The sequence below is a fragment of the Saccopteryx bilineata genome, chromosome 1, assembly GCF_036850765.1.
Source record: "Saccopteryx bilineata isolate mSacBil1 chromosome 1, mSacBil1_pri_phased_curated, whole genome shotgun sequence".
Classification (NCBI taxonomy): Eukaryota; Metazoa; Chordata; class Mammalia; order Chiroptera; family Emballonuridae; genus Saccopteryx; species Saccopteryx bilineata.
The window spans coordinates 31,601,589-31,745,767 of NC_089490.1; the positions used below are offsets into that span (position 1 = coordinate 31,601,589).

Genomic DNA, 144,179 nt, shown 5'->3' on the forward strand with positions numbered 1-144,179 from the left:
TCTGAAACCTAACAAAACATTATTAAAGTAGTGAACTGTTGAAATAAAAGCTTTCTGGATCATGCACAGGTAATCCCCCAGATGCAGTTCAAAATTATTGATCAACCTTTTACTGATTTGCTCAAAAATATCTAGTGAGTATTACATAAAAGGGCACAAAGTGTGGAAGAAGTTACAATTATACATGAGATTCAAACCCTGGCCTTGGCCAGTTGGTTCAGTAGTAGAACGTCAGTCTGGCGTGTGGATGTTCCAGGTTCGATTCCCAGTCAGAGCACACAGGAGAAGTGTCCATCTGCTTCTCGACCCTTTCCCTTCTTGCTTCTCTCTGTCTCTCTCCTCCCCTCCTGCAGCCATGGCTCCATTGGAGCAAGTTGGTTTCAGGCACTGAGGATGGCTCCATGGCCTCTACCTCAGGCACTAAGAAGAGTTCAGTTGCTGAGCAACATATCAACACCCCAGATAGGCAGAGCATTGTCCCCTACTGGGCTTGCCAGGTGAATCCTCATTGGGGCGCATGCCAGAGTCTGTCTCTGCCTCCCCTCCTCTCACTAAATAAACAATAAAAAAAAAAGATTCAAATGCCATCTTTATATTGAATTATATTATGGGAGGTCATATCATAAGTGAGACTTTTCATGGTTAATTTTCTTCCTGACATTTTATTTAAGCAGCTACATGAATTCTGTTCAGCTAAGGGCAAAGTTGGTTTTTCATGTTACATCAAATTGTCTGAGTCATGTAAGCGTTTGTTTAAAATTTAAAGCTAGAGTTTCAGCTAAGAAACATGCCGGGGGAAAACAAAACTGGATACTGAAGACAGAACATACCAAATGTTATCTCTCTAAACATATTCACAAGATTTCTATGAGAACTTAAAACAGATTCAATATCAGTGGAACATCATTTTTTTTATAATTTGAATCAAATAATAATGCACGTCAAAAATGACTCATAGTTTGACAAGTATTCAGTAATGTTAGTTATTCTGACACCAAATGGGGTTATAGGAGGACAGAGAGCGGGAAGGGGGAGCAGCAGAAGAGGCTAGCCTTTATAAAATGTATAAAAAAAATTTTATGGTAATATAAATTCTTCTTTATTGGGTTATAGTTATGTATAGTAAAATGTGCTTATTTTAGGCATGCAGTTCTGTGAGCCCTGACAAATGTATATTTGTGCAGTATTTGTATGTTTCTACAGTTGTGTAACCAAAAACTAAATGAAGATACAGAATATAACCTTCCCTAAATGCTCTATCCATCTCCTTTGCAAATTGTAACATGATATATATTATTAAAATAAAGAATAAATAATAGTAATACTAAAAATGATTCATAATGCCACCTGATGTTTGGTACTTACCTCTTAGTTACTTCCACACCATGCTAGTGAATAGCCAACACCCAAAAAAAGAATTTGCTTTCTTCCTGAGATGGTTACTCACCTTTCCTGTTGGAAGTTTAGTATAATATTATAGTTTATTTAAAGGTACTCAATATATATTGATTTTTTTTAAATCAAACGGTTTAGCGCATGTTTCCTTTTTATTTTTAATTTATAGTAATATTTTGCTTGAATAATTTTTCAACTAAGCATGCAACATGTCAACATTTACTTCTTAATCTTTACATTAGGGATAATAATAACATCTAACTCAGGAGGCTACAGTGAAGAAATGATATATGTAAAGCTATGAAAATGTTCAACAAATGTTAGCTAATGTTATTATTACCACTGTCATCAAAATTACTATTACAACTACACGGATATTTTATTTTAAAACAAAACCCAGCTAGTGGTAGGGCAAGCACACAGTGAAGCTTAGTAGAATCAGCAGAGACAGAAGGGTGACATGAAGGGCCAGCACACCTTTTAACTTCAGAAAACAATGGGGTTAGGCCCAGGAGAACCCTCAAAATTCTCTTTCCATTTTTCTTCTTACCTTTTGCCATATGCATCAGCTTTTCCGTCTTAGAATAATGGTGTTCTTAGCTTTTCATCTTCAGAGAAGAACTGTAGCTGCCACAACCCTCAAGTCTACAGGCTGTAGTTCCAACCACATGCCATGATTAACTAGCTGACTCTCAATATCATTTCCAAAGAGGGTACAAAAGGGGAGCAGTCCATCTTGGTTCAATCTCCTCCGGAGCTTGTTGGAACCAAGGAATTGATACAATTGAAAAACGGCTGCCATCTCATGATGCCTGAGACAGTTTCCAGAGGCAAGAGCATTAGTGTTAGCACTGCAAACAAAATGAAAAAGTTGTCCTATTTTTGTTTCTCAGCACATATTTGTCTTTTTTCCCATATATCCGAAGACATATCCATGATTCAACTAACGGATGCACAATAACAAACACATTCAACTGTTGCATAAATGAAGAAAAACTAATATAAAATTCATTACTTCACCCAGAGGCATACCATACCATAGGCCAAATATTGAGACGTTTTTAGAAGAGAAACTCAAACATTTAAAACTAAAAGGAAGGAGTGACGTCACGGAAATGGCGCTGTGAGAAGCGCGTCCGACAGCTCTCCCCTAAATCACAACAAATTTATCAACTAGAAACAGAAAAATTTATCCTCGGAGCATTCCGGAGTTCCACACAAACTGAAAGCAAAAGGACTGTTATCACTTGAATCTGAGAGACGAGGGTGTGGAGGAAGCGAGGGAGTGCGCCTGCGGTGAGTCAGCCCATATACTTGGGAAACCGTGAGCCGCCGCAAGCCCCCGCGAGCCGCCACCGCGAGCAGCCACCATGAGCCCCCGCACGCGCGCCCGGTCCGGTTGAGCACCGCTGACGTTCCCAGCAGCCCGCACACTGCGAGTGGGGGTCGCCGGCCACCAGTGCCCGGAGCGCCCCATTCGCGCGCGTGCCTTGGGCATTCCACGCGCCCAGGGCGCCCTGCTGGCCCGCACACCCAGGGGGCTCCATTATCCTGCGCCTGGTGCGGTCCAGCCGCCAGCAGCGGGGTGAGCGGGAGAGGCTTGGGAGATTCTCTCCGTGGGCGGGGCACCTCACCCAGCCATTCAAGCTAACAATCAAGCGTTGGGGGAGGGGCGCGCGCAGGCAGCCTAAAATACCTTCGGAAGCACAGCTGCGACCCAATCACTGAAATTAGCTTAACCCATAAAATCTGCGCACCCTCGGTTCTAATTGATAAGATCTCTCTCAGTTCAGCGATCCAAGACAAGAGGCGTGATATTTTTTAGTGCCTCTCGCTAAAGGGGCGGGGGCAACTTCTGATTGATAGAGCCTCCATATTCAGGGATAAATGCTAACAAGAAGGACTTGGCAGATAATAAGGTCTATACTACACTAGTCGTAAGCAGAGACTAGTGCCTCTTCTTCCCTGCAAAAACAGGCTACAAAGTGTGGAAAGCCTGGGTTGAGAGGTCCAACTAAATGATAGGCGCTGAACAGTCACCTTGACAACAATTGACTCCCACCCCCGCCTGATTACACTGGAGGCCCTGACTCTCAGAGCCTTTCCCAAAGCCTTGCACTGAGTGGGGATAGAGTGGGGATTTCCCAGCTCTTTGAGCCTCTTACTCCCCAGGCAGAAGCAGTTGCAGCCTTATAGCTGGATCACCAGGCTGCTAATTCAGAAAGGGGGGACTAGGAGAGAGAATCCAGGAAAGCAAACTCTCTCATCATTGGACCCTGCAAACGCCAACAAGCCTTTACTTCCAGCAAGACTAAAGCCAATTATATGACATTGCCATAGAATCCCATCAACTGCAAATCCCTACCTAAGAGTGACACAGGGGCAGAGCCTGGGGTACAGAGTCACCGACTAGGAAGAGGGAGAGAAAAGAAAAAGGAACAAGTTAACCTCTCAAAATCAAGAAAAACCCACAGACTTTACAACTTGATCCACTAATTTTTTGTTGTTGTTGTTGTTGTTTGTTTCTTCTATCTTTTTGCCTTTATTTCCTCCACCTCGGTCCTTCTATTCTCTGCCCATCTTATGCTTCCCCTTTCTTGAACTACACTACCCATGAGTGTTGCATTTTATTTTTCTTCTTCATCCTCACCCTCCTTTAAGGTTATACTCCAAAACACTTAACTCTCACTCTCTCCTCTTTTGTTCTTTTTTGTTTTTTTTTTGTCTTGCTTTATTTTGTTTTTTTCTCCTCCTATTTTATTTCTTCCTTCGTTTTTCTCTTTTTCTTATTTTTTCCTTTCTATTCGTTTTTTCTTTTCTCATTTTACTTTCCTCCCATATAATCCTCAATCACGAACAAATTAGTTAATTTGGGACTCAAGGCTTTTTTTTGGCTTTATTTCTCTTTTTTGCTTTTGTTTTTATTTTATTTTTTCTCTTGTTTGTTTATTTTTGTGGCATTTTGGGTCCTCCCAACCCAAGGTCTCCATTGTATTTAGTCTTCGCTCCACTTAATACAACAGATTTTTACTTATTATTTTTATTTTTTCTTCTTTATTATTCTTTTTTGGTCCTTTTTTCTGATTCCCTCTTATCCCTCTCATTATATCTCTTAGTTGACCATCACTTACAAGCAAATCATCTTATTATGCTTGTCTAAGATTTTCTTCCTTTTTTTTTGTTTTTGCATTTAGTAGGTCCCTACTCCCTTTTTTTTGCCCCTTGAACTCTTCACCCCAAATCAGGCCCTCCATTATAGGCATGATATTTCCCTGAGGAGGGGAGAGGAGGGAAAGAGAAGAGAGAAAAAAAGGGAGAAATAATAAATTATTACTGTTTTTTTTTGTGGGGTGTTTTACCCTTTTTTTTTCTTTTTACTCTTTATTAATTCTAATTAGTGCTATCAATAAGACCACCCTCAGATGCCGATAAGAAAGAGGAAATCGAATATTATGGATACAAAAGAAAGAGAGGTAACACAAATAGATGTGGAAAAATCTATGGAGAAAAGACTTAACATATTGGAAGCCTTGGAGCTAAATGACAGAGAATTTAAACTAGAAATCTTAAAAATACTCAGAGATATACAAGAAAACACAGAAAGACAATATAGGGAGATCAGAAAACAACTCAATGAACACAAAGAATATATTACCAAGGAAATTGAAACTATAAAAACATATCAAACAGAAATGAAAAACTCAATTCACGAGCTGAAAAACGAGGTAACAAGCTTAGCTAACAGAACAGCCCAGATTGAAGATAGGATTAGTGAAATAGAAGACAAACAACTTGAGGCACAACAGAGAGAAGAAGAAAGAGACTCAAAAATAATAAAAAATGAGAAAGCCCTACAGGAATTGTCTGACTCCATCAGAAAGAATAACATAAGAATAATAGGTATATCAGAGGGAGAAGAGAAAGAAAATGGAATGGAGAATATACTCAAACAAATAATAGACGAGAACTTCCCAAACCTGTGGAAGGAACTAAAGCCTCAAATTCAAGAAGCAAACAGAACACCAAGTTTTCTTAACCCCAACAAACCCACTCCAAGGCACATCATAATAAAGATGACACAAACCAATGACAAAGAAAAAATTCTCAAGGCAGCCAGGGAAAAGAAGAGTACAACATATGAAGGAAGGCCTATTAGATTATCATCAGATTTCTCAGCAGAAACTCTACAAGCTAGAAGAGAGTGGACCCCAATATTTAAAGCCCTGAAAGAGAGGAACTTTCAGCCACGAATACTATACCCATCAAAGCTATCCTTCAAGTATGAAGGAGATATAAAAACATTCACAAATACAGAAAAGATGAGAGAATTTATCAACAGGAAGCCCCCACTCCAGGAAATACTAAGGGGGGTTTTCCAACCAGATTCAAAGAACAAAAGAAAACAACACCACATGTAACAGCTCCACCAAGAACACAATAAAACCAAACTTAAACTGTGACAACAAAGGAAAAAAAGGGGGTAGAGGATGGAGATTAACAGTAGCAAAGGATGATGAAGTGCAGAAATACTTATAAGATAGGGTACTACAATGAATATGGTAGGTACCCTTTTCATTACTTAATGGTAACCACCCTTAAAAAAACCACCACAAAAACACTTGACTTAAAAAAGGTAGCAACAGAGGAAAGAAGTATGGAACACAAACAAACAAAAACAAATGATAGAAAAACAAAAGAGAAGAATCAAACTAGATACAAAACTAACAGAAAGCAATTTATAAAATGGCAGTAGGGAACCCACAAGTGTCAATAATTACACTAAATGTAAATGGATTAAACTTACCAATAAAAAGACACAGAGTAGCAGATTGGATTAAAAAAGAAAATCCAACTATATGCTGCCTACAAGAAACACATCTAAGCAACAAGGATAAAAACAAATTCAAAGTGAAAGGCTGGAAAACAATACTCCAAGCAAACAACACCCAAAAAAAAGCAGGCGTAGCAATACTCATATCTAATAATGCTGACTACAAGACAGAAAAAGTACTCAGAGACAAAAATGGTCATTTCATAATGATTAAGGGGAAGTTGAATCAAGAAGACATAACAATCCTTAATATATATGCACCAAACCAAGGAGCACCAAAATATATAAGACAGCTACTTATTGACCTTAAAACAAAAACTAACAAAAATACAATCATACTTGGAGACCTCAATACACTGCTGACGGCTCTAGATCGGTCATCCAAACAGAGAATCAATAAAGATATAGTGGCCTTAAATGAAATACTAGAACACCTGGATATGATAGACATCTACAGGACACTTCATCCCAAAGCGACAGAGTATACATTTTTCTCTAGTGTACATGGAACATTCTCAAGAATTGACCATATGTTGGGCCACAAAGACAATATCAGCAAATTTAGAAAAATTGAAATTGTACCAAGCATATTTTCTGATCATAAAGCCTTGAAACTAGAATTCAACTGCAAAAAAGAGGGGGAAAAACCCACAAAAATGTGGAAACTAAACAACATACTTCTAAAAAATGAATGGGTCAAAGAAGAAATAAGCGTAGAAATCAAAAGATATATACAGACAAATGAAAATGAAAATACGACATATCAGAATCTCTGGGATGCAGCAAAAGCAGTAATAAGAGGAAAGTTCATATCACTTCAGGCCTATATGAACAAACAAGAGAGAGCTGAAGTAAACCACTTAACTTCACACCTTAAGGAACTAGAAAAAGAAGAACAAAGACAACCCAAAACCAGCCGAAGAAAGGAGATAATAAAAATCAGAGCAGAAATAAATGAAATAGAGAACAGAAAAACTATAGAAAAAATCAATAACACAAGGAGCTGGTTCTTTGAAAAGATCAACAAAATTGACAAACCCTTGGCAAGACTCACCAAGGAAAAAAGACACAGAACTCAAATAAATAAAATCCAAAATGAAAGAGGAGAGATCACCACAGACATCATAGATATACAAAGAATTATTGTAGAATACTATGAAAAATTATATGCCACCAAATACAACATTCTAGAAGAAATGGATAAATTCCTAGAACAATACAATCTTCCTAGACTGAGTCATGAAGAAGCAGAAAGTCTAAACAGACCAATCAGCAGGGAGGAAATAGAAAAAACTATTAAAAATCTCCCCAAAAATAAAAGTCCAGGCCCAGACGGTTATACTAGTGAATTCTATCAAACATTCAAAAAAGACTTGGTTCCTATTCTACTCAAAGTCTTCCAAAAAATTGAAGAAGAAGCAATACTTCCAAACACATTTTATGAGGCCAACATAACCCTCATACCAAAACCTGGCAAGGATGGCACAAAGAAAGAAAACTACAGACCAATATCTCTAATGAATACAGATGCTAAAATACTAAACAAAATACTGGCAAACCGAATACAACAACATATTAAAAAAATAATACATCATGATCAAGTGGGTTTCATCCCAGAATCTCAAGGATGGTTCAACATACGCAAAATGGTTAACGTAATACACCATATCAACAAAACAAAGAACAAAAACCACATGATCTTATCAATAGATGCAGAAAAGGCTTTTGATAAAATACAACACAATTTTATGTTTAAGACTCTCAACAAAATGGGTATAGAAGGAAAATATCTCAACATGATAAAGGCCATATATGATAAACCATCAGCCAACATCCTATTAAACGGCATAAAACTGAGGACTTTCTGCCTTAAATCAGGAACAAGACAGGGTTGTCCACTCTCTCCACTCTTATTCAACGTGGTGCTAAAAGTTCTGGCCAGAGCAATCAGACAAGACAAAGAAATAAAAGGCATCCATATCGGAAAAGAAGAAGTAAAGCTATCACTTTTTGCTGATGATATGATCCTATACATCGAAAACCCGAAGGACTCCACAAAAAGATTATGAGAAACAATAAACCAATACAGTAAGGTCGCAGGATACAAAATTAACATACAAAAGTCCGTAGCCTTTCTATATGCCAACAATGAAATATTAGAAAACGAACTCAAAAAAATAATCCCCTTCACGATTGCAACAAAAAAAATAAAATACCTAGGAATAAACATAACAAAGAACGTAAAGGACCTATATAATGAAAATTACAAAGCATTGTTAAGGGAAATCGAAAAAGATACAATGAGATGGAAAAATATTCCTTGTTCTTGGATAGGAAGAATAAATATAATCAAAAGGGCCATATTACCCAAAGCAATATACAAATTTAATGCAATTCCCATCAAAATCCCTATGAGATTTTTTAAAGAAATGGAACAAAAAATCATCAGATTTATATGGAACTATAAAAAACCCCGAATAGCCAAAACAATCCTAAGGAAAAAGAATGAAGCTGGGGGCATTACAATACCTGACTTTAAACTATATTATAGGGCCACAATAATCAAAACAGCATGGTATTGGCAAAAAAATAGACACTCAGACCAATGGAACAGAATAGAAAGCCCAGAAATAAAACCACATATATATGGTCAAATAATCTTTGATAAAGGGGCCAACAACACACAATGGAGAAAAGAAAGCCTCTTCAACAAATGGTGTTGGGAAAACTGGAAAGCCACATGCAAAAGAATGAAACTCGACTACAGCCTGTCCCCGTGTACTAAAATTAATTCAAAATGGATCAAAGACCTAAATATAAGACCTGAAACAATAAAGTACATAGAAGAAGACATAGGTACTAAAATCATGGACCTGGGTTTTAAAGAACATTTTATGAATTTGACTCCAATGGCAAGAGAAGTGAAGGCAAAGATAAATGAATGGGACTACATCAGAATTAAAAGTTTTTGCTCAGCAAGAGAAACTGATATCAAAATAAACAGACAGCCAACTATATGGGAACTGATATTTTCAAACGACAGCTCAGATAAGGGCCTAATATCCAAAATTTACAAAGAACTCATAAAACTCAACAACAAACAAACAAACAATCCAATAAAAAAATGGGAAGAGGACATGAACAGACACTTCTCCCAGGAAGAGATACAAATGGCCAACAGATATATGAAAAGATGCTCAGCTTCATTAGTTATTAGAGAAATGCAAATCAAAACTACAATGAGATACCACCTCACTCCTGTTAGATTAGCTATTATCAACAAGACGGGTAATAGCAAATGTTGGAGAGGCTGTGGAGAAAAAGGAACCCTCATTCACTGTTGGTGGGACTGTAAAGTAGTACAACCATTATGGAGGAAAGTATGGTGGTTCCTCAAAAAACTGCAAATAGAACTACCTTATGACCCAGCAATCCCTCTACTGGGTATATACCCCAAAACCTCAGAAACATTGATACGTGAAGACACATGTAGCCCCATGTTCATTGCAGCACTGTTCACAGTGGCCAAGACATGGAAACAACCAAAAAGCCCTTCAATAGAAGACTGGATAAAGAAGATGTGGCACATATACACTATGGAATACTACTCAGCCATAAGAAATGATGACATCAGATCATTTACAGCAAAATGGTGGGATCTTGATAACATTATAAGGAGTGAAATAAGTAAATCAGAAAAAAACAAGAACTACATGATTCCATACATTGGTGGAACATAAAAATGAGACTAAGAGACATGGACAAGAGTGTGGTGGTTACCAAGGGTGGGGGGGGGAGGGAGGACATGGGAGGGAGGGAGGGAGAGAGTTAGGGGGAGGGGGAGGGGCACAGAGAACTAGATAGAGGGTGACGGAGGACAATCTGACTTTGGGCGAGGGGTTTGCAACATAATTTGATGACAAAATAACCTAGACATGTTTTCTTTGAATATATGCACCCTGATTTATTAATGTCATCCCATTACCATTAATAAAAATTTATTAAAAAAATAAAAAAAATAAATAAAACTAAAAGGAAAATTGATGAAAACATTCATTGGGAATTCCAAAGGTATTTCTAGATTGGTGAGTTTAAACCATTTTCCAACATGTGTATCTCTATCTCCGCTGCTTTCCTCTGTATGTGACCTTAGTATTCTCTGCTTCCGAGGGGCTTTCTCACTGTGTCTGGGAGAGATGGTTCACCGTTAGATTCGTGGAGTACTATCCCAGTTTTTTCTCTACTATCCAAATATACAGACCAGGAGGGTACTGTTGTAAGTAATCTTGTTTTAGTCATATGCGCAACTTTTCTAGCTAAGAAAAATGAAATTCTCTCCAGGGCCAGGCCTGTGCCATGCATTTATTTCTGAGACCTGACATATAGGTAGAGGATAGCCTATATGCCATGACAGCCCCACTAGAACCTCAGGAGTGGGAAAAGAAAGATGCCACAAAGGTAGAAATGCTGATGAAATATTGTCCAACCCGTTCCTGTTTTCCAATTAAGGCTGCCCATCATCCACGTTGTAGCCAATTATTAAATGTCTTCACCTAACATGCTATATGATCATTTCAAATATCACCAAATATATACTCAGTTCTTCTCCACAGGGCAACAAATCAACAGCATCTCCAGATGACACAGATGTGTATTCTTCCTTGATCTGCTCTGCACATGTGGGTTTCCATAATGTATACAGCTCACAAAAATTAGGGGATATTTCAAAGTGAATATGAAGTGATGAAAGATACCCTAATTTTTGTGAGCGGTATATTTGACCGCCCTAACACAATCTACAACAATGGGGGTGGGCAGGGGAAAAGATAACTGCAACTCCCTTTCCCTACTCTTTATGAAAAGGGAGAAGGAGGAGAAATAATAGCTATTACTGAATGTTAGCAAAAATCATATTCCATAGGAAGAAATAGTGAAAAACACGCTCCTTGGCCATGGAGTAACTACTCAGTCACAGATCCACCTCCTTTTGCTCTGAAGCCTAGGAGGATTGCCAGGGTCCATTTCCATGTCTGAGAGTAGCAGTGGAAAGATTTCCTTTGTAGGACTGTAATTGCTTAATCCACCCACTTTTTGTAGATGTGCTTATAATGACCTGAGTGTTGAATTGATGGGTGAGCAATAATAGATTTCTGTTTTCTAGGCTTGAGGGGTTTCTGACAATTTAACACCCTAAATTCCCACTCTTCTACTTGTTAATTTATTCCTAGAATCTCCACAGAATAATAAGCAGCAATAGCAATCTTGGATAAAAAGCACTGAATCTTAAACCCACTGGTGTTTCTTCCAATAATTGTCCTTAATGGTCCGCTGATTTCTCCAAGCCACTACTAAAAGCCTTCTGCTGAGTCCTCAGCAGGTAGTGGTAAAGATGAGCCCATCTCTGCCCTGTCCTGCTGCGTCCCAATAGGTAGTGCTTTACTTCCGGCTACCTAGAGAGAGTATTTCCTCTGTCAGTCTGGGTACAAACATTAGGAGATGCTGGGAAGGAAGATGAGTCAGATGAGTCTATGACTTAAGATACTCGTAGGTGCCAGTCTTATATTCTCACCTCCCTGCTTTTGCTTGTTCTAACTTCTCCTTGTTGAGAAAATATTTTTTTTCTTGTTGTTTGAACAAAGCACTGGTTTTATGGCTCTCAGCCATCTCAGCCTCCTGTGTTGTGCTTTATTAACCAATCTAAACGTTCCCTTTCTGCTTGCAGATCACCGGATTGAGAACCGAAGATTACCCCCCATTCTTGCAGGATCTTACAACAGAAGCTGCTAAAAATGACCAGTATTTGCTAACATTCTTATGTTTTCACTAGGTCCCCAGAAGTTTCACCTTAGGGAGAGAGAGGGTGTGAATTCTTGGAAACATCTAACACATGCTTCCAACCTTCTGTCCAGAGACAGAGATCCTTGCTGTTCACAATGAGAACCAGCGTCAGACAGTTTCCATGTCAGGGCTTGGTTACCTACAGCATTCCTTTGTGAGACACCAATTTATATATGAGGACTCCTTGGGGTGCAAGGGACGAAACCAAACTTAAAGCAGATAACGTTTAAAATGGGAACTGGCTGATGGTTTGATACATGGTTATGGTTGTATCCCAGACTCAACTGTCTTAGGAACACCCCTTGCCCAGAACCCTTTCCCCACCCACACTATTATGGCTTCTTTTCCCTTCTCGCTCGGCTTGACCTCCTCCTCCAGCATTCCTCCAGACAGTTAGTAAATCAGAAGGCCAGTCCTCCTGGCTCCCTCACCTCACTCAGATTAACTGCCTCAGCACAAAGATGACTAAATTCTCCAATTGCTTTATGATGTACTGATACAGTTTTAAACTTTACAAAATAATTTTATATATTATTTAGGAATGCATACATATGTAAAAGAAAAACCTATCAGGAAAAATCAAATCAAGGAGAGTAATGATCTCTGACAGGGGAACGAGCTGTGGTGTGTTACAGGGACACTTCAGCTATATTGGTGACATTATTTCCTGTTACAGTTTTTCTTATACATTTTAGTATGGCCAAGATGTTTTATAATTTTAAAAAAGAAAATATAATGCTATTCACATTGGTATTTTGATTCCAGAGATGACCTCTGACAGGCCCTACTGGGTTAACTTGGAGAGTCTGTCCTCTCACTCTTCTTTTTCAGTGAACTGTGCAAGGTTAGGCTGTATGCTGACCACTGAGGCTGTGGGTAGAATGAGAAGACACTATTGTTGTCAGCCCCATCAGATCCTAAAGGAACAGGGAAAATATGTTTGTTTGTTTTTAAAAAGGTGGTAGTTTGGGCGAAAATAACTGAGGGATATTTTGATGGGTTAATTTTCTCTAAGTGAAACTCATCCTTGCTCCAGTTCATTTTTGATCTGTGCGGATGTGGATTCTCAGCAGCTTATATACTATCAACGGAAATTATAACATGAACCGTGGCTAATTTACCTGGTAAACAATGGTGAGGGGAAACAGGAGGATTCTTTAATAAAATACATCTCTATCTTTTCCTTGTGCAATGTTGTTTAAGGCCACCCTGGGGGAGGAACGTGGGGAAGGCTCCTTCACGTGGGGGCGTGTATGTGCACACTGAAAGGTGTGCTTGAATTATGGATCTGAGGGTGACCCAAGTGGGCAGCACTCCCCAGTCTATTTGTTATTATGGGTCACTGTGCCTCAGAGTTTCACACTGTCCCAAAACCTCCTGGACTATTGGCTTCATTTTGGAGGACTCAATTTGTTTAAAACAAACAAAGAAAAAACAATACCAAACCAATTCCACAAGACACTGCCTATTTGGTCCCTCTTCAAACCTTATTTTATCATGAAAGCTCCCTGCAGGTGATTATGAGCTGTCACCATTTGCTCAAACATCCCCACTTTTCTCTACTGACTGACCTCTCACCATCCATGGATGGGTAACAGTGGGATGAGGAAGGGGCCTTTCTTCTCGAGGCCTCATCCTGCTCCTACCTCCTGACAGTGTAGTGATGGAATGAGCATTACAGTGAAATGTGGACCTCATCACTGTTGGGAACAAATGTTTGTAGACTGCTTTAAAGACATGCAAGGGGGTCATGGTCAGGCTTGACAGGTACACACCCAATATTTGAATTCCATGGTTTTTTAATCAGTGCATCAATCTTATCCACAGTACCTGATAAATCTACCTACTGCAGTTCCTATTGTATATGGTGTGTGTTTTTTTTTTGGGGGGGGGTTGTTTGTTTTTGTCTAGGCCTCAAATATTTTAAATCATTGGCCCTATTTTTCTTTATATGCTTGAAGCTGAATGCAGAATGAAGAATATCCTGGGCTAAAATTATAAATTTCAAGGTGTAAGCCACACACTCCCACGTATCCTGCTATTTGCTCCTATTTCCACTAACGTCTCATCATTAACACCTGGTTCATCAGTCGGTAAGCACTCTGCTAAAGTCTCAAGACTCAACAGATAATAGCTGAATCAAGTACTTCATTATGGCATGGTACGGGTATGGACTATCAACTTCCTTCTGTGGGATGGGGACACTCCTGGACTGACCCTTTTCTGACTTGTCCCACTTGATATTTTTTGGGGGGCTGTCATTTTTAGCTTTTCACCTGAATTTAAAGTAGGTCATTAGTTAGAACTCTTGCCTGAGCTGTGGTGGCGCAGTGGATAAAGCATCTACCTGGAACGCTGAGGTCGCTGGTTCAAAACCCTGGGCTGGTCCAGTCAAGGCACATATAAGAAGCTACTACAGGTCAATGGTTCCTGGTCCTCCTCTTGCCTTTTTCTCTCTCTGCCCTCTCTCTAAAATCAATAAATAGAATATTTTTTAAAAAGAATTCTTTAGAATGCTAACAAGTAACCGAAACCAGCTTGTGTTTATAAGTGTGGCAATGGGAAATACGGTATGACGATGGGCACACATCTCCCTGAAACCAAGGACAGGACTGCATTTAAACCCACAACAGAGTATGAGCTTCGGGAGTGGGAAGCAATTGGGACTCAGTTTCATCTTTTCTCTCTACTTCATCCTATCTCTTAGTGTATTTCTTTTGTAGACCAGTGTGCTTTACTGCCTACATGACTACATACGAGACACCAGATACATGCTAACGTTGGCTCTAAATGGCAGGAGAAAATCTGACTGGTTTAATTTAAGACAAACGCTTTCTCTTAGGTTATATGAGGTGAAAACTTAACTTGAGGGGTTATTTTGAAACGTCAGGTAATTTCTTTAGAACATGATCAGTCAAGGAGAACCATCAGCACGGAATTCTGCCACGTAGAGAATAATCCTTTGTTTTCTGTCTTAATTCATCTTAGAACTTGTCTCGGCTTTGATGTTTGAAATAGGTGTAGAATGTCTGCAGTAATGATAACTAGAGTAATATCAGACTTTTGTACAATAATTGTAGGTTTTCTAAGCTACCCAGCCTCTCTTTGAGGTTTGTCAGTATTACTATAATTATGCCAGATTTAGGGATATGGATATGGAGACACAAGAATTTAAGATGCTGTGCTAAGGGGTCATGCCAATTCCCAATCTGAATGCAAATCACTGACTCAACAACTCGAGCTCCATAAATTTAGGCAATGGTACTAGATTTCAACCTCTGTTACATCTGGGTTTCTTCTCATCATTTCTCATTCCGGTTACTTTCATGTCCCAACTGCTTTTCATAAAAGGCTTTTTTAAATTGATAAAACTGTGTTCTTCATATAATAACAAATAGCAGTGTAATCTGTCTGCAACAATAGAATCCTTTATATTTGGCAGATTTTTTTCTTTGTTAAACATTCTCCCATGATTCCTTTTTTCCAACTAATTATCATATTGATGGTGGATTTTATTTTTCCCATGTTCATAAGCAGAGTTGGAGCCTTAGGGAATATCTACCTAAATAAAATTGAGTATATTTAAATTAAATTCCTGTTTAATCTCCACTGGGGAAATACAGTTTTGGTTGGAATTTGAAGGGTGGCAGAAAAAGACACTTCTAAAGTGTTTCTGCTTGTGTTTAAATATGGATAATTTCGCTCAGTGATTAAGGCAGTGATTAAGAGATACGTTTTAATATTGGAAATTTGATATTGAAGAATATAGAAGTTAGATATTTGAAGCTCATAGAATCTTCCATTTATCCTTTTCAGTACTGTATCAACTCTCAATTCTCAGAAGGAAAAGAGGAAAGGTCAGTTACAGTTGTTAAAAGACAAAAGAGAATATGCAAACATTATTTACAAGATTTAAATAGAGGATGCTCCAAGTTATAATACTTTATGAATTCATTCACTTTCTTCACTCCCTCATTTATTCTTCATAAGTTTATTGAGTTCCTATTATACACTAGGGTTACTGTGGTGGATAGAAAGAGACAGATGCTTGCTCTCTGGGAACTAGTGTGACTTTTCTTGGAACTAGAGGAGTTGAGTTTTTGCATTAATAAACCTAAAATTGTAATTGTGACCATTTTTAGGAAGAAAAAACACACGCAAGTTTATAAATTTAGAACTTATCTGATCTGAGAAGCCAGTAAGGCTTTCCTGTGGAAAGAAGAGCTGCATTTAACTCTGAAGGAGCTCATAGTAGATTTTTTTTTATCTACATAAGAAAGTTTATTATAACACTGTGACTAGTAGAACAATATAACATGCGTGTAAAACTCTAAACAATAGAGGAATGCACACATATAAGAGAATGTATCCTCACAAAAGGATATTATGCACACAAATTAATAGAGTCAATTAGAGCTTTGTACTTTGACACAAAGTTACATTAACAACAACAATAACAAAGAAGCAAAGGAATAATTCTAGACAGTGGTTTCCTCAAGAAATAAGGAAAGGAAGCAGAGTGGGGAACCATCTTTCCAGGCAGAAGGACCAGTTTTTGCAAATGCCCCGAGGAAGACAAGAACCTCGTGGAACAGAGGAACTGACAGGATGTCTGTGGAGCTGGAGCTCAGAAAATATGGGCAGGGGTACAGCAGGACAAGGGAGGAGGAAAGGCCAGGTGAGGCAGAGATGTAGATAGGCCAGACCATGCAAAACTAAGCCATGCTAAGGACTTTGCTCTGACCATTCAGTAAATAATTTATACCTTTGAACATCACTTAGCTGTTGCATGCCATCACTGAGCTGGTCCTGCAGGGTATTGAGTATGTAGTAGAACCAGAGGCACTAAGTCTGGTATAAAGAAATTACTCAATAAATCCTAGATTTCTACTCATCCTCTCCTTTGCATCCTGCTTCTCCCATGAAAGATGTAATTTAATTCTGTAATTCTTTTTTTTTATTTTTTTATTTTTATTTTTTTACAGAGACAGAGAGAAGGATAGATAGGGACAGACAGACAGGAACGGAGGGAGATGAGAAGCATCAATCATTAGTTTTCGTTGTGACACCTTAGTTGTTCATTGATTGCTTTCTCATATGTGCCTTGACTGAGAACCTTCAGCAGAACAAGTAACCCCTTGCTCGATCCAGCGACCTTGGGTTCAAGCTGGTGAGCTGTTTTCTCAAACCAGATGAGCCCGCACTCAAGCTGGCGACCTTGGGGTCTCAAACCTGGGCACTCTGCATCCCAGTCCGACTCTCTATTCACTGAGCCACCGCCTGGTCAGGCTCTAATTCTGTAATTCTTAGTTAACTCTCAGACTCACATCTCTCTATGTTTTTGAACAAATAAGGTTAAGAAGGTTAATGTCCCCTTACTATAGTAAAACAAAATAACATTTATTGATAAAATAACAACCCACACATGTTTTTTAGAAGTAGCGCTATGCCTAATTGTAATATAAATTATAAAAATATTATTTTAGTGTGTAAATATTCAGAGACAACTAAACCAGACAATATGAAATCATCAGATATTTAACCTACAGATGCCCAGGGGTACTGATGAGTTTTATTAATAACTCTTATTAAAGTCTGTTAGTGCTATGAGTTACAAAGTAAAAAATATAATTGGATTACTGGAATTTGGTGTATGTAAATACTGCACAAAAAATTTGCATTTGCATTCTAGTCATAGGCAATTATAATGGATTTTTTTTTTTTTTTTTACCTTCACTGAATCTGGCAGGAACTGCTATTATTTGTGCAAGACAAGGGGTAACTTTTCATTATTCAGGACACCTTATAGGACATATGTCATTCCTCCAAATCCTTGCCCACCAAATGCTAGTAGAGATTGAGAAATGCCTCAATTATTTATAGCATTTTCCAAATGTCTTCTATGGGCTGGGCTGGTATCCCTCCCCTGAGAATAACTGATCTGATTGGAAGACAAAGTACTGAGGAAGTTAAATTATACCAGCAAACCAATAACAGCCCAGACAAATGATAAAAGGCATGTTATAAGGTCACATAATTTTGGCAGAGAAGTAGCAAAGGGATCAAAGCTTATGCATTTTAAGGAGCTCACAGTAGTCAACGCTAGAATTAAACGATGTGGGGATAGACATGGGTCTTGAGTGATGGCTACCTTGCATAGGGGCAGAAAAGAGCAAAAAAGGCCCCACAGGCTGGAGATCGACTGAACAGAGGTGGGCAAAAGCATGAAATGCAAATAGACATGATATATCAGAGACAGTGATACAGAATAGCAGACGTCTGTGAATGAGACCTTCCAGAAAAGGCAGTTGCAGTTCGAAGTTTACAGCTACTTCTCTCTCTCTCTCCTCACTCTCTTTCTTTTTCTTTTAATTACAAAATTACAAGTTATGTCTCACACCTCAGGTGACCGCTCTGAAACTCAGGCCAGGTAATGAATGATTCTGAGGACACCTAGAATATTCACTATTGATGTACAGTATTTCTACCTAATGCGTACAACATGGAATAGCAATGAATGTCTGTAATCGTGTTAATACTATTGGTAATAATGACTCTAACATACTGCTATAATAAAATACTTCTAAAGATGGCAATTCCTATTCATCAAAAAAAAAAGGATAAACAATGACTTTTTGGAAATGAGGTGAAGTATTTTAAAAGATATTTAAACTGGACAATATATGTCTCAGTAAATACTGTTAACAAAAGACAAATGGATATATTTAAAATTGAATAATTATAATAATAAGTACTTAATATCAAATATATTTTTATTAGCATCACTGCACATTGTGTCCAGCCACCTAATTGCGTGAATATTCATTTTACCAATACTGGCAAGATTTTTAGTTATTTTTGTGTGTTATCAAAAATACAAGCAATCTAATATTTTCATGTATTTAATTTACAGAAGAGAAAGAGAAGAAGAAATGAATTCACAAGAATGTAGGATATGATGACTTTACTCAAAAATAAAGAACTATGTTTTTCTGCTTTTATCATTTTATTTCTTTCCCTCATTGCCTAAATTAATTTGTTATGGTTATCTAATTTTTAAAGATACTTATAGAGTAAAAAAATAATTACATAATACTATACCATAATATTGAAAGAGTAGAGGAAGCACAAAATATATTTTCCATCCTTCTAAAAGAATTTAATAAGAAAATTAAAAAATCAATTATTAATCTACATATCTAATTTGATTTAATTATATTTGTTTCTACACACACACACACATAAAGTCAAGGATTCAGATAAATGGACCCTATTTATATTTATTGTGCTTTATTAATCTTTTCATATTCTGCCCCAACCAGTGCCTGGCACTATGTCTTTCTTACAGAAAACTCTCAATAAGCCTGACCAGGCAGTGGTGCAGTGGATACAGAATTGGAATGGGACTAGGAGGACCCAGGTTCCAAACCCCGAGGTCACTGGCTTGAGTGTGGGTTCATCTGGCTTGAGCATGGGGTTTCTGGCTTGAGTGTGGAATCATAGACTTGAACCCATGGTCGCTGGCTTGATTGAATCCAAGGTCGCTGACCTGAGCCCAAGGTTGCTGATTTGAGCACGGGGGTCACTCATTCTGCTGTAGCCCCCCTGAGGCACATATGAGAAAGCAATCAATGAAAAAACAATGAAGGAATAACTAAGATGCCACAAGGAACAATTGATGCTTCTCACCTCTCTCCCTTCTTGTCTGTCTGTCTGTTCCTATCTGTCCCTCTCTCTGACTGTCTCTGTCTCTGTCAAAAAATAAAGAAAATTTAAAAAAAAAGAAAACTTTCAATAAATATCTGATGAATTAATGACATTTACATAATACTTTATATAATAATTTAAATATGAAAGGTATATGAAATGATTAAAAAGTTCATTTTAATAATTTTCACAGTAGTCTTACATGAAGTGTCTTAAGACAATTAAACAAATGTTATGATTCATCCAGCAGTAAATTTAGCTGGTACCAACAGGAATTTGTTTCTTAACTTTCCCAAAGTACTTGGGTAAAATGTTAGATATGACATCCTTTCTGTATCAATGGCTTGATCTGCCTGGAAGCCATTGTCTTCAAGCACATGAACTCTTTGAGTAGTGCATTTTTTTTTCATGCTCACTGACCTCTGGGATGAGTTGTTTTTTGTTTTTGTTTTTTTTTTCAAAAAATGAAATTAGTTTCAGTTACAGTTTTATTAACTTAAAGTCATGTTTGTTTGATAATCAATTTATGGAAATAAGAAGAACATACATTTGCCTTTTTTAAATGTTGCCTTTCACACATTTTTAAAATAAAAAAATTTTGTATGGTTGTACTTTGGGTGGTCAGGAGGCACAAGTATATATAAGAACACCTGTACTACTCAAAGGGTTAAAATATGAATATTTCAAAGCTCTTGAAGAGACTAGGGGCTTAGTCTACAAGTAGTGACTTTTATCTACAAATAATAACTGAGACTTTATAAAGTAATAAAGTAGATTCTTATACATTTTCAGAATTTTTGAAGGAACACATGTGAAAAGCAATTCCTCATCTATAAGATGCTCCCTTTTTTGAAAAATTTTGGGGTCTAAAAACTGGGTGCATCTTATATAGTGGTTGTAGCATTTCAAATGCCATGGATGGAACTGAGGACTCTTCTTTCTATCCTCTACTGCCTCTCCACAGTCCGTCTCTAAGTGCCTTTATGAGGTCCCCAACATCTTAAAAATAACCTTTCACATGACCTTGTTCCTGCCTCTTTCTACTTTTCACACATATGGTTATTGCCCCCCCCCCATAGCTTTTAGTAACTTAAAATTCCAGTTATTTCTTATTTCTTTCCCTTTAACTTAAAGTTCCTTTAACTTCAACATCCAATCAGATTCCAAATGATACTGATTTTTAATGTCATCGGTTCTCAAACTGGTCGTTTTCTTTTTCATTTTCATTACTCCCACCGTTGCCACCCTTTTTTTTTTATTTATTTATTTATTTATTTATTTATTTATATTTCCCTGAAGCTGGAAACGGGGAGAGACAGACAGACTCCGCATGCGCCCCACCAGGATCCACCCGGCACGCCCATCAGGGGCTACGCTCTGCCCACCAGGGGGCGATGCTCTGCCCCTCCGAGGCGTCGCTCTGTCGCGACCAGAGCCACTCTAGCGCCTGGGGCAGAGGCCGAGGAGCCATCCCCAGCGCCCGGGCCATCTTTGCTCCAGTGGAGCCTCGGCTGCGGGAGGGAAAGAGAGAGACAGAGAGGAAGGAGAGGGGGAGGGGTGGAGAAGCAGATAGGCGCTTCTCCTGTGCTCCCTGGCCGGGAATCGAACCCGGGACTTCTGCACGCCAGGCCGACGTGGCCAGGGCCACCACCCTTTTTGTAAGGGTGCTGGGTCGATCTATGCTTCCTGACTTCTTAGAATTTATACTAAAGGTCACCAACTGTTAAATGAGTCATTATATCACACCATCTGTAGACACAAGTCCATGTTCTTCACCTTGCAATCAGGGCTCTTCACAATCTGACCCCAGTATAATTATAGTGGCTACTATTGTGGTCTTACCACAAATCAGGTTCAGTGATAAGGGTTTTACATGAACTATTTTAGTTCATAATTCTCATAACAACCCTACATGGTAAACAAGACTGACCTCATTCTGTAGGTGAGAAAATGACTCTAAACTTTATTCCTAAACACAGCCATACTACACCCATGGCCAAATCTGGCAATTGATTTGTGTGATCCTGGAGCTTTTCCGCAGTCTGGCCTTTACTCTGCACACCCAGCACCTAGCCGCAGGCCAGTTTTAGACTCCCGTCAAGTCTGCTCATCAGTCAGGACCCAATTCAAATTCCCAAATTTCTGTGAAGTTCTGGCAGCATCCTAAGCAGTTAATCATTTATTTCTCTTATCTCTTCAAAGACTTGAGTCCTTTGCACCTAAAGTTGCTCACAGTGGCTTGTACTACTAGTTGCCTTTTTAAAAAAAAAAAAAAAAAAATTATTGAAATCATTGGGGTGACACTGCCCAAGAAAATTATATAGGTTTCAGGTTCACAATTTCACAGCACATACTCTGTAAACTGCATTGTGGGTTCACCAACCCCAGTCAAGTCTGAGTCCATCACCATTCCTCTCTCTCACCCAGTTTGTCAGCTTGTAATGCTGGTGGCTGAGGCCAGGCAGGTTCACGCTGGATTCAGGCAGACAGAAGAGAAACTGCAGAGCCAGAAAGTGTAGGGCCATTCCCAGTTATTGGAGGTTCGCAAAGACGGGAGAGCAAATAAACAACAAAAGTGAAAGAGCTAATAAACAAAGGAAAACCTACTATTCTTAGTAAGGTCAAGGGAGCAAGGAAAACCCCACCTCATGGTGGCAGGAGAGCGATCTGGGAGAAGCGCCACACAGGGGAAGCACCCATAGCCTTATATAGGCTATACGCACACGCCTTTGCCATGTGCTCACGCACTAATCAAGTTAAGCGCTTGCTGGTAAACCAGCCAGGAAGCCTAACACAGCTGCCTCACAAGGCTGTTAAGGGGTCCGGTCAATTTTATATATTCTCCTATCTCACTAAGGATGGAAAGCCCTTTGCATACATAGTGCCTTTAATAAGTTTTCCCTCTTAATTTACGTTTCCTCTCTCTTTTTTTTTTTTTTTGCTTTTAATAATTAACACTGTAGTAAATATCCTTCTTTGTGATCTCACTTGATTTATGTAAGAATGCATAACCTTAAGATTAGACTTCCCAGGGGTCCATTTTAATTTGTTAAGTCTAACAGTCTTGCTGTTTTTTTTATAAATAACAGTATGTTTATGAACGTAGTCTCAAAATGCTCATACTATTGCCCCTTTAAGAAATGTCCAGAATTATTGTTGAACACCGAGAAAGCATACCAACAAATACAGTACCACACAGAGAACATGCATCCAGGAAATCAGACAATAGCATGTCAAAAATGAAGAGCAGAATTGCAAAAATAGTAAAAGGTGAGACACGGAAATTAGCAGAAACAGAAGAAAAAAGTTAAATATGTACAAGACATTTCTCTATATGCTGTTGAGAAAAAGAAACTATATCACAGATACAATAATCTATAAATTTAGTTTCGCACTGTCCTGGAACTTTGGTCTTTACCCGATTTCACAGTCTAAAATAGGTAAATTTCATTCTCCCAAGTCTCCGCACCAGTCAAGACCTAATTCTGTCCTGGAACTTGCTTTTACTTTCTGCCTTTGGTCTTTACCCGATTTCACAGTCTAGAACAGGCAACTTTCATTCTCCCAAGTCTCCGCACCAGTCAAGACCTAATTCAGATACCAAGAGTTTAGCATTTCCCCAAATGTTTTATTCAGAGCAAAATAGCCATAAAAGTCGTTTTTAAGGTCAATTCCATTTTATTGTAATTTACATATAATGCTGGAAGCTTAAAATATGCCTATTATTACCCTTAGTTTCATTCTTCCATAGGAGACTACATTTTTTACGATTTGCTGCTAATAGCTGTATATTGAAGATTATATGGTCATACTCTTACTAGAAACGCGAATAATTGATGTATTGAGATGTAGAAAGGAAATAAAAATAAATTGTAATTGCTGTTTTTATATCAAAATCAAATTATAAAGTTTCCAATTCCATAATGTTGCTCCATAGCATCTCACCTAGAGTGACCTGCTTATCATTCAGGTATTCCTATTAAACACAGTGTCTTTTCATTCCAAGTCAGTAACCAGGGCAGTCCTAAATCGGAACTGAATCTTTAATGATACTTAAAATTCTTCTTTCTTATATAAAGGTATATGCACAAGCGCATTTTCTTCCACCCTCCCACTTCCTGGTCCTTTCCAAACCCGAAAACACTCCGGCGGACAGGTAGGGGTCTGCGTTGCTGGGATTATCACCTGCGGGCTGAATCCGCCCCACCCTCTGGAGGGTGGTCCATCCCAGGCTTCACCCTGCAGCCCCCCGGCCTCCCCCGGGGCACTCCGGCGTCTCGGCGGGGCGGGGCAGGGAATGGGAGCGCGGCCCTGCTCGGCCGAGGCCCGCCCTCTTCCCAGGTGAGCGCCACGGTCCTCCCAGGTCTCGGCTCGCCCGGGCCGAGCTGTGGGGACTTGTAATTGCTGGGTAGTCAAGAGGGCGGATAGGAAAGAAAAGCTTTCTATATACTTTGCTGGTAGTGGGTTGGGCTTTTGAGTTCAGACAGGTTCCGAGGCACTTTCTGGCTGCACGTTGTTTGGTGTGACCCGACCTTCGACTTGTTGTGACTGGTCCCCACTCCCGCCCTCGCTCAGCTCGGCACCTGGCCCGGGGGGTGCGGGGCGCGGTGCGGGCCGGAATGAGCTTCGCCCCGCCGACCTGACGCTGGGCAGGTAACTCCTCTGCCCTCCCTCGCGCTCGCCGCTTCCCGGGCGGCAAAGCGGCGGCGGGCGCGGGTGCGCGCGGCTCGGGGCTCCGGGCGGTAAGTGCGCTCCGGGTCCCCGGGGGTCGGCGGGCGCGGAGGGGCTCGGGGCTCCGGGCGGTAAGTGCGCTCCCGGCCCCCGGGGGTTGGCGGGCGCGCAGGGGCTCGGGGCTGCGCCCACCTGGGCTGGGCCGGCTGCCGGCAGCGCGGTGGGACTGGAACGCGCCCCGGGCGAGCGCGCGGGATCCGACAGTCACCGGGGTGCAGAGCTCGGTCCCCTCTGCCCTTTATGTTTCTGTCCTTATCGTGGCCGTGAGAGCGAGTTGGGAAGTTTGAAAAGTGAAGTCTCAGGCGGGTGGGTTCGGTTTCCCAGGGACAGGCGCCGCCCCCCGTGGCCGTCGGGTTTGTTTCCTCTTCTGTAGCCTGCGGAGGAACTCGGACCAGTGGTCGGGGGCTGGGAAGGGGCGGTGGGAGTAGGGAGGCGTAGAAGTGGAGGGGCGCGCGTGGGGGTGGGGTTACGGAGAGAAGGCTGGGAAGCTTAGGCTGAGAAGGGTGTGGGGGTCTTTAGATCTCGTGCGAGGAGCAGGGCTGGAAAAGGAAAAGTTTTTCTTGAGAAAAATGTCTTTTACTTGTGCTTCCAGATTAGTGGAGGACTATGCTTTTCAAATCTGAGTTGGCCTAAGCCTGGGTCCGTGTCCTTGATTAGCTGGCCAGGTGATTTTGGCATACAGGTATACTGTATCCGATTTTGAGAACCACAGCTCTAGGTCGTGGTGACCTTAAAAGGAAAGTGTGACTAGAGGAGATTGTTCCTGGAAAAGTACTTGGAAACTTTAGTCCTGTTCTTTGTGACATGCTGGGGGGTTATTACCCGTACAAAGTAGGGGAGGAGGCCGGTAATGCACACGTGTTGGTTATTGAAATCAAGGGTCTGTGAAGAGATAGTGGTAGGGTCAAGTCCGGAGCTTATGGGGACACAGAATAGCATGGACTGATGAATTTATAGGGCTTTTCACTGGAAAGTGGAGACGAGAACCAGGGAGGCCAGAACACTTAACAAAAAGCCATGCTGTGGCAAGCAGTCAGGCCAGACTGTGGTGTTCAGCAGTTCATTTCTAGATTCCCACTTGTTAGACATTTTGCCAGGTTACTCACAGGCACCTCCCTTCTTTCCCTTTCTCATCCCCAACAAATGCAAGAGCCCCAGGGAGATCCATGACTGGGGCTGAATCAGTCCTGACAAGCAATAGGACAATGATGAAAGGGACTTGTGAGAGAAAGCTGGTCTTTTTGTTTTTTCAAAATAACTAAAGAATGAGAAAGGTGTGAAACAGGATGAAGGAGGGGTTGGGGATGGATCTTTGTTTTGTTTTCCCTTGGTCCTCCTACAGTTCCCAGAATGATAGAAGCCCCCGCACTTTCCAGTTCCAAATCCCCCCCACCCCTAGCTTCTGGGCTTAGGTCACACGTGGTGTACACACCTATTACTGGAGCTGACTGCACCCTGCAGAGCCTGCCTGAGGGGCTGGGTGGATCCTGACTTTACAGCTGGCACATTCTAGACCGCAGATGCTTAGAAGTTATGGTGGGAAGCACCACCAACCGAACAGTTGCTGAAAGGGATTGTATAGATGCAGACAGACCGCACCTATGGTGCTGACTCAGTGATGTCTCTTCTGATTGCTCTCTGGAGATGATCACTTTAACTAGAACTGAGTGCACTCTTTCGAGATGGGTTATTTTTATTCATTTTATTATATCCCCTCCTGGTACCATAGCTCATTACAGTTTACGCTGAAGGTTCATACATTGAGTATTATCTTGACCATGACTTAGCTTGCAACAGCTCGCATACCTGTTTCCCATTCAATTGCATTATTTGATAATGAGTTTTCGAGATCTAGCATTGCATTTTGCATCAGCAGACTTTTGTGGTGAAAATGTGACCCCAGGAAAACAGGCCTCTTCTATAACATAAATCTGGTTGGTGGAGACCTTTTGAAAAGGCTCCACTTAGTTTAATTTAACTAATTATTTGTAAAATTACAAGTTGACCTCGTTTAGCTAGTCAGGTAAGTTTGCATGTCCATCCCTCTGTAACTTGCAAAATCTGAGTGCTCCAGGGATGTTTCACAATTCACAGAGTTTGTTAAACACAGTGCTACTGTTAATTTTGAAATGTACTTTTGTTCATTTAATTGTTTCTGATCTGGAAATGGAATGAATTTGAGAAATTTGTTGGCAGATTTTCATTTGATAATCAGAATATATTCTCTCCTTGCCCCCTGTCAACATGGAAATGCAGCTCTAAAAGATGGTTATGGATTATAAGGACACCATTTTATCCAAATGACAAGTTAAATTTTGTACAAGTAAGACGTAAACTCCATCAAAAATTAATTCCATCAACATTTCTCTGAGAAAATGGGCTAGAGCTTTCAGTTGATGCCTCCTTCCTACGGAAGTGGGCCAGTGGGTGGTTGGCATTGTTTTCAGGTATCTGTCACAGCCCATAAGGGTGAGTATGATTCCCAGATAGATTGGCACTGCCAGTCTTTGGAGTCTGAATACTGTGTGGCAGTGATATAGGAGCTGGGGAAATGATGAACTCCAGTAGACAGGGTATGTGTGGGGGCAGATGAGGTGGAATGGGAACACACTGGCTTGAGAATTGGGAAGGGGGTTTATTAAAGAGTCAGGAGGGTAACAGACAGGAAGTAAGGGTGGGGGATCAGGGAGGCAAAGATGTTTTCAGCAGCTGTGATGCTGTGAGGAAGATAACCTTGGGTTGGAAAGATAATCCAAACAGAAATCTCACCCATTGGGTATGCGCATGTTGGGAAGTGCTTGAATAACATAACCATGAATGATATGAGGAAACTTTACCTCTGGGGACATCTAATGACTACCCAGTTTATATTTTGTTTTATTTTCATAAAAGTCCTTAGGAGTGAGGACAGATGTCCCCTAAAGGCACATGACATTTTATGTTTTGAGCTGTCAAATAATTTGTAGCCTGTGCCCATCCCTAGGGAAGGGAAGTTAGTGATGGTCAGCCTCTTTTGTACTGGCATAGGGTCAGCTATAGTCTTTATATTTTTGTCAGCGGCCCACTTTAAAGAGTTTATACAAAAGCTATGCAGTCACAGAAACCAAAGGTCATAACTGCTCTTGCAGCCTATCCATCCATCCATTAAACATATAAATTGACAATTGTGCACCAAACAGTGTGTTCCACTCTAAGGATCTGAAGGTAACACAGTACTTACTGTTCCTGAATCTCAGGAAGTTCACTGTTGCTTACCCAATAATCATTACTAAAGACAAACAAATTAATGGATCAGGTCCATTTACTTAGTATTTCCCTCATGCTCTCTGAAGGTCTCATCATTAATGATTTGAGAAATGAAACATGAGCACACCTGAGTGAGTTGTGATTTTGAACAAAGTACTTAAATTCTGTTGGCCTCTCACTGACGTGATGAAGGGTTTGGACTGCATGATCACCAGTGAAGCACATTTTGCTTTGAAATCTCTGTGATCACTTCATATTGGGGTGTCATCAAATAATGTCAACTAAGGTCTCCCCAAAGTATCACTGGGAAGCTCATTATTTCTACTTCTGTTGTCACATTTTCATTTCACAGGGTTTTAGGTCTCCATTTGTCATCACATTGTCTCTTGGATTATACATAAACATTATTCATTGGGTAAGAGAAGGCGGTTTTCAAAGCACTAAAAAGTGGCATCTTCCACCTCATTAGCTGTAATAGAATCACTCCACCTGGAGTGTTTGTCTGGGCTGTCATTTATATACATACATACACAAGCAATGATGGCTCTAATTCTTAACAGCTCGTTTCTCCAAATACTTACTTAGTCTCACCTGACTCATTCAACAGCTGTTTCATGATATTTTAAAAAATGTGTTTTTCTCAAATAATTTAACTTTAAATTATTTGTTAGGGAAGAGTGAAATAAACTGTGAAGTTGTTTTTAGAGTATGGAAATATTAACAGTGTTCCTCAGTAATTCCTTTTTTTCATCTCAACTCTTTCTTTCCTTTCCTACCTCTTATGGCCCCTTTATTCCTTTCATCCAACTTTATTTTTTCTGGACCCTTTTTGTTCTTCCTTGTCCCCTGTCTTACCTGGACTTCCTTCCTTCTCAGTGCTTCTCTTCTCCTTTTCTTTGCCTTTGTCTCCTCTCACCTTTTTCTTGTCTTCATTTTCCACTCCACCTTTTATCTTTATTTTTCCATCTCTCCCACTTCCTACTTCTGTTTATCTGCCTATTTTTGCATTTGTTTATTTATTTATGTTTTTTATTTTGATCTGTCATCTCTTCTATAAGTACAGTTCTCTACTTTGGTGCATTATCTGTTTCTAAAAATCTATAAAAGTCATTATATGAAAATAAAATAAATATATATTACAACAGGAATTGTATTCTCTAATATCTAAACTATATTATAAATAAAATTTTCAGTTATATTTTGATTGCTACCAACAGTATATTTCTAGCATTTTATACATTTAAACAATATTATTTGTCTTCACGATGGAGCATGTATACAATGATCGTCCTATTAAAACTATTGATTTGCCTTTTTTGACACATCTAATGATTTGCATCTTCCATTATATTTGTTTTATTAGATAAGCATTTTATTGACTTTCATTTTTCTATTTTCCAAAAACATAAGTTCAAGTTGCAATAAAGTATTCAAATAAGAGTGCAAATAAGACTGTAAAAAGAAGGATAATGATGTTATTAAAACTGCTGAAGCTGCACATTGACTTGCTGATAGCCTGAGTGTGCACTTCATTGCAAATTTGTTAATTAAAGAAATAAAAACTGGATTTATCAGGGGAAAGGTACCTTGAGAATCAGTGTCTAATGCAGAAAAATTAAAAGGTCAAAAGAACAAAGTAGGAAACCACTAATGTATATAATTGGGCCTTTTCTTTTTTTTAAGAGTTTATTCATTTCAGAGAGGAAAGAGAAAAAGAGAGAAGAGGGAGGAGCAGGAAGCATCAACTCCCATATGTGCCTTGACCAGGCAAGCCCGGGGTTTTGAACCAGTGACCTTAGCATTCCAGGTTGATGCTTTGTCTCGTGTGCCACCACAGATCAGGCTAATTGGACCTTTCTTTATAAAAAAAACAAAAACAAAAAAAATCTCAGTATGACCAAATTATAATACCAAACAAAATTAAAATTACAACAAAAGCTTACATTTCCTATAACTATTAATGTCAGACAAGAAAAATTAGTTTATATACATTGAAAGTAATATAGGAAGTGCTTTATTGCAAAAGCGTTTATTTGTGTAATACTAGACCAATTCTAGTGCACTCATATTGAAAAGTATGATTTCATCAAGCATTCACAATTGGAGCACTCTCAAATCCTAGACTCAGAGACCTGTTATTGAGATAGGGTCTTCAAGCGTTTTAATTTTTTTAATTGAATTCATCAGGGTGACACTGGTTAACACAGTTATACAGGTTTCAGGTGCCCAATTCTACAACACACCTCTATCCCATATTGTGTGTTCACCCCCAAGTCTTGCCTTCGTCTTCGTCCATCATCATTCATCTCCTTACACCCTCCCCCGCTTCCCTCTCTCCCCCCACCCCCTGGCAATCATCACATTGTTTTCCATGTCCATGAGTTTTTTAAATCTTTTTTAGACCTTTTTTTTTGAATTCCATATTTGTTTTTAAAGAAGGTTTACTGCCTTTTAGCAAGTTAAATCTTATATATAGAACAGTTAGCACAAGAAGTCTTAAAAGAGCATAAAATCTTTTCAAGGGTATTAGATCCAAAATATGATGCCCCAGAAAGTTGGGACAGGAGCCCTTGAGCATTCTAAGCAGGTGTGTTCATGTACCACACATGGAGTGAATGACTTGATAAAATCATTAATTATTTGAATTAAGGAAACAAATTACTGTCTTTGATTTAGTATCAATAGCATGAGGCCCCACAGTTCAATTTATTTTATATTCATTTTTTTGTGAGTAACTTTCTTGATTTGTATAGGAGATGGTTAAACTGAAGCTAAGAGAAGATAGTGTTAGATAGTGTGATGAATGATAACATCTTCAGAGAAGTGCCAAGGTCTTTTCACTTAGAAATCTATGTTGTAGGAATTGCTGTACTAGCCACATTTTTGAGGGGAGATAAGTTAAGAGACTAAGAGATGAGTCCTGCCTTTGAAATCAGAACTCTGAACAGCAAAGGAGTGGAAAGAAAAATATTCACAGCCCTGCACACATGTACACACACTCAAGTAAATTGTGCAGAACAGAAAGTCACCAGGGATAGTCATGACACCACGTGGCCATGCCATGCCCGTCTCCTTCACACGGGCAGTAAGGACAAAGGAAAGTGAAACAGAGGAGCTGCCAGGTGCATTTTCTGCTTCAGGTCTGGTTTAGGCAACTGTACTTTCACTTTTTCATAGATGAGGCACACTAATTTGTCAAATGCATTTAGAAAGCCACCTAACTAGTTCATATTGGAGCACATATTTGTTATGTTTCCTGTATCACCTGTCCCTCTGTAAATGTGACTGTGTACCAGGATTGACTTTTTATTGTCTTAAATAGATAAGTGCATATGACATATGTTCAGCATTTCACTCCATGGGGCCCCTGTTCACTGTGTTGTTCTCATTTATATATATATTGAGATATATATATATATATATATATTATATATATATATATCTTAAGCTAAAGTTAAAAAAACAGGTTGTATGATGACCCTGAATCCTACTTTCTATGGTAATAAGGGAACTGTGGATAGGAAGTTGTGAAGAGGGGAGGAGGGGCAGGCAAACAAGAGGTGAAAGGATGGATGGATGGATGGATGGATGGATGGATGGATAGGTAAGTCTGTAAATGATAAATAGGTAGATAGATAGATAGCTCCCTAGTCATTTCTCCTTTATGACTACCCAGTGAGGAAAGAATAGAACATATATCCCAACATTCTTAAAATGCAAGACGATAGGCATTATTATCTAAGGTAACTGGGATACTGAAAATAAGCAATAACAAAGAGACAAGGGAACTGATAAATTATTGATAGAATACACCAGCTTGGTGGCCTTTGAGCAGCTTCCATTCTAATGAGGGGGATACAGGTAGTGGAAAGTAAACAAATACATTTATTATTTTATATAATGATAAGTGCTATAAGTTAAATAAAGCCAGAATTAAGCATGGCAGAAAGGGTGGATTCTTTTAAAAAGGGGTAGTCTGAAAGACCTCTAAAGAGGTGACATGAGTAAGATCGGAATGAAAATAAGCATTCCAAGCAGATGGAACAACTAGTACGAAGACCCTAAGATAGGAATTGTGACATGTTAAATGTAAAGAAAGAAAATTTGTCATCCAGGGAGGTGTCCAAAAACCACTTGAATGTGAGTCTGGAACCTGGAGGAGCAGTCGAGTCCGGAGATTGGCCATTTATCTGTGGATATATGTTACTTTCTTCACTAAGACTTGATGAGATTATCCTGGGGAAAGTAATGGCAGAGGATGATCCTTAGACAAATAGCCAAATGTTTCTCCAGTAAAATAGGTTTATCTAGGGACAAGAGAGAATTGCAGTTAAGGACATGCAGCCTAATGGCTAACCAAGTACAAGGAGAAGAATGCTCTTCTATGGACTTGGGAAGAACTGTTGTAAACAAAGAAACTAAACATTTGACTTTTCATTGGCTGAGTTATGGCTGTCTCCCATTGGCTGAGCTGTAACTTGTCAAGGGGGGATCTTTCTCCTCCTGAAATAGGAGAGTAGTATTTCTTCCTGTTGGTGATGCAAGGTAGGTACATTTCTTCCTGTCCTGGTCAGTGGTTGTGCCTTAAGTGATGCATGCATGGGAGTTCTCTCTTCTTGCCTCTTGAATCCATTTTAAATGAGATTTCTGTTCATTAATTTTTACAACAGAGGTGAGTAAAGCTTCCAAGTCCAAGCCTGAACAGCAGGAAAATAAGTAGTTAAGACATTTGGAGATAATTCTTAACCTTCTGGCCTAGAACCCAGCAGTGATTTTCAGATATTGTCAGCACTATCAATAGTCACTATTAAAAATCATTTCCCCTAGCACTGTAATGTCCCCACACACACACAAAAATACAAAATAAAAAGGAAAAAAGATGCTAATCCTGTTGCAAGTTATACCTACCTTCAGGTATACTTACCTTTAGAGTAGAGAGATATACATATTTTTTGAAACCAGTATTTGAGTTTGGATCTGGGTGATTTATTGGCTATATTTAAGACTCCTACTACTGTTTTTGTAAGTTGTAAAATATATATATGCACTTTTAAACTTTTCAAGGCTGCTCTGGAATATTTAGTTTACTCTAGTTTTACCTTGATGATTAATATCTATTACTCAAAATTTATTTAAGCATCCACTTGATTCTTTCTGCTGAAATAACTTTATATAATAACAGAACTGATACCAGAAACAAAGATAAATGAGTCATACTTTACAGCTAATTTTTATCACCATTTATATTGAAAAACACAAGACTTAGAATTTTGTTTATTCAAATTAATTTAAATGTACAGAAAGTATTTCCAGAATGACTTTAACATAAACATTTTAAAATACAAATTGTTGGGAGAATTCCCAACTGACACTTCATAGTATATCTACTCTCTTGACCAAGTGCTAATTGGAAATCAGTATTTATATATTTTGACAGAGATCTGTGAATTTATTTGATTACTTTTATAGTGCTCCATGGTTTTCTACTTACAAATGGGCAATATTTTCTATTCGCAAAACTCTGACCTCCATTTAACATAAATAATGTGCTTTAATCTTGTGAAGTTCTCTATGTGTAGTATCCTATTTTAAAAATTCATACTACAGCATATTTTAGGCCTAGCATACTTTAATCAATTCCCATGCTGTAACATTAAGTTATTAAGGCAGTACATTATTGGTTTATTTAACAATTATGTTCCGAGCATTAATAGTTGTGCTAGCAGAGACAATCTCCGCCATTGCAGAGTCTACAGTTAGTGAAGACGGTAGAGAAGAATGAATTTAATTTATGCATGAGGTGTGGTAACAAGCACAATGATGGTGGGAGCTCCTTGCAGCGGCTCTAGTGCTGGTCCCTGAGAGTTGGAGACAACACTGTGGGATGTTTACTGAGGCCTCATTAAGTGCCTATAGCTATTTTTATTATTTTTTTCTTTCCTTTGTGGTCGCTTACTCATAAAACTTTAGTTTCTGGTTGGTCTGTACTTGCTCATGTATTTCTCTGTAAGAATTACTAAGCTATTTTATATGCAGGGTTTTGAATGACCTGTTACAGTCAATGCAAGTACATGAATGAAAAGAGAGGAAGATATTCTGAAGTGAAAATTAAAAACTATTATGATACTTCTTTTTTTTTTTGGAAAACTTTCCCTTTTTCTCCAAATCAAAACAGTGCATATTCATTGGTCAACATTTGATCAAAATGGTTTTTACCAAATATAAAAAAGTCATAGAACCAACACTCAAAGACAACCACTCTTATTTTTATGAATATGTTTTTTCTGTTTTTGGATATTATTTAATTATAATTTTGTTTTTATGGAGTTTGGTAGCCTGCTTGTTATCCAGGTAACATCATAACCTAAGCACTTTGCATGCTATTAAAAACACTAGAGGCGGCTTTTGACTTTCTTGAGCTTTCTGTTTGTTTTGCATTTGAAAATGGGTGGGTATAATGTTTATAGAACACAAAAAAACAAACAAACATGAAACTGAACTCTGAAGGCTGGCTCAGAAGAAACTGGGCAGAGGGTCTGGAGGCAGCGGTTCCTTGGACCACCAGCGTAAGAGACACTTTCCTAACCACGTTCCTACTTCCGGGCAAAGTTGACAAGTTTGCAGGTGTTGCCAATCTTTTCAGCAGGCAAAGTAAATAGCACCTGAGACATTTAAAACAAGAAGTGCCCCAAAACCCAACTTGTTACATGTTATAGCACTCCCTCAAAATAGGTCCTACTGCTCGAAGACCCTGAAAGAGGGTTTTCAGTAAGAAAGTAAGAGAAAAATGAGCCTTATTAATAAATAAAACTCCTCCCTATTTTACTATGTATGTTTTAGCAGTTTTTGTGGCAGATAGAAAGTTGAGGGCTTTTATCTCATTTAGTTCCAATTACACACAGTGATCAGAGCCCGGATGAGATGGAGCACTTTGATGCAGCGTAGGATACAACCCCATAATTCTAGCTGCTGGAATGCTAATATCATGATAGAATGTAATTCAGGAATAAGTTCGGGTGTTGGTAAAAGAGTATTTTGCTTTAATTTCACTTGCATTTTAAGCCATGCTTAGAGCATTTAGCTGCAATTTGACTGTTGAGTATATGCTCTGAAAGAAGGGTTTATTGTTTTTATTTTCTATGAATTTATCTACAGGAATTACTCATTGCTTCCAAATGATACTGAGTGATTGTTTTAATGTCGTTAATATAGTTGGAGATGTTTATATTCTTATATCTGAACTATATTTTAGACTGTGGTTGGCAAATATATTGAATAATGGCCAATATAAATAAACCCTAGAATTATTTGGTGGGAAAATAATATATCATTACCCCATCTCCCCATCTTCCTTAATTAAAAGAAATTAAGAAATGTGTAGGTATAAGGAAATAGAATTTTTGTTTGAGATTTATAAAATTAATGTGAATATTTAGGTTTGTCCTAATCATAAATTTGATGGGGTGGTGATTTCATTGGTGACCTACATATGGAGATGTTTACACCCAGCACTCTATGACTGTGCTGTATGCTTATTAATCCTTGGCTGCCAAAAATTATATTCTGGAAGTCTGTAACCTCACCCATTGGGCCACTTTTTGTGTGTGTTATTATGAAGACAGCTTAGAATTTTTAAAATAAGTTTGGATGCCAATTAAATATCAAATTGTACTTGACAGCTTAAGTTATTATAGTGAAGTTCTAATTTAATTATAACTTCTGGAATGTTTTAATTATCTTAAGTTTTTGGCAATCAAATTTGAAGCAAGCATAATCTTGGCAGCTAAAATTTTGAAGAAAGAAGAGATAGGCATTTTAAACTTGTGGACCATTTTGAATTAATTTTAGTATACGGGGATAAACTAGTTGAGTTTCATTCTTTTGCATGTGGCTTTTCAGTTTTCCCAGCACTATTTGTTGAAGAGGCTTTCTTTTCTCCATTGTGTGTAGTTGGCCCCTTTATCAAAAATTATTTGACCATATATATGTGGTTTTATTTTCTGGACTTTCTATTCTGTTCCATTGGTCTGAGTGTCTATTTTTCTGCCAATACCATGCTGTTTTGATTGTCGTGGCCCTATAATATAATTTGAAGTCAGGTATTGTAATGCCCCTGGCTTTGTCCTTTTTTCTTAGGATTGCTTTGGCTATTTGGGTTTTTTTATAGTTCCATATAAACCTGATGATTTTTTTGTTTCATTTCTTTAAAAAATGACATTGGAGTTTTGATGGGAATTGCATTAAATTTAATTCAAAATGGATCAAAGACCTAAATATAAGACCCGAAACAATAAATTACATAGAAGAAAACATAGGTTCTAAACTCATGGACCTTGATTTTAAAGAGCACTTTATGAATTTGACTCCAAAAGCAAGGGAAGTGAAGGCAAAGATAAATGAATGGGACCACATCAGACTAAGAAGCCTTTGCACAGCAAGAGAAACTGACAACAAAACAGACAGCCAACTAAATGGAAGATGATATTTTCAAACAACAGCTCAGATAAGGGCCTAATATCCAAAATATACAAAGAACTCATAAAACTCAACAACAAATAAACAATCCAATAAAAAAATGAACATGAACAGACACTTCTCCCAGGGAGAAATACAAATGGCCAACAGGTATATGAAAAGATGCTCATCTTCTTTAGCTATTAGAGAAATGAAAATCAAAACTACAATGAGATACCACCTCACTCCTGTTAGATTAGCTATTATCAACAAGACAGGTAATAACCAGTGTTGGAGAGGCTGTGGAGAAAAACCCTCTTCCACTTGGTGGGAATGTAAAGTATAACCATTATGGAAGAAAGTTTGGTGGTTCCTCAAAAAATTAAAAATAGAACTACCATATGACTCAGCAATCCCTCTACTGGGAATATGCCCCCAAAACTCAAAACATTGGTATGTAAAGACACATGCAGCCCATGTTCATTGAAGCATTGTTCACAGTGGCCAAGACATGGAAACAACCAAAAAGTCCTTCAATAGATGACTGGATAAAGAAGATGAGGTATGTGTGTGTGTGTATATATATATACACACATACACACACACACACACACATACACACACTATGGAATACTACTCAGCCATAAGAAATGATGACATCGGATCATTTACAACAACATGGATGGACCTTGATAACATTATACTGAGTGAAATAAGTAAATCAGAAAAACTAAGAACTATATGATTCCATACATAGGTGGGACATAAAAATAAGACTCAGGGACATGGAAAAGAGTGTGGTGGTTACCGAGGGAGGAAAGGGACAGAGTGGGGGGAGGGGAGGGGCACAAAGAAAACCAGATACTGTAGAAGGTGACGGAAGACAATTTGACTTTGGGTGATGGGTATGCAACATAATCAAATGTCAAAATAACCTGGAGATCTTTTCTCGGAACCTAGGTACCCTGATTGATCAATGTCACCCCATTAAAATTAATGATAAAAAAAGACTCTCCAAATAAATAAACAAACAAACAAACTTGTTAACCATGAGTTGTGGTTTTATGAGACAGAAATATTTTGAAACAACCCTTTATAAAAAATTTTCTCATGTCCTGTAGGTAGATGAGGATATATACTCAATGAGAGTGGGATCCAATCTAATATGAGTGGTGTCTTTATAAGGGGACAGTTGACACAAATACACAGGGATAAATCTAAGTGATTATAGAGGTAGAGATTGGAACATAAAGATAATTGGCAACATCAGAGCTAAGATTGCATTCACTGGTACTGAGGATTGGTATTTGAACATATCTGTTGGAGGGCACAGTTCAACCGTAACAGTGTTCAGTAGTTGAATAGAAACAGCCTAAGATAGAGGTTGAAAAGAGGTGTCAGAGAGATTAGCAGTTGTGATCCTTGTATTTCTTGACTTTGGGTCTTTTGCTTACACATTAAGTACAGTAATTATAACCTCAAACTATTTGTGATTTAAGAACGTTGTAATTTCTCTTTGAAGCATTTTTTTTCATTGACGTTATTTCAGAAGTCTTTCAGTGAATCTCAGATCAACAGCAATAAACTAATTGACACTAGGAACGGCTGTTTATTTAATACAGCAGTTGCCAAAATAGTGAATAAGAATGCTAATCATATGACAGAATCATTATCCTTTTTTTGAATCTTAAAAAAATTTTTGTAATCAAACCTTTTTGTATCTTTATAGCAATTTTATTTTGACAATTGTTTAAATGTAAATTAATAATCTTAAAGCTAAATAAGGGCTTTGCCACATTTATTTCTTACAATGACTCAATAAGGTGAAGACTACTGCTATTCTTTCTAGACATCACCAAACTGAGGCTTTGGACATCGGTTACCTGTCCTAAATCTTCACCATAATTGGGCAAGCTGGCTTTGCATGTGGCAGTTTGACCCTACAAATAAGCTCTCACCCACTATTCTATATACTGTTTATTTTTTTATTTAAGGCACATGAAGTTGCTCATGACTATGATTTTATAAATTAAACTTTTTTTATTTTGAGATTATTGTCAATTCAGAGGAACTTGAGAGAAACAATTCAGAGGGATTCCTTGTATCCTTTACGTAGTTTCCCCCAGTGGTAACATCTCGCAAAAAAACCTATGTTGTATCTCAACCAGTACATTGCCAGTGATACTGTCAAGATACAGAACATTTCCATTGCCACAAAAAATCACTTTTGTTGCCCTTCTAGAACCAGCCACTTCTTCCTCTCTCCCTTCCTCTCTCACTTTATGAGGACTCAGGCAACCCCTAATCTCATCTCCATTTCTATACTTTTGTTATTTGCAAAATAGTATATAAACAGAAACAGAAAGCATGTGTAACCTTTGAAGATTGATTTTATTTCACTCAGCATAATTCTCTGGATTGTATTTTAGGTTATAACACATATCAATAGTTAGGTTGTTGCTGATTAGTATTCCATAGTATGAGTGTACAAAAGTGTATTTAATATTCACCTCCTCAAGGACATTTGAATTGTTTCTAGTTGGGGCTACTATGCATAAAGCCACTATGAACATTAATGGACACTTTGTGTGTGAAGATAAGTTTTTATTTCTCTGGGACAAATCCCAATAGTGCATTGCTGTATCATACATCCTTTGCATATTCAGTTTTATAAATGAAACTGCCAAACTGTTTTGAAATCTAATTTTTTTATACCTTGTTTTGTATTCTTTGTATTTACATATTTAACATTTGGAAATTATACTTTCCAAAAATGACACTAAACATTCACTATCAAATGCAATTTGTTATGGTTTTCAGGCATGAATGCAAATCTCTTATTATATAAGGCAGTTTTTCTGGAATGATTTACTTAACTAGTAGATGAACCTAGCAGGTTTTCAGCTCTCACATCATAGTGAGATTTTATTTTTCTCATTAACTATCGTTTATGTTAATATACTTTGGAAGACTGTTCAATGGTTATTAATAAAATACTGTGCTTTTGTATATCTAAAGGCATACCCAGTTAATTTTGTCCTCGAATTAAGCCCTTCAAATGATCAGTTATTGAACTCCTGAGAATTCAAAGAATATTTAGTCTCTATCTAAATACAGATGCTATTTTATTGCAGCATTCATTTATGCAAGTGTCATTACCTTACGATTCTTCTTAAAAATTTCTTTGTAAATTGTTCCTTCACAAAAACAGTCCTTGATAAATGCATATATCTGGACACTTGTTAGAGTATTGCTTCTTTAGCAGGACTATATCAAGTGTATTTCTTTCTGCTCTTAACCCTTGTACATACTATCTCAGCTTCCATAGTCGCTGCTACTGCCCTTTTTTTATCATGTGTTTTTTGGTGTAGTATCTGGCATTACTATTTGATTAGTCCCATAGTGTTTCACATTTTTCTTCTCTTCAATTGTTTCTTCCATGATTAACTTTTCCACCACGTCTTCGTGGTTTTATTTTGCCTTCATAGTTCTTTTGATCTCGATGATTTCTCACATTATCTACAATGTGTCTGTAAAGTCATGGTGCACTTTTGACTGGTCACAGGAAAGCAACAAAAGACGATAGAAATGTGAAATCTGCACCAAATAAAAGGAAAACCCTCCCAATTTCTGTAGGACAGTGGTTCTCAACCTTTCTAATGCCGTGACCCCGCAATACAGTTCCTCATGTTACGGTGACTCCAAACCAAAAAATAATTTTGGTGGCTACTTCATAACTAATTTTGCTACAGTTATGATTCGGAATGTAAATATCTGATATGCATTATGTATTTTCTGATGGCTTTAGGCGACCCTGCCGGGGTCACGACTCACAGGTTGAGAACCGCTGCTGTAGGATGATGTGGCAGCATGTGCGCATGCGCAGATGGTGATGTAACACCATGTATACAGCGGAGCAGCCCACGGCCATGCCAGTCGAGATGTGGATGGTACAGAGGAAAGTTCAGTGTGTTCTGTGGCTTGCTAAATTTGAATCTGTGACCAAAGTGCAACGTGAATATTGGCGCGTTTATGACAATCGCCACTACATAGGAATAACATTACTCAGTGGGATAAGCAGTTGAAGGAAACCGGCAGTTTGGTGGAGAAACCCCGTTCTGGTAGGCCATCAGTCAGTGATGAGTCTAGAGACTGTACGGGATAGCTACTTAAGGAGCCCTAAAAAGTCTATGCATGAGCCCACATCGAACTGCACTGAATAGGTATGAAACTGGGAGAGTTTTCCTTTTATTTGGTGCAGATTTCACATTTCTATCGTCTTTTGTTGCTTTCCTGTGACCGGTCAAAAGTGCATCATGACTTTACAGACACACTGTATAGTCCAAGACAGAACATTTTACAGTAGCACAGTATATATTTGCATAGATAAAGCTCAGAAATTAATACAGTTTTTAAAAGTACTTTATTTTAACTTCCAAATAAGTAATAAGTTTTTTATTTCTTTTAAGTGAGAGGAGAGGAGATAGTGAGACAAACACCCACATGTACCCCGACCAGGATGCGCTCTGTCAGGGGCCAATTCATGAACCAATGGAGCCACTGACTGTGGGTGGGGAAGAGACAAAGAAGGGGGAGAGGAATGGGGAGAGAAGCATATGGTCTCTTCTCTTGTGTTCTGTGACCAGGAATAGAACCTGGGACATCCATATGCTGGGCCAACGCTCTATCCACTGAGCCAGCCAGGACAGTAATAGGTTTTTAATTCACATGTTATGGAATCCAGAGTTAAACTTTAAAAATGAAGAAACACATGCTAAGTAAACTTAAGGTATTTTTTTTCTTTTGAACAGCTAGCAGTTACCTTCCATTTTTAACAATTATAAATAAGTGTAATTTTCATGTGATCGCTGGATGCTTGTTCTGTCTATTGGCTGGAATTACCAAATGAAAATCACATCTCACTAAACCATAGGGAAGTATACTTTAATCAAATGGATTGATTCTGTCAAGTAAATAAAAACCATTTTTCTTTGTTACAAATGAGTATTACATGCAAAAGAGAACTTTAATGAACATTGAAAAGATTGTTAATCAGTAGTATGATACCATGCATATGAAGTGAGCAAATTAAAGATTTCTCAACTTGGTATTCTTTTTATTTATTTATTTATTTTTTTTGTATTTTTCCGAAGCTGAAAACAGGGAGAGACAGTCAGACAGACTCCCACATGCGCCCGACCAGGATCCACCCGGCACGCCCACCAGGGGCAATGCTCTGCCCACCAGGGGGCGATGCTCTGCCCCTCCGGGGCGTCGCTCTCCCGTGACCAGAGCCACTCTAGCGCCTGGGGCAGAGGCCAAGGAGCCATCCCCAGCACCCGGGCCATCTTTGCTCCAATGGAGCCTTGGCTGCGGGAGGGGAAGAGAGAGACAGAGAGGAAGGAGGGGGAGGGGTGGAGAAGCAAATGGGCGCTTCTCCTATGTGCCCTGGCCGGGAATCGAACCTGGGTCCCCCGCACGCCAGGCCGATGCTCTACCGCTGAGCCAACCGGCCAGGGCCCTTTTTTTTTTTTTTTTTTTTTGACAGAGACAGCGAGAGGGACAGATAGGGACATACAGACAGGAAGGGAGAGAGCCAAGAAGCATCAGTTCTTCGTTGCGGCTCCTTTGTTGTTCATTGATTGCTTTCTCATATGTGCCTTGACCAAGGGGCAACAGTGGAGTGAGTGACCCTTTGCTCAAGCCAGTGTGACCTTGGGCTTCAAGCCAGCAACCTTTGGACTCGAGCCAGCAACCATGGGGTCATATCTATGATCCCACACTCAAGCCAGTTACCCCACGTTCAAACTGGTGAGCCCACGCTCAAGCCTGATGAGCCCGTGCTCAAGCCAGTGACCTTGGGGTTTCGAACCTGGGTCCTCTGCATCCCAGTTTGATGCTCTATTCACTGCACCACTGCCTGGGCAGGCTCAACTTGGCACTCTTGATGTTTTGGGCCTGATAATTCCTTAATGTAGGCACCTGTCCTATATATTAAAGCATGCTTGGCAACATCCCTGGCCTCTACACACTACATGCCAGTAGCATGAATATGCTTTGTCTTTATTCTTGTATCACATTCAATCTTTAGGCTTTCTATGCTTTTAGACTGTGTCAGTGAGAATTCTGAGCCTAGAGCTGGGGACGGGATTAGGTCCTCTAAAATAGTAAGGTGGACTCTTTATTTTGCTGATCAGCTCTGCTTAGCATGTGCTGAATCTTTTTGGTCTCTTCCTGCCCAGCAAAACATAGGTTCCTATTGTCCATTTCTTTTTAACTTCTCTGTACGATTAGTGACTCCTATTACATATTTTGAGCCAAGGAGTAAACTAAATGGTAACGGCTCCTGGTTCCCAGATAAGATCTGATTTTTTCAGAGCCTGGGTCTGAAAAGGCTGAGGTAAATAAACAATTTAAAATAGGGGCCAGACCACTGACAAAGATGTTTTTGGTCCAATTAGCCCTTTAGTTCCTATGGCACATCACAGAGTTGTACTTTATTTGAGCCCACACAATGGGGATCATGATTTCAAAAGATTGGAAAGTCCCTTATTTGATTGAGATAAAGTCCAATCCAATATCTCACACAGTGAGTGATCGAATGAATAACATTGCGGGACATTATGATGGATGGGGTGTGGGCTTGAACAGACAGATTTTGATTCCTCAGAGCAATCCCTCAGTTATCTTAATGTCTTAAATTTCTCCATCAGCTAAACACGGCCAAACTGTCAAATGTCAGGAGCTCTTGCTTTGAACCATCTCTTGAATACTCTTGTCACTTCTTCACTTGGTATTTGAATGCTGAAAGCCTCTCCTAGCTGTTCGTCTCTCCTCCATTCCCCTGACACTGCCAGACTAATTGTTTCAAACACAGGTTTTGCTGAATCACAGAAATCTCCCGTGTCCCTCCACACCTGGCTCCATTGTGTCTGTTCAGCGTTATCTCCTACTCCTACTAAAAGGCACCTGCTTCGAGCAGACTTTTTCCACTAAGTCCTGAATGTACAAGCTCGAACCTGTTCTCTGCTTTTGTTTGTTTTTCACTCTTGTGTGGGATGAAAATACTCATTCTTGCCACCTGATTTTATTCTTCCTCAGCACCTCGAGTTCAGCAGAAGCCCACCTCCTGCACGGGGATACCCACCACTCCTTTAGTCTGTATTGATTTCTACCTGCTTTTATCTGAAAGCACTGACAGCTGGCAGTACCCGGCTTAACAGTAAATGGCTTTGTTCAAAGTGGCAACAAATAGCTCTGTGTGTGCATTTTGCCTCTTCAGCTAATTAAAGAATTCCTGGAAAGCAGGAGTTTTGTGATTTTTATATTTCATCAGTGTGTGATTATATGCATAACAATTACTCATTAAAGGCTTAAATCAATGGCTGGCCAGATACCAATTGCATTCTAATTCTATTTTAAAATATTTTAAAACCAAAATCAAATAGGCTTGTAGAAGCCATGTATAGTGTCAGATTAAAGTTAAGAGAATGGACTTTCTGGATGACAGAGAGGGGAAATGTTTTTCTTTAGGTGAGAGGCTGAAAGTAGAGACCTTGGAAATGAAAACCCAACTAAGAGTCTGTAGAAGGAAATCTATCTGTGGTAGTTTTTTTTTTAATTATGGGTAATTAATGCCACTTTTCCTATGAAATGCATGCCATCATTGACCTGCAGCTAGTGGAAATGAGTAAATAATAGTTGACGTGGATTCTAAAACATTTGATTATAGAATTCCAACTAATCTTAATTTTTTCCCCTTTTCAGACAGCAGATCCCTCTTGTTACTGCACAAATGGACGTTTGAAAGCGCTGTCGGCAAACACCTGCAAGCATGGAGTCTTCGTCACTGCTGTCCTCATTGAATGATGACTGTAAATCGGACAATTACATTGAGCCTCACTATAAGGAATGGTATCGATTAGCCATTGATATGCTGATTGAACATGGGTTAGAAGCATACCAAGAATTTCTTGCCAAGGAGCGAGTGTCAGACTTTCTAGCCGAGGAAGAAATTAATTATATTTTGAAAAATGCCCAGAAAGTGGAACAAAGTACAGTACATGGCACTGATGACAATTCCTGTGATGACACCTCATCTTCAGGGACTTACTGGCCCATTGAGTCTGACGTGGAAGCTCCCAATCTTGACTTAGGCTGGCCGTATGTGCTGACTGGACTTTCAGGGGGCACCCATGTAGAACTCCTCTTCCATCCACCACGAGCACAGCTGCTAACAATTAAGGAAACTATTCGGAAAATGATAAAAGAAGCAAGAAAGGTAATAATATTTCTGTTTCTAAATGAAAAAATGGAAACATGTAGAAAAACACCAGAATATTATAACACATATGTATGTTAAAATAACCTCTACGTGCATGGGCCATGACTGTTATTTTTAGGAAATATACATCTGGATTCATAGGAAGACCATACTTCTTATAGCTTGCATATATATGAGAGAGTTGTGAGGGCCCTGCTAACGGTGGAGATTTCCTTTTCTTCAGAATGTACATATACCCAGGAGACCTTATATCTATCTGTGAAGGCTAAGGTGTGTGGACAGTGAATCAGATGTCTGCTCTGAAAAGTCCAGGGCATTTACGTGTACCTAAATCTCTAAAGGGAAATATGTTGTTGGTACATGTGGTGAAATTTTCTTTGTTCTCAACAGGACTGAGCCTTAATTCCTGCTCTGGATACAGTTTATGCTAGTAAATAAATCATACATTTACTGATTTATTTCCTGAGTTGTGTGGAAAGAGTATAAAATGAGGCATGATAATGTAAAATTCTGAAGGAAGGCCCTGAGGTGCTTCCCGTTTTGGGGTGGACCTCAGTGTTTTTTATTAAATATTTATGTTGGATTATAAATCTCAGAAATCTTATTTTAGAGCTCATATCAAACTATAGAAATTATCTTTTCATGAGTTAAATAAGTTATTGAGAGTTATCTATATATTCAGCATTATCATAGTGAGACTATAATAAAATAAAATCACCTTAAGCTGTTTATTAAGTTCAACCTAAGTTTTAAAATGTATGGACAAAAAGTTTTGATTTTTTTTTTTTTGTATTTTTCCGAAGCTGGAAACCGGGAGGCAGTCAGACAGACTCCCGCATGCGCCCGACCCACGCCCACCGGGGGGCAATGCTCTGCCCATCTTGGGGCGTCGCTCTGCTGCAATCAGAGCCATTCTAGCGCCTGAGGCAGAGGCCACAGAGCCATCCTCAGTACCCGGGCAAACTTTGCTCCAGTGGAGCCTTGGCTGTGGGAGGGGAAGAGAGGGACAGAGAGGAAGGAGAGGGGGAGGGGTGGAGAAGCAGATGGGCGCTTCTCCTGTGTGCCCTGGCCGGGAATCGAACCCGCGACTCCTGCACGCCAGGCCGACGCTCTACCATTGAGCCAACCAGCCAGGGCCAAAAAGTTTTTTTTTTAATGATTAAGTGTTTAGTTCTTAAAAACAGTTTTTTTAAATTAATTTATTTTTATTTATTTATTTATTTTAACAGAGACAGAGAGAGAGAGAGAGTCAGAGAGAGGGATAGACAGGGACAGACAGACAGGAATGGAGAGAGATGAGAAGCATCAATCATCAGTTTTTCATGGCGACACCTTAGTTGTTCATTTATTTCTTTCTCATATGTGCCTTGACCATGGGCCTTCAGAAAACCAAGGAACCCCTTGCTAGGGCCAGCGACCTTGGGTCCAAGCTGGTGAGCTTTTTGCTCAAACCAGATGAGCTCTCGCTCAAGCTGGCAACCTCGGGGTCTCGAACCTGGATCCTTCCGCATCCCAGTCCGACACTCTATCCACTGTGCCACCGCCTGGTCAGGCTAGTGTTTAGTTCTTAATTACAGATACTACTATATAATATAGAAATTTACATCTAAAAAGGACTTTAGGATGCAACATATATAGAGTTGCTTTCTTTCGTATCAACCGGACACAGAAATACTTGAAAATATGTGTTTATGAAGTGCAGAAATACAAGATCCTTGAAATCTACAGTAACACGATAGATTGTGAGAAGCAACTGAAAGCCTCGCAGTCATGTGAGGAAGACGCAGTATTCTGAGACTAATGTCAAACATAGGCTTTGCAAAAGTAAGGTATTTTTTCTCCAAACTCAAATAACCTGACTTTTTAGCTGTATTAACCTCTTTAGCATGATTACATTCAAGAAAGCACTAATTTGTTTTAGTTGTTAAAAATTAGCTCTAGAATCCAGCACATAGTAGGTATTCAAACTTTTATTGAATGAATTGAGGTGCCAGTTTAATTTCCTGAATTGAACCATGAGTATTTTTTGAACTGTCCTATCCTTATGCTCTGTGAACATATTATAATACTGTATTCTGCCAAACAACAGGACAGAAGTCAAGAATGAGTCTTTGTAAAGGTAAAATAGCAAATGCCAAGTAACATTTGCTAATTTCTGTTTGGGGACACGATATGTCCTCAAACCACTGTATCATTAACTGAAATTTAGAAAACACAGTAGTGAAGGTTAATATCATTATTACAGTAAACTTACCAGTCATAAACTCATCAGCCTCCACCACAGCTAGTTTCCTATGGGGCACTGCATTGCCATGACTCAAAATGAAATTCAGAAGGTATCGTGAGATCTGGGGCTAGCACTGGAAACTGAACAGTAGTCAGGACCATTTAATATAGTTTTCTTATTAACATGTATTTATTTAGAGAGCCTCTTAAAAGAATATTCTCTGCCTGGTCGTTGTCTGCTGGGAACTCCCTTATGCATTAACGAGCTGGAGAGCTTGAAGTCCATCCTGTAAAACAGTGGTGTAATGTCATGCTTCTCTTACACAAAATCAAAGTGACATAAAAGAAGAAAGAGCATTTTTTATCTTTATTCAATTTGTATATGCATATCCAAGATGAATTCAAAGAAGGAATTATTTGAATCTTCTAAATTAGCCATATTGCAATTGAATATAAATCATAACAGACGTGTGTTTTTCCCCTGAATATGTTAGTTTCTCCCCCGTCGCAGTAAATATTGAGGTCAAATGAGCCATATATATATATGCATGGAATATATATTTCTGAAGTATTTTGGAAATTTCTTCGTATGTCACTGTTTATTTAAAGATTTTGAGGAATCCAGTGCTCCAGAAACAAAAAAGTTATTGACCCCCTTTTCCAAGATTTTAGACTGTTTTAGCCCATACAGACTGGACAAGGTCCTGAGAGAATTTTTAATGTAACAGCAAATATTATGAAATACAAGTTCATCAGACACATTGATTTTTTAAAGATTAAGCATAGTTTTTATAAGTATCATTCACTCAATAGATAAATCAGTTTTTTATAATTCTTCAGAATCAATGGAAGCCTATTAGTTTTGGGATAAACTTCTATTTTTGAACTGTTTTCAGAGGACATACACTCTTGATTGGTAACTCTTGATGAAGTTTTATGTCATTATAAATAGGATGATCATTTTTTCAGAAAATGTTTGGATAATATATATATTAATAAATAGAAGAAAATTTTATGCCTCTAAATTTCTCAGGGATATTTTTTTGGTAATCAACATTACAGAACTCTGTGGAGACACGAGTAGGGCTAGGAACCAGCAAACAGAACCCAGAAAGCCATCTCAGAGAAAATATTAAATCCGTTTTTACTGTTCTGTTTGCAATTGAAATAAGGTACTTAGGAAAATAAATCATATTATTGAAAAATCATAAAATAAGAATCCAAAAGCAATTTTCTTAGCAGTCCAAACATCTGAGTCGGATCATTACCACCAAGTTAAACTTCCAATTTATTTACTTTAGAAAGTAAATAAAAATGATACTATATATTATTTATCTTTACTGGAAATACTTTGGTTTTGAATGTCATTAATTTATATGTGTTTGATTTTTTTTTTAATTTATTTTTTTACCTTAAACAAATAGCCAGATATTTCTCCAGCAAAAATAGGTTTATCCAGGGACAAAAAAGAATAGCAGTTTGGGACATGTGGTCAAATGGCAAAGCATGCACAAGTCCAGAGAACAAAAGAGACAAACTTTTCATTTTTATTTATTGTGATTTTTTTTTAATAGAGGGAAGGGGAGACTGAGAGGGTATCTTTTAGATAGAGTCCATTGGAAGAAAACGAGAATTTGAAGTGTAGTGGCTTTTCATTGGCTGAGTGGTTACTGGGTGAGGAGAAGATACTCCTTTCTGCTGGAATAGTAGAAAAACATCTTCCTGCTGGAAAATAAGAGGTAGTGCACGGGAGCTCCCCCTACAGGCCCTCCCAACACCAACTTAAGTGAAATTCTATTTCTCAATCTTCATAGTTTCTATCTTAAGTGATACAATGTTTAACTCATTTTTTTTTATAACCAGAATATATAATCTTTTAGAAATTTATAGACTATTTTTACTGATTTATTTTATATTTGCCAATTGTCACTTAGAAATGTTTAGGGTTTTTTTTTTTCTTTTCTTTTGCTTACTTTTTTTTTATTTTGTATGTTTGCATATTTTTATTTATTGTCATTTTTCTAACTTCTTTCTATATTTTACCCTGTGGTTGACATAATTACATTTGGGTCAACTTTGTAAAGTCTGATAGCATCTAGCAAGACTTTCCCAGGTAATTATTTCTCTCTGAAGAGGTGTTCCCAAGATGATATATGCATGTATTTCTAATTACTATGAATACCTCTTATGAAAATATCCTCTCTAATTACTTAAAAAAGTCATCTTTCATTAAAGTAAATTTTATCCTAGCTACTCAGTGATAGATAGCCATAAATTATAACGTTTGATAGTCTTGAATATGTAAATGTTCAACCAGAATGCTATCTGCCTCTCTTTTTTCTAATTCTAGGCTAGCTGCTTCTGTAAGATATGAATCTTACTCTTGCAAAATATGGAATCAAGAGAACACAAAAGTATAGTGAGAATTAGGGCAGAGTAATTCTTCAGGTACTCTATACAAGTTCAGGTCTTGGTTCCTCCCTGAGTCACTGTTCCAGGGTGTGTCTGTTATGGCCTAGGGAGTTATTAGTAATACAGAGAAACATTAACTACCATCTGGTCCCATGGCTGCAGCTGGGAAGTTGAACAGATGACGGAGCATTTCCTGGGATTTGACTGGTATTATAAAAGTAGTACGTACTAGATAGGGGCTTGATCACTGGGGCTCTACCACTAACTAGGTTTGGATCCAATAGTTATTGTACCTCTCCTGGTACCTTCATTTGTTTTGTGAAATATGTGAAGCAAGGCATTATTGTGTTTTTTAAATCTAATTTAAAAAACACAAAATGATTTTGTGTATCTAAATCTCTGGTAGTGTTTATCAATTCAAGATTATTTCCCTGTATACTCCTTGCTGACTTAGTCCATTTATGAATAATTTTTACTGTGTCATAGTGTGTCACTTCCGTCTGCATTACTTTGCAACTACATCCTGCCTCACTAAATGATATTCATGTATTCATCAGTGCCACTTTTAGACTGGGATTGTCTCTCCTAATGTTCCCGATTTTTGTTAAGAATTTCCCCTCCTCCCCCTACTTATTCCATCTCTCACTCTGAATACTTTTATTCTTTAAATTTGAGTCAAAGTTAGTTTCTTTCAGGAAATACCTTTTGCTTAGTCAGATTTAATAACATTATTATCCTTTGATATTAATTCTCTGAATATAAGCATTATTTGTTACTATATATATTTGTGTGTATATTGAGAGACAGGCAGAGAGTGACTGGAGAAAGATCTTGTTAAAATTGCACGATCTTTGCCATATAGCCATTGCTGTGTCCGTAAAGGAATACTTTTTCTGTGCCAAACTTCTGCTGCTATATGTAGAGAATCCATATTCCGTTCAATTCATTCACCCACTCCCTCAACTAGTATCAATAATCATGCTGGTATCAAGTCTATAATTTTTTATACAGTTATTTAAGGGAGAGGAGAGAGGAAAGAAGATAACATGTAGGGACTCTTTAACATTATTGCAAAATAGAGGTTTAAGTTTCCTTTTGATTTAATTACAAAGATGTAGTCTCTCTCCCTCTTTTATTTTTAATTGTCAAATTCAAATAATGCTTTTTTAAAAAAGAGAATGGAAGCTCTGAATCTTAGAGTCAGGGGCTAGGTTGAATCCAGCTCAAATAGCTGTTTGTATTAGACATTATACTACAGTCTCTCTGATCTTGATCTTTCTTATCTGTAAAATGGGGATCCTAATACTCTATAGCAGGGGTCCCCAAACTACGGCCCGCGGGCCACATGCGGCCCCCTGAGGCCATTTATCCGGCCCCCACTGCACTTCTGGAAGGGGCACCTCTTTCATTGGTGGTCAATGAAAGGAGCACATTGACCATCTCATTAGCCAAAAGCAGGCCCATAGTTCCCATTGAAATACTGGTCAGTTTCTTGATTTAAGTTTACTTGTTTTTTATTTTAAATATTGTATTTGTTCCCGTTTTGTTTTTTTACTTTAAAATAAGATATGTGCAGTGTGCATAGGGATTTGTTCATAGTTTTTTTTTATAGTCTGGCCCTCCAACGGTCTGAGGGACAGTGAACTGGCCCCCTGTGTAAAAAGTTTGGGGACCCCTGCTCTATAGGATCCTTGTGAGAATGGAGTGAAATAGATGGCATATCTGACCTGACACCAACCACACATTAAATACCTTATTTATGGTATTGAGATGACATTCTCCTCCTCCTCCTGCATCTCTTTCTTTTACCACATTATTGCAAACCTTTTAAAAAAATCCATCAGTCTGTATTTTTGCATCACTGTGATTGGGCATTTGTTCTTTAAAAATTCAGTACCTAACAAGACAGTATCTTACTAAATGCACCATCTAGGATTATTGGCTGTGAAATGGCTAGTCTTAAAAATAATTAAATGCATTTCTAAATTATCATAATGATTACGTCCACTGCATTAGTTATAGAGCAACACAGTGTTCTCCCAACGTTATTCCTCGGTTCAGAATTGGGAAATACTGATTCAACATAAGTATATTTGAAAGTAAGACCTACTGTGAAGATACCTTAAATATATACATAAATTATATGTATATATGTTGTATACATATATATATATATGTTGTATACATATGTTATATATGTATTATATTCAGAATATGCTAAAAAGACTAAAAAGGTATCCCCTTTTATGGAAAGCAGGTAAGTAAGGAAGAAAAAATTCTAAATCACACTTTCTTTCCTAAATTTCTGATGATCTGAAAAAACTTCAGAGCTTTGGTGAAAAACAAGGGGAAGGAGAGCATGTTCAATAGGCCAAAAGAAAAGCATAATATTTCCATTTTCATCTAGAATTTAGAAATTATAATTTTATTGGCTTTTTAAATAAAGATATTACATGATATACAAAGGTTTTATATTTAAGAAAACAAGTTTTTGCAAATTTTTAAAGTTTATTTTTATTATAGATCTATTTTTTGTCAAATTTTGGTTGAAATAACTATAAAATATTACTAAATATTTCTGATATAATTAAAAAAGTGATAATGAATATTATTCAAAACCTACAGTAATTAGTCTTAGCTTTAAAAAATTTGCTTTCTTGATAGAGGTGCTGTGTTTTGCTTTATTGAAGCAAAAAATCTCAAGGAAATGAAAACAATTAATTTATGAGTTTCAGATGTTTTACCTGACAGTTTGTTATCAGGTAAAATCTAAAGATGACCCATGATTTTTATTCTTAACAAAGTTTTATTTGAAAATTGGAAACTTGGGAAAAAGTTTAGCTTTAAAAAGAAAAGTTAGAATTACTATCAGGGACAATAAATTTTCCGGGAAGTCTGCCTTGATAATATTAATCTATACCTCTATTAATTTTTGGGGGGAAAGCAATTTAAAATTAGCTAATTTCAAGTGTATATGACTTACCTGACTAAGGAAAATGTGTTTAAAACTACTTTCTCCACTGAGTTATTACCCTTTGACACTCTTTAATTCTTATCTTTTCAAAATAAACTGTGAGAAACAACTCCTGTCGGTTCTGCATGTGGGGTGTCAAACTTTCTATTAAACTTTGAGGAATTGTTACTGACTGTAGGAAAAAAAATTTAGTTCTGTGAGTTCTCAGCTCTCTGAAATAGAGTGCTAATTTTTTATGATTTCTGTTTACTCATTTTCCTTCCTGTCACAGGGTTAAAATAAAAACAAAACATTTATTTAGTTACTTACTGATTTGTGTAATATTTTTCTGCCAACACACCTGTAGTAGTTTGCTGGAATGGCAAAACTAATCATCATCATAAAGCATTATATAGTGGTCTTCCGTCTATTGTGGGGGTTAGGTTCCAGAATCCCCTGCGATAGGCGAAAATCCACCTGGTAGCCATCTTATATTATTATTTATATATATAGATCACAGTGCTCTGATTGGTCGCCTCCCATCCATCAGCCAATAGTGTGCCATTTACAACCTCATGTGGGCAAACTAGCTCAAGCAGATGCCACTGTAGCTGCGATTTCCATACATGCGAGTCTTTCTTTGTCTACTCATCTGCTGTATGTTATGTATTTTATTTCGATTTAATATTCTTTTAGTATGTTTTAATTAATATATTTTGTATTTTTATATTGTTTTTAATTTTTTAGGCTAGAAAATGCTTATTCTACCACAAAAATAATTAAAATAATAAATATATAAAAATACCTATGTACTGTAAAATCCTGCGATACAGCAAAACATTCACGATACAAAATTAGATATTTACAATTTAAAAATCCACAATACAGTGAGACCACGAAAAGTGAACCACGATATGGTGAGAGACAACTGTATTCATAAAATACAGACTTTTCTAATGTCTAAATGACACCCGAATTCCATAAGGATAGAATTCAACAGTCTTAGTTGCCTTTTGGGCCAAGGCAGAAAAATAACCCTCCAGAGGAAGAGCAAGTGGTATTCCAGTTGAGAGTGAAAGTAACATAGAGGAGGAAAAAGTAACTTGACTGTAGGAATTCTTGTTTAAAAGGCTGTAAATAAATAGTAGCTCACAGTGATGATAAGCTTAGGACCTCATATGTATATTGAGGCATCTTATCAAAAGTTAACTTTTATAAGAATAAGGGCAGATAGCTTTTCTTATCTGTCTTCCTTTATGAGATGTAAAATGTAATGAAGTTTAGCTATGGGAATTTTTTTGAGAAGATAAGGCCATAACACCAGGCAGATATTTTATTTTATTTATTTCATTTCATTTCATTTTTGTATTTTTCCAAAGTGAGAAGTAGGCTGAGGCAGACTGACAGACTCCTGCCATGTGCCGGACTAGGACCCACTGAGCATGCCCACCAGCAGGCGATGCTCCGCCCCTCTGGGGCATTGCTCTGCTGCAACCAGAGCCATTCTAGTGCCTGAGGCAGAGGCCATGGAGCCAGCCTCAGCGCTCGGGCCAACTCTGCTCCAATGGAGCGTTGGCTATGAGAGGGATAGAAGAGAGATAGAGAGAAAGGAGGGGGAGGGGGATTGAGAAGCAAATGGGCGCTTCTGTGTGCCCTGGCCAGGAATCAAACCCGAGACTTCCACACGCTGGGCCGACGCTCTACTGCTGAGCCAACTGGCCAGTGCCAGACTGATATTTTATATTTGAAGGATTCTGCCTGCTCTTCCAGAGTAGCCACAGATTTATCATGTGGTATATGCTTTTACATCAATTATTCAGGTCTTTTAATTAGTCACTTTTCAAATTATTGTTGGCTTGTATCATCAGGATTGGGATTGGCTTCTGATTTTCTGTAATGGATTTTCATTATATGATCGAATAAAGGGGACCAGGAAATATTTATTGAGCACTATGTGCATACACTCTGTTAAGTGCTTTACATACATTATCTTAAATTGACTTTCACAACCATCCTATAAAATTTGTACTTTTATCATTTGTATTTTACAGATCAAATATCTGCTTTCTTGTGTTAGGTAGGACTTTAGTCAGTGGTAATGATCCAAACTGAACATAATTGGAAAGTAATAATAATGATACTGCATATTTCTAAACAGAGGTATCAAATGACCTAGTTGAGACAGTCTAGGATAAAATCAGTTGGTGATGTAGAAATATTAGTGTCTAAATCAGTGATTTTCAACCTTTTTTGAGCCGCAGCACATTTTTTACATTTACAAAATCCTGGGGCACACCACCTACCAAAATGACACAAAATGACACTCTAACACAGTACATATTATACATATAGTTAATAATATAGTTTCTAAATGTATTTATACTCACACCTGACCATGTCTCATGGCACACTAGTGTACTGCGGCACACTGGTTGAAAAACACTGGTCTAAATGAGCCAGGTACATTATAAGGTTGCTACAAGAAGTCAGAAGTAACATAAGTGGAACTGAGAGAAGATTATAGTAAGTAGATGAGTTGTAGTGCCCAAAATTCAGACTAGATCAAGAGGCATAGAAAATTAATGGGTTTTCTGAGTTCAGATATAGGGAAAAATAAAAAAAGTAGAACAGAGAGACAATGAAGTTGTCTTTTGGCATCTGCTAGGTTCAACTATGAGAGGGATTAGTCAGTCTTTGGCTGGCCTTACAGGTGAAAAGTATGGCAGACTATTCATTCAGCAAATATTTAATGCTGATTCTATGTCAGGTACTACTCTAAATTCTGGGGTTATATATAAGAGAATAACATGCCAAAGAAAACATATCTTTGAATGGAACTTACCTACAAATGGGGAGAGAGATAATAAGCATAATAAATGTGGATTGCTATGGAGAAAAACAAAACAAACCATTAATATGGTTGGGTAAGAGGATTGAGACTGGTGGTGGGGGTTAATTTTAGATAAGAGTTCTCAGAGTAGTTCTCATCAAGAAAGTGACATTGTAGTCAAGGTTTGAGGAAAGAGGGAGTTAGCTATGCATCTATTTGTAGGCAAAGCATACTACACAGACTGTATATAATCCTTATATATATAATCCTTAGGGCAGGAACATGGCCTCTTGTTTTTAGAAGAACAGTAAGGATGACAACTGTTAGACCCAAGAAAGCAAAGGGGAGATGACTAGGTAAGTTTAGAGAGGTAGCATGGAGTTCTTCATAGTAGGCAAAGCATACTACACAGATTATATATAATCCTTAGATATATATAATCCTTAGGGCAGGAACATGGCCTCTTGTTTGGTAGAAGTAAGGATGACAACTGTTGGACCCAAGAAAGCAAAGGGGAAATGACTAGGTAAGTTTAGAGAGGTAGCATGGAGTTCTTCATGGGCCATTATAAGGACATTGGCTTATTTATGCTCTGTGTCAAGTGAGGAGCCACTGGAGAATTTTGAGCAAAAGAGAGACATGATGAATTTCAAATATGCTGTGTTTTAAATATATCTGGCTGCAGTTTTGAAAATTGACTTTAGAAGCTTAAGAATATCTGAGACAAAATAATTCAAGTGTGAGATAATGGTGTCTTAGATGGTCAGGATGTTAGCAATGACAGTTAGATTTGGGGTGTATTTTGAACATAGTAAAATGTGGAACGTGAAATAAGTTGAGAAAAGATAAGATTACTCCTAAAAATTTGAGCTTGAGCAGTTGGAATGATGGCATTGTTATTTGAAGTTGCTGTCAGAGTCATCAGAAGGTTAGATTTAGAGGCAGGGATAGAGGCCAAGTTAAGAGGCTATGTCATTTTCACCACAGCCATGGAATGGTTGACCAGTATAACCCCAGCCACCAAGACTGACAGATGTGTCTAAGTAGAGGTTAGGGTTCATGTTAGAATCTAAACACAGAGTGACGGAACTTGAAGGCCAGTTCTGATGCTGAGGGCGTAGGGGAGGGATGGCATTAGAAGTAACTTGGATAAGATTCAGATACAAAGTAGTGGGTAAACACAGAGTGTGAGATAAGAAGAAGTCTGACTGGATTCTGATCCAAGACCTGCTTCGACAGATTATATAACCTTCTGAGAAGTAGAACCTCCCAAAGGCAATTATAGCAACTCCCATGTGCTGGGTCAGGTGCGTGAAAGACAATAAGAAACTGTGAAGATGTCCTGTGGGAGATCACTTTTATCAGAGATCATTTTGGTTGAATAAATTTTGAAGAGTAGGAAAGCTTGGCATTTTCTTTTTTAAGATTTTATTTATTGATTTTAGAGAGAGAAGAGAGAAAGAAAGGGGAAGGAAGTAGTAGTAAGCATCAGCTCCTATGTGCCTGACTGAACAAGCCCAGAGTTTCAAACTAGTGACCTCAGCATTCCAGCTTCATTCTTTCTCCACTGTGCCATCAAAGGTCAGGGAAGAGAGCTTGGCCTTTTTAAAGAGGAATGTGAGGCCAGTAGAGCTGGATGGAAGAAGGAAAGTGGGGGTTGGCGAGAGAGGCAGATTGAGATCGAATTGTGAAGGTTCTTCAGTCCTTTGTGGATATGGATGGTGGGAAGTCAGTAATTATTTTTGAGTGAGTGAGTGATGCCATCAATCCTGATACAGGACATATTAACATTTTGTTGGTTAGCTAAAAGAGAGAGGGAAACATAAAAACAAATTATAAGTGATAATGCTCACCAACAAGCTAACAAGAATCAGGAGTCGATGAAAATTCAATATAAAATACAGTCTCTTTGAAGAGAATATACCATCAATTTCCTGCTAGTATTGAAAAAAGATAGGTACATCCTTAACTCTGTATCTTAAGGAAGGTGATTGGGGTCTGAAAGCTATTTTTATTTTTAAAATGTTCTAATTACCTGATTTTAACTCAGTACATTTTATTTCTCTACAAAAAGTTTCAACCATAGATACATGATTTAATTCAATATATACTTTTTGAATCCCTGCTATATACATAGCACTCTCTTTGGTCATACAAGCGGAAAAAGAAACACTTCAAGTGGTTTATAGTCTAATGTCCGGGGGGTGCACTAAAAGATTTATAGGAGATATATAAGTAAAATACTCTGGGTTTATTGACATTTATGCGAGTGGCCTATGTATTACAAAGCGTATGGATTTCCCCTCCACCTTTTACTCTTTAGGTATCAGTATTATCGAATGACACTTTCTGAAGTTTCAAAGTAGAAATATTTTGATATAGATAAAATACCTTCAAAATATTTATTGGCAAACACTAATGTGTTTGCTTACCAGGTCAACATAATTGTTCAACAAGTGTATACAGTAAAGGTTTATTTATTTTTTTATCAGAGGATGTATATTCCTTACAGAAAATGTGAAAATAATATAGGGCAGGCTTAAGAAAATAAAATTGAGAAATTTTCTTCCTCGTTAGACAAACAGATGAATGGAGAGTACACGCGCATATGTTTGTGTGTGTAGGCATGTGTAATCCCTTACACAGAGCTCTGAAATAGAATACACATGAGTAATGTACTGAGCTCATCTTTGAGATTATGTACAAACATGTGCCTCCCGCTCTGATTTCCTGTGCTGATAAGCGATGGTGTGACAGAAGAGGCAGCAGAGGGAGCTGCCTGCCCCGGGTGCAGGTCCCCAGGAAGCTCATAGTCTCTAAGGAATTTAAAAACAATGCCAAGATTGATTAAAATGCAGTCTGCTTTTTATTACACCACGTGCTGACAATTGGAAATACTGTCCGTGATGATATGCCCCTCTTCACGTGGGCTGACCCTGAGGCAGGCCAGGCGGCTCCCTGCAGCCTCACCCATCCTGACCCCCCTCCCACCCCGCAGAGCCTCAGGGCTGACACCATGATTGTGAAAAGCATTTTGAAGCTTTTTACTGTTCTATCGACCTCTTTTTATTTGGTTTCTCCTCTTTCTGCTCAGTGACAGTTCAGGATTTGGCAAATGTATTAAGGTTAGTAACTGCATAGAATCTTGAGTTCACTTTATTATGATTCCCTTTTCTCCTGTGATGAGGGGTCTCCAAGTCCTTTGGGCCTGGGTACTGGACTCCAGTGTTTGGTTTTATCGCTCTGAGATCGTAGAAAGCACTTCACCGCAGTTACTGTGTGGCTTCCTTGTTCTGTGAATTGGCAAATGTGAAAAAGTGCTAGGTGAAAACGTGGTAGGACGTGTGGCTCATCTCATTGCTTCTCCCTTATGGTTGTGGCCACACAAATCCTGGCTGCCTTTATTTTTCTTTTCCAGCCCTTCACATTGTTTCAATAGGAGAGTTGTTCTAATACAAGCTAGCATAGTCTTATATTGTCTTATATTAGAGGAGTCCCTTTCATCTTATTTTCAATAACTTAGTATGATTAATATCACAAAATCTGCATGTGAATTTCAGAAAAAATATACATATTAGGTATATATTAAAGAAGTTTTACATAAAAAGTAATGATAGCTGCCACTATTTTAAAGTGTAGAGAAAGAAATTTCTGTCTAATACTAACTGAAATAATCAGTATTGCTTATTCAGTGATTCAATTAAAGGCTATTTTTATTTTGAGCATTTCCCACATTTTTATGGATGGAAACATCTTGAATTTTCTTTTTCTTTTTCATGTCTTATTTAACATTTTCCTGTACAGGGCACATCATGCAACTTATTGTTTCAACCATAATCCAAATGAAGTTTTGTCTAAGTTACAAAAATACATTTTTGTGTTTAAAATAGTACTTAAAAATAGTATGCATGTAAGAAGAGGTTTATATGCTCTATTCTATGTGTTTTATTTATGTGTTCTATTTGTGTGTTCTATTCTGTTTCTGTAAGGGTAGATGTTCATGTATACATATGAGGATAGACACACAGCCTTTACAGTTCATCATGTTGATAATGTTAGAAGGAGACGGAACCGCTGAGTCCTTGTCACACACCTTTGAACTCTGTGGGAAATATAATGGAGTTTAAGGGCTCCTAGGTTTAAAGCCTTAGACAATTAACTCTGTCTTTTAAAAATGGCATTAGTATTATCATAAATATTATATACAGACAAATATAATTTAGTTGTAAAGTTTATATTTAAACTTTATAACATATTTCATCTATTTCTGCCTTATTTTTATTTTTGAAACAGAATATACATATATTGCCATAATCTACTTAAAGCATGCAGGTGAAAGTGAACAGCTCCAAATGAAATAAAATACAAGAGTTTTATAGCATTAGAGTCATCACATTTACATTCTAGAAAATAGAGTTTTAGGACAGTATAATGTTAAGTTTTTGAGTATATGTTTATTTCATCGTTTTTCAAAATCAGTTGTCTTATTTAAATAATAAACGTATTCATTGAGCCAAGTACACCAACTGTTTTTTCTCTAAGTTACATTTCAAATAGTTCATTTTAGTTAACATTCCAATCTGAAAACGATTCAGCTCATTCCAAAAAGAAAAAGAGATGGTCATGCCAGCTGCCTTTTTATTTTTTTTGTAAAGGTAGACGGATTCTGATTCAATCAACAGAGCTTTTAGGATTTATTTACATAGTTTCACAGTAACAACATCCTGGAGCTCAAAGTCACAGATTTCCCAGAGCTTAGTTTCACATTAATGTGTTTGTCTACACTGTCTTATATTTAAGGGTGAGACCAAAGAAATTGAGAGAGCCCTAACAATTATTTAAAAGTAGCTCTTCAGGAAATGTGACCCCAAAAATGCACTCATCTGTTTGCATGTGAAATTCTCCCCTCAATCCCTGATGTAGAAAAAGTTCAATTTCAATTTATTTTTTATGGTAACTGCTGAAGAAACGACTATATACATCACCATAACCTGTGTAACAATAATATAATCGAGTCATATAATCATATTAATGAGGGGGAAAAAAATCACAGTGATAAGAACACTTTAAAATTACACGTTTTTCATGGGGGTTAATATCTAAAGCTGATTGAATATCTTTATTCTCCTATAATGCTAAGGGCTTCTTCCTTCCTGATTGGGGACTTTCCAGGTGATGTCCTTTAAACTTCTAGCTTTTCCATCTCAAAAGCCTAATTTCAGCTGCCCTAATTATCATCTAACAGTTCCTTCAGAGGAAAAAAAAAAATCTGATCTTGACACCGCCATCCTTGCAATTCTATTACTTTGGTTTTTATACTTTTAATTTGTAATTATGATTATTTCCCTTCTACTTTCCAATATGACATTCCTCTAGAGTGTTGCTTGCTTTATCCTGCTATCATCTCTTTCTACCACTCTTTATCTCTTACTTTTTCTTTTTATGTAAGTATATTTTTTTTCTATTGATTTTAGAAAGACTCTGCGCTTCAGGACAAAGCTCTAACCAGCCGAATCATCCAACCAGGGCTCTTTATCCTTTTTTTTTTTTTTTTAACCATTATACTTGCATAAGAAAGTTTCCATCAAGTGTCCCTACTTCTTTATTTCTCCCTCCTCCCAGCCCTGCAGTCTGTAATTTTCCTCCATTCTTCTCCTAAGGCGCCCCATTGTCCACTGTTGTCTGCATGGTCAAGACAGGCCAACAACCTTCTAATAACCTGCAGTTATTAGTTATTGTTTTTGTTTTGATTTTTTTGGTTTGTTTTTTTTGTGACAGTGACAGAGAGAGGGACAGATAGGGACAGCCAGAGAGGTGAGAAGCATCAATTCTTCCTTGTGGCTTCTTAGTCTCCTTAGTTGTTCATTGATTGCTTTCTAATATGTGCCTTGACTGGGGGGGGGGGCATATAGCACAGTGAGTGGCCCCTTGCTCAAGTCAATAGCCTTGGGCTCAAGCCAGTGACCATGAGGTCATAGCTATGATCCCACCCTCAAGCCAGGGACCCCGCGCTCAAGCTAGTGAGCTTGTACTCAAGCCAGCAACGTTGGGGTTTGAACCTGGATCCTGTCTCCTAGTCTGATGCTCTCTCCACTACGCCACCACATGGTCAGGCAGTGTTCACCTTTGATTGTCTTACCATTGGTTTCTTGAATAATTCTCCCTATTTTTTCCCTGTCCTGTAGTTTCTTAATATCTTTTGGTAACTCTTTTCATCTCCTTCAAGAGGGTACTTAAAAAGTTTTTTACTCTTTTTTTTTTTTTTTGTATTTTTCTGAAGCTGGAAACTGGGAGGCAGTCAGACAGACTCCCGCATGTGCCCGACCAGGATCCACCCGGCATGCCCACCAGGGGCGACGCTCTGCCCACCAGGGGGTGATGCTCTGTCGTGACCAGAGCCACTCTAGCACCCGGGGCAGAGGCCAAGGAGCCATCCCCAGCACCTGGGCCATCTTTGCTCCAATGGAGCTTCGGCTGCGGGAGGGGAAGAGAAATACAGAGAGGAAGGAGAGGGGGGGGGACGGAGAAGCAGATGGACACTTCTCCTGTGTGCCCTGGCCGGGAATCGAACCCAGGACTTCTGCACGCCAGGCCGACGCTCTACCACTGAGCCAACCGGCCAGGGCCGGTTTTTTACTCTTGGGTCTGTTCTCTTTCTACATTTTATTCCTTAGTGCTGCTTTCCTCTTCCGCATCTTTAGCTACTGTTGCTGTTTACAACTCTGGTCTCCTGAACACTGGCCTTTAATTCTGACAGTCTAACATCTTTACCTGTATGGCCCATTGGACTTTCAAATGCACTATGTGCAAAATAGTAGCAAGAAGTTTATGAAGCTCACTAAACTCTTTCTCCTGTCTCCTCACTATGTTAAAGGCGTCATCACTTTCTTGGACGCCAAGGCCACGATATCTCGGAATCATATATGATTCATCCCTCTCTCCCAGTTTTGTCATCAGGTGGAGTTTTGGATTTCTGCCACATCTGCCTCCTCCTAATTCTCTCCATGGCTACCGCCTATGTTCTGCTCTCTGCTTTTCAGGTTAATTGAATCAGCCCTGTAACTCATCTTGCAACATAATAATTCTGCTTTCCCCGGTATTCCTACAGTCACTTGCCAGAATGATCAATGACCATGTCATTACTTTCTAATTATATACCTTCGTATCTTTGCATTTTCTAAGTGCCACAGAGGTATGGACCTCATCGGGCAACTGCCTTTCTAGATTTGACATGCTTTTAAACCTTTGCTTTTGCCCTTTCTTCTCCTGGAAGTATTCTCTATCTCTACCTACTAATAGTGTATATATTTCTGTGCACCAGATTTTAATGTTACATGTGCTAATATTATGATATGTCCACAATGCCTCAAAGGCCTTGCTATGCACCTGCTTCCAAAAGGTGGATCTGAATTCCCTTCCCACTGAGTGTGGACAGGAAATAGTAACAACCTTCTCATGAATAGAAGCTGGCAGAAGTAATGGTGTGACCAGGTTGTAACAAATGTCTTGCTTCCCCCTTGCTCTCTTTTGGATTACTCTTTCTGGGGAAAGCTAGCCACTGTGTCATGAGTTCACTCAGTAGTTTCTATAGAGGCCCATGGAGTGGGAAACTAACATCTTCTATCAACAGATATGTGAGTGAATCGTCTTGGAAGCAGATACTCCTTCCTAGCCAGCCTCCGGTTATTGCAGCCTTGACTCTGAATCAGAGCCACCCAGCTAAGCTACTCTTAACTTCTTCAGCCACATACACTGGGAAATAATACATATTGGTTGTTTTAAGTCACTAAAATGTGGAGGCAATTTGCTAGGTAGTAATAGATAACTGATACAGGAAGCCATCTCTCTCCTAGTGAGATGAGAAGACGCCTGAGAACTGTCTTGATTTACCCCACTGACATGTTTTTGACAGTCTATTTGTGTTGTGGATACTAATACATTTTATAATTTGTTGTATTATAGCAAATTTTACAAGTCTAAACTGTTTAATAAACTATGAAAAGACATCAGAGTTTGAAATATGAAATAAATTTCTAGTAACTTACTTAACACTTTATATCTTGGATGAGTTCTAGATATGAACGTATGAATGTTTCCTAGCACCTGGTGGGTCTTAAAAGACATTCTCGGCATCTTAAGTTTCACCTTTCCAATTATGATATATTAATATATTCAATAGCCATAACCCAGTTAAAACATTACAATTCTGTTGAATCAAGTTACATATCGAGCCAACTTCTAAATTAAATCTCAGGCCTAATATTTGAACAAAGTAATGTAGATGGAAAGTTATTCCTTTTATTAAAACCTTCTGAAGTTTCGTACCAACATTAGCTCCTTTGATAATATTTATATGCAGGGATGTATAAAAGCAATCTCCAAAGAGCACTTTGTAGTACCCATGTGCTATGTGTGAGGCCTCCATATTTAATTACTCTAGTCTTTTTTCTTCTCCATTTTGGAAGTGATTTAACATTCTAATTACTTTAAGTGTTGTAGCGCTAAAATATAATGGGTTTCTTCTCACCTTATTTTAACCTGAATCTGTATGTTTTATGGTGGTCAGAAAAGAGTACTCTTTAATTATTCCAAGAAGGAGGCTCTTGTTTTCCATTGGATGTTTATATTTTTCTGTAAAGGGTTAATTTAAGGACAAGGGGGAAGGTTATTTTTTTAGACTGGTATTTGACAGTGTATCTCTGCACTGTAATCCCGTAAATGCTGTAGGACCTGTAACCAAAGGCCTGCAGTGACGGTGGCACAGTATTTATTTATGTAAGTGGCTGTCCCAGTTATTCCATATCGAAATTCAGGAAGCAATAGATCAGCTAAGAATTTGTAAATTCCATGTCCTAGAAGCATTTTTCTTCCTGATAGAATAATGGTCAGATGGTATATGCTGTCTATTTGGATTCTGATGAATCTCGATTTTTTTTTTTTAAAGATGACAGTCTTAAAAATAGGTAAGTTGGGCCCTGGCCGGTTGGCTCAGCGGTAGAGCGTCGGCCTGGCGTGTGGGGGACCCGGGTTTGATTCCCGGCCAGGGCACATAGGAGAAGCGCCCATTTGCTTCTCCACCCTCCCCCTTCCTCTCTGTCTCTCTCTTCCCCTCCCGCAGCCAAGGCTCCATTGGAGCAAAGATGGCCCGGGCGCTGGGGATGGCTCCTTGGCCTCTGCCCCAGGCGCTAGAGTGGCTCTGGTCGTGGCAGAGCGACGCCCCCTGGTGGGCGTGCCGGGTGGATCCCGGTCGGGCGCATGCGGGAGTCTGTCTGACTGTCTCTCCCCATTTCCAGCTTCAGAAAAATACAAAAAAAAAAAAAAAAGTAGGTAAGTTGGGGAAATGCCTACTTTCTATAACAACATATGTGTGTAGTATCTGACAACAAAAAGTGCACATGTGCTTAAAATGTACAGATACACTATAATCTACACAGATGTCTTCTGTTGGAGAGAACATACTTAAAGAGAGTTTAATTAATAATATGTGTCATCTTAGAGATCCTAACAAATGGAACTCAACATGACCATTGTTGAGCTAGAGAGATCACAGCTTGGTTAGACTGGAACAGATATGTTGTTGGAAAGGTCAAGAGATAGATTCAATGCCATGTCATGGTCCCTTCAGCCTATCCTTTTATCTTTGCATTAATTCTATTATACTTTGTTATATTTTTTTGATACTTGTACATTTGTTTTTATAATATATTTATATCTTTTTTTATCTTTAGGTAGATGTGCCAATTTGTGGTTCTACTTTTACTTACACAAGCCGTGTGTGTTCAAACATAATTGCTGCACCAGACAGTTTTAACACACATATTAAGGCATCATATATTATGAAAGTAAACATATGACATTCACATTTATAGTTTTTACTTTGTGTTGTTTCTTTTGAGAGTGGCTTCAACAAAATTAAGGAGAAAATGAGTTTGAACACCAGTAATCAATAGATTAAAAAAGATTGTTGGTTAAAATATATATTTCTTTTTTGTATTTTTCTGAGGTTGGAAATGGGGAGACAGTCAGACAGACTCCTGCATGCGCCCGACCAGGATCCACCCGGCATGCCCACCAGGGGGTGATGCTCTGCCCATCTGGGGCATTACTCTGCCACAATCAGAGCCATTCTAGCGCTTGAGGCAGAGGCCACAGAGCCATCCTCAGGGCCCCGGGCCAACTTTGCTCCAATGGAGCCTTGGCTGCGGGAGGGGAAGAGAGAGACAGAGAGGAAGGAGGGGGGGGTGGAGAAGCAGATGGGCGCCTCTCCTGTGTGCCCTGGCCGGGAAGCGAACCCAGGACTCCCGCACGCCAGGCCGATGCTCTACCAGCCAGGGCGGTTAAAATATTTTATTAATTACTTAAACTAAACGAATACATGTAGAATGCTACTTTTCTGATCTGGCTGCCTGTTTATAGCATCCATCTGGAATGATGCAGAGAACCAAGAAATGAGCAGATTAGCCCTAGGACAGTCAAAATAACATCATAGAAAATTAAAACTTTTTGGTGAAACAGGCTTTCTGGTTCCACCCCAGAGCCCGTTTATCCTTATTTTGCACACAATTCAAGTAAGCTCCCTGATCTCTTTCCCCAAAGCAGATCAGATTCCAGATATTAAGTATATAAGGAGCCATACTGACAAGACATGGACGTGTTAGCATGGCATGCTGCTCACTCGAGAAAAACAGTAAGAAATATACAAAAGTAAACCATGAGCATGGCAGGTAAGGCCCTAGAAAATAGTGACAGCTCCTGTCAACAACCTTTAAGGTTTTGTCACCTTAGAGCTTATGTAATACTAGATTTGAATTGTATTCACTAATGCCTGAGAAGTCAAGGAAGATAGTCTACATTTAAGTATGTTTTCCATTTAAAAGTGATAGAATAAAAACAACAAAAATATTTTGGTGCTTGAAGTTACATGTCTACAACTCTCAGAAAAACTTATGTAATACGAAAATTCCATTTGACACCATCCTGACAGGGTCTAGTTCAAACTTGTGTCTGTATTTCCTCTCTTGTCTTTTGTTGTTATTATTATTAATATTGTTTTTATTATTATTTTCCTGTTTAACGCTACTGCCTTCCTTCTTGCGTCTTCTCTGTACTTACTACCTTGCATCAGACTTGGGACAGATTTACCAGCTAATACTGCTGCTGTACTTGTGTGGCAATGACCCACCTGTGAGCTCAGGAAAAACAACAACATCTGGACAGTAGGGAAACCACAGATGGGAAACAGCTATGGGCACCATAATTAATCTGAAATAACATTTACAGTCTTCTTGCTGATAATGAAAACCTTGCCTGCCTTGTTATGTAGTTTGAGTTATGTTATTTAAATGTTATCAGTAGGAAAGCCCTTAAATGAGGTTAAAATTTCTGATGTTTACTTACCTATTATTGTATTTTCAATGAATGAATACAGGTACAGAGGGCTAAGAAAAGTTTTCTTAGAACTTTTCATAGAAATCCTAATACCAATTTCCATCAGAAAACCTGCAGATTTCTGGAAAAAAACAAAGGAACATGTAACACCTGGCTGTTAGGTAAGCTGCCACATTCAGGTCCAAGTGTTCAAGCTGTTGTTCGGTAGACTTATATTCTGGGACTTCTTAGTCATTCTTTTTCTTTTTTTCCCCTTTCTGCAATGGTAGGATAATATGACAGTAAAAAAGACACATAAATACCCTTGAGCCACCCAACAGAAGGATTCAGTAGCTCACAGCCAGTCCACAGCCAGCAGGTAGGAGTGAGACATGTGTAAAATAGAAACTGTTTTCCTAAGGAGCCATTCTAAGGCTTAAGGGAATTTCAGAGTTATAATTATAGCATAATCAAATACGACAATCGATTATTTGGGCCAAAGAGAAAGCCTGAATAAAGTACATATCTGCATTCTACATTTTTCCTTTGCAGTATGAGTGTCAGGGAGAGGGAATCCCCCCTTCTGCCCTCCTTGACTCCTTGCATCTAGGCTTCTAATAAAACTGACACCAGGCAGAGAACCACGAGAAAATCGCAAGTTTTATTACCTATACACAGGGACATTAAAGTGAAACAGGTCGTTTAGATGTCCTTTACATTAAAAACGATACCTTTCTGGGAGATTTGAAAGACAAAGGAGGACAGGTTTTGGTGTACGCAGAAAGGAATTTAAGTAGAATGTAGGTTTAGTCAGTAAATTAGGAAAACTACAAGGGTTTGTTTCCAGAGGCTTCTGACCCCTGGATTCTCTCTCTCTTTGGCCATAAGGCTGTCTCTTCCTTGTCCGATTGCTCCTTTGCCCTTTATAGCAGGGAGGACACCTTTCCAATTAGATTTCCTGCATTTAAAGGCAGAGGAGAGTCAGGGAGCTCCTCCAGCTGCAGCTTAAGTGATTTTTAACTCGAAATAATCAATATGTTATTGCGGGATACTTGAGGACAGCCTGTCCTGGGCTCCAGCTTCAGACATCCAAAAAACCACAATAACACTCACATACCTTGGTTGTATATAACACAAACTTCTTTCCTTTCTCTGCTCAGGTTGGCCTGTTCCGGGGTGGCTGATGTTACTTCGTTACTTTCTTCCTCCCCTTTTGGATGTTTAAACTTTTTTTTTTTTGCTTAAGTAGGTTTCCAGGGGCCCAACATAATCTGTATCCCCTGGGAACTAGTAGTGCCTGAGATAAACAGGAAGCTTCTGGCATTTTATTCCTGCTACCTGATGTTCTCCCAGCTCAGAAACATTCCCCGCTGCTGACTGGATCCCTTAGAGACAGCACCAGATCTGGTTGGTGAGAAACAGACTCTGGTGCTCTCTCCACTTTGCAGAGACTCAGACATGGTGATCCTGGTCTCTGGAGGTCATTTGTTACTTAGAATTTGTTCACAATCCCTGTCTCCTGGCTGTTTCCACCAGTGTTTTCCACAGATGCCAAATTTAGTAATTCCCCAACTGATTTCTACCCCCCTTTCCAAATCAGATGTTGCGTTTATATTTTCTGACTAGGATAATGGCATAACCGTCTTCTCATGCACTCAAAATTGTAACTTTGATATGAAAGTTTTTTAACTTCATTCTCTCCCACATACCTTGGCACACCCCCAGCCAACTTTTTGTCAAGATGTTTCTATCCTATCACCGTCATATGCCGAACTGGCTCTATCTGCTCTGTCCCTAGTGCCATCTGCTCTGTTTCAGGCTTGCATGGTCTCTTGCCTGGGCTGTTTTGGGAACCTCTTTATCTCTGCTATCCTGCAGTGTTCCATTCTGTTGATTTTTTTTTCAACCTTTGAGTTTTAATTAACATATCTTCACTGTTAAGCATTTCCTGCACTTCCCAAGTTAGTTATGTATTACCTTCCACGCTCCCATGCACATCTCTGTAACAGTCCTGCTGTGATTCACATCTTTGTTTATCCCCTTGTTTTTCCAAGTAGGCTTTGAAGTCCTTGAGAGAGAAACTTTCTTTTACATTTTAGAATTACTAGCACCTACGCCTTGGCTGGTTTGCTCAATGGACAGAGTGCTGGCCTGGCATGCAGGCATCCTAGGTTCAATCCCCAGGTCAGGGCACACATGAGAAGCGACCATCTGCTTTCAATCCCCTCCCACTCCCCATTCTCTCTCTCTCTTCCCCCTTTTGCAGTTGGTCCAAGTGTTGCCTCGGACGCTGAGGACAGATCAGTTGGTCAAAGTGTAGGTCCCAGACAGGGGTTGCCAGATGGATCCCAGTTCAGGCGCATGCGGGAGTCTGTCTCTCTATCTCCCTTCCTCCCACTGAAAATTAAATAAAATAAATAGATAAATAAAATTGCTAGCACATAGTAAATGCCTAGCATGTTTTTAAAATAAAAGTGAGAAATAGCAAAAGTTTAGTTCTGATTAGTCATGAAATCCAAATTTGTGTTTTAAAATGATAAAATAGAAATTAGCAAGGCCTTATTATAGTTTAAACAGACATTATATACAGCATTTGTTTGAGTGGGAGAATAGGTTTAAGGTTTTCCCAAACATTTATTTTTTTAAGCATTTTAAAAATTTATAAGACAGAATAATTTTGCACTGAGATTTTAGGATGTTTTAGAAAATGCAGGAACTCTCTTCCTGTTTCAAAATACACATTTTTATCTTTTGTCACACCCAATAATCTCAGTGCTCCCTTTATTGGTTCTTCTGTCTTTTCTGCCATCACTGTTTTATTCAAAACCTGGTGGAAATTGCCAGTTTGAATGCAGTTCAAATGTTCTTGCACTTCGGTGACTCAAGAGTAGTTGAGCTACAGGGGCCAAATGACCTAGAATACACTTTCTTAAGCATAATGAAATTCAAGATTAAAACAAACAAATACCTCATACATGAATCAGGTAAAACAATTTATCCCATTATATATATATATATATATATATATATATATGAAACTTATGTATGATTACAAAATGCAGTATCACATTTAAAATCAAGTTAAGATTTTGTGAAACTGTACATGATGTTATTAATGCAATAATTATTATAGCATACTTCAGCTTAACGGGGGGGGGGGGGGCTTCCAGCTCTTAGTATCATCATGTAAATATAAGACACAACAAGGAAGCCAGAACAAAGTTTATCTACCTGTGGATTATTGCCTTTCAGTGGGCGAAGTGATGGGGCGAGATTGGGGCACCTGCAGCCTCATCCCACCTCCTGGCAGCATTATATTTTTACATAGTCAATGAAACAGTTTTACAATAGTAATTGTGGCACCACAGATTCTGTCTTTGCTGTTCATCATGTAATTGCTGGTGACTGAGGGAAGAAAAAGGGACACTTCAATGACAAAGTATACATATATATGTAACAAATATACATAGCAACTGAAATGCTTGACTTATGAGAACTGAATTGACTGCCTGCAGCTAAATGGTGGTACCTCATATAAGTTCCTTTAATAAGAAAGAGAAAGATGCAGAGAAGGGGGCGGGGTGAAAGATGCCGAAACCAATGAGCGTCCCATTCAACTTAGTAAAATGGCTGGGAAATGTGGGTTCAGGGCCCCAAGAACTACATATATCCACACATGTAACCACTAAGTAATATCAGGCACTAGTCTACCCAACATTTAAGCAGCCCCATGTTTTCAGTCATGAAAGGGCGGTTATAGATCAAAATTTAAATTTTTTCAATAGAACATCACGGTCCCTTGACATTAGTTAACTTTGTTGAATTGTTGGCAACAAAAGCTATTGTTGACACATGTAGAAAGAACTGAGAATCTGTCTGTATATCCAGTCAAACCAGGATTCTTGAAGAGTCTAAAAACAAAAAGCCTGAAGGTTAAATACGACAAATGCCTCAGAATACAATCTGTATTGATCCTGCTTTTCAGGCTATTATCCTTAAGTTCTTTTGTTTTCCTCTTAAAACATCTAGCATGATTTCCTAGACCAGAAACACCACTGGGACTGGGGAATTTGTTAAATACCTAGATCCATATAGAATCTCAGTAAGTGAAATTGTATTAGGCTTACAGTGTTGCTCAGCACTATTTCTAAAGTGTGTATTATCTTGAAACAAATGTGATCAAAGCCTGTTTTAGTAGGGTAAAGGGGTGATTGTCTTATCCCCTGAAACCATTATTGTAGAAAACCTCCCGGTATATGGAAGAATGTGTAATATCACATACTCACTAAAAGAAGCTTTTGAAAATGTTTTGGTGATTCAGCAGTGCCAAAATATAGAAAATTAATAAAAATAATTTATGTAGGTTCTTATAAAAATAGTATTGTTTCCTTTATTCATTCCTTTACTATTGAAACATATAAGGAACAGCAGCTGCTGGTTAAAGTTATGTTGTTGAGTTACTGAGTTCTACCTTGCAATGACTTTGAAGGAAATTTTTTTTTACATTCATATCATTTGTATTAACCATTTTTGGAAAGAAGTGATTTAAGATAATTAAGCACTTTCACAGGATGATGTTGTTTAGTGACAGGTATGTCATTTTGTATGGAAAGTATCTAATTGACAGATTATATTTCCTTCCTTGAGTTCCTCCCAGACTTCTTTCCAAGTCTTTAGAAATCAGCGAGTCTTCCTTCCTGGGTCTGATTTGGGGAGGAATAGATTGACTTTATTTTCATCATAATATGGGAATTTGCATCTTTTGCAGAATCACTTTGAACACAGTTGTTTCTTTTTTCATGTAACCCATGGCAAAGGAATTGCTTATATCTGTGTTTGTTTCTGTCGTTGACATCCAACTACATGTTTTGAGATAATAGTAATTTTGTTAACTCCAGAAAGGGAAGCCTATATCCCCAGATGCTCCCGTGTTCTATCTCAGAGGCATTTGTGACTATAAATCATGAATTCACGTTTAGTTATTCTGGATTATATATTTATTATTTTGACTATAAATTTGCAGGGGTAGAAATTTCCCAAGTCCAATATTAACTATGTGGAATTTATTTGTATCTAGGATTATATTATAGGAATTGGCTAGCTCTATCATGACATCCATCTTCAACTCTGTTGTGTTCATAGTTTTTCTGAAATTCTAATCAGTTTGTCTTGATTATTGGGGAGGTTACACGTGCCCTTCTTAATCATTTTTATTAGCTTATGTTTGACAATTTCCAATACTTTTGTGTTTGTCTTTTCAATTGAGGATCATTGGTGCCAATTGATCCTTAATATGGCCCTGGCTGTTGGCTCAGTGGTAGAATGTCGGCCCAGTATGTGGATGTCCCAGGTCTGATTCCCAGTTAGGGCACACAAAGAAGCACCCACCTGCTTTTCCACCCCTTCCCTCTTCTCTCTCTCTCTTCCTCCCTCTCCCCCATTCCTGCAAACATGGCTTGATTGAAGCGATTGGCCCCAGGCACTGAGGATGGCTCCATAGCCTCCCTTGGGCTCTAAGAAAAGCTTGGTTGCTGAGCAACAGAGCAATGCCCCAGATGGGCAGAGTTTCGCCCCCTAGTGGACTTGCCAGGTGGATCCCGGTCAAGGAGCATGCGGGAGTCTGTCTTTGCTTTTATTCCTCTCACTGAGTAAAAAGAATTCCTAATTATGGAATTCAGTAAAGAAGGAAACTTTCTTCAGTGAAAGCAGTGATACACCACAGCTGAGAAGACAGCACTTCTGTGAAATAGCTCAATAGTGTTACAGCACTGCTGTGAAAATAGCATGGTTGTGGAACAGCTGTGGGGAAAAGGGTCCAAATCCCTGTTGCGCTAGACAGGTCTGCTGTGCTCCACTCGGCTCTACTCTGTGCAGCTGCTTCCGCAAGACATCTTCGTTTCGGCTTTAGCCAGGGAAACACAGTCTTCATTCTTCAGTGGAAAATGCACTCTCCAAACTAGATGGGAACTGGCTTATATGGACAGAAGAAGTTCCAGCTCCCAGTTCCAGATTGGCCCATCCTCCTGCAAATAAGAATGTCAAATCCTTGCAGTTTGGCCCTAAAGGCACTATCCTGACTGATCAGAATAGAGCCACTCTGATTGGTCAGAACTGCAGAGCTCTAATTGGAGAAAACCTTTATAAGGGCTGGTTCAGCTGACAATGAAACAGTGCAGGCAGGCAGTCCAGCACAGAGGTAGGCAGGTTAGTGCAGGGGCTTCTCCATGAAGTGCAGTTTTCACAAGAGGCCTCTGTACAGAAATAGTTGCTAGGCTCTACCTTCTTCATTTGTGCCCATTTAGCCGCCAGGATCCCTTCTTAGTAGGTGTCTTCTTCCCTACCCACCTTCCCCACCCCCAGGTTCATAGTCTAAGATAAAAGAACTGTAGAATTCTAGGCAAATCTCCATTATTTTGTATGAGTCAGATTTCTCTCTCTCTCTCTTTTTTTTATTTCTAGTAGTCTACTAATGATGTCAAAAATCCTGTGTAGCCTGACCAGGTGGTGGCGCAGTGGATAGAGCGTCGGACTGGGATGCGGAAGGACCCAGGTTCGAGACCCCGAGGTCGCCAGCTTGAGCGTGGGCTCATCTGGCTTGAGCAAAAAGCTCGCCAGCTTGGACCTAAGGTTGCTGGCTCCAGCAGGGGGTTGCTCGGTCTGCTGAAGGCCCACGGTCAAGGCACATGTGAGAGAGCAATCGATGAACAACTAAGAAGTCGCAACGCGCAACGAAAAACTGATGATTGATGCTTCTCATCTCTCTCCATTCCTGTCTGTCTGTCCCTGTCTATCTCTGCCTCTGTAAAAAAAAAAAAAAAAAAAAAAAAAAAAAAAAATCCTGTGTACATGTACCTTATAATTCACTCAGAAATGTCTCATTAAGACAATTTTTTTCACAAAGTGCTGGTTACTGTATTTGCTCTCGCTATACACAGGAATCGTGAAGGGCTTTTTACCTTAAGCCTTTAGGATAAAACAAAATGATTTGTTCAAAATGATTGAATTCCCAATATATAAGGTGAAATTTATATAGTTTTAACTTTATGAATATTTAAACAAATTCATTTGATAATAAAAATAGAACTAATCATAGTTATAATATTAATATAATACAAGAGGTAAATAGAAGACAATAATAATAACCTGAATTTTGCTGTAGAGTTTTTTCTATGTATAATTTTTTATATTTCAGTAAGTGGGCTTATATCCTAATACTCCTTTGAACCTGACTTGTTTTCACCCCCTTTTTTTTCCCATTGTGTGGCTGTACCATATCTAATGCGCTGTCATATATTGAATAGTCAGGTTGCTTACATATGTATGTAAATATAGAGAATGCACTGTTGAACATGTAAGTATGTGGATCTGTATATTTGAGTAATATTTCCCCTTAAGAAAGGTCCAGAGAATTGGTCTGGTGTGGTAAAGGGGTGTGATTTGCTTACCTGTTAATGGTAAAGAACATTACCGGATTGTCATCTAGAAAGTTGTCTCACTTTATACTACTCCTGAAATTTCTTTCTCAGACCTGTTTTCTCTCACCACTTGCCAACATTGTGTGTTTTCAGTCACTTTAATTTATTGATGCAGTGATAGAGAGAACATGATAGTTTAATTTGTAATCTTGTCTGATATTGAGGTCTTATATGTCTCCTCCTACATTTATTGGTGATATGTTTTGGCTTTAATTATTTTTCTATTAGATTATTTGCCTCTATTTTTTATTTCCTAACTCCATCAATGTAATACATTGTTATTAACTGTTGTAAAATCATCTTTATCAAAAAGCATCTTGAATGATTTTTGCTCATTCTTTTTTTTTTTTCTACACTCCTTTCCACTGCTGTGTTTTTTAAAATATGTCTTGAGCATGCTATTTTATTTTATAATAATAATGCACTTTTTAATTACCTTTTCCTCTGATTTTTTTTTTTGTATACTCACAATTTATTTTCCAAGCAAATTTCCATATAAATTTCTCTGTATGCTTACAGGTCATGCATTTATAGGGTGAGCTCCAATATTTCTTTTTAGCTCTTCTTCACTAGGGGATTAGTGTCATCCTTCCTCAGTGTGACCAGGGGAAAAGTTCTTTGTTAGGCCACAGTCTGTCCTGTGCGTCCATTGTTAGTCCCACCCCATTTGGCTAAGATATTTGCTAATTTTAAGGCTCCTATGATTAATTGCAAATGGTTTAAAGTCTTTGTTTACATATTTTTCAGTTTTTAGTTCTTTTTGTCTTCTCAAAAAAAATTATAAGTGAATGACCATTTTTCTCTCTTCTGCTGGTATTCTCAGATATTTAACTGTGTTAGGGAATGATGACCAGTAAACACACTGGTGCAGAGCCAGTTGCCAAATAGCCTACCAGAGCAGCAAAACGTGTTCAAAAGCAGTGGGTGGAATTATCTTTCAAGTATTCTAAGGTGCCTTGTCCAGTGAATTTACAGATATTACCATTTTTTTAAAGACTTTATTTATTTATTCATTTTAAAGAGGAGAGAGAGAGAGAGAGAGAGAGAGAGAGAAGGGAGGAGCAGGAAGCATTAACTCCCATATGTGCCTTGATCAGGCAAGCCCAGGGTTTTGAACCAGCGACCTCAGCGTTCCAGGTCGATGCTTTATCCACTACGCCACCCCAGGTCAGGCAGATATTACCATTTTAAAGGCACCCAAAGACTATGGTTCTAATCTAGATTATTGCCTCCCCACTCCTTTTGAAGATAATTTATACAAACACCCCTCCACCACACCGTTCCCCTTCCTCCAGTGTCGGTTGAATGCCTCTCGCAGTGTTTGACAGAGAATGAGAGCTCAGTACATTCTTTTAAAATAAAAAATAAACAGATGAATATGACCCCACCTGTGTTAGTGTTTGTTCCATGGTGGGTCAGAAAGATCATGAGCATGAAGACATTGCACTAGGAGATTCAGAGCCTGAGTCAGCAGATGAAATTCACACTACAACTGCAGAGACTGAGTCAGCAGATGAAATTCACACTACAACTGTGAGGCCAAGACACAGTAAGAACCAGAGGGTAGCTCTGGTTTCATCAAACGTACAGAAGAACGTCCAGGCAGTGGGAGGCAAATGCTAACTTTGTGGAGAAGCCAAGCAGTGAGAGGAGTAAGGGAAGACAAGTATCCGTATGAGAAGTAAAGAGAAAAGGGGAGAGGTGAAGCGGGACTGAGAGGGGGAAGGGAAAAAAGGAGAGAGCAGGAGAGAGGAGAGGGGATTAATTACCCTTAGAGCAGTGGTCCCCAACCCCCAGGCCGTGGACCATTTGGTACCGGTCTGCAGAGAAAGAATAAATAACTTACATTATTTCCGTTTTATTTATATTTAAGTCTGAACGATGTTTTATTTTTTAAAAATGACCAGATTCCCTCTATTACATCCATCTAAGACTCACTCTTGACGCTTGTCTCGGTCACGTGATAGATTTATCCGTCCTACCCTAAAGGCCGGTCTGTGAAAATATTTTCTGACATTAAGCCGGTCTGTGGCCCAGAAAAGGTTGGGGACCACTGGCTTGGAAGGAGGAAGGAGGAAGGACGTTCCGGCCAGGCATGGATGTGGTTCCAGGGGCAGCAGCCGTCCTGGGAGGCAGAAGTAGAGGAGGCTGATAAGAGGAGTAGCTGCAGGCCACGTGCTAATACGGTGCTGCTTCTTGGGGTCAAGTCTTCTCTGCTTCCACTCATGGTAAGAGGGAGAGGTGGAGAAAAGGACTGGGGAAGCAGGGAGCCGTTATTTGCTGCAGAGAAAACGCGGGCTGTGGAGCAGGTTGAAATCACGATTGGCTCCATCTGTGCCCCGTGGCTGCTTTTCACGCAGACCAGGTGCCAGGAATCTGCTCCTCAAGGGGCAGGTTCCCTCTCGGGCTCCAGTCTGAAGCAATCAGTGTATGTGTGATTGTGCTGAAAAGGCTAAATTAAGAATCCAAAACTTTTGTTGCAACTGAACATTCTATTCTATCTTGATGGAGAACCGAAATTCCATTTAAATGGAATTTTCAAAGGACCACGACTAACAATGTCTGGTTCAATTTAGAAACAAAGTAGTTCATTTTTACTATTAAGAGCAGATAATAGTACCCGCAACCTGTGACAGTGACTACATATATGTAACACACATGGAATAGTGTTTCTTTATCTGACATCTATATTGAAGTTTAGAAAACTTCCAATATTTTTCTAGATTTAGAACTCAATCTAGTATAGTATATGGTCAAAACAAAACAAGTTATTGACTGCCCACAGTTAATTGGTAATTTAAAAAATATGGCGACTTTATATAATGTTGCTAAGAATTATCTTTAAGTTCTGGTAAAATATTAAGAATAAATAACAACATAATAAAATATCCATTCACAGGTACAGTAGATATTAGGCAATCTCTTTCATTCACTATATACTTACATACCCTTTTTTTTTTTACATTATTTCCTGGCAATATTAATATTCATTCTATTATATGAAGTGCCTATTTCTATTTTATGCTGTTATAATGTGTTTAGGCTAAACAGTACCAACAAATAATAACCCTCATTGAAGTTATATGGAGAAAGCCTATTTTTTACTATGTGCTATGTATCCATTTTCAGCCTGTGCCTTTTCTTGAATACTACGGTAGTTAACTGTAAAAACAAAACAAATACACGTTAGAAACTTTTTACAGCCTTTGTTGTTTGTTGTTTCTTTAGTAAAGAAACACTATTATCTCAATTAGTTTTACCATATTTAATGAAAATAAAGATTAGCCTATATCATTATTTCTCTCATTGTCTTATTCAATCAAGTGGTATTTAAGAATATCATTTTTCTTAGATAGTATACTTTTATTCATTGTTCTCAGTTGTTTGGAAATATTACCATGGAAAATAACCAAAAGGACTCCAAAGCATTGTTAAATGTAGCTAAAATGTAAAAGTAACAAATTTTAGTATGGCTAACGTTTTTGGATAATGTTAGTAGCCATTCTCATATGCAGAGTGCTGAATCTCTTCAGTTCCTTACTCTCTTTGCTCTCATTTGATCTTTACTTTCAATTTTTATTCCTAACATCCCATTAGCTTGCAACATAAGGAGTCTGCTGATGTCATGAGACTGAGGAAGTAGAAGAGAAAGTCTTGTTACTTTTTTCATAGGGAATGTTTTATGAAGTCTTTTTCCCCCATGGAAGTGTAGAATTTCAAAGTTTAAAAGCACCTAAGAAGTTCAGAGTTGATCAAACTCATTTCTTTGCTCAATGAATGAATTTCTTCCATTCTATGCAGGATTCCAGTTGAATTCTATAGTGTTGACTAATTTTCAAAGATTTTATTAAGAGTTAAAGGAACTTCAATTTCTAATGCTAACACATTTTTTTATAATGGCTTGGAAATTTACCCAATGCCATAAATGTTATAACTTAAGCTTAAGTCACTATATGATTTTTATCAAAGGGATTTCATAATCAGATATTATGCAGAAACTGCTATGAAAGAAAATCTACTTGATGAGTAAAAATATTCATTAAAGGCTCTCATTTACCAACATTGAGAGAGAGAAAGGAAAAATAAATGGACTTACAAGGTAGCTATTGCTACCTCATCTGTTGACCAGATCTCTACTTTGGGATTTCATGGGGGTGGGGGGTGGGGGGAAAGGACTAGCAAAGGATGGCAAACAGACTTTGTAAAAACATTATACTAATAAGAGCTCTATTCGGTGATTTCTTTCATCTTCAGATTCCTCATTCCCACATATCACTTTCTTCTTTGCTCTATTTCTTTTTTAGAATATTTCCTTAGTGAGCCATTCTATTTACCCTGTTGGCATTCTGAATTTTTTTATAGGTAAGGTTCCTTCATTTAGAGGAATATACCTAATGTATAGTTCTACACCAAGGAGAAGAACTTTTGTAAACACCCTGAAACCTATCTTATTTAAATATTCTTTGCATTTTGGCATGGATGAACATATGATTTATTCTCATTGCTTGATTTCACATTTTAAAATTAATGAGTTGGAATTTTCAAATAAGTACTTTCAAGTTATATTTTTTAGAAAAAAAAATCTAACCATAATTTTCATCTCAAATCATTTACGCATATATTGAAAATTCTCTATAATGAGTTTAGATGCATTTGAATGAGAGCTTCTGAGACAGATCTTCCCAGGATGGCTTTATTTGGCTCTAAATAGACTATAGAGACAAAATAGAATGGAAAACTCTCAACCCAATGATGATAACATGGAGACGATCAGAACTTTAAGATAAGATTCAGAATATGGGGAGTTATACTTTAAAAATGGAACTCTGCATTGAACTTTTTCTCCTTTTATTATCAATGAAGTATTAACCACACATCTGAAATCAAGTTGGATTCTATCAGAAGAGATGGCCACCATGTCCTAGAAGACCCTCAGGTATACACAGTTCCCCCTGATTCAGGCAGGGACTGAAGTCATATGGTATAATAGAGCAAGAACTACAAGAACATTAGTTGTAGTCCAAGTTTTTGTTGCTGATGTTGTTGGTACATGATACTACTTGTCTATCCCAATTCGTAGGGCTGTTTTGAGAAATGATTATTTTTTTTAAAGGTTTTTTTTTTTATTTTATTTATTAATTTTTAGAGAGGAGAGAGAGAGGGAGAGAGAGAAAGGGGGAGGAGCTGGAAGCATCAACTCCCATATGTGCCTTGACCAGGCAAGCCCGGGGTTTCGAACCGGCGACCTCAGCATTTCCAGGTCGATGCTTTATCCACTGCGCCACCACAGGTCAGGCAATATGATTATTTTTTAAGTGAAAGGATGGCAGAGAGAGAGAGAGACAGACTCTACATGCACCCTGACCCGGATCCACCTGTCAACCTCCATCTGGGGCTGACACTCGGACAGATGCTGTCCTCAGCACCTGGGCCTACACTTGACTGGCTACGAGAGGGGAAAGAGATAGAGAAAGGGAAGATGGAAGGGAAGAGAAGCAGATGGTCGCTCCTATGTGTGCCCTGACCAGGGATGAACCCGGATGTCTACATGCCCAGCTGATGCTCTATCCACTGAACCAACTGGGCAGGGCTGAGAAGTATGATTCTAATAACACCTTTTTCCATGCAAGTGTTATTATTCTCTATCTACTGGGACCCATGTTTTCTACTTTTATTACCTCTGGCATTTAGAGCAATTTCAAGACATATTTCATTTGAATAGTAGGCAGATGACTTGGAGGAGTATTCTTGTTATTTCATATAGGCATGCATGCGTAAGAGATTTCCAAGAACCAGAAGTCCAGTAAACAAAGTTACATCAGTGGTTTATATGCTCTGACCCCCTCCTTCCCAGAACTTTTAAGTTGCAAATGAAAGTACCGTGAAAGATTTGAGACAATGCATTATTTAGTAGTTGACTAGAATTTTGAGGAATCCAAAAGAAGAAACGTAAATATTTGCTTGTGTACTACTTGACCATAACTCTACAATGCTGTGGCGAAATGACAATAAATAATTTAATTAACTTGATTGAATTCTATTAGTAAGTTGAACTGGGATGAATGGGTCACAAAGGTGACTGAGGTACTTCCTACTGTTAGGTAACTTTTACTCTCTTGAAAGTCATAAGTAAGCAACAAGGCTTGGTAAAAGGATACCTAAATTGTAGAGGGAGCATTAATTGGGATGCAATGAATCTAACCTCATGGAGTTGACAAAGGCATGTGAAAGGGGCCTGCCAGGAGGTTGGCCTTAGCAAGGGGCATGGAGTTTTCCTAGAGAAAAAAGATGAGGATTTTAGATAAAAGAAACTGCAAGGAGGAAATGACAGATGGTGACGAGACATGGCCTTCCGAGCTGGGTTCATGGAGTATGTAGCATGTATGAAACTAAGAAGAAGAGTCATTTAGGCTCAGATAGATGTTAAATGTCATTGCAAACAATGTACATTTGATTCTATGATTTATTTTTATGCATTAACTTTTAAAATTAGTAAAATTTATATACCATATAGTTTACCATTTTAAGTGTACCATTTGGTGACATTAAATGTGTTCTCACTGTTGTGCGACCATCATTACCATCCATCTCCATAACTCTTACTCATCTTGCCAAACTGAAACTCTGTATTTTTTCAGTATTAACTCCCCATTCTCACTCACCCCCAGCCTCTGACCACCAGCATCCCACTTTCTATCTCTGAATTTGACTACTCTAAGTACCTCACATAACTGTAATCATATATTATGTGTTTTCTTGTAACTGGCTTATGTCACTTAATCATCAGTCTGAAAGATAGAATGGAAATCTGTGAAACCAGAGATCAGGAACTTTCCCTCAAGTCCCAGACTCTCAAAACCAGCAGCCTGTAAGGGTTTCCACATAGCTGTGTCATAAATGGCGGAAACACACCAGCCCCAAAGCCAGACTCGCACTCCCATCTGCCTGTGTCTTTCATTGATAACGCCAGCCACTCAACCCTTCAGGAATGTGGAAGTTATCCTTATATACCCATCATCAGATTGTCTGTCACATTTTATTTTTGCCACCTAGTTCCTAAATATCTTTGAAATCTGGCCTCTTCGATATCCCTGAGCACGTTATTTTCTATTCCCACTCCTACCAGGTCTCTTTGCCACCTTCTCTGCCCTTCTTTCCATTTTCCCAGGTTGTTGCAGTAGACGACACCACCTCGCCTTTCCTGCAGCCCTTCTTCCTGATGGGGGAGGGCCCCGCTGGGGAGCACCAGCAGCAGAGTGGACACAGGAAAAAGTTCATAGTCTGTGTGTTTGCTCCCTTGCTTAAATCCTAGGATTCTGTCTCCTATTCTGGTTCTATTAACCATGGTCACACTTCTTTTTTTTTTATGTTTTTATTATTATTTTTTAGATTTTATTTTTTTAATTTTAGAGAGAGGAGACAGAGTGAGAGAGAGAGAGAGAGAGAGAGAGAGAGAATGGGGGGAGGAGCAGAAAGCATCAACTCCCATATGTGCCTTGACCAGGCAAGCCTGGGGTTTCGAACTGGCGACCTCAGTGTTCCAGGTCAACGCTTTTACCCACTGCGCCACCGCAGGTCAGGCCCCATGGTCACACTTCTGTAAATAGCCTTTTTGTAAATTTCTCAACACTGAAAACGATTAAGGAAATTATTTTTCCTGCCAGGACACCGACTGATAGAATCCTTTTTTGCCAGTGAGATTTCTAGACTTCTGGAGCCAATTTCTAGCTGATCTTTCTGTGTCCAGACCGTTTTCTTTACACACTTTTGGAGAATTAGCTTTTCCAAATGCTTTCTTATGATAGTTTTTATATAATAGGAGATTATTTATTCTATAATGATAACTATACAGCATATAACATTATGAAAATATGATGATCTCAGTTAAAAATATACATTTACCAAGTTGAATGGAAAACGCCATTGTCCCTGGTTGTGAAATTATGGCTATTTTTCTTAGTCTGGTTTTGTTTTGTTTTGTTTTTCTGAAGCTGGAAACGGGGAGAGACAGTCAGACAGACTCCCGCATGCGCCCGACCAGGATCCACCCGGCACGCCCACCAGAGGCGATGCTCTGCTCCTCCGGGGTGTCGCTCTGCCGCGACCAGAGCCACTCTAGCACCTGGGGCAGAGGCCAAGAAGCCATCCCCAGCACCCGGGCCATCTTTGCTCCAATGGAGCCTTGGCTGCAGGAGGGGAAGAGAGAGACAGAGAGGAAGGAGGGGGGGGGGGAATGGAGAAGCAAATGGGCGCTTCTCCTATGTGCCCTGGCCTGGAATTGAACCCGGGTCCCCCACACGCCAGGCAGACGCTCTACCGCTGAGCCAACCGGCCAGGGCTGTTTTCTGTTTTTTTGATAAGTTTTCCTCTGGGTGTAGAGGGCGCAAGACAGACAAACACTGCGTGTGTTTATAATGGAAAACTACTTGGTAAATTTTTTCATGTCATAAGAATGCTGCTAATCACTCATTTATTTTTGATTCAGATGCTAGAATTAAAAATGCCTCTGAATTTCACTTATGAAGTTTAATGTTAAAAAAACAAACAAACATCAAGTCTTAAAAAAGACAGTAGGATGATCCTTTAACTGGATAATTAGCCTGTCTGAAGAAGTGCGTTTGGAGGTCTTTTCTAGATACCTAGAATTAGAATTTAATTTAAAACTAAAAGTGTTATTGGAAATATTAATTTAAAAAGTAAAAAGATTTCTTTAATGAAAATGTTACATCTTATCAGATATTGAAATTCATAAGAGTATTTCACACAACCCTTTTCTACACTGCCCTCCAAGGACAAATTACTTTGGACCCTGTATCATTTACCAGACTTATGTTTGCATTTGATCAGCTTAATACTAAAAGCTTCAGTCAGCCTTCCTATTGAACTACTTTACATTTTTATGATTTAGATTTTTTTTGTTATTGCTATGTTTATCTGAATGTTTTAATACTTTTCTGGCATAATTTTGCCATTTGATCGCTTTCAAACTATGAAGTCTCAAGAAACGTCAATTACAGGCATATTTAAACTGTTCTAGAAATATTTCACTTGCCCAAATTTAAACTCCACCTTGAAATTTGTTTAATATTATTTGTGTCTGTTGGGCAGATAAAATATATTATGCTCAATTTGGTAAAGATGGCACTGCCCACGTGGAAGCCCGTCACCCAGGTGATGATATTAGTTGCCCTTCTTGCTTGGGATGGACATGATTATATTAATGTGTGTTGGGGGTGGGCTGTGGGCAGGCAGGATCCTTGTAGCCTGGGGGCTTGGTTTTAGGACTAAACCTTTCCCACCCTTTTTGATGTGGGGTGGTGCACTCTCATGAGGAATCCCATTATGCCTTAGATAAGTGACTTTGTATCAGAGGCGTCCTTGTTGTATATTGGATTAAGGGTTTTGATTTCTATACTATAAAGTGGGGCAGATCAGGAGCTTGCTCTCTCTCAGTTCCTGAGATTAGCATTAGAGGAGAGAGCAGAGGAGAGCAGATAAAGCCCACGTGGAGGAGAGGAGAAGCAGTCAAGATGGTGGAGTGCTGAGTGAGCAGCCAGTTTGTGCAGGGAGAAGGAAGGAGATGGGGAACAGGGGTGAATAAGGCTGGTGAGCTAGAAACCTTTGATTCTAGGAAACTTGAATAAGTCAGTAGCTTTGAGAGCAGTGAATGAGTGAGCTTTGGAGCCCAGCGTGTGTTTTTACGTGCCCACCGGGTGCAAGCTAGGATTAAAGGCCCACCAGTTCTTGGCTCCATTGTTTCATTACTATCTGTCTGAATCAAATGCGAACCTGCATGGGCCAGGTGGCTGTAATGGTGGCCGTGGCTACTGGCTTTACAGTGTCCTTATGCATAAAAGATGACATGTTTTGCCCTTTAGGAATACTTCAAGTTTAAATGAGTTTTATAATGCCATTTTATAAATTTAATAAAATTACCAAATTTAATGTGTTATTATAATAAAATTTTTGTGTAGTTTTTCTTCTAATTTTACCCTAATTTTATTGTTCCTCTTCTTTAATCATCAACTTACTTTTCCCCTACATTTACAGATTAACTGGATGCTTGAGGACATATTTATATGGAACATATTTCATTTTTCAAATAACATTTATAAACAGTATCAGTCAGCTGATATATAAGGACATAGAACTTTCTTAATTTTATAGATAAAATAATTTGGTTTAAGGTAATAAATAAAATTTGACTAAGCATGGTTATTTCAACTTCGATAAAAGCAATCTCAGTTTTGATAAAACCTCTATTTTTCAGATGTAAAGTAAGTAATAATCAGAAACAGACTTTCTACCCATAATATAGACAAGGTCTTTCTTATGAATCTACTTTAGGAAAGTAAACAAGTTGTATTTTATAATTTTTTCCAGCAGTGGGAATGAAGATTTTAATTACTTTAATCATAATGTTGAGGACCTGAAGATAAAGTAGCTGCCACTAAAATATGAAATCTGTGTCTTACTCCTGTAGCACAGCTGGGAAATATTCGTTTTGTGTTTATATATTGTTTGTACAAAATGACTGTCATTAGGTGTTTAAAAACTTAAATCTGAAGTGTGTGGGGAAAGGGATTAATCAGGAAATATTCTAAGCAATGCGGCTAAGGTTTTTCCATTTGGCTTGATGGTTCACTGACAATTACTTCTCATAACTCTTAGCTTTCAGCATGACTGCACCCTACCACCAAAGGTATGCTGTCTTTCAACTTTCAGGCATCAAAGTGAAAAAATAATACATAATTTACAGAAGCTATTAGTGTGAAAATTATCCAAAAGAGCAAAGAAGAATAGTAGAGTTAAACAGAAGATTAAATATGTTTAATTTGACTAAAGAGTAAAGACATAGAAACAAGCTACATTAAATACAAAATGCTACTGTAATGCTTCATGACTTTAATGTAACTCCTTTATACATATTTAGGTTTCTTAATCAAATAGAAATTTCTATTGAATAAAGAGGACTTGTGGTATTTTTGCTGTATGTTTGATTTTTTATGTCAGGTTAATTAATTGCTTATAGTTGACATTAAAATGAAAGAATTATTGCCCAAGTAAAGAATGCAGGCTCTTAAAGCAGGGATAGAGAGTTTTGTTGCATTTGTTGTTTTATTGTTGGGGACTATTTGGTAAAGCTGACATTATAAATTTAGACACTAATGGCGTGAGCCTGACCAGGCAGTGGCACAGTGGATAGATCATTGGACTGGGACATGGAGGACCCAGGTTTGAAACCCTGAGGTCGCCATTTTGAGTGGGGGTCGCTAATTTGAGCGCATGGTCACTGGCTTGAGCATGGGATCATAGACATGACTCTATTGTCACTGGTTCTAGACCAAGGTTGCTGCTGGCTTGAGCCCGAGGTCCCTGGCTTGAGCAAAGGGTCACTGGTTCGACTAGAGCCCTCCTGTCAAGGCACATATTAGAAAGCAATCAATGAACAACTAAGGAGACTAAGGAGCCACAATGAAGAACTGATGCTTCCCATCTCTCTCCCTTTCTGTCCCTATCTTTCCCTCTCTCTGTCTCTCTTTCTGTCTCTGTCACAAAAGAAAAAAAAATACTCATGGCTTGGGAAATGTGAAACACTTCACTCATCTTCTCTTTAAATTGGGGACTATAAAGTGTTGCTCAAATAATGAAATATTTATTTTTCAAGCTATGTTATCAACATTTTTATTAACAGCAACTATTTATGTGGAATTAATTATAGAGCTAACTAACCCAATAATTATAAAACACATATTCAGAAAGATCAAATATGTTCTATTCTAACATGGATGTTGTATTTATTTACAATTAAAGTTTTTACAAAGACATTTTCATGAAATGATTTAAAATTTTTTCATACCTAATTATTTCCTTCCCAAAGGCTTCTCCCAGATTTAAAATAGTTTAAAAAAGTTTAATGCCATTCTCATACTTATGATTAGTAAAAGTTAAAAAGCCAAGAAAAATTTTAAAGTATAATAGCAGTCTATTTTGTTATATTTTTTACCTCCTTTTCAGTTTCGAGTAGCTTTGCTTGGTTAATAATTTTCTCTAATAATTTTTCTTTTAAATATTACCAGTGAAAATAACCAATTTCACATAGACTTTTAGTGCAAAATTGAAAGATTAATAGAAAGCTATTAAGAAATTAAATTAAAAAAATGTTCATTACTTTTAATGAATGAATGCCATTTGATCTCAAGTAAAATTTTGAATTTCAGAAAACTGCATTATATATCCACTTAAGCCTTCTCCCTAACTCTGGGTAAAAATTATAGTTATAAATAAATTTACTTTAGTTTTCACTCTGCGTTTTTATCCCAAATCTCTCTTTATACATTCATATAAAATTAAATGTAACAAAATTTTAAAATAATGACTATAAATATTCATTGCATTGTTTTTTAACTTTTTTGTATGTTTGAAATTTTTAATGATAAAAGTTAAGTATCAGCCCTGGCCAGATACCTCAGTTGGTTGGCGCCTTGTCCCAAAGCGCAGAGGTTGCTGGTTCGATTCTGTCAGGGCACCTATAGGAGCAGATGTTCATGTCTCTCTCCTGCTCTCTCCCTCCCTCTCTCTCAAAACAATAAATAAATGTTAAATAAAATATTTTTAAAAAGTGTTTAAATTTTTGAAAAAAAAATCAAGTAGAGAAAAATCATACATAAATACTACATTTTGGTACATACTTAAGTTCTTTCCTAGTGAGGTAAGGCTTTTATGTACTTAAGTACTATATAGTTGTGTAACCTGATGTATTATTGTACTATAGAGCATGTACATTGTCTTTGGAAATTATGAATGCGTCACAGTTTTCTAGTAGTCTATTATTACTTTTAAGTAACTGTATTGATTTAACTTTCTCCTGTTTTTACACATGTTACCAGAGTTTGACTAAAATGAGACTCTGATCCTTCTGTATAGCAGCAGGATCACATAGCATTCCTACTGCTGTGATAACAGAGCATAAATATTTATTTTAAAGAGCATCCCTTTAGCCTGACCAGGCAGTGATGCAGTGGATTGACTGTCAGACTGGGACACGAAGGACCCAGGTTCAAACCCCGAAGTCACCGCCTTGAGCGCAGGCTCATCTGGCTTGAGCATGGGCTCACCAGTTTGAGCTCAGGGTTGCTGGCTTGAGCATGGGATCATAGATGTGACCCCATGGTCACTGGCTTAAGCCCAAGGTTGCTGGTTTGAGCCCAAGGTCACTTACTTGAGCAAGGGGTCACTCACTTGGCACATATGAGAAAGCAATCAATGAACAACTAAGGTGCCACAACAAAGAATTGATGCTTCTCATCTCTCTCCCTTCCTGTCTGTTCCTCTCTCTGATTCTCTGTCTCTGTCAAAAAAACAAAAACAAAAACAAAAAATCCCTGTAAAAACACAGCAACGCTTAGGTTTTGTGCAGAGCTAAGGGGTGTTATAACTGTTTGCTGGTTGAACAGAATTGGCTTCCATGTGCCCTTTTAGCCCCTCTGCCAGTCTCTCATGGAGGCGCCCCAGGGAGCTCCTTTCTGGACTCTGGGCGGTGGACTGTTTCTCTGACTGCTTAGGCCTGGACGTCCTGAGTTTGCTTTTCCCCTGCAGAGTACTGTCTCAATTCCTGACTCCTTGACTTTAGAGGCCCATGCTAGAAACTGTCACTGGCCAAGTTTCTGGAAACGTCTCTTTTTGAGAGGGGCTGGGGAAGTGGAACTGTGAGAAGACTAAATTGTGGAATCAGTAAAAAGACGAAGGCTCGTCTTCGCAGTTTCTCAGAGGCTGCCTGCTCCTCGTTCTTTCTAACCTCCTTTGAGGATTAGAGTCAAAACTTTTTTTTTTCTTTTCTTTTTTTTTTTTTTGTATTTTTCTGAAGTTGGAAATGGGGAGACAGTCAGACAGACTCCCACATGCGCCCGACCAGGATCCACCCGGCACGCCCACCAGGGGGCGATGCTCTGCACATCTGGGGCGTTGCTCTGTTGCAACCAGAGCCATCCTCAGCGCCCAGGCCAACTTTGCTCCAATGGAGCCTTGGCTGTGGGAGGGGAAGAGAGAGACAGAGAGGAAGGAGAGGGGGAGGGGGAGAGAAGCAGATTCCTGTGTGCCCTGGCCAGGAATCAAACCCAGGACTCCTGCACGCCAGGCTGATGCTCTACCACTGAGGCAACCGGCCAGGGCCCAAAACTATTTTTTTTTTTAATTTTTTTTTTTTTATTTATTCATTTTAGAGAGGAGGGGGGGAGAGAGAGAGAGAGAGAGAGGAGAGAGAGGAGAGAGAGACGGGGAGGAGCTGGAAGCATCAACTCCCATATGTGCCTGACCAGGCAAGCCCAGGGTTTCGAACCGGCGACCTCAGCATTTCCAGGTCGACGCTTTATCCACTGCACCACCACAGGTCAGGCCCAAAACTATTTTTAAAAAGCAATGATGCTTCCTATGCCAAACCAGATGTGAGGTTTTCCTTAATTATGACACAGATAAAAGCATAATTTATTTTTATGGTTGTCTTATTCTGGGCTACTATAACAAAGATACCATAGACTAGGTGGCTTAAATAGCAAGCATTTGTTTCTCACAGTTCTGGAGCCCAAGACCAAGACCCTGGCAGATTTAGTGTCTGGTGGGGCCCCCTTCCAGTTGCACAGACTGCTGTCTTCTCACTCTGATGAAGTGATGGAAGGAGTATGCTCTCTCTGGGGTCTCTCTTATAAGAGTACTAATCCTATTCATGAGGGCTCCACCCTCATGACCTAATCACCTCCCAAAGTCCCTACCTCCAAATATCATCACCTTAAGTTTTAGGATTTCAACCATAGGAATTTTGAGAAGACACAAATGTTTAGTCCATTAAGTGCCATGTAAGTACTTTCCAACATATAATACAATGTAAAAAATTTGGGAAATAATTCATGCAGTTTCCCTTCTGGTTGTCAAACATTTATGTTAATTCTACAAATGTGTACTGTAGTCATAACAGAAGCAAAACAGTTCTCTTTATATCTCCTATTGACTTTTATTACAATAGCCGATTTTTTTTCACTTTCACCAAGTCATGTTTGGTGCAAATTTTACAAGCAAAGTACATGTACATTTTAATCAAACTGTTGGGTACTTCGGGGTAAAACAGAATTTTAGAACTTGGTATATACAAGATCTCCTCTGGTTTATTTAATATGTAATAGAGGTCATTGAGACTCAGATTCATTTCAGTGACTTCCCCAAGATTATTTAATTCATAGCCGACCAAACCAGTTGATATATAATACACCTATTAGTCTACTCTGATAGATACTTAAATATATGCAGAAATCAAGGTAGTTTATAATGTAAATCTGTAACTCAGTGAATAATATTATATATAGTGGACATAATATACATAAAATTTCACACAAAATGGATACTTTCCCTTAGGCTGCAGAAGGATCAGGGCCCAAAGCACTTCCACTATCAGCCTTCTTTTTTTCTGAACTCCATTTAGCACATTGCTTTTGACAGGCTTTGCCGGCTCAGAAACAAGTATTTCCTAAGTGATCATTTCCCTTGATTTCTATTACTCATTTCTTCAAGTTTTCTGGTTGTGCTGAATTTTATTATACCTACTATTATATTATAGAGCTCTCTCGTTTTTCGATTTTTGTTTTAATATGAACTCCTTATTAGCTTTTCTTCTGTTGGAAAAAGTAAATCCTCCTGTATCTATGCAGGCAATTACCAAGGAAGTCCGAATCCTTTCAAATGATGCTCAGTATTTTGAAGCAGAAAGGGAATAATATTCAATTTTTCAATTTTGTGGGTGATCATGACTGCTCTATGAGTACAGAACATTAACCAAGGTGTACTCACATTTTATTAAATATGTAGGTCTTATAGGAGCATATTGCTAATAGCTTTCTTTCCTAATATCTTTCAAAGGAATAAACGATACCAGGTTCAAAATGAAAATATTGTAGATAGTGAAGCATGTTTCTAAGAAAATGCGTGTATTCAGTGTAAACACTGTGAGACCATTTTCTATCAAAACTATCATCAATTTTCAGTTCTTTATTTTTTCATCTTTCCTATCACTGGTTTCTACCTCACATTGTTTTTGGTATTTCAGTGCATTCATAAATATAAATATGACCATTACAATACAAATAATAAAGGGGACTTTATAATCTTGATCAGTCAATATGACTCAATAAAATTCAGGTATTTTTAATATGAATTTTGCTATAAGATACATTGTCTCAAGATACTGTTTTCACCAGATGTTTTCCTTTTTAGGATTTCCATTATTCTCTAGATCGAATCTAAACATGTGTCACAGTTTTAAGATCCTTCATAATCTGTATAAATCCTATCTAAATTTATTCCGTATTCATAATAGTAAGTTTGTATTTAACTTTAAGTTAGTTTAATAAATATTAAAATATCACTATCATTTTCAGTGCTATTCTTCCAGCTTGGATGGCTGAAAATAATCTTTATTCATTAGTTAAGGCTTTTCCATGAAACCTTGTTAGTTTGTTTCATTCTATCATGTATCTACCCCTAACACCCAGCTATGTATAAAGCAATTCTTTTTCTCTTTCTGTTTTTTTTCTTTTTTATGACAGAGACAGAGAGAGGGACAGATAGGGACGGACAGACAGGAAGGGAGAGAGATGAGAAGCATCAATTTTTCCTTGCGGCACCTTAGTTGTTCATTGACTGCTTTCTCATATGTGCCTTGACTGGGGAGCTACAGCAGAGCAAGTGACCCCTTGCTCAAGCCAGCAACCTTGGGCTTCAACCTAGCAACTATGGGGTCATGTCTATGATTCCACACTCAAGCCAGTGACCCCATGCTCAAGCTGGTGAGCCCATGCTCAAGGCAGCGATGTCGGGTGTCAAACCTGGATCCTCGGAGTCCTAGTCCAGTGCTCCATCCACTGCATCACCACCTGTTCAGGCTAAAGCAACGTTTTTCTGCATTATTATTGCAATATATTCCTTAACAGGTGATTATGTATTCTCCTGACTAGCCTTCATTTCTGTCATAAATATGAATTTATCATAAATTTATTGTCAGAATTTATATTATTTTAATTGTGTGACCTCCAAGATTTCGATCACTTCAGGAATATTTACTACTATGAGAAAGATAAGTGAAAACCAGTATCCTGAGTCCGATTCTCTAAAACTACTAAAACATGGCAAGTTTCGATCAAATCTTAAAAACAACTTAAAAAGTCTTTCTAAAAATTTCTAAGTCTTGTGTTGCCGATGAATGCACTTATTTACATTTTCAATTTATAAAGCAAGAATAAAACAGGAATTAAGAAACAAGAGAAGAATTTAAATGGTATATAGTATCATCGTAGTTTCTTGAATACCATTTAAAGTGACTGGTTTCTGTATGGACTTAGAATATCAATTGATGTGTATTTTAAAAAGCTTTATCCTAATCAGGTATATAATTTCTTTGATTATTTATAGCCATTGTGGTCATTTCTAAAGCACAGTGTGATTTAGATAACTGAGAAAATAATACTTTCAAATCAGGTTTGGCATACCCCATTCCTCAGTATTTATTCCTTTCCAGAAATGTAACCTACCGTTAAGAGAAATTAAAAAAAAAAAAAAAAGAGCTACATTTTATGTTACCTCTCTTGGCAAAACTGAAATTTTTGGCAGACTTTATATGATTTTTAACATATAAAGTGATGGTGCTATGCGCCAGAAGCTCTGATAAGCTACCAGACTCAATTGACATCAGATAAGCTAGTCAGAGATGTGTAATTTGGTCTCCTAGATTCAGATCAGTGTATTATCTGTCATGCGAGAGAGCCTGTCATTTGTTGTACCTTTGGTGTGCTAGAATCATCCACTGGCTGAGTGACTTAATTAGTTTTTGCAAACCAAAACCTTTATTTATCCTGGTGTAATGTGTTTTTGTTCAGTTCCAACATTCCCAGTAATTTGTTACATGAAACTATCTGACAAATTAAAATTAAATTCTTTAGATGTGCTGATAATATCTTAAAGAATACCATGTTATATAATGTGTTCTCATTTTTAAAATTTCTCTCTAGTTTAAAAAAAATAATAATTGATGTCAGACTGCTCCAGACCTATATTTGTAAGAGTTATTTTGTAAAATAAGTTTATAATATGGATATTTTGCTTCTTCAGCTCAGTGCTTACACCTCATCACACTACTCATTCATGCAGAGTAAACTCATCAACTAATAATTTTGAGTGTGATCTGAAGGGTTTGAGTGTGATCTGTGATGGTATAAAGAATATTCACAAGACATGAAGGAGGTTGCTAGCAGTAGCTTCTCCCTTCTGGATCCTTATACCATTTATAAAAAAGAAAAGGATTATGAGAGGCCACTAGAATGATTGAAATAGTTCTTCCTAGAGGAAATCTAATTCAAGTATGTTTCACAGGTAGCTTGAAGAATGCCACTAACTTGTATGATTTACGAATGGTCCAGTATTTTGTTTCAACATCTTTTTAGAGTAAATTAAATGATTTAACATATAACTTATGACTTTGCTCACCTTCTAACATATTCACAATATATTTGTCACATTTGCCTGACTATTGTTGCCATGTGTCTATTTCCAGGTCATTCCATTTTCTCTCATTTCTTGAGATTTTTATTCTCTATCACTCTTCTTAATACTATTCCAGTCTCAGTTTCTGGCAATTTTAATATACATGTAAGAGATTCTTTTAAAGACCAGCTCCTTGCCCTTCTTTCCTCCCATGATTTTGTCCTACAGATACTCACCCATCAACTCTTAATCATATTGTTTATATAGCATCTTCTATAACTGCAGATATTGTATAACCTATTTCATATATCCCCATCTGGTTACCATTTATACTTATATTTCTGGCTTATTCTTTTGATACCTACTTATATCCAATATTGCTTTAATATGTTTTTAACTTAGTGCTGTGGAAGTTTTCAAAAGTAGGGAGCATAGTAAAGAGACTCTTCATGTACCATCAGCCAGCTTCAACAATTATCAATTCATTGCCAATCTTGTTTCGTCTATTTATAATATGAGGTAAATACAGGACAACATGTTTTATCTGTAATATTAATATGTATATTTAAAAGCTGACATACGATCTTACCTTTTTATTATTATATTATAATAGAAAAATTAACAATTTCTTCATATCTAACCATCCTTTAACCCCAGCAAGACCTCAGACTCATTGATCCCACCTTTATTTCCCCCCCTCTTATCCGTGACGTCCTCTTTCCTGTCTTTATCTCTATAGTACATACACCCTCAATTCCGCTTCCTTCTCCCACTTTGTTATAATCTCATGGCCAGAACTACATCCAAGGTTAAATAAAACTCTCTGCCTGCTCCATGCCTATACCCTCGCAACTGAACAAAATTGAAAATACTGTAACTCACAATCACATTGACTGGTTTCCTTTTAAATTTAGGACCTGGTGAGTCCTTAATGCTGCCCTGAAATCAGACTATATTTCTATAGTTTATTCCCTTTCCTATACCATTCTTGATACCTACTAAATAGGTACCCCTTTCCTCAGACCTCTAACATGTCTTTTGTAATTCACCGTCTTCTCAGTTGAAGACTTAGCTCTCCACTTCACTGAGAAAGTCAAAGCATTCAGAAGAGAACTTCCATAGCACCATCACCCCACCTGCTCTTCCTCTAGTGTCTGCATGCTTATATTTGGCCTTCTGGATTGATAGTACAGATGATCTTTTACTGGTTTTTATTCTCTGTGCTCTGATCACTTTACTTTTGTACTAGATTCTATCTTTTATTGCCTACTCAAAACGGTGCTCCAGAAATTCCTTCCCTGCTTCACCTCCTACCATCTTTTGCATCATTAATTTTCATTCTTGACTGGAGCCTTTCATTAGCATAGACATGCTGTCAGCCTGGCCGTAGGCTCAGTGGTAGAGCGTCAGTCTGGTGTATGGATGTCCTGGGTTCAGATCCCGGTCAGGGCACACAGGAGAAGCAACCCTCTGCTTCTTCACCCCTCCCCCTCTCCCTTCTCTATTTCTCTCCTCCCCTCCCACATCTATGGCTTGGTTGGAGCAGGTTGGTCCCAGGTGCTGAGGATGGCTCCATGGCCTCACCTCAGGTACTAAAATAGGTCAGTTGCTGAACAACAGAGCAATGCCCCAGATGGGCAGAGCATCGCCCCTAGTGAGCATGCCAGATGGATCCCAGTTGGGTTCATGCGGGAGTCTGTCTCTCTGCTTTTATGCTTCTCACTTAAGAAAAATAAAAATAAATAAAAATAAAATACATGCTGTTATTTTTTTCCACCTTAAAATAAAAGAAAAAATACAACTTCTCTAGACACAGCATTACCTACAGCTACCTCTCCATTATTCTGCTTCTTATTATAGCCAAATTACTCAAAAAGAGTTACCAATTCCTGCTACTCCCATTTCTTCCTAAAGCTTTCAATAAAGCTTTCCTCGTACCACTCCACTAAAACTGTACTTGTGGTTCTTATCAATAACCTGTATATTATATTACTAAATCCAATAAGTTTATACAATAATCCTCATGTTTCTTGGCCTAGCAGTAGGATTTGACACTCTTAGTGCTCTTAGTGCGTGCGTGTGTGTGTGTGTGTGTGTGTGTGTGTGTGTGTGTATGTGTGTGTGGCAGAGACAGAGTTAGAGAGAGGGACATATAGGGACAGACAGACAGGAAGGGAGAGAGATGAGAAACATCAATTCTTTGTTGCGGCTCCTTAGTTGTTCATTGATTGCTTTCTCATATGTGCCTTGACTCGGTGGCTACAGCAGACTGATCCCTTGCTCAAGCCAGTGACCTTGGGCTCAAGCTGGTGAGCCTTGCTCAAACCAGATGAGCCCGCGCTCAAGCTGGTGACCTCGGTCCTCCAAATCTCAGTCCGAGGCTCTATCCACTGCGCCCCCACCTGGTCAGGCAGCACTCCTTCTTCTTTATATGCAATCTTAAATTGATTTCCAAGATTGCCACCTTCTCTTTATTTCCTCAGTCTCTTTTGCTGGTACCTCTTCTTGTCCTGGGACTCAGTCCTTTGTCTCATTTTCTATTTCTCCTGTCTCTTTTGGTGACTTGGATTTAATTGTCATGTCTGGCCTACATCTCTCTTCTCCACATTCTACTTGGCTATCTAAGCATCTCAAACTTAACTTGCTTTTTAATCTTTTACCTAAACTTGCTACAGCAGCACTCCTCACCGTCTCAGTTGAGTACTGCGTGTTTTTCAGCGTGGTGAGGCTAAAAATCATCCTTTTTCCTACTGTTTCTTTCATATTCCATGTTTAATATATTCAGAAGTCCTTTTGGCTCAAAGATACCTAGTACCTGACCATTTATCATCACTGATGGTGGCTAGGTCCAGGGCCACCACTTCCCTCTTAAATTGGTCCCAGTAGTTCTAATTGGCCTCCCCATTTCCATGCTCGCTTCTGCCCTTAAAGCCTGTTAGTCTGTTGTTAACCCAGTGGCCCTAACAATCCTTTTCAGACATAAGTCAGATCATATTATTACCTGAAATTAAAAGCCTTAACAGATTACAATTTAATTCAGAAAAGAAAAAAAAAAACAACAACCCTGAAGGCTTAATAACCCCTTCAAGGCATTGTGATTACTCTCTCCGTTTCTCACATTATTTTTACTACCCCCTTGCTGTTTCTTGAGTGTGCTAGGCATGCTCCTGACATAGGGCCTTTGCACTGCTGGTGTCCTCCACCTAGAACATGATTTCTTAAGATATCTATGTTCGTGACTACTTCATTTCCTTCTATCTCTCTATGCAAAGGACTCTTTCTCCAAGAGACCTGAAACCCTTCACACCCCTTCTCCATTTTCAGGGATCCATGACTCCCCTTATCCTGCTCTATTTATTTGCCAATAAAATGATCATTTTACAGCTTATCATATAATTTGTCTATTCTGTTCATTGCTCATGGTGTCTTCCACCACTAGGATGTAAGCTTCACAAAGGACAAGATTTGATGATTCTTGTCTGACACATGGTAGGGGGTCAATCTAATGATTTTACCTTTTAATATCATTTCACTTCCATTGCTCCTTGGAGTTGGTAATGGTTCTTTTTCCAACAGTTCACTTGGACCATCTCCATTTTAAGGGCCGTTTACTTATGATATTCTTCTCTGCATTACTTTCTCATGTTGCCATTTTTTGTCTGTATTTCTTTCTTTTGCTATGCTATTTCCTAAGCTAATTTTAGGCATGTGTATTCAATTGTCTGGTCTCCAAGTCTTTTTATACAACCTTTTTCTCATCTTAGGCCCTTTTATAGTTATATTTTTATTTTTAGAAGGTTTTTATTTTCTCTGTCCGAAGTCTCCAAGACTTTTATTCTCAACGACTAGTTCCAGAAATCTTGTGTTTCTTTCCAAATGTTTCCCAATAAGCCTGTAGCACTGATTTCCACTTACCTGCCCTTCCCTTCAACTCTCCTATAGGTAACCTGTAACCCATGATTCAGACTCGCTCTTCACACAATGCCATGCTGAAGTGCAGATTCCCTTAGACTTAAAGCTAGTGTGAAATTTCTTAGTGTCACATATAGTCATTTGTTTATTTTCAACATACTTTTTTTTATCCTCTATCTTCAATTTAAAAAACACAAATATATTTGTTTATACATTTATATGTATTATGTATTTAATTTTCTATTTTATCTATTTTTTTATTAAAAGCACCAATTTTTAGATCTTTCCCTATTGAGTATATAAAATTGTCTGGTATTTTTATCTTTAACAGGTCATTGCCTTAGTGATGGATATGTTTACAGATGTTGACATTTTCAAAGAAATAGTAGAGGCATCAACTCGAGGGGTATCGGTGTATATTCTACTCGATGAATCCAACTTTAGTCATTTCCTAGATATGACTGAGAAACAGAGTTGTCAAGTTCAACGTCTCAGGGTAAGAATCCTATGTTTTTTTCTATCAGGAACTCAAATTATAATTTGTGTACAATTTTTGTCTCAATTGAATTTAAGACATGTTAAACTATATTACTCCAAAAGTAAAATAGAAAAAAAAAGTATATTCATATATATATGTAATTGTATATATAATTTAAGGTAGAATAATGATTGATCACAAAAGGGTCCTCTTGTATTTTTTCTAATATAAAACACACATCGTTATAATATTAAAACAACATAAGCACATTTATCTGGTGCTTATGTTGATTTGAGGCACTTGAGCTTCTGAGTTGACTTTGATACCAGTCCTAATTAATGCTTCTGTTTGGCATGGACAGCCTTGAAACCACTGGCTCGAGCGATTCTTTCATGCAGCAGATGTTGCTTATGACAGTCATTTGGCATACTAGTGATTGCAGTTACATTTGACTTTTTAAAAGGCAGGTGCGTTTTAATTTTAGTTATTTTGACATTATGAATCTGTAACCTGAAAGGATCTTGCAATAGGACCCCCAAGTGATTTATAAAAACCATCCTGTGTAAATATGTAAGGTAATATCACCGTATTTTAAGTTAGTGTTTTTTCTAGAGTATTTCTTTTTTGGGTGATAGATTAAAATTTGCTTTCACTACTTTTTTGGTTTGTTTAAAGTTTATTTCAAGTACACCTTTTTGGGATTAAGGTTTTATTTTACCATGTATTTTATTTTACAATATATTCCCTTTCTAGCCTTAATTTTACATAATATTTACATATAATTCTAGAATATCCGAGTGCGGACAGTAAAAGGCCAAGATTATCTTTCAAAAACAGGAGCCAAATTTTATGGAAAATTGGAACAGAAGTTTTTGCTAGTTGACTGCCAGAAAGTTATGTATGGTTCTTACAGGTAAGATCATTGTGTTTACCTTGCAGATTAATAATCATTTATAGAAATTATTAGTTTCAAACTTCAGTATAGTCTGTTTCATCCTTTTTTTAAAATCAAGTTATAATTGACATATGACATTATTTTATTTTCAGGTATAATGGTTTAATATTTGTATATAGTGCTCACTGCAATAAGTCTAATTAACATCCATCACTGTACATAGTCACAAATTTTTTTCTTTGTGATACTTTCTTAGCAACTTTTAAATATGCAATATTGTATTATTAACTAGTCAACTAGTCACCATGCTATACAGCGTATCCCCAGGACTTATTTATTTTATAGCTGGAGTGTATATCTTTTTTTAAATTATTTTTTTTTGTATTTTTCTGAAGTGAGAAGCAGGGAGGCAGAGAGACTCCCTCATGAGCCCAACCGGGATCCACCCGACATGCCCACCAGGGGACGATGCTCTGCCCATCTGGGCCATTGTCCTGTTGCAACTGGAACCATTCTAGCACCTGAGGCAGAGGCCATTGAGCCGCCCTCAGCACCTGGGCCAGCTTTGCTCCAGTGGAGCCTTGGCTGCAGGAAGAAAAGAGAAAGACAGAGAGAAAGGAGAGGGGGAAGGGTGGAGAAGCAGATGGGCGCTTCTCCTCTGTGCCCTAGCCGGGAATCGAACCGAGGACTTTCACACGCCAGGCCAACACTCTACCACTGAGCCAACTGGCCAGGGCCTGGAGTGTGTACCTTTTGATACTCTTCACCCATTTAGCCATCCCATACCCCTCTGCTTCTGACAACCACCAGTCTGTACTCTGTATCTGTAAACTTGTTTGTTTGTTTGTTTTTGGTTCTACATACAAATAAGATCATACTGTCTTTGTCTCTGTCTGACTTATTTTGCTTAGCATAATGACCTCAGATCCAGCCATGTTGTTGAAAATGCTAAGATTTATTCTTTTTTTGTGGCTGAATAGTATTCTGGTGTCTGTGTGTATACACACACACACACACACACACACCACAACTTTGTTGCTCATTCATCTATTGAGGGACACTTAGGTTGCTTCCATATATTGGCTATTATGAGTAACAGCCAACGCAGTGAACATGGTAAAGTAGATATCTTTTTAAGTTCGTGTTTTGTGTTCTTCAGATAAATATCCAGCAGTGGGATTGCTGGATGGATCGTAGGCAGTCTCTTTTTAATTTTTGAGGCACCTCCATTCTATTTTCCACAGTGGCTATACCTATTTACTTTCCCACAACAGTACACAAAGTTTCCCTTTTCTCCACATCCTTGCCAGCACTTGTTATTTCTTGTCTTTTTTTATAGTAGCCTAGTTTGTGTTTACTTGCAGCATTATCAATCATTTACAGAAAGTATTAGTTTCAAATTTTAATGTAATCCGTTTAGTTACTTCTTAAAAATAAATAGCGGAACCCTTGCCTGGAAATTTGGAGACTTGGGTTTCTGTTCTGGCTCTCCCTCTAAAGGACACTAAGACATTGTGAAAATCACACAGCTTTGGGGCTTCAAGTTCTTCATCCCCAGAATGAGGGGGTTGAGGAATATCTCAGGTTCCCTACGGTGCTACAATACAAATCAAGAAGTATTTTTGTTCCTTATGAAAACAGCACAGAGCCTGGACTTAAGAACAATTGTTCATAAAAATTGAAGCTGTTTATCATTTTATAAGAATCCATCAAACAGATTTTCCTTATTTCAGCACTACTAAGAATCTGATAATTATCATGTAGTCACTATAGTACTACCGAAAATGAATTCAAGAGTCTGACTGTTAAAAATGTCATGATAGACGCTGGACACATGAGTCAGAGCCCGAGTCCACTCTCTGGCATCTTTCGACGCTTCCACTGGTGACATGGCTACTCTGCTCTAGCTTAGTTCTTTCGCATATCTCAACCTCATCCTTACAACTTATCCACAAGGCTATTGTTTTCATCTATATTTTACATATGATGAAACTGAAGTTCCAGAAGTCGCAGTGTCTTGTCTAAAACCCCACAGCTAAGGGCCACGAGCAGTCCAGGACTGGCAGTGTGGTCCGGAGCTGGCTGGTTTCAGGGCATAAGTGCCTCCCTGATATTCTCTTGTACATTTATTTCAGTCCTCAGTCCTAAATGGGATACACAGTGAGGCTACATCATCAGGCAGGTGGATGCACCAACAGGCGTATATGCACCGCTAGGTCACCAGGGCAGAGGGGAACTCGTTACTAGAGACTGTGGGAAGAAGCCGGGAGAGCTGTGGATGTAAACAGAACAGTGTAAAAGAAAAGCCCATAAGGAGGAGGCAGCCTGTTCAAGTGGACGGCGCTGGGCAAGTGACTTCACTTCTTCACTTGGTTGCACTTTAGTTTGCTCCTCTGTAAAATAAGTGTAACCATAGCGCTACCTCATGCCATTGTTACGAGAATTAGAGTGAATGCATCCAGAGCCTCCAAGGATAACTATTATTTTAGGCCTTTTTTTCAAAAACTGTTATCTGCTAACTCTTCCTTTCTAAGGGATCCCTTTTTGAAACTGTAGTTTCAGGTCCTAAAGGAAAGCATGTTAAGAGCAGAAATTACAACTGGTGCTTAAAATTAATGAGTCCTTTTAAAGACTCATTAATGTGTATATATTTGCTCAGATTCACTTGGTGTTAGAGAGATTTTAATTGAAATTTTAATTAAAATTTGGAGTTCACTTGACTTATAGTATGGCGTTTATTAATCTCATCGTAATGAATGCTTTCTATTTTTATTATACTTGACTTTTAAGATTAGCTTCAATGGTAAATTCACCTCAACTTTGTTTTGCGACCACTTGGTATGAATAAGTTTGATATGTTGAGATGACTTTAGCTGAGCTACTTTAGATGTGATGCTGAGAAAAGCAAACAATAGCAACGGGAACTCTCTCTCTTCCTATCTATATCATAAGCCAGAGGCAGAATGTAGGTTACTGTCTACGTAGGTGGACACAAGATGCCTAGGACCAAGATTATACAAATTAATTAAAATATTCTAACAACTCTCCTCTCTTTATGATTTCATGTTAATTTTAAAAATATTTCTGGCCCTGGACAGTCTGCTCAGTGGATAGAGCATTGGCCTGGCATACAAACGGGTTCACTTCCTAGTTAGGGCACACAGGAGAAGCGACCATCTCTGCTTCTCTTTCCCTTCTTCTTCCCCTTCACTCTCTCTTTCCCTCTCACAGCCAGTGTCTCAATTGGTCCCTGCCTCAGCCCCAGATGGGGGTTGCTGGGTAGATCCGGGTCAGGGCACATGCAGGAGTCTGCCACACTCTCTCTCTTCCTCTCACTTATTTTTTTTTTTATTTTAAAATTAATGATTTTGGGGCCTGGCATTGGCTGGCATGTAAATGTCTCAGGTTCGATTCAAATCAGGGCATACAGAAGAAGCAACCATCTGCTTCACCCCTCCACTTCCCCCTTTTTTCACTATGCCTCTCTCTCTTTCTTTCTCTCCATGGCTCAATTGGTTCGATGGAGTTGGCCCCAGGTGCTAAGGATGGCTCCATGGAGTCTCTGGCTCAACACTAAAAATAGCTCAGTTGCCAAACAATGGCCCAAGATGGGCATAGCATCACCCCGTAGGAGGCTTGCCAGTAGGATCTCCAGTCAGGGTGCATGTGGGAGTCTGTCTCTGTTGCCCCTCCTCTCACTTAAAAAATAAAGTTTTGTCCCCAAATGACAAGGTTACAGGTTCAATCCCTGTCAGGGCACACATGGGAAGCAACCAAAGAATGCTTCTCTTTCTCCTATCCCTCTCTCTGTCTCTAAAAATCAATCAATTAAAAAATAATTTAAGTCCTGACCAGATAGCTTGGTTGGTTGGAGCATCATTCTAGATGGTGGAGGGAGGTTGCCAGTTCAATTTCCCAGTCAGGGTACATACAGGAACAGCTCAATGTCATGGTCTTTCTCTCCCTGCCTCTCTCAAAAATAAATAAATAAAATAAAAAATTAATGGTTGTCAGCCCTTGTCATTTTGGGGTTTTTTTCTGACTAATTATCATGAATCTTTCCTCTTGTTAACAATATTCTTACAGGGTCTGCTGGAAGAGATATGAATTAGTCCTCACAGAAACTGGCTGAAATTGTACTTCCTTTTGCTTAAAGCCATCCTTTGTCTCTCACAATCTATAATTGGCATTGTTTTCCCCATTGGAAAATTCAAAATGCCTTCTTCTTTATTTCAAAATTCTTTACCATAAAATGTCTTCCTATTTTAAACTGCCAGCATTTCTAGACAGGCCTGGTGTCTGTACTCAAGATAGACACACACATTGTGTATAGTTCACTCATCAGAATTATGGTTTTATCAGGAAAACATAAGTGCCTTGCATTGCATATCATGATGCTAACATTGATGAGATAAGACATACTCTTTATCATTGTGTGTAAATCAAATTTTGAATTAGATACCCTTGTTTGAAATGGTCATGAATATCTGGAAGATATATAATTTTGTCCATGAAATTGACTGATAGAATTTTATAGGATTTTTGAAAAATCCTCTAATTCCTATAACAGTTATGTTCAAAAAATAAGTTTTACTGAGGTTATTTGCTCCAAGAGGCCATCTTGATGACACTGAAGATCATTACATTTAGAAATCCATGCCACAACTAGTCACAATTTTCACTCCATGGACTTCACTTTATTATGCCCAACCAGGAACTCAGAGTTCTTGAACCACTTTTTAACATGTGAGTTCATACTTATATTCCCAGCTTCATGACTAATATATGACCGTGTGTTTGGAGGGAGTGGGATAGTAAGTTATGATACAGAGAACAGACTGACGGCTGTCATAGGGGAAAGGGTTAGGGGCTGGGAGAAAATGGTGAAGGGATTCAGCAGTACAAATTGGTGGTTGCAGAACATCCACAGAGATGCAGTTTGCAGCATGAGGAATAGAGTCAATAATGTAAAGATAACTGGGTATGGGGCCAGGTTGGCGCTTGGGGCAGTGCGTGTGTGTGTGTGTGTGTGTGTGCATGTGTGTGTGTGTGTAGGGGAACCACTCTGTAGCGTGCATGGTTTTTTTGGCCACTTCCCTGTATATCTGAACAGAACGGTACTGAATGTAGACGGTGATTGGAAAACAAAAAAAATTTTTAAACATTTTAGCCAAATGGATGCATTTTTATAATCAGATTTTAAAAATCCAATCTTACTAGATGGTGTGCCATATAAAATCAGTCTTACACTCTGTCTCAATATCCTCTTAATTCCTGACCTCCAGATACAATGATTTCTTTTAGCTAGTTCTTCTGAGATGTATTGCATCCCTTAAATAGCATGATTCTACTGTTGTTTCTCGTTTCATCATTTTGTATGATCTTTTTTGACTTTATATTATGGCCCTTGAGGAGTTATATTTCATACCCACTTATATCCACTTGCGCTCCTGGTCCCCTGTTCACCTAATACAGTTTTATCACAATTTTTTTTGGTTAAATGAGAATTCTGAGTTTACATTACTGAACTTGTGTCAGAATTGATCACTGAGGAGCAATGGAGTGATTTATGATGCTTGCTTCCTTCCTCATAACAATAATGATGATTTGGTTTTGGTTGTATTCAGTGACTTTGTTTTCTATTTAGCTATTGTTATCTTTTGTTGTTTTCCAGGTGACTATATAGCTCTTTTAGCACATAGGAAATTTTTCTAAATGCTCAGTTACCAGCAACGACCCACGATGTCCAACCTGGACTAGCAGGTCTTTAACCTGGAGCACAGCTTGGGTCCGGGTACTTCCTATGTCCTGGGTAGTTCAAGCTCCCATTTTTAATCCCATTTTTAACTCATTGTTATTTCAAAGACAATAGTTTTTCTCCCAAGTCTGCTTCAGTATATTTTCTATCAATATGGGATTTTTTAAGTGCAAAAATTCATAATTTTACATGATACATTGTTTTAACTGAGAATGAAATTACATTGAATCGGGTTTTCTCTGAACTTAGAAGCCGTTACCCTACATTACAAATTGCTATTTTAAGAAGTCTCAAACAACTGCTGTTCTAATTCTCTTCATGTAATTTTAATTTTCTTTCCTAAAATGTCTAGGATTTTTCATTTAGTCCCTCCTAGTCTCAAAATGTTTATGATGTTTCTAGGTCTAGCCTTTATATTCTTCAGTCCAAATGCTTGTGCTTCAATTCTGAGAAGTTTTCTTATTTATTCTTTGATAATTTCTCCTCCTCGGTGATCTCTATTGTCTCTCTGGAATTCTTAACTCGATTTCTGATCCCATTGTATTTGTTTTCTCCAATTCTCCATCCAGGGTTGGAGGGCATAATACTGACTGGAAGATTTTTCTCAATTACATTTTTCAATCCTCCTGTTATGCCTTTCTTTTTAAATTTTGCTGTCAAATATTTTTTAATATCTGCTACTTGAAACATTTTCATGGCATCCTGTTTTATAGATTCATTAGTTTCTATCTTTATTTTAAGATATTGTGTGTGTTTGTTTACATGTATTATTTGTGCATTTTGTTTCCTCCAGATGCCTATTGTGTGTTTGATTTCTGTATTGCATCGAAGCTTTTCAGCTTGATAAGCTGTCTTCTAAACTTTATTCTAACGGCTGCCAAATTTTTTGCAATGTCTTTCTATTTAATAATGAGGGACGACTCTAGAACTTACTGGAAATTGTGCAGGAAACACTTATCAACAATTGAGTTCACAGAACAGCGATTGGTGGGGGTCCTGGAAATTTTACAAGAAGATGTCTAAATATCACTATAGGTGGCTCTTTCATCTCTGGGAGTCGTCAGTGTTTCCAGAACTTAATCTCTTAATTAAATATTTCCAACTGAATGTCTTTCCATTATCTGAAATTATATCACAATATTATTTTTTGATATACCAAAGCATAAACCTTTTCCAATTGTCACACATTCACCAGTACCATTATCTTCTCAGATTCTTCAGCTCCGCACCTGGAGATAATTCTTATTTCATAACCTATGCACACTCATTATGACGTGTAGTTATCCTTATTCTTTCTTCTTCTTACTGGGTCAACATTTTTACTCATTATTCCAATTTCTGCTCTGGTTTAGACTCTTATCGCCTCATTCCAGCTACTATACTCGTCATAGTAATTGAAATCCCTCATTATCTCAAGTCTGTACTATAATTAGTATAGAAAATAAATCATTGTTCAGACATCTCTTTTTACTATAATTTATTCAAACTTGGGAACAGATTCTACACAGTCATACTCTGCTCTGCTTTCAAGGTTCATGCATCTCCTCTACAGCTTCATTACTTCAGTTAAATGTAATCTGTTTTCTGTGTTCAACCAATATGTGGCCATTATTGCTTCCTTTTTCTATGTTTCTTCCTCCACACAAATTGTCCTCCCTTCCCTTTTGTGTTTGAACTTCAGAGTTATTTAGTTTCTTTCAAAATATTGCTAAACTCTCACTTTCTCCAGGGATTTTCTCCTGTTTGGCAGCTGACTATTCAATTCTTTACTTGCTGTTGCTAACATTTTATATTAATATCTTCAGTTGGATTGAAAATGTCTTTAATGATTCACTTTTGTACCATTTCATTTACGTCAGCCTGGTGGCCAACACATATGTAAATAAAGAGCACCTAGTAAATGCTCATACCATTCATTCAATATGTATTCTGGATAAAATTAAGCCTATTAGTTCTTTGGACTTCTCTAAGTAGAGTAAAGAATTATGAGTGGATTCAAACCCAGGTCATGAGCTGATTTATTATTTAAAGTATGAATATGGGAGTGGAGTGACATGTATGTTACAAACATAATTATTGGAGATGTTCTAAATTATGGTAGTCAAGGAAAACAACCACTACTCTTTTGTTGACATTAAGTGACACATTTTCTTAGTAGAGCTATATATATATTGTCATTGATCTTTTAACTCAGCAAACATAAAATTTTTCTATTTTGATTTTTTTTTCAGCTACATGTGGTCATTTGAAAAAGCTCACCTCAGCATGGTTCAAATAATTACAGGACAACTTGTTGAGTCCTTTGATGAAGAATTTAGAACGCTCTATGCAAGATCCTGTGTCCCCAGTTCATTCATTCAGGAAGAGTCGGCCAGGGTGAAGCATGGCAAAGCCCTGTGGGAGAACGGCACTCACCAGCGTTCAGTCTCTTCATTGGCTTCTGTTTGCAGCCAAAGGAATCTTCTTGGCAGACAAGACAAGATGCATACACTGGATTCCAGTTACTTAAAAAACAGAGGGATATATACTCGGAATGAACATGAAAGATACAGCATGAGAAATCATGGATACAAACCTGCTTTTGGTCAAAACTTTAATGGTCCAAATACAATCCGTCAGTATCAACCCAGTCAGAATGAAAATTGGAAGAGGCATAGTTACGCAGGGGAGCAGCCAGAAACGGCGCCGTACCTGTTGCTGAACAGGGCTCTGAATCGAGCCGTCAATCCTCCTGGTAACTGGAAAAAGCCTTCAGATAGTCTTAGCGCAACATCCTCATCACGGGGAGGCTGTGCAAACCACCATAACACACCTCCCCAGAGTTTTGGCAATTGGCTTGCCCAGAGGAAAACAACACATCTTGCAGAAAGGAATTCAAATGTCCGGAGGTCTTTTAATGGGACAGATAATCATGTTCGCTTCCTGCAACAACGAATGCCAACCCTTGAAAACACCACAAAGTCATTCTTGCGTAACTGGAGAATTGAATCCTACTTAAATGATCATTCAGAAGCGGCACCTGACTCGAATGGATTGGCTCTAGGTGAACGATTTGAGAACTATGGTAGTTTGGAGAATTTGAAAGCCAATGCCCTATACACGCATTCTCGGCTTCGCCCGTCTTTTGTGTTTAAACCAACTTTACCTGAGCAGCAGGAAGTTAATAGCTGTACAACTGGCTCCTCAAATTCTACTATTATTGGTTCTCAAGGAAGTGACACACCTAAAGAGGTCCCAGACACCCCTAAAAGTGTAGAGCATTCAACAGACAAACCAGTGCTGGAATCAATCCCCACGCTGCCATCTCAGTCGGAGACGCCAAAAATGCACACCTCCCCGGTTCCTGAGAACCACTCAGCAGCCTCCAACCAAACTGCAAATGCCCGTGCAGAGTCAAACAACTGTCTGTATACAAACTTGTGTGTAAAAAAGCAGATAGAAAATATAAAAAATCAAGAAAATGAGAATATGCTTAAAAGGCGAAGTTTCCCATTTTTTGACCACTCAAAAGCCAATTTAGATCATGGAAATAGTAAGCATTATGTATATAGTACACTTACCAGGAACCGAATTAGACAACCAGAAAAGCCCAAGGAGGACATGCTGAAAAGTTCCAAAAGCATGCACAATGTGACCAATAGCGTGGAAGAAGAGGAGGAGGTGATCAAGAGAGTCCCTCCCACGGGCACAGCTACCAAGTCCGTTTCCATTGCTGCCTTGCTCGATGTGAATAAAGAGGAACCTACCAAAGAACTCACTCCAAAGAAAGAAGTTAAGGGTTCTCCAAGCTTTTTGAAAAAGGGATCTCAGAAGTTAAGGTCATTTCTTAGCCTTACTCCAGAAAAGAAAGAAAATCTATCCAAAAGTAAAGCATCACCCTTTTATAGAATGTGTAGTAGTTCTGACACTTTAGTTTCTGAGACTGAAGAGAATCAAAACCCAAAAAAGTCCGAACCAAAAGTTGACTCATCTCCTAGGAGAAAGCGTACTTCCTCATCAAACTCTCAAGGCAGCGTCCACAAGAGTAAGGAGGATGTCACAGTTAGCTCAACTCAGGGGACGCATTCTCCATCTGATGGAAGTCACGAAATGAAGCCCTCTCCGGGTCCAGTTGAAAACAAGTTTTTGGAAAGGGCAGGGGATGCCTCTGCCCCAAGATTTAACACAGAGCAGATCCAATACCGAGATTCAAAGGAGATTAATGCAGTTGCTGCTTCTGTAAGAAAACCGGTTTCTTCAAGGCCAAAGCCCAGTGAGCTAATAAGAACTCAATCAACTGACCGGCGCATTTACAGTCGTTTCGAGCCATTTTGTAAGATTGAGACTTCTACTCAGCCAACAAGCAACATGCCAAATACCAGTATGCACCGCCCAGAAATAAAAACAACTGTGAGCAATAGTTATGGCAGGTCCAGCCCAATGCTTAATTACAGCACCAGTGTTTACCATGCATATCAGCCAAGTGAAAACAAGTTTCTAGGGTTTATGCAGAAGTTTGGAAACTTCATACACAAAAATAAATGAAATACTATAATTGCAAACATATATTAAAATACAAAATGTGGCTATACATATTTATCCAAAGAACATTATGAATGGTTTTTGTAACATGCCAATAGATTTCTGTATTGGCAGCATTTTGGGTATGATGTATATTTTTACCAACATATGTACATAAAAAAGAGTTACTGTTCAGTGTGATAAAGTTAGTTGTGCTTAATTAAACTATAGATGGAATATCTTTATAAACACATGATTTTTAAACGGTAATAGTGAAAAATATAATTCAGTTGTTTTCTTTGGACTGAAGACCATCTTAAGTTTTAAATAGAAACTTTAGTGGAGAGATGGTGTATGGATTTTAACCACTTACTCCAAAGTCTTTCCTTTTATTAAAGGATGCTAATACTATCAGTGGCCCTTTATAATACATCTTTGTGGGGTTTTCATAGCTTCAGATTATGAGAAAACAAGATAAAGCCTTTTTGTTTTTAATTGCCTTTAAATTTTACAGGGTGATATATTTTATTACTGTTTTATTAGTTTTCCTGTGGTGCATATACGACTGGTTGGGTAGCACAGTCATTTAGAATATATCACTCAGCGTGTTTTATTTTGCCTAAGGGTGCTTGCCAAGGATCAGTCTCATGGAGGGCAAGTCCCTCATAGGAATTTGTTTCCTTTGTTTTTGAAAACCATCTGGGATCTTCCTCTTTCCACTCTTTCCAGGGCACCTGTGCTTCACTCACTGTCAGCTGCTAACCTATAGTCATTTCTCCTTCAAACTCACAGCAAGCCAGCAGGAATGGAGAAAACGGAATTATCCCTCCCCCTTTTCTAATAGAAAAACACTTTTAGAAATGTAAAATTCAACATAAATTTTTATCTTAAGATCAGTATGACAGTGCTTAAATATATTGCTTGCAAAAAATCTTTCCTTGTTTTTTATGCTGTACCATAGGGTGTGGCCGGGCAGTGTTTTCATACAAGTGCTGTGCGGATTGGAGAAGGGGTGCTGGTTGCGCTTCCATGACCACGGGACCTGGCTGAAGGGTTTGAGTCTTTGTCTATCTGAATTTGATGATGAGACTCAAATCATAAGCTACCCTATGCCCTTTGTAGAGTATTGAAATAAAAGTTTCATATGCATTACAGAAACTTGAACTTGGCTTTGCTTCATCCATAAAGAACAGAATTCTAGAAACAGCAATTCATTTGAGAAATGAGAAGTGTTTCTACAATACTTTCAATTGAATGCCTTCTATGTTGCCATATGGGGCAGTATTGTATTTTAAAAATTCAAGATTCAGTCAAATATTAATATCTATTTTTAGGTAATTAAAGTAATGATGTTAAAATATCTGTCATTAAATAATTTTCTGTAATAATTTAAAATGATAAGGTATATGATGGGAGAAAACATGACAGTTGGGGGGAAAAACTTTTACTGAGCACATACTCTAGAGCAGGTCGTAAGCCTGAACCCAAAGTCACCACAGCATTTTATGGGCACCATTGCCCTCATTATTTATAGTTAACAATTGAGTTGGTAATTGAGACATTGAGGTTCAGAAAGATAATGTTCAAGTCCATTAATAAGTTACTACTAAAGTATCTATACCATTCTGTCACATCACATTTCCTCCCAAATGTGTTCAACTCCTGATTGCCCAACCTGTTAGTAATTAAATGAGAAAATGTTTATATTCCCTGACTCCACAGCAATCAGCCAAAAGGGGGTTAGCTGAATTTTACCAGACAACAAGGGTACATGAGGCTTAAAATACTGATAGGTGAGATTAAGGAATTAAACTGAGATTGATTTCTGAATGTAACCTACCAGTTTTCATTGTTAGGCAGTCATTCCGATCTCCTTCCAGTGGACCAGTGACAATGAGAGGAAGGGAAGAGGAAACATTAGTGAGCTAGAGCCTGCTTTGTACTAGAGAAAGTAGCCCATCAGGGTTGGCATCTAGGCAGGGAATGGAGCCCAATGTGAAATACATAACCTAGTTGACTATTCACAATAACCTTTTGAATTAAGAACCTCCTTTCTACAAATTAAAAAACCAAGCCTCAAAGAAGTTATATAATTTTCCAAGAGTTGCACAGCTCTGAGTTGATAAAACTAGGGTTTAAACACAAAAGGCTTATTTTTAATACTACACTACACCATACCTTACTGGCTTCTTATTCATTTATGTTTGAGGAAACTCCTTTGAAAGTAGCCACTCTCTTTTGCTCTCTCTTTAAAAATTGCAGGAATACAACAGTAACTGCACAGCAATAGCATTCGATAAACACAAATCCAGAATATGATATTCAGTTTCACACCATTCACAAAAGTAGGTTTTAAAACTCTCATTGTAGCCTGACCTGTGGTGGCACAGTGGATAAAGTGTCGACCTGGAAATGCTGAGGTCGTCGGTTCAAAACCCTGGGCTTGCCTGGTCAAGGCACATATGGGAGTTGATGCTTCCAGCTCCTCCCCCCTTTCTCTCTGTCTGTCTCTCCTCTCTCTCTCCCTCTCTCCTTCTCCTCTCTGAAAAAAAAAAAAAAAGAATAAAAAAAATTAAAACTCTCATTGTAACCTAGGAAATTCCGAAGTACTATATATAATAGGACTTTACTATTTTGGTAAACTGAATGTAATAGGTCAAAAGTTTTACACACTTTGTTATAAATCAATAGCATGTAAATAAAACATGAAGAGAGAAGAGTCATTTTTTCACGGGAAAGGTAGCCAAGTATATTTACAAAAAAATAAAAATACAATACTTGGAAATGTGTATTATAAATGGAAAAAGATTTCAGTTGCAATGAAAAGGCTGTTTCTATTTGTTAGTGGGTTAATTTTTAGTCATCTGGAAATTGTATAATCTTCATAATATCAGATTATTTAAAAACAGCAGTGAGTGAAAGAGAATTTAATTTTGCTCTTAGGAAAGTTGACTTCTCTAATTTTGCACCATCGCTCTTAGGTATTTATTAAACACAGAGCCCACAGTTAACTACCTCTCTCTAGTGAAACTGGGAAGTTCAGGATACTTAATTTACTTGTGATGGGAAGCTTAGGTTTTTACACAGCAGATTTATTCTTTGTCTTGATTCTTGATAGTTTTCTTCAGAAATATGTACATGCCAGAATCTGTGCATAATAATTTCCCAAAGTTTTTGTGGCGGAGAAAACACCTCATGTTAAGACTGAGGAAGCACATAATACTTCATTTAGTTTATTCAGAGTTTAAGTTTCAAATGTACTCTCCAAACTTAATGGGTATATTTATTTCAATCAATATAATTTCTTTTTCTCCCAAATTAATATTGGTGGAAATATAACGTCACATAGGTGTGCTTTTATATTCAAGTTTGATAAGATCGTTTTTACTCTCTACATAGTACATTAGTTTGTAAGCAGGAACTCAGGAAAATAAGTTTGATTTCAAAGTAGTTCTTCACAGATAGCTTCAAAATAGTTTAAGTACCTCTGTCCTGAGCATGCTGATATCCCTTTATCATAATGATTGAGTTTAGGCACATTCTGATGTGGTGGTGCATTATGGAATGGGTATGTGTTGGTGTCTCACTTGTGTAAGCAAATATCTTGTTTAATCAAGATGACATCTAGTGTGACCTAGATAAGCAGAAAGAAAGAAGGTTGAACTCTTGACTGCATTTGGGTTTAAGTTCTCAAGATTACCCAGTTATTTAACTATTATTATACAGATATTTGTATTGTGTGAATATCTGTTGATTCTTAATATGCCTATGGCTAAGGGGTATAAAGTAGAATCATTTCATATTAACTATGTGTGATGTTTTTTTTAAGTTTATATAACATTAAGTTTGGTTCTAGAATATTTAAAATAAAAGGATGAAAATTATAAGCCAAAAAGTCAATTTTTAATACACGTACAATGTTAGCAAAGAAGTGTTCTTACAAATTAACTTTGGTTTTAGGTCTAATAAATGAATATTAAAGAATTTTGTACAAATATTAACATATTGTAAGTTGTTTATTTTTATCTTCATACTCTGGATTTTTTCATATAAGCTTATACTTTCACTTAGATATTATATTATGAATTTAGATTTTTATACATTTTAAAATATTGCTCTATAAATTTTAAAATCATATCTTAAACACCTTTAGACTTATTTTGATTAGCAATTAGATTTTATATACTAATTCATCCATATTGATATCTAGCAACAATATTCTTCCCTTAACAATATTATATATTTTTTTCTTTATTTCTATTCCTATTGCCTATAATAGTTATTTTAAATAATTTTTTATTTGGAAAAATAGAGACTATTTCATTTTAAAAATTGGCAACGAACTTGTATAACTTTGTAGCATTTAATTTGAGTAAAATATTCTAAAGGAATATTTGTATTAGATCAATTAGTGACATTACATAATTAAAATCTGAAAGTTACTCAAGCTCAGAATGTGTTTTCTGTAGAAAAACCTTTCTCTTATATTGCAGATTAAGATACAGGTCAAATACTGTGTTTTAGGAATTAAATAGTGTCGTGTAAAGGCAAATGTAAGTATAATTTTAAGTGGTGAAGTAAAAACAATTTTTTACTTTATTTTTTATTTGCCAAAATACCGATGTTTAAGAAAAACCTGGTTCAATGGAATAATGAGGGAAGTAGATAAAGTTTTCATTTCTGTGGCTGCCCTAAAGGAAACTTGAATAGGCTCAGTTGATTTCAGCAGTCAAAGACCATCCTGGGGTAATTGGACTCAACAAAACTGAAGGGCTTTAAAAGGAATGAGTGTGGTACCTGCCTGGGGGAAAGAATGACATGAGGTGGAATTTCCTGGGAGGAAAGTGGTAGGAAACAGAAGCAAGTAATATGCAAAAGAAAACTCTTAAGTGAATAAAGTATAACATGTCAAATTGAACATTTTTCTTATAGTAATCTGTTTCAACAATCTGGCTCATCTATTTACTTAACATTCATACTAGGAACCTTCTTTATTCCTAGTATGTTGGTTTTGGTAGACTTTTTTTTTTTTGTATTTTTCTGAAGTTGGAAACGGGGAGGCAGTCAGACAGACTCCCACATGCGCCCGACCAGGATCCACCCGGCACGCCCACCAGGGGGCGATGCTCTGCCCATCTGGGGCGTCGCTCTGTTGCAACCAGAGCCACTCTAGCACCTGAGGCAGAGGCCACAGAGCCATCCTCAGCGCCCGGGCCAACTTTGCTCCCATGGAGCCTTGGCTGCGGGAGGGGAAGAGAGAGACAGAGAGGAAGGAGAGGGGGAGGGGTGGAGAAGCAGATGGGCGCTTCTCCTGTGTGCCCTGGCCGGAAATTGAACCCGGAACTCCCGCACGCCAGGCCGACGCTCTACCACTGAGCCAACCGGCCAGGGCCGGTAGACTTTTGACGTTAGAAAAAAAGAGAATGTCTTGAATAATCAGAAGCTGTAGTGAGTTTTTCTGTGCTTTAAAGACGAGCCAACACTAACAGCCAAGATGTGTATGCTATTTGTCCAAACTGTGTTTTGATGTACTCCTAGTGCCTAACAAAGGGTGCACATAGAGATGCCTGGTATATAGTCTATGTGTTAATCCAGTCATTTTTTTAACTATAATGGATAAATATATTTCATTAATATTCATGAATTAAAATGTGCATTTTATAACTATTTGAATAGCCATTTTTATAAAAGACATGGACAGGTTAATGAAGCAGGAGTTTCCAGTTTAAATTTCAGTGTCATTTCCCTTAGGATTTGGGTATCTTTAGAGGTCCAGCAGGGCTGATCATTTTGAAGGAAAGGGAACCCCTGATGAAGAATTCATCCTAAAGGAAATGGCGTAGAGCTGTTCAAATTCAGTTCGAAAGAAATTGGCACATGAGGGAAGGAAGTGGTGATTTGTATTAGTCATTTAGATTGTCACCCAGTGTAGCCCAAATATGTGAGGCTGTGAGGGAACACTGGCTCATCTGAAATCCCCCTGAATGGTACTTAGAAAGAGTCAGGTGTCAGGGCCTGATTCATGGCCACCCTCACCATGGCCTTCAGTGTACAACCTCTCGTTTTCATAGCAGCCTCTGCTAATGTTGAAAGGTTGTAGCAACAACTTCAGACTGCTGGGCCACAGTTAGGCACATTGACCACTTTTGGTGTGGAAGGTAATTGGCAGTATGACCAGGATGGGCCAGAGCAGGAAAGAATAGATGCCATGATGTAGCCAAGAGGATAAACCCATCTAAGGATTCTTAGAACATAAATAGCAGAAATTCAGAAATTCCACCAGAAGAGATCTATTGTTTCCTTATTCCTGCTGAACTAGAAGTCATATTTTTAACATATCCACAGCAAAACACAAACTTTGTCACTACATTTACCAAATAAATTTGCAAGAATATAGTCTACTATTTCACTTTGCTTAGAAAGAGGTAAAAGGGGGTGGGAAGGAGAAACAACAATACCCAAAACAAAACAAAAATAAAGTTTAATCAGAGATTTATTTTAGAAAACCAATTTCAGGGCATTTCTTGGTACTTCCATATTGTATCTCTAAATTTTCTTTTTGCTAGTTATAAGAATAAAGATTTTTAACAATCTTCATGTGTCTCAATCATCAGGCTGACTTAATTAGATTAACAAACTACATTTTAGAATCTTGTTTTTGTGTATTTTTGATTTGTTGTTTTATTATAAACTACCAGAATTTTATTTTAGTAATTGCTTAGATTAAATAAGTTAAATATTCATTAAATTACAATAAGCATTGTAGGTCCTGGACAGTTAGCTCAGTCGGTTAGAGTGTCAGCCTGAAACAATAAGGTTGTGGGTTCAATTCCCAGTCAGGGCACACATGGAAAGCAACCAATGAATGCACAACTGAGTGGAACAACAAATGAATGCTTCCTTTCTCCTCTCTTATCTCCCTCTCTGTCTCTCTAAAAATCAATCAATAAACTAAAAGAAAAAAAAAATTAAGCCCTGGCCAGATAACTTGGTTGGTTGGAGCATCATCCTGAGCACAGAGGTTGCTGGTTTGACCCCCAGTCAAGGCACATACAGGAGCAGTTAGATCTTCCTGTCTCTCTGTCTCTTTCTGCCTCTCTCTCTTAAATACATAAAAACAAACATTCTAGTTAATGAGGGTCTACTATAAAGCTCAGAATTAAATGTATTTCCTTAAATGAGTATAAAATACTTGAAGTTTGATTTATTTTTCTTCTCCAAGCAGAATATAATATTATTCCTTTAAAGACAGAAAATTATGTTACATATTTGCTAATTCAACTATAAAAAAGTTTATTGAGCTTTGCAAAATATTTTAAAAAGGTGTTTTATGTGATTTAATATGAACAATATATAATATATCAAGTATTTTCACAGTGCTTGGCAGAGGGATGGGACTGTAAGTGCTAATTTCATTTGACTTCAAGAGGGAAAGCATGAGAGATATTTTGCATTTAATAATGGTAAGGTGGGAAACATTGTTTAAAAACAAAATTAAAATAAAAAAATGAAGGAAGTGGAAAGCTGAACATTACTTCTATCTTCTGACAAAACACTTTTTAAAACAACTTGTTTGTGCTTGATTTCCTTCATATTTAATGAAAATGATATTTTGTACTTTAGAAAAGTAAGTGGACATGCCTGACCTGTGGTAGCTCAGTGGATAAATTCTCTGCTTGGAATGCATAGATTGCTGGTTTGAAACCCTGGGCTTGCCCAGTCAAAACACATACAGAAAGCAACTACTGCTTTGAATGTGTTTTTTCTTTTTTAACTTTGCTAAAAGCAGTAATAACTCTCAAATTCTCAGTTCTCTCCAGTGAACTCAAAGTTTGACAAATAGGTTGCTTTCCAGATGCTGGCAATTAAAACTGTTAAGTATGTGAGCGCGAAATATATTTTTTAATGTTTTGTGTGAGTTCTAAGCAATATAAAACCAGTCAGTGGTCAGCGATTGGCCAGAATAGGGTGACTTGGAGAGCGTGAGATGCTTGTTCCAGCACCACCTCCTGTGACATGCATGGAGTAACAACTCCATCAGTACAATGACAGAATCTCACTGACTCTTTTTGAATACTAAAAACAATGGTTTAAGAGATTGTAAGATGTCTTAATCCTTAGCAAACCTGGGAGGTTAGTGTTCAGTTTTCTTTATTTCATGTTTGGGATTTTATCCCAGGAGCAGCACAACTCAGTTTGGTTAATGGCAAAAGGCATATTTAATGTGTGGTAACCAGGCCTAATTCTTATACACAGTGAATTACAGATTTTAGGTTAGTTATAAACTTTTCTACATTAGAATTCACATCAACCAATCCAAATTTATGCAGAGTTTTTTTTTATATTACTAAATACATAATCAGCAAAAACTATTTACAGGCCCATTTTTTCAAATATTTAACAAATTACTTTGTTTTCTGCACCTGGATATATCTTCCTATGTCAGAGTAATAAAAGATAGGATAAGTTGGGATTTTCTTTCAATATGCATACTATTAAATTACTGAGCAGCATCAAACACTATCTTCCAAATTATTGAGTAGGGGCTTCAAGCATTATAGCATACATTTGTGGAAATTATGTAAATATGTAAGTACAGGTACAGAAGTAGAGACTTTAACAGAATTTGCAAGTTTAGATATTCATCTTTATCAAGCCTTTTGGTCCTTAAATGTAGTATTATAGATGACTATCTATTAAATTATCCCAAAACTGTTAAGTTTGTCCATTTTACATATCTAGATGACCTGTTAATATCAAGAATTTAGTGATACTCAGCTGCTCGTTACTTAATACATTTATTTGCTCATTTTCAATAGATTTGAGCCTTGATTTTTCAATCTGTACAGCTTTTTACCTGTTGTTAGTATAGAGTGACAACTTCTAATCTCCTTACAAATAATAGAATTGGAAATAGGAAGTCCAGATTTAAGTTTTAGTAAGTATTTCATCCTTTGTTATATACTAATATTTATGTCCATTCTTCTTACCTAGAGTTAAAAAAATAAAAACACCTTACCTTTTTTACTTTTCCACTAAGGTAAACAATAGTTCTACAAAATCAGTGTTCTTCCAAGATGTGCCAAAGAGCTTTGAGCTGTGGCACAAACACAGATATTCCAAGATCAGACATAGCAATAATTGGAGAATTAAGCCTTTCAGGGTGGACAGCATGTCATAAATGTATTGAAGTATTTCATCTCAAAGATCCTAATCCCATCAACAATGAGGATAGCATGTGATAACACCATTATGACTTTGTTAATTCATAAATCAATGTAGCTTCACAATACTATTAGTTTTTCATTTGCCACAGTCTGTGCAGAGATAATCTGTAGTCTATGGAGCTCTGAAAATATTTTAAAACAGTGTTCCTTAATCCTTCATGCCCCTAATTGTATGTTTTAATATGTAAAATAATAGCACCCTTGAAAATTAGCATTCCGTGCCAAGGTGTTGAAAAAGAACAAAAACAGATTGTACTATTATTTTAAATCATTAGCTCTAAAAATTAAGAGGTGTTAAGATACAAATAAAATATAAATGCATTTTTAATATTTATATTAAAAGCTGATCTTAAAATGAATGTTGGATATTAAAACGTTGCTCCGAGGTAATGATTATTATGATGCAATTCTTTTTCATTTATTGAATGGATTGAATCCTTTGCCACTATTTCTGGCTCCTGAAACCAGGAAGGGATTATTTTTTTCTCTTTACTGGCAATTAAGTGACTGTATAATTTGAATAATCATTTGTAATTATTCCTTGGGCATGGTCCCATACCTTTCATCCAGTTCCAAAAACCTAGCATATGTGCTGTGCTTTTGAAGTTAGGTTAGGAGTGGAAGTGTCTATAATATGAGGCTTGGCAATCATGCTACTCGAAATAGGACCAGAACTTTCCTGCACCGTACAGGTGTCCGCAAAGAAAAATGCTCTCCTTATCAATTCAGCAACTCACCATTTTACAGAAGCGGTAGCAGTCACCTTCGGCCAAACCTATCTGCAATGGTCAAGATAGAAAATCTGACCACAGAGTCATTAAAATGTGATTATTGTCTGTGTAAGACATTCCCTGAATTTCAAACCAGGACTAGAGCCACATGAAGCAGTCATTAAGGTACAGTCTCTTGAACCAATCAGGCCCAGATTTTATCTTAGTTTCACCACCTATTTTTAGGGACTTCCAGGTTATGTTACTCAATTCTCTGATCTCTTGCTTCACTATTTCTAAATGGGGTCAGCAAGTGTTTCAATTAAGGGTCAGATAGTAAATATTTTGGGGTTTGTGTGCCATAGGGTCACTGTTCCAACTACTCCCCTCTGTCTTGTACACCAGATTCACCCACAGACAGAACTTAAATAAACGGATGTGGCTGCGTTCTCATAAAACTCCATTTTTGGGTGTGCAATTTAAATTTCATTTAATTTCCCCAAGTTTAAAAGTATTATTCTTTCTTTGATTTTGTTTCAACCACTTAATGTGAAAATCATCCATAGTTGATAGGCCACACAAAAGTAGGTGCAGCCTAGATCCATCCATGGGCCATAGTGTTGCAAACCCAGATCTATAAAATCCTCACAATTCTAGTAGTTCCCTTATGGGTTTTTTTTTGGGGGGGTTGTTTGTTTGTTTTTATTTTTTTTACAGAGAGAGAGAGTAAGAGAGGGATAGATAGGGGACAGACAGGAATGGAGAGAGATGAGAAGCATCAATTTTTCATTGTGTTACTTTAGTTGTTTATTGATTGCTTTTTCATATGTGCCTTGACCGTGGGGCTACAGCAGACCGAGTGACCCCTTGCTCAAGCCAGTGACCTTGGGTCCGAGGTGGTGAGCTTTTCTCAAACCAGATGAACCAGATGAACCCACGCTCAAGCTGGAGACCTTGGGGTCTCAAACCTGGATCCTCCACGTCCTAGTCCGTTGCTCTATCCACTGTGCTACAACCTGGTCAGGTGCTTATGGAGTTTTAATGAATAAGAGAGATAATGAAGGAAAAGTTCTTAGCATTATTTTGATCTTTACAATTTTTATTCAAATAAATGTGGTTGTTATAGACTAGTCATCTTGGGAGTTAATATATATTTTTCAACCATGGTGTTATTCAGAATGGTTTTGTGCACCTCTCTGGGAAGTAGGTTAAGAGGCTGGTAGAGACCTTCCTATTTGCTGAGAATGTGGCAGCATGGGACGGCAGGAAAGAGAAGCACGAAAGCAGTAGATGATATCAGATGACTTAGCTTTGCAGCCAGCCTCTCAGTATGGGTAATTTCAGGTTTCAAATGGGCCAGCAACAGTGCTGAAGGAAATCGAATTCAGGGGCCTGAACAAGATAGCAGGGCTCACTCACATCAAGAAGTGTTCACGTCAGTAAGTTATCAATACAAAGTATTCTCATTATGAATACATGCAGAATTAGTCAACGAAGCAGAGATTTACAGCAAGAATTCAATCCAGTGTGGTCAAACATGCTAAACTCAGAAAGGCAAAATTAGACTGAGAGATCAGAGATTGACATTGGCTGTGACTTCATATATATTTAGTGACATGAAGGCAACCTGCTTACCCAGTTTATAGCCATAAGAGATCCACTGGTGCCTAACCAGGCAGTGGCTCAGCAGATAGAGTGTCAGCATGGGACTCTGAAGACCCAGGTTTGAAACACTGAGGTCACTGGCTTGAGCATGGGTTCATCAGCTTAAGTACGGGGTTGCTGGCTTGAGCATGGGATCATAGACATGACCCCATGGTCATTGGCTTGAGCCGAAAGGTCACTGGCTTGAGCTAGGGGTCACTGGTTCAGCTGGATTTCCCCAGTCAAGGCACCTATGAGGAAACAATGAATGAACAACTAAGGTGCCACAACTATGAGCTGATGCTTTTCATCTCTTTCCCTTTCTGTCTGTCTGTCCCTGTTTGTCCCTCTCTCTCTCTGTACCAAAAAAAAAAAAAAAAAGACTTATTTCACTGGTGAAGAATATTGGTCTTTATTGGTTCAGGAGAGATAGTAAGATTTTAACTTTGAACATATATAGGCCAAGCAGCTCACTCTCATTTGTATATATCATATATAATATCTCATTTAATCTCTTCTCAGTGGTCAACGGGATGTATTACTCCCATTTTATAGAAACAATAAGTAGTCGAGTCCAACATGGTCCACTAGATTTAAAGCACTTTCTAAACAGATGTGACATTATCAGAAAAAGAAAAAAAAGTAACATAGAAAGGACAATTTCAAAGTAATGGTCTTTAAAAACATACTGAACTTTCCGTCCACCATGCTAGAGAAGCTGTTGAATATAACTTCCCTATTATCTTTTTAGAAAATTATATTATAAAATCATTGTCATTGGAAAAAGCAAAGAGCTTTTTCCATTGGATAAGCAAAACTTAATAGAAAATAAAGTATTGGCAGTTGTATCAGGTTGCTAATATAAATGTTATTTTTCTGAACTATATAATACATGTGATACTTGATGGTTTAATTTTTTTAATTCTTTGAGATTTCACAATTCTAATAAGTATGCACTTTTATATTTTTATTCAGACTTTTATAATATTTTATTTAAAGAGAAGTTCCCCAATTAAATGTGCATCAGGCACCCAACGCCTGGCGCAGCTTGAGTCAGAGGGGGAGGTCCTTCTGTGGCACGCAGGGCTGCCCGGCACAAGCCTGCTTCTCTGACAAATAGACGTCATATCCACGCTATTGCAAATTCTTTAAATTTTAGACCACACATCTTTATTTCCCACTTGTGCATTAATAGTGGTGTGTTTCTACCGGTTACCCATGTATTCCTTGCCTTGGTCATAAGTAACTTCAAGTGGGCAACTTGAACTTGCTTCTGGAGAGGATTTTAGTAGCTATGACCATAGACAAATGATTGTTTCTCAGTATCTCATTTAAGAAGTCTATTATAGGCCCTGGCCGGTTGGCTCAGCGGTAGAGCGTCGGCCTAGCGTGCGGAGGACCCGGGTTCGATTCCTGGCCAGGGCTTCTCCACCCCTCCGCCACGCTTTCCTCTCTGTCTCTCTTCCCCTCCCGCAGCCAAGGCTCCATTGGAGCAAAGATGGCCCGGGCGCTGGGGATGGCTCTGTGGCCTCTGCCCCAGGCGCTAGAGTGGCTCTGGTCGCAACATGGCGACGCCTAGGATGGGCAGAGCATCGCCCCCTGGTGGGCAGAGCGTCGCCCCTGGTGGGCGTGCCAGGTGGATCCCAGTCGGGCGCATGCGGGAGTCTGTCTGTTTCTCCCTGTTTCCAGCTTCAGAAAAATGAAAAAAAAAAAAAAAAAAGAAGTCTATTATACAGGTTGTGTTGAGCATTAAGTGAAATTATGCAAATAAAGGACCTAGAATAGGCTCTGGCTTTCAGGAATTTTTTCGTAAGTGTTAGCTAATATATTTATCAACATCATTTTTACAAAACGCAGGGACCAGTTTTGGTGTCTCATTATTTTTATATTTACGTTGGTGACAAAATCTTCATCATGGGGCTTATAGATGGAAATGAGAGAAACAATAAAAACAAGTTGTAGCTCGGTTTAATGAAAATGGAATTTGCTAATAGAGGGCTGTGAGGCACTAAGGGGCCCATTAACTGGCTTTGAAGGCAACTCCACCCTTTTCCCAAATATATCTGTAAGGTGACCAACTTTTTTTACAATGAAAAGGAGGACAAAAAAAAATTGAAGAAAACAATATCATAAATAAAAGAAACATTTTATTCATTGCAACCATAATACACTATAATATAAATGCATAATAAAAACATTTGTAATATTTTATATTGTAATTATTCTTATATGCCTATTAATTTTTAATAATAATTATAAGAAAAAAAGTACTCATTTAAATACAAATATGTCACATAACACACAATGGATAGACTCTGCATCGATCAAATACAGATATTTATTTACAGATTAGTCTTCCAATATCAAAAAGGAGGACATGTGGGAGGACACTTTTTGAGGGAGGACGGAACTTACAAAAGGACTGTCCTCTGTAAAGGAGGACGATTGGCCTGACCAGGCGGTGGCACAGTGGATACAGCGTCAGACTGGGATGCAGAAGGACCCAGATTTGAGACCCTGAGGTCGCCAGCTTGAGCGTGGGCTCATCTAGTTTGAGCAGAGCTCACCAGCTTGGACCCAAGGTCGCTGGCTCGAGCAAGGGGTTACTCCATTTGCTGAAGGCCCCCAGTCAAGGCACATATGAGAAAGCAATCAATGAACAACTAAGGTGTTACAACAAAAAAAACTGACGATTGATGCTTCTCATCTGTCTCTGTTCCTGTTTGTCCCTATCTCTGACTCTCTCTCTGTCTATGTAAAAAAAAAAAAAAAAAAAAAAAGGAGGATGATTGGTCACCTTAATATCTGATACAGTAGCAACTTCATGGAATGTTATCCCTCCAAAGTGACTGCTTTGGCAAGGTCTGACAAGGTGCGGGGCAGCTGTGTTAGGCTTGTTCACTGGTTAACCGGCTGCAAACCCTTGGCCTGCTTAGTGCCTGAGCACGTGGCAGCACCATGTGTGTATGGCCTATAGAAGGCTATGGGTGCATGCATGCCCGAGAGAGATGGGGGATTGCCGATGCCCACCTGCGGATTGCCTTCCCGCTCACCACTGTGAGGGGCCATTTTGCTGTTTGTTTGACTGAGAGGCGGTTTCCTCTGCCTGTGTGCTTGCCTGTGTTGTAAGATTTTATTAAATGGAATGGCCCAACCCTTTCTGGCTCCACAGTTTCTTTAGGGTCTTCCTGAATTCAATGTGAATGTGCCTGGCCTTGGCCTCTGGCATCCTATATGCGGATATATATGTCTAAAAGTAAAATCAGACTCATAACCCATAGAGATCTACTTGGTTCTGCTCAGTTCCCTTGTTTAGAAGGCAGGAGGAGTTGCTATTCAGTCTGCCAGGAACATTTTAGTGCATAAGAGAACACACAATAAAGACTGGCAGCCTGACAAGCATCGTGTAAGAATAAATACAAGTTATTTTGAGTTCCTGGGAAGAAAACTACTTTATAAATTCAAGGCAGCCTTATATCTAAATTCCTTCCTGATGTTTTGTTAAAAATGACTTTGAAATATAAAAGAACGAACACACCCAGGCTTGCGCTGTATTTAAAGGAAGTCAGATTCAATTATATTTTATTTAAAATGATCTGAATTCATAGTTAATGATAGAAACACATTCTTTTCAAATGATTAAGTTAAACTCCCACACTTGCATGAATACAAAATAAATACCTTAGTACTGGTGATGATTTGCATATCATTTGTTTGAATGCTTTTTCTGTAATGCTTAAATAATTGTTAGAAATATATTTCAGTAGGTTGAATTAACATATCCCTTTCTTTTAAAAGTAATCTGTGTTTTAGCAGTTATATATTTTGCCACAGTTTTTCTAGAAAATTAAAAAATGTATACAGTCATAGTTTCTATATTTTAATGGCATACATGAAGTTACACATACACAAAACAAAACACACAAAAAAATCACCAGTATCCCATAATTAAAAACATTTTACTCATTGGGCAATTTTATATTCATTTTTACAAAAAGCAATTTAATTTCCAAAAACAGAGATCATTGTTTCTTTAAAATGTAGAATAATTAAAATCATAATACACCATTTGAAATAATGTTTATAATTGTTTCAGACTATAGTCTGTATTTGGTAATCATAATTAAGTCTCTAAGGATCATTCAGGAAAACTATCCCACCTACAGCAATTGTCTAAATTTAATAAATCCGCAGTTCTCACCTGTTGTATGACTCGACAGACATCCCCAGGTGATGCTCATACAATTAACTAAATTTTGAGAAACATTTGTACTATGGTAACTGCCAAATTTGAGTAATTACAACCCATAATTTCCTTTTTCTCTCATATTTAATTTCTTCAGCTTTATTGAGGTATAATTAACAAATAAATTATACGGTAGTTAAGGTGTACAATGAGATGATTTGATACAGGGATACATTTTGAAAAGATTCTAGTATCCAGCTAATTAATATATCATCATCTTACATATTTACCTTTGTGTGTGTGTGAGAACACTTAAGTCCCACTGCCGTTCACCTCCTTGGTTAAACTTATTCCCCATTTTTTTTTTTTTTTTTTTGAGGCTATGGTCAATGGGGTTGATTTCTTGATTTCTATGTCTGATAGCTTGTTGTTGGCGTATAGAAACACAACGGAGTCTTGTTTAGTCTTGATTTCAGGTTGATTAGAAGCTGGCAGCAACTGGGAAAGCCTGTAGTTAATCCCCTTTCAGGGAGATAGTAAGACATGAGTGTTTCTGCCCGTTCGCTCTGTGCGGGGCCCAGGTATCTAGGGGGACAGATGGGCAGGTGGGCAGATCACCTGGGGGCCATCCCTCAGGTGGCAGCCACAAAAGCCTGGCTGCAGTATGTCTGTACAAGCTCCTTTTAGGTGACCTGGTGTTAGAGTTGAATGATCTGGAGGTTCGAGGTGAGAGGTGTCCCTTGGCTTCCCTGGTCACCGGGGGAGATCGTCAACCAGCCTCACCTGCTAAATTAGATGCCTGGCCCTGAGGCAGCAGTTTTCAAGTGTGCAGAGGAACCCGTTTTTGGAAAAGCGTGGCAGTTTTACACTTGCTCCTCTGTGCTGAGCCCTGGAGGACTGCTGTGGAGAGTGGGGCACCGGTAGGTACTGGTTCTTTGTTTGCGGCTGGTCCCATGTGACTTGGGGAATAAAAGCCTGTGGTTTATCAGAGCCAGGCAATCTGCAGACCCATCCCTTAGGCGGCTGCCCTTAAGACTGAGACGCAGTTGTTTGTACAAGCTCCTGCCAGGGAGATACAACTTGAGGGGCCAGAGGAGGTGGCTATCGGTTTTCCTCGTGTCTGGGGAGGATTATAGCCAGCCCCAGTGCCCGCTAAATTAGAAGCGGAGCCTTCCAACAGCTTCTAAAGTACATAGATGAACCTCCTTCCATGAAGGGCTTGGGGGTGGGTGGTACTGCCTGTTCCCTGAGCTCAGAGCTCTGAGCCCTAAGGGGATGGCTGTAGGGGCCTGCTTGTGCACTACTAAGAACTGCTTCTTTATTTGCTATAATCTGTGGGCCTCATGGACACAGGCCTCATTGGCTTTTAGAGCTAAGTGTTTTGAGAGCCCTCCAGTGGGAGTCTGAGAAGTTGGGACAGTAGATGTGGAATCCACACCCTTTGCTCTTCAAGGAGAATATGGGAGCTGGGGGATTCCCCACCCCTCAAGTATATGATGGTAAGACCAGGTGGGCTTTGCAGCCAGAGTGTGTCTTAGCCTGTCCTACCCTTTTCAATGTGGTTATGTTCTCATCTGTGTGATGCGTAGGAGTTGCTTGGCTGGCTTCTGTTTTCTTTCGGAGGAAACCGCTTCAGCACGTCTGGGGTGCGTGGGAGGTCAGGAGTCTCCCGGGTCGCCATCTTGGTCGATTCTCACCCTCTCATATCTTATTTGACAATAAAGGCTATACCTACTTGTCCTGTAGAGATTAACATCCGCAATACCTCACTTATTTTATTGGCATTTGTTCCAATAGTGTTGGAGAAGAATTCCAAAACAGGCACAATCCTTTAAAAAATAGATACATGAAAATTATTTCAACAAATATGTTAAAAATCCACTTTCACTTAAAATGCATTCCACAACATTTGGCTGCTGCTTATATTCGATCTGTTGTCTGTAAACTGCTCTCTTTAAAACGAGACTTTTTAGTTATGGAAAACCAAAAAGAATGATTTGGGTAAGGATAATTCTATATTGGCATAGGTGGGGGATGTTTCACTGAGTGGCATGAAATACGGAGATAAAATGTTTGTTTTGAACCTTTTCTACTGTGCTGAACAATGAAGACCCTGTCAAAACAGTTATCTAAGTTACAGTCCATGACAATCACATCCCATGGTCAACTAAGAAAAGCACGTATTCTCTTTCTCTCAATGTACCAACGTGCTGCTCTCAGGGGACTCAGAAGGGTCTTCTGAAACCCCAGTAGGCTCCCCAGCTGGAGGCAGGAGACAGAGTGGTGGGGGACAGGCTTGGACTGCGCTGAACAAGCGTCGAGCAGGTGACTTTATCGTAACCATGATCTGGTGGTCTCAGTTCACTGGACTGCAAATATCCCTTTCTCTGCCTGGCCAGATTTTCACAGTATCTGTTTTTCCCTTTTAATCTCAATTTCTACTTCACAACCAATTTCCCTGCTTGGCTTAGCCCTGACCTAACTGACCTTTGACACTGCCCAGGCACCATGTCCTGTCCCCTGTATATGAATCACTGCTAGGGGAAATAAAAAGGAGGCCAATCAACAAAATGCTCAGCAAGGTCATTTGCCTAGATTGAAGTCCTCTTCTGTGTCTGTGTTGAGATTTGACTTGCTAGGCTGTAGTTGCCAAAAACGGCTGGGAGAACAGATCTGGCTCAGTGTCAGTCCCCTTGGAGCCCTTTGAATGCTGCAATTGTTTTCTTCAGCACCTGGTAGGCCAGGGTCAGCTGTCAGCCTTCTATTAGAGCTAGTCAAGCCCTTAACCTTTGTTTCTATTGAGATCCTAACAAGCCTGGTCTTATCCACCTGAGTAAAAAATATGGCCCATGTTGTTAAGAGATTTTCAGAGTGACCATGGCAGAAACCTGGCCTTCCCATCCTCACTTTTTTGTGAAGCCTGTGGAAAAGACCACAACTCAATCTCAAAATTCTAACCACTATAGCAGACTACTACCAATATATGAGAAGAGGAAAAAAATCTTAAATCTTAATAATCGATTTTCTACAGGAAGTATGTTTTATTTAAAGAACTCTTTAAGGAACTTACAGTTCATTCTCCTTAGGTTTTAGAAACTCTGTCTGACAGGTGGTGACACAGGGGATAGAATGTCAGCCTCGGATGCTGAGGACCCAGGTTCGAAACCCTGAGGTCACTGGCTTGGGCGCCGGGCTCATCCAGCTTGAACACGGGCTCACCAGCTTGATCGTGGAGTCTCTGGCTTGAGCGTGGGATCATAGACATGACTCCATAGTCACTGGCTTGAAACCCAAGGTCGTTGGCTTGAGCCCAAGGTCACTGACTTCAGCAAGAAGTCACTGGCTCAACTGGAGTCCCCGGTCAAGGCACATATCAGAAAGCAATCAATGAACAAGTAAGGTGCCCTATGAAGAATTGATGCTTGTCATCTCTCCCTTCCTGTCTGTCCCTATCTGTCCCTCTGTCTCTTCTCTCTCTCTCTAAAAAAAAAAAAAAAAAAAGTCCCTTGGGATGAATCAGAACATTAATCTTCTGTTAAAATCTGTCAGAATTCATGGTGATCCCCTTTTCTGAAGCTGAACTCTATCTGATTCTTTTAAGAGCTTTATATAAAGGGAGGGAAAGGTCAAGGAAATTAAAGATCCATAATAGCCAAAAGGAATATCCTGGACTTTTAATTCCTTATTAAATATGATACAAAGCAACATGAGTCTATCATAATAGTGCTTTCAGCTTTGGCCTGAATTGAGAATTGTTACTTGTCCAGTAAATTCTGAACCTGGCACTCATGGTATTCTTGCATCAGTGGGGGCTGGGAATACAGAAGAGTGCTTGGACCTTGTAACTGTCGCAAGGTATGACCTGTGGGGCCAGTGGGATCTCTTCTTACAGCGTGACTTTATCTTGATTTCTTCCAGTACTTTTACTTGGCAGATTCGGTGACTCCTTGGTGATTTCAGTTATAACTTTTTTGATATATGTCACTGAAGAACAAGTTACTTTCAAATCCCTAATAAAAAATATAGTAAGCCAAGCAAACACAGCCTATTTTTAAAAACAAGGAGAGATAAGAGTAGGACTGTAGACTTACATAATTATTTTTGTTTTATATGTTTCCCATGTTTTGAAAAGGGGTATTAAGAGACTTTTAATTTGTTTAAGAACAAACCTCACAGTTTATAATTCCTTTGTATTTCATAAGAAGGGGAAATTATTACAAGACAGAGGTTTCAGGACTCAAAGAGATTTTATGAGGATCTCCCTTTAACAAATATCTTTCTCAATAGCACTTTGTCCTTTCCGGTTTTCTTTCTACTTACTTCACTTCCTTCTAATTCTGAGTGAGTTCTATTTTAAGCCAAGTCCCAAAGCTTGGACAGAAGTATTCCATGTTGCAGGGTTTATGGTGAAGTTGAGTATATCAACTGATCCTTAGGGGCCAGACAAGAAGCTTAAGTTACTGGGGATACCAGGCATTGCTCAGACTCAAGGGGAGGGCGGTACGGTCAACTGGAGAAAGTTTTTTATCTATTGTTGAAAAAAAAACAGAAAAAGAAATCTGTAGCTGAAATTTGACTTCAGGACTATTAGATTGCCATCAGTGGTAGTCACCAGAATAATAATATATTTCAATTTTGTAAGCTCTGATTTGAATTTTGTTTCTCCCAAGTATTAACTATGAGACTTTATTTATGAAACCCCTTGTTTCCAGAAGATTCACAGAAATAATTTTATTTGATACAACTGACTTTGCAAGCTTGTTAGATAATTGTGTGTATGTGTGTTTGTGTGTGTGTGAGAGAGAGTGAGAGACAGAAAGAGAGAAATCATATCATAAACCATAAACTTATATATCATATTATTTAGTCAAAAACACATATCAGGTATTTCATATACATAAATTACTACAATTAATGATATCATAAAATACAAGATCATCAATATGGTTCTTATTCTCAGGAAGGCAATAACCCATTTGAAGAAGTAAAACTAATATACAGAAATCACCTACAAAAATGCAAGAAGATATTATTTTAAGTATAGCTGATGAGCTGCATTTTTACACTGGGGTAGAAAACACATTATATTTATTTTCATATTCAAATAATCAGTACTTTCAGAAGAAATATGTCTGGCTCCAGGGTGGGCTCATTCCTCAGAGCAGCTCTTTTATTCATATCTACAGCCTCTTATCCTGAAACACCCACTCATGCTATGTAAGTTGCTTGGCGGGAGGGACCACAGCCTCTATTATATTGCACGGATCTATGCCAACACCACACCTAAGCCAAAGGTCTCTGCCAAGACAAAACACACATAGTGATTTACTTGCTTTATTCTGAGGTAGTAACTGTAGTGTGAATTCTTGTGAACTTCCAAAATTTAGGATTTGATATTTCTACCTCAGTAAAGATAAACTGCCAACAATTTTTTTTTTTTTTTTTTTAGTATTTTTCTGAAGCTGGAAATGGGGAGAGACAGTCAGACAGACTCCCGCATGCGCCCGACCAGGATCCACCCGGCACACCCACCAGGGGCGACGCTCTGCCCACCAGGGGGCGATGCTCTGCCCCTCCAGGGCCAGGGCGTCCCTCTGCAGAGACCAGAGCCACTCTAGCGCCTGGGGCAGAGGCCAAGGAGCCATCCCCAGCACCCGAGCCATCTTTGTTCCAATGGAGCCTTGGCTGCGGGAGGGGAAGAGAGAGACAGAGAGGAAGGAGGGAGTGGGGGTGGAGAAGCAAATGAGCGCTTCTCCTATGTTCCCTGGCCGGGAATCGAACCCCGGTCCCCTGCACGCCAGGCCGACGCTCTACCGCTGAGCCAACCGGCCAGGGCCGCCAACAACTTTTAAATAGTTTTGCTGTTAGGTAAAAATAAAGTGAGCTTCTGCATTCTTAAGTTTCCCAATAATTATCAAGTACTGTTAAATTCAAGATAGGAAAGTACTATAAGCCAGAAAAGTAATCTTGGAGGAAGTTGGGCTATATGTATCCACAGATGTCTAGCTGATTTGCTAAGAAACCATTAAGACAACGTAACAAATTCATGCCCGCGGGTCCTGTGTTTGAAATTTTGTAGCATTTTTCTGAATTCAGTGTCATAGCGTAAGACATACAACTGTGTATGGAACAGGAAAGAAAGTGAAAAACACAGTGATGAAAGAAGCGCAGCACTAACGTTTGCCTTACACCTTTAACAATTGCCTGCATATAAACTTCAGAGACCCATCTATTTGAAAGACCAGCTTTGCTTGAATTGTACTTAGATCTGAATTTATTTTGCTATAACTCTTCATTTTATTCAGAATAGCAAACCCTCCCCCCCCCGAAAAAGTCATGTTCTAATACAATGGGCTTGAATAAAATAACTTCTTAAATTTGAATATAGGGAGTTCCAAGCATAGGCCCTCTATTTAGATGATCCAGTTTCACAGAGGTAGGACTCAAGTCTGTAATTTGGGTTTGACTGGATAATCTTCACTTTGTCAAAGCCACGCATTCTGCGATAGTGAGCTTGAATGGATAGTGCCAAAGGAATGACTGTCCCTAAAAGAAAGGGCATTTTCTCCCAGTGTGGCACCACGGAGTCACACTGAGATAATGGCTGAGGACTGATTCTGCAGCGGGCTGCCTCTGGACTTAGTTCCTGCGAGTCTGCCCGCAGATGCAATACCGTGCAGCCGTACATCCTAAATGTGGGAATGAATAGAACAGATTGCTCTGTAATTTAATATCCAGATCTAAATAATATAGGCTGACGCTAAATTCAAAGTCACTTTAAAAGAAAAAAAATCTTCCCTGAATATAATTTATAATACATACTAGAACACTATTATTCTTTATATTTGGGCTGCCAAAGAAATAGGAACTGGGGTTAGGGGGCAAACTATTAATAGTTAAATGTTTCCTGATTTCCCCCTTACTTACTTTAAAATTAAATATAAAAGATTTACTTTGAGGATTGAAGCTATAACCCATTTGGTGATTAAAAAATGCTTAGTATCTCCTGAGTACTTAACTGATACCTTATTTAATGCATTTTATAATGAGAATTAACAAGACTACCTACATTACCATATTTGTTATGTATTTTTCCTTTTTATAGTTTGAATGCAGATTTTTGAGGAAAAAAGCAAGGAAACAGGCTCTAGGTTCGTGTATAATTTTCAGCTTTGTCATGGTCAGTACTGCTTCCAAGAGCACTTTCTTCTCTAAGCAAAATATTATTCAAGTAAGGATGTAATGTAAAGGGTCACTAGGCCTATTATCTGACATGACACTTCCAGCCCTTCTCAATAATCCTGACTCTTTTCTGCCTTAGTTGTTCATGGTGAGCCTGGCTCGTGAGATCTTCCCTGTGCTGTTTTTCCTGCATGAGATATGGTAGTGTGTCACTTTTCCTTTATCATATAATTACAGAGGTGCTGAAAATACCTTCCCAGGCTGTCACTAGTATCTGATCCCATGAGTGATTACTGGGCTCTAACCCTCCCCTTCTCCAATCCAGGACTTTCCTATAAAAAAAATACTTCAACCAATGGAGAAGAACAGGGGTCCCCAAACTGCGGGCCACATGCGGCCCCCTGAGGTCATTTATCTGGCCCCCGCCGCACTTCCGGAAGGAGCACCTCTTTCATTGGTGGTCAGTGAGAGGAGCACATTGACCATCTCATTAGCCAAAAGCAGGCCCATAGTTCCCATTGAAATACTGGTCAGTTTGTTGATTTAAATTTACTTTTCTTTATTGTAAATATTGTATTTGTTCCCATTTTGTTTTTTTACTTTAAAATAAGATATGTGCAGTGTGCACAGGGATTTGTTCATAGTTTTTTTTATAGTCTGGCCCTCCAACGGTCTGAGGGACAGTGAACTGGCCCCCTGTGTAAAAAGTTTGGGGACCCCTGGAGAAGAAGCTCTGAGCAATGGGATAGTCATCCAGCACATATTGGTATTTCAGAGGGTTAAGACAGATGTCCAGAATTGAAACTACATCTTTGAAGTATCATAGCTTGCCAGGCAGGAGGGAGTATTATGAGTTGAATTACATCCCTCCTGAAAAAACATATGTTGAAGTCCTAACCCAAGTACCTCAGAGTGTGACTGTTTGAAAATAGAGTCCTTACAGAGATAATCAAGTTAAAATGAAATCATTAGGGTGAGCCCTAATCCAATATGACTGGTGTCCTTATGAGAAAGAGAAATTTAACAGAGACTGACATGCACGAAGGAAAGGGCTATAACGACAGGGAGAATGCCACATGAAGATGCGGAAAAAGGCTGGAGTTCTCTTGTAAGCCAAGGACCACCAAGGATTGATGGGCAACCCTAAGGGCTAGGAAGAGAGAAGAAAGGATTCTCCCCTACAGACTTCAAGAGAATCACAGATCTGCTGACACCTGGATTTGGACTTCTAGCCTCCAGGACTGTGATGCAATAAATTTCTTATATTTGAAGCCTCTAAGTTGTTGATGTTTTGTGACGGCAGCCCTAGAAAACTAATACAGTGAGAAAAAATTATCAGACATGAAATAAAATGTAAGGATTCTGAAAAATAAAGTATTTCTCAAGTGATCAATTGTTCAAAATAGCTTTTGTCACTGTCCATCATGGTATTACTTCCTTACTAAAGATGCTTTAGAAAGATGCTTTTTTTTTTTTTACAAAAAATCAAGTTAAAATAAAAAAATAAATATCAATTATATACAATCTTTGATGGCTACAAATTTCCTCTTAGTTTCTGTTTATTTATATGTACATTTTTTTAAATTAAAAACAAATCTTATAAATAGTTATGCTATACTTTTAACACTTATTGTAAGCATTTCCTCATAAAATGTCTTCATATACATCAATTTTAATGCCTACATAATAATCTATAATGTGCTTAAACTATAATGCACTTAACTGTTATTCTGTCATTATATGCTTACTTTTTTATTGCTTTATAAATTTGGTATAAAACAATATTCTTATTTAAATGGAGTTTAAATAATTAGTCACATATTTAGCTCAAATGGTTAAAAGTTTTAGGATATTTCAAAATCATTGGTGAATAGTCATTCCAATACTCATTAACAGTATATAATACTGTTTATTTTATAAAACCCTTGCTAGTATTAAATATTCTCATTAAAATTTATTTTTTCTGCCTGACCAGGCAGTGGTGTAGTGTATAGCTCATTGGACTGGGATGTGGAGGACCCAGGTTCGAAACCCAGAGGTTGCCGGCTTGAGCATGGGCTCATCTGGTTTGAGCAAGGCTCACCAGCTTGAACACAAGGTCACTGGCTTGAGCAAGGGGTCACTCAATCTGCTGTAGTCCCCTGGTCAAGGCACATATGAGAAAGCAATCAATGAACAACTAAGGTGCCACAACAAAGAACTGATGTTTCTCATCCATTTCCCTTCCTGTCTGTCCCTATCTGTCCTTCTGTCTGTCACTCTCTCTGTCTCTCTGTCTCCGTCACACACACACAATTTTTTTCTATAAATTTGGCAAATGTAAATCAGTTTCTCAATTTTAAATTTATATTTATTTACTGAGGCTATATTTTTATTTTTAATTCAGGTTTATTTTTGAATTTAATTTCCCAGTTAATACATATTTCTAATTATCTATTGAGACCTTAATATTTTTCTTATAGATTTGTATGAATTTTTGATCATGTTTATTTCAAATGTCTACCTTGTATTGCTTTCTCTAATTTTATTTAATTAATTCATTTTTTATGTAAAGCAGTTTTATATATTTTTTAAAAATTTAAATCAAAAATTACTTTTATTTATAATTTCTTCAGATGGTTTAAACTTAAGAAAGTTGTTTCAGGATTACCTTAAGATGCTTGATTAAATATATACTCTAAACAACACCCTTTATCAAAATGTTCAATAGCATATTTTTTTAAAAGAATTTAGATATAATCAACATATAACATTAGTTTTAGTTATACAGCATAATAATTTGATATTTATATATATTGTGAAATTGTCACTAAAATAAGTCTAGTTAACATTGTTACAGATTTTTTTTCTTGTTATAGAAAACTTTTGAGATTTAGTCTTTTAGCAACTTTCAAATACACAGTATAGTATTGATAACTATAGTTCCTATGTTACACATTACATCTCGATGACACTTATTTATTTATTTTTTTATTTTATTTTATTATTTTTTTTTAAGTAAATTTTTATTAATGGTAATGGGATGACATTAATATTTCAGGGTACATATATTCAAAGAAAACATGTCTAGGTTATCTTGTCATTAAATTATGTTGCATACCCCTCACCCAGAGTCAGATTGTCCTCCGTCACCCTCTATCTAGTTTTCTCTGTGCCCCTCCCCCTCCCCCTAACTCTCTCCCTCCCTCCCTCCTGCGTCCTCCCTCCCCCCACCCCTGGTAACCACCACTCTCTTGTCCATGTCTCTCAGTCTCGTTTTTATATTCCACCAATGTATGGAATCATGTAGTTCTTGTTTTTTTCTGATTTACTTATTTCACTCCGTATGATGTTATCAAGATCCCACCATTTTGCTGTAAATGATCTGATGTCATCATTTCTTATGGCTGAGTAGTATTCCATAGTGTATATGTGCCACATCTTCTTTATCCAGTCTTCTATTGAAGGGCTTTTTGGTTGTTTCCATGTCTTGGCCACTGTGAACAGTGCTGCAATGAACATAGGGCTACATGTGTCTTTACGTATCAATGATTCTGAGGTTTTGGGGTATATACCCAGTAGAGGGATTGCTGGGTCATAAGGTAGTTCTATTTGCAGTTTTTTTGAGGAACCACCATACTTTCCTCCATAATGGTTGTACTACTTTACATTCCCACCAACAGTGTATGAGGGTTCCTTTTTCTCCGCAGCCTCTCCAACACTTGCTATTACCCGTCTTGTTGATAATAGCTAATCTAACAGGGGTGAGGTGGTATCTCATTGTAGTTTTGATTTGCATTTCTCTAATAACTAATGAAGCTGAGCATCTTTTCATATATCTGTTGGCCATTTGTATTTCTTCCTGGGAGAAGTGTCTGTTCATGTCCTCTTCCCATTTTTTTATTTGATTGTTTGTTTGTTCGATGACACTTATTTTATAACAGGGAGATTTTACTTTTTACCTCCTTTTGTCATGCCCCTCTTACTCCCCCCTCACAGGTAACCACTAATCTATTTTCTATATTCATGAGCTCATTTTTTTGTTGTTGCTATTTTTTTTCTACAGGGACAGACAGAGAGAGGGATAGATAGAGACAGACAGACAGGAATGGAGAGACATGAGAAGCATCAATTATTAGTTTTTAGTTGCAACACCTTAGTTGTTCATTGATTGCTTTCTCATATGTGCTTTGACCGCGGGCCTTCAGCAGACCGAGTAACCCCTTGCTCGAGCCAGAGACCTTGGGTCCAAGCTGGTGAGCTTTTTGCTCAAGCCGATGAGCCTGCGCTCAAGCTGGCAACCTTGGGGTCTCGAATCTGGGTCCTCCGCATCCCAGTCCAACGTTCTATCCACTGCGCCACCACCTGGTCAGGCTTGTTGTTGCTATTTTTGTTTGGATTACATATATGAGATTATACAATTCACCACTGCCATCTTTCTCTGCCTGACTTCTTTCTTTTTTCTTTTTTCTTTTCTCCTTCCTTCCTTCCTTCCTTCCTTCCTTCCTTCCTTCCTTCCTTCCTTCCTTCCTTCCTTCCTTTCTCCCTCCCTCCCTCCCTCCCTCCCTCCCTCCCTCCCTCCCTCCCTCCCTCCCTTCCTTCCTTCCTTCCTTCCTTCCTTCCTTCCTTCCTTCCTTCCTTCTTTCCTTCCTTCCTTCCTTTCTTCCTTCCTTCCTTCCTTTCTTTCTTTCTTTCATTTTCTTAGAGGCAGGGAGAGGAAGAGAGACAGGAACAAAGAGCTGTTCTTGTATATGCCCTGACTGAATTGAACTGGCAACATCAACGCTCCAGGATGACACTCCAACCAATCTCACTATCTGGCCAGGGCTTAATTTTTATTGATTTTTAGAAAGACAGAGACAGGAAGGGAAATAGAGGGGAGGAGGAAGGGAAGCATTTGTGGTTCCACTCAGTCATGCATTTTTTGGTTGTTTCCCATGTGCGCCCTGACTAGGGATTGAACCCACAACCTTGTTGCTTCAGGAGGACGCTCTTAACGGATTGAGCTAACAGGCCAGGGCTTCTATCTAACTTATTCACTTGGAATAATGGCCTCAAGGTCCAATCATGTTGTTGCAAATGGCAGATTTTTTTTTAATTTTTTTATGGCTTGATAGCATTCCATTGAGAGAGAGAGAGAAAGAAAAAGACTCACACATCTTCTTTATTCATTCATCAGAAGAGACTTTATGTTGCTTCCTGGTTATGTTAATTGTAAATAATGCTACAATCAACATGTAGTTGCCTGTGTCTTTTCAAGTTAGCATTTTTATTTTCTTTGAATTACTAAATCACTAAATTATTAAATCAATTTATAGTTTTTTGAGGAAACTACATACTGTTTTCTGCAGTAGTTGTACCATTTTACATTCCTACCAACAGTGCATAAGGGTTTCCTTTTCTTCACATTCTCACCAACACTGGTTATTTCTTATGTGTTTTTTTTTTCTTTTTAATAATAGCCATTCTAGCAGGTATGAGGTAACATTTCATTGTGTTCTTTGGAAAAAATGTATTCAGATCTCTGTCCATTTTTATATCAGTTCATTATTTTCTTTTGCTTTTGAGTTATTTGAGCTCCTTCTGTAGTTTGGATATTAACCTCATACTAGATATATGATTTATAGATATTTTCTCCCACTTGGTAGGTTGCCTTTTCATTTTGTTGATGGTTTCTTTTGCTTGCAGAAACTTTTTAGTCTGATGTAGTCCCTCTTTCAGCAGCATATTTCTAAAAAGCCATAACAGAACAAGAAATAGACAAGCCATTCTATAAGTGGACCAGAAATGAATCACAGGGAGGTGGCAGACAGTCAAATCAGATTAAATCAAAAGCAGTATACAAAAAGTTCATGATGGAGGGGGCTAGCTTTGGAGCACCAGGGAGTGAATGGAGAGGGAGAGGAGGGTATTTCAAGCTTGGATGTGGTAAATACGTTAAAGAAGAAGGTACTATGAAGTCAACAGAAGTCTTGGTGGGTGGGCTGCCCCAGAAGGCATGGAACTCTCCCTTCCCTCCCCAGCTTAAGGCCAAATAGAGGTCTTTGTGGTCAGGTAGAAGCAGTGAGATTTGGCATATGGGCCGGAGAGGCATGACAATGACTTGAGTAGCTGGAGACATCCAGGAGGAAATGGGAAACTCTGTGGCCAGAGAATTATCTCCTGATTAAATCCTTTCTAAATTTTCTTGGCCCTCACCAGGATACACAATAAAATGAGTACACAAGGAAAATCTTCAGTCATGTATAAAAGACAATCCCATGGACCGTAGGTATGAATCTCAAGGACTAGAACTAACAATTAATGCAATATTATGACTAGAATACAAAGAAGAAGACTCTAGAATAGTTAAAATTATTATCCTCAAAGTGATAAAGAGAAATTTTAGTTCACATACATAGAGAGCCAGTAAGAAACCTTGGGCATATAAAATTTGTTAAATAAGATTAATAAGATAGAAAGAACATTGGAATAGACTCAAATGAAGAATGATTAGTGAAGAATGTATTCCTTCTGCTTCTAGCCTCTGAAAGACATTATAGAAAATTGGAATAATTTTTCCTTAAATGTTTTGTAAACTTTACAAGTGAATCCCTTTGGGCATGGTGCCCAAAGAATTTTTTTTTTTTTAACAGAGACAGAGAGTCACAGAGGGACAGATAGGGACAGACAGATAGTAAGAGAGAGAGAGAGATGAGAAGCATCAGTTCTTCATTGTGGCACCTTAGTTGTTCATTGATTGCTTTCTCATATGTGCCTTGACAGGGTGGGGACAGGGGGGTGGCTACAGCAGAGTGAGTGACACCTTGCTCAAGCCAGCGACCTTGGGCTCAAGCTGGTGAGCCTTGCTCAAGCCAGATTAACCCATGCTCAAGCCGGTGACCTCGGGGTTTCGAACCTGGGTTTTCCTCCGCATCCCAGTCTGACGCTCTATCTACTGCACCACTGCCTGGTCAGGCAAGTGTTGGAAAATTTTTAATTACTAATGCTATTTCTCTACTACTATAGATCTATTTTCTCTTGTGGGAGTTTTGGCATGTTGTATCTCGTAAGAAATTGGTTCATCTGGGATATCAGATTTTTAGGTACAGACTTATTTATAGTATTTATTATCCTTTTACTGCCCATAAACATTGTAGAGATGTCTGCTGTTTTATATTTAAGTAATATGTGTCCCCCTTTTATTTTTCACTTACCATGACTAATCAATTTTATTTATCTTTTCAAAGAACCAGCTTTTAGCCTGGCCAGATGGTGGCACCACAGATAGAACATCTGCCTGGGACACCAAGGTGTCCACCAGCTTGAGCACAGGGTTTCCAGCTTGAGTGTGGAATCATAGACATGACCCCATGGTTGCTGACTTGAGCTCAAGGTTGCAGGCTCAGCTGGAGCACCCTCACTTCCCTGTCAAGACACATATGAGAAAGCAATCAATGAACACTAAGTACCACAACTACAAGTTGATGCTTCTCATCTCTCTCCCTTTCTGTCTGGCTGTCTCTTTCTTGCTAAGAAAAAGAAAGAAACGAAAGAAAGAAAGAAAGAAAGAAAGAAAGAAAGAAAGAAAGAAAGAAAGAAAGAAAGAAAGAAAGAAAGAAGAAAAGAAAAGAAAAGAAAAGAAAAGAAAAGAAAGACCTGAGGGAGAGAGAAAGAAAGAAAGGAAAGGAAGGAAGGAAGAAAAGAAGGAAGGAAGGAAGGAAGGAAGGAAGGAAGGAAGGAAGGAAGGAAGGAAGGAAGGAAGGAAGGAAGGAAGGAAGGAAGGAAGGAAAAAGACCAACTTTTTGTTTCAATGATTTCTCTGTTGGTTTTCTGTTTTCAATTTCATTAATTTCTGCTATAATTATTACTCCTTTTTTATGTAAGCTGGATTGATTTGCTCAAAATTTTCTAATTTTCTAAGGTAAAAACTTAGATAATTGATTTTAGATCTCTCTTCTTTCCTAATATACGTATTTAATGCTACAAGTTTTCCTGTAAACACTACTTTTGCTGTACCCCACAAATTCAGTTTCATTTACTTCAAAATATTTTAAAATTTCTCTTGAGATTTTTCTTTGATTCATGTTTCATTTAGAAGTATGTTGTTTAATCTTGAAGTATTTGGTGATTTTCCAGTTAGCTTTCTGTTACTGATTTCTGGATTAGTTCCATTATGGTCTAAAGCAGATGTTGTATAATTTATATTCTTTAAACATTTTTTAAGGTGTGTTTTATGGCCTAAAATGTAGCCCTGGATGGTTTGCTCAGTGGATAGAGTGTCAGCCCAACATATGGCCCTCACCCCAGCTTTGATTCCCGGTCAAGGCATATATGAGAGGCAACCATCTGCTTCTCTTCCCCTCTCTCCCCCCCTTCTTTCTTTCTTCCCCTTTCATAGCCAGTGGCTCGACTGGTTTGAGCATCGGCCCAAGATGGGTTGCAGGGTGGATCCCAATCGGAACACATGCGGGAGTCTGTCTCATTATCTCCCCTCCCCTCATTAAAAAACAAAAATAAATATAAATAAATGAATAAAATTCAGTCTGTCTTGGTGAATGTTCCGTGTGAGCTTGAGAGTAATACATATCCTGCTGTTGTTTGATAACGTCTGTAGATGTCAATTATAGCCAGTTGATCATTGGTGTCACTGAGTTCAACTATCAATACATCATCGATTTTCTGCCTGCTGAATCTGTTTGAGATAGGGGTGTTGAAGTCTCCAACTATGAGAGTAAATATATTTGTTTCTCCACTCAGTTCAATGAGTTTTTGCCTTGTGTAGTTTCATGCTATGTTGTGGGTGCGTGTACACCACGAATTGTTGTATCTTCTTGGATAATTGCCCCTTTATCACTGTGTAATGCTCTTCTTTATCCCTGATGATTTTATTTACTTCAAAGTTTCTAAAATTAATGTAGCAACTTCCGCTTTCTTTCAATGTGTGTTAACATGGTATATTTTTCTCCACACATTTACTTCTAATCTATATGTGTCTTTTTATTTAAAGGGAGTTTCTAGTAGACAACATATAGTAGTTTGGTTTTGGATTTTGATCAGTTCTGACAATATCTGTCTTTTAATTGATATATTTATCATTGATATTTAAAGTGGTTATTGACATAGCTGGTTAATATCAGTCATAGGTGCTACTATTTTCTGTTGGTTGTTGTCCTTTTATTATAATATTGTCTTCAGGGTGGGGACAGGGGGATGGCTTAAATTAAAAGAAGAAGAGAAATAATTAAAACCATTTTTGTGGTTTTAATTTAGGAATTTATATGTAGCACTTGTGTTAGAGTGTGCAATATACATTTATCATCTCTCCGAGTCCACTATCAAATAATACCACACCACCTCATGGGTAGTATGAATACTTTATAATAACAAAATAATCCTAATTTTTTTTTTACCATCACTTATATCATCACTGTAATTCATTTTACTTATATTTAAGTATATTAAATATATGGTATATACATAAGCATACATAATCAAATATATTTTGCTATTGTTATTTTGAAGAACTCTCATTCTTTAAATAAATAAATAATAAAGACAAATAAAAGATTTTTTTATCTTTACCAATTCCTTTTTGATATTCTTTCTTTATATAGCTCTGTTTTATTATTTTATTTTTCTTTTAACAATTACTTTTAACATTTGTTGAATGGCAGGTCTACTACCAACACATTTCCACACATTTTGTCTGAGAAAGTTATATTTCTCCTTTAGTTTTAAAGGGTAATTTTGCAAAGTACAAAATTCTGTGTTGGCTTTTTTTTTTCCTCCTAACACCTTAAATAGGTTACTTCACTCTTTTCTTGTGTACATGCATGGTTACTGAGGAGAAATCAGTATAATTGTTATTTTTGTTCCTTTGTAGATAAGTTTTTTCCCCCTTCTGGCTTTTTCAGAACTTTACTTATCTTTGATTTCTCTACTTTGAAAATGATACGGTGAGGCATAGTTTTGTTGGAGCTTATTCTGCCTGGTGTTCTCAGTGCTTCCCTGATCTTTCACTTGGTTTCTGACGTTAATTTGGACGCATTCCCAGTAGTTACTGTTTATTGATTCAAATATTTCTCTTCTTCTTTTCTCTCTTTCTTCCCCCTTTGGTATTCTTGTTATGCAAATTTTACACCTGTGTAGTTGTCCTGCAGTCCTTGGATATTTTGTTCTACTTTTTTGATCTTTGTTTTCTTTGCTTTTCAGTTTTTTTAGAATTCTTTTGACATATCCTGTAACTCAGAGACTCATTCCTTAGCCATATCCAGTCTGCTAATAATCTACCATAGGCATTCTTCACTTCTGTTCTGTATCTCTAGCATCATTTTGGTTCTTTCTTGGCATTTCCATCTCCTTACTTAGCATTATTTATCTGTTCTTGCATGCTATGTACTTAATCCATTAAATTTCTTACTATATTAATTATGATTGTTTTAAATTCTTGGTCTGATAATTCCAACATCCCTGTCATTTCTGGTTCTGATGCTTGCTCTATCTCTTCAAACTGAATGTTTGTTTGTTTTTGCTTTTGATATGCCTTGTATTTTTTTTTAAACCCATGATTTACTAAGTAAAAGGACTATAGTAAGTAGCTCTTTAGTAATATGATATTAATGTATGGGGGAAGGGTTTATAGGACCTCTGATCAAGTCCCAGTTTTTCAGTGAGTCTGTATCTCTGGACTGTGGACTTCACAGTGTTTCTGTGTTTAAGCCTCAAGGGTAAGACAAGTTGGCTGGCATTCACTGGAGGTGGTTATTTCCATACTCCTACTTGGAAGTCTTGAGCTGGCTAACCTTGGGTATTTTCCATTCCCACATCAAATTATGCTTTGATACTATTTTACCAGATTAGACGTTTGTTAACTAGTTTTCCATGATAAGATAAGAACAGAGTGCTCTGTATATTTCACCTTGACACGCCCCCTCCTTTTTTTACATCTAGAAGCCTGAGAGGATATATTTTTTTTATATTTAATCTGGGAATCTGTTTGAGCTACTGGAGATAAATCTCACAATCCTCACAATACTGTGGGAGTGCTGCCATGATTGGTTCCCCCTGGAGGTTTTTTTTTTTTTTTTTTTTTTTGTATTTTTCTGAAGCTGGAAACGGGGAGAGACAGTCAGACTCCCACATGCGCCCCACCGGGATCCACCCGGCACGCCCACCAGGGGCGATGCTCTGCCTACCAGGGGGTGATGCTCTGCCCCTCCGGGGCGTCGCCTGCTGAGACCAGAGCCACTCTAGCGCCTGGGGCAGAGGCCGAGGAGCCATCCCCAGCACCCGAGCCATCTTTACTCCAATGGAGCCTTGGCTGCGGGAGGGGAAGAGAGAGACAGAGGGGAAGGAGGGGGGGTAGAGAAGCAAATGGGCGCTTCTCCTATGTGCCCTGGCCGGGAATCAAACCCGGGTCCCCCCCACGCCAGGCCGACGCTCCACCGCTGAGCCAACCGGCCAGGGCCCCCCTGGAGGTTTTAACTCTGAGAGTTGTTTTTAATGTGGCTCTAACAGTTGACCAGTTATAGTGCAGGTTTTCCCAGCCCCACACGGGTTTCCAGGGTCTCTGCTCTGGTCAGCCAGGATGCCCTAGGTTTGCCTGACTGTCTCTCCAGTCTTGAGGGCAGCAGTTTGCCCTGTGAGCTCCCCTGTCTTAGGAAGCGTTACTGATGTTTCAGTCTTCTCAGCATCTACTTATTTTCAGGATGGAGTGGTGACTTCCAGGTTCTTTCATGAAGAGCTGAAAACCAGTTATAGTTTGATTTAATATTTTTAACTTTTATACTAGAGTTGAAACCATTTATGCACTGTCATAACAGTATAAGGGAACTCTGCCTTTGTCACTGTAGTTACCTTTCCTGCCGAGGTGCATACATCCATATATTTTCGCTTTGTTTATTAGAATCCTTTCAGCCAGAAGAATGCTCGGAGCACTGCTTGCAAGGCAGATCCACTGGTAATGCACTCCTTCAGCTTTTGTGTTTTTGAGAAGGATCTCTCCTTCATTACTAAAGGACTGTTTCTGGAAAGATATAATAAGAATTATTAAAGTTAGGCCTTTGATCCCGTATAGTCATAGGATTCTGTAGTTACCAGCAACACAAACACTGATTTGTGTGTGTGTGAGAGTATGTCTGTATAAAAATTGGGTGTGTATATGTGTATATATATTATATATATAATATATATATACTCTAAAAATATATATGCATATACGCAGCATTGATTCTGATTATTTATGGTAGTCACATTGAGTTTTTTGTCAACTGACATATCATTTTCACTATAACAGGCTAGTTTACCAATGTCCATGTAAATAAAACAAGCTTGTCTCATGACTGATGAAAGCCTGTTTTCCATATGACCTTTTTCTGTACAACAATTACCAAGCATTTTTTAATTGTTCTGCTTGCCAGTGTAACATTTCTCACGCAGTTATCACCTTTTAAAATGTGTGAGCCAGCCAGCACTAGCTTTGAAGGGTTTGACATTTTCCCGACTCTGGGTAACATGATCCCGAATTTCTTTGGCTTTCAGCCTCACACACTGCTGACCACTATGCTTTTTCTTAATCCATAATCATCTCATGAATCCGCAAATTCAGTCATGTCTCCATCTTTTCTATAGTTCCATTATATACTATAGATGGTATTTTAGCACATTCCAGAGCAGTCTTATATACAGAAAATTATATATATATAATATATATTAGCATGAGAGAGGTGAAGGGGAGGGACAGACAGATAGGGAGAGAGATGAGAAGCATCAACTCATAGTTGTGTCACCTTAGTTGTTCATTGATTGCTTTCTTGTATGTGCCTTGACTGGAGGGTTCCAGCTGAGCCAGTGATCCCATATTGAAGCCAGTGACATTGAGCTCAAGCCAAGCTCAGCAACCTTGGCATCATGTCTTAATCACATGCTCAAGCTGGTGACCCTGTTCTCAAGCTGGTGAGCCCGCACTCAAGCCAGAGACCTTGGGTTTCGAATCTGGTTTCTTGACTTTCCAGGCCAACACTCTATCCACTGCGCCACCAACTTGTCAGGCCAGAACAGCAAATTTTCCCTTTATTTTTCTAGACACACTGTATTATAGGTCCATAGTGAACTCATAGCTGATGACACTATAATTCATGTCTGAACAAAGCTTATCTAACATGGGTATTTTCCTCGTAAGGCATACATATTATAGCCTTCATGTGCTAAGAAATACTAGATAGTTCTTGTCCTAATGGTTAAAGTTATTTTAAACAGAAATCACCACCAAAAAGCACAAAAATGCAAAAACATGACACTTATATAGACTGTAAAAGAATACTTGTTTACAGTATAAGAGTTGAAACAAGAAAGAAAAGGGTTGCCTTGTTCGACCTCATCTGGGAATAGGCATGTTGAACTACTCCAAGTTTTCAACAGTCTGTACCTGGTATGAATAATGACAAATGTTTGAGG

At 38.2% G+C, this 144,179-nt stretch overlaps 1 protein-coding gene across 4 annotated transcripts; it reads left to right on the forward strand.

The window, feature by feature from the left end:
• The first annotated feature begins 24,027 nt into the window (after positions 1 to 24,027).
• Positions 24,028 to 111,803, forward strand: FAM83B (family with sequence similarity 83 member B). 4 transcript variants are annotated; one of them, XM_066252787.1, is made up of 5 exons: positions 24,028 to 24,112; positions 43,970 to 44,483; positions 96,515 to 96,679; positions 97,450 to 97,574; positions 105,546 to 111,803. In XM_066252787.1, the coding sequence occupies exons 2-5, from the start codon at positions 44,037 to 44,039 to the stop codon at positions 107,836 to 107,838; spliced, it is 3,030 nt and encodes a 1,009-aa protein (XP_066108884.1). In that variant the 5' UTR covers positions 24,028 to 24,112; positions 43,970 to 44,036; the 3' UTR covers positions 107,839 to 111,803. The 4 variants fall into 4 exon arrangements, with proteins under 4 accessions (XP_066108884.1, XP_066108872.1, XP_066108877.1 ...); XM_066252775.1 differs by lacking the exon at positions 24,028 to 24,112 and adding an exon at positions 24,199 to 24,513; XM_066252780.1 differs by lacking the exon at positions 24,028 to 24,112 and adding an exon at positions 24,199 to 24,424.
• Positions 111,804 to 144,179: the final 32,376 nt, after the last annotated feature.

Coding starts and splice junctions, on each gene's coding strand:
- FAM83B (XM_066252787.1), top strand. CDS start 44,037: ATGGAGTCTTCGTCACTGCTGTCCTCATTGAATGATGACTGTAAATCG. Junction 44,484..96,514: donor TGATAAAAGAAGCAAGAAAG/GTAATAATATTT, acceptor TATCTTTAACAG/GTCATTGCCTTAGTGATGGA. Junction 96,680..97,449: donor GTCAAGTTCAACGTCTCAGG/GTAAGAATCCTA, acceptor ATATAATTCTAG/AATATCCGAGTGCGGACAGT.